The 144,179-nt window shown below is 38.5% G+C and overlaps 3 protein-coding genes across 3 annotated transcripts; all 3 read left to right on the forward strand.

The window, feature by feature from the left end:
* The first annotated feature begins 527 nt into the window (after positions 1 to 527).
* On the forward strand, positions 528 to 24,841 carry IQUB (IQ motif and ubiquitin domain containing). Its single transcript, XM_010581325.1, has 11 exons — positions 528 to 984; positions 2,228 to 2,389; positions 2,495 to 2,670; positions 2,922 to 3,077; positions 5,258 to 5,468; positions 9,484 to 9,659; positions 14,622 to 14,792; positions 16,231 to 16,407; positions 18,021 to 18,269; positions 22,130 to 22,315; positions 24,553 to 24,841. Exons 1-11 carry the CDS (start codon positions 528 to 530, stop codon positions 24,718 to 24,720), a joined length of 2,289 nt encoding a protein of 762 aa, XP_010579627.1. The 3' UTR covers positions 24,721 to 24,841.
* A 4,457-nt stretch (positions 24,842 to 29,298) lies between these two features.
* On the forward strand, positions 29,299 to 82,846 carry ATP6AP1 (ATPase, H+ transporting, lysosomal accessory protein 1). Its single transcript, XM_010581302.1, has 10 exons — positions 29,299 to 29,411; positions 36,583 to 36,709; positions 36,805 to 36,873; positions 43,495 to 43,688; positions 44,744 to 44,787; positions 49,970 to 50,055; positions 70,061 to 70,302; positions 70,910 to 70,963; positions 77,475 to 77,712; positions 82,285 to 82,846. The coding sequence occupies exons 1-10, from the start codon at positions 29,299 to 29,301 to the stop codon at positions 82,492 to 82,494; spliced, it is 1,377 nt and encodes a 458-aa protein (XP_010579604.1). The 3' UTR covers positions 82,495 to 82,846.
* A 31,740-nt stretch (positions 82,847 to 114,586) lies between these two features.
* SLC13A1 (solute carrier family 13 (sodium/sulfate symporter), member 1) lies at positions 114,587 to 138,877 on the forward strand. Its single transcript, XM_010581303.1, has 15 exons — positions 114,587 to 114,691; positions 116,513 to 116,641; positions 117,362 to 117,498; positions 121,490 to 121,677; positions 122,291 to 122,348; positions 122,438 to 122,504; positions 122,999 to 123,159; positions 127,743 to 127,862; positions 129,078 to 129,176; positions 129,266 to 129,367; positions 135,635 to 135,738; positions 136,628 to 136,737; positions 137,407 to 137,568; positions 138,495 to 138,632; positions 138,734 to 138,877. The coding sequence occupies exons 1-15, from the start codon at positions 114,593 to 114,595 to the stop codon at positions 138,875 to 138,877; spliced, it is 1,818 nt and encodes a 605-aa protein (XP_010579605.1). The 5' UTR covers positions 114,587 to 114,592.
* The last annotated feature ends 5,302 nt before the right edge of the window (positions 138,878 to 144,179 follow it).

Raw genomic sequence — 144,179 nt, forward strand, 5'->3', positions numbered from 1 at the left:
GTGGCGGCCCAACGGCCCCGGCCTGGCGGCGGCCGCCCGGAGGGGCGCTGGGGAGGGAACGGGCGGTTCGCCTGGCTCCTGCCGGCAGCTTCTTCCTCTTTGTCTGGGGCTTTGGGTTTTTTTCGTGAATATGGGATTCGGCCTCTTCCGGCCCACGTCATTTCAGCGGCAGCGCGGAAAACCTTAAAGGTGTGCTGTCTCTGGGTAACACTGCTCCGCAAAGTCTTCTTACAGCCCTACACAGGTGTATGTAAAGAAAAAATTATGCTGAGCACCTGCTGGCAGTGCTGTGGAGTATTGTGTTTGTTAAACACCCGTGAGAAAATGTTAAGTCGTTTGCGTTGGGTGGAAGCAAAGACCTCATGCTACTCTAAATAGGCTCTTCGGGAATAGATACAGAAAAAGCTTTTCAGGATATTAAGTCACCCATATGTTTGGTAGTAGAAATGCGCTAGTGTGCCATTTTAAATAGATACTGTGATTATTCTTGCAGAAAGGTTAAAAACGTGCAACCCATACTTTAGAAAATGGAAGATACATCGGACAGTTGCTTTGGAGTTGTTACAGAGGAAGGGTCAGGTGCAGAGCAGCCATCTGCATCCTCAGAAAGAGCAGTCGGAGAGGCCAAGAACGTGGACCCAGCAGAGAAGCCTCTGCTTTCAGAAGCTACAGGCACTGCACAGTCAGAGGAGGGCTGCGAGCAGCAGTCTTCTCTGGAGCAGTCAGCTGTGAAGGAACAGGAGCAGTCAAGTTTAGCACAGTGGCAATTACCCAGCGAAGGAGTAGGCAATGAAGAAGTGATTGGAAATAATGAGCAAGATGTATTTGAGCCAGATGCCCCATTCAGTGCATCACCTGAGAGCACATCTCCTGTTACCAATGAGAATTATTCTACCTCACTTGAATTCAGAAATTCAGAAAGGGAAGAACAAACATGTCAAAACTCAGTACTGTCAGAGAATATGGCAAGTGGGACAGTAACAGGTAAAGAAGTTACTAAAATGTTGTACATTAAGGCTTTAAAGAGGTTTTTTCTTCAACTTGATTATGGCTTCTTGCACCCCCCACACCCTCATTCTGTTCATGTTTGCTGGTTTTTGGTCTTGGAGTGGCTTTTTAAATTCTCATATAAAACATGCTTGAAAAGCTGAGGAATGTATTCTTTATCTCAAGTTGTAGTAGCAATTTACAGACTAACATGGCATTTTATAGTGATCTTCATTTCCACAAACGTGCGTGAGTATGTACATGTGCTTTGTACATGCATTTGAAAAACAGCAGTGCATAATTCACATGAGTACATGGGCTACTACCCGTTAGACTAGAACATAGCAATCTCCTTACTACTTCATGTCTCTTAGATTCCCCTGTAACTTACCTGCCACCCTTCCGTTATGCATGCCTTTCTCCTGCAGTCCCCGAAACACTCCATTTCCTGCACTTGATCCTCTCCATTCTGGGTGTCCTGTGTTACTTCCTCTTCCCAGCTCAGTGCCCCATTTTCTTAGGTCTTCAGAGCAGAAGGTAGCACATCCCATTCAGCAGGTGAGCATGGTAAGGGACCCTTTGGAGCATGGATCTGCGGACGGCTTTCCTCTTGGCTGACTGCATTCAGGTGCTCTCATTCTGAGTAGCTGGCGATCGCTTCCTAGGAAGGGCACTGTACTAAAGCCAGACAGACTCTTATCTCTAAATCAAAAGGAACTAATTTCTGGAGGTTCAAGTTAAGTAGATCTGGTTCAGAATATAGTCTTTGAATAAACCCCGCGTCACGTATTATGTGAAAAACAAGAGTGATTCAGCTGTTATATGCTTAGATCAGGTCTAAATTGGAGCAGGTTTAGGTAATATTTTTCAATAAATGTTCACTGTATAAATGGGTAACTTTGATGTAAAATTATGCATTTGCAAATAAAACGTTTACTTTTACTGTAACTTTTTAAAAATTGTAGTGTGAATGACATGGTGACAATATTACATTGGATATCTCTTTAAAAAGTGTATGATAATACCGTTTTAGCTTTCAAGTAGACTGTCTTTAGAGCTCAAAAATCTATGATTATTCTGTGTTGCAGTGTTTCAATAAAATTATCTCAGGGTAAACTTGAGTTATTTTATTTATTTGTTTTGAGAATCATAGAATTATAGGATGGTTTAGGTTGGAAGGGACCTTAAAGTTCATCTAGTTCCAAGATGAATCAGGAATTAATTTTGGTTTTATTTTTAGGAAGCATGATTGAGGATGATGAAGCTCTTAGGAGGACTAGGGCTAACTTTGATGAAACTATCCAGTCTGAGAAGTTATGTCTCGATCAGGAACATTTTCCTGGGAAAGCAGTTCAACAGGATTACCACATGCCTGATGTCATAACTGTCAGAGTACAAACAGGTAAATGCTGTTTTAAAATGTGTATCAATATATATAATTGTGCTCTAATCTCAATCTGTTACTAAAAGAAACAATACTTCTGTCTTGGAACTTCCATTTTAACAGATTCTGATTCATTCCAAGATGTAGTTGTAAAAATTGAAAGACCTACCTATCATAAACCATTTCTGGGTGGATTTAAGAACAGGATAACAGGAGTGGAATTTCATAACGCAGGATCACAAACCATACCCAAAAAACGACCTGACAAAGGAATTCAGTTATTTTGTAGGGGAACACAGGTAATGACTTTGTAGTGTCTTTTTAGAATGTTGTTTTTGCCAAACGGAATAGAATGTTGATACGATTATTTCCAATAGGAAATAGGAGGAGGTAGATGAGAACTAAGTGTGCAATTGGAAGTGCTTAGTGGGTGAATATCGTTAGTCTTTTGATTTTTTTGTTATAAATAGCTAATTTTGCCACTTACTGTAATGAGGAAAAAAATCTCTGTATGTTTTGTTATAATCTGACATGCATTTTTTTTCCCCAGACGGTTTTTGAAAAAAATAAGCTACAACAAACAAAAAATACAACATCGACACAGATGACTAAAATTGGCCTGTATGTGTCAAACATGACTGACAAACTAATAAGTCCTGGGAAGTATCTTACAGCGGAAGAATACCATAAACGTAGACTTGAAGCAGTAAGTCTTCATCCGTTTGAAACTGTATCTGTAAAGCAAGGTATTATGAAGGTTTTCGGAATATTTAATGAGTGTTCAGGGTGTTCAAAGAGTGACTTTAACAGTCAACTGCAAAATGTCTGCTTAATCTTCACATTTTGTAATCTTTCAGATATGGGGGAAGTGTGTGTCTGCTCATTTATGATATTGGTGTTTTTAATCACATTGGAGACCTTGTGGTTTCTTAAGAATTGTGATTTTATTGGTTTCTGTTTTACAGTGACATCTAAGTTTCCATATAGAGCCTTAAGGATTAAAATAGGCTTGTCCACATGTCATTCTTATGATCTCTCTAGAAGGACAAAGCTATGGACTAGATATAAGGAAGAAATTTTTTATGCTGAGGGTAGTAGAACACTGGCACGGGTTGCCCAGAGAGGTGGTAGGTGCCCCATCCCTGGAAACATTCAAGGTCAGGTTGGAGAGGGCTCTGAGCAACGTGATCTAGTGAAAGATGTCCCTGCACACTTCAGGGGGCTTGGACTAGGTGACCCTTAAAGGTCCTTTCCACCCAAACTATTCTATGATTCTATGATTTTGTGATTCTACATGCTTAATGTATGGTCTCCAATGGATAGAGTATTGGGTTAGGATTTAAGAGACCTGCATTCAGCTTATGGTTTTTGTGGTTTTCGCGTTTGTTTATTTGTTTTAACAGACCTGACAGGTTACCTTTGGCATACTGTTCTGTTTTGGATTGTGTTCAAGTTCCTGCTTTGACATCAAGGTAGATCCTGGCTGTTCAAACACATGCAATGGGCCCGTGGAGTTTTTTGGTGCGCTGAGTCGCCTCATGCAGGCATTTCTGATGACAGATTCTGTTTAGTCATCGTGCAGAGGATGCCATTTAGGCATTCCAAATTGCTTTTTGAAAACCACGTATTCAGTGACTGCATGCCTAACTTAAGTATACCCAACATCATGTTAGGCGGGGCACTGCTTTGTAAATGGTGGAGTTATTAATTTGATTGCTTAAAATAGACAGTCTGAATCTAACTAAATTGAGAAACAGTTGTCCAAGTAGGATAATTGTATTGACATGGTTGGCAAGATGCTTTGAAATCTTCTGGGTAGAAGTTTTCTGTAAGAACTTCTTATTTGGATAGTATCAGCTGACAGCAATAAGCATATTGTAGAAGTGGAACCCAAACAGGTAGCCGTTTCCTCAAGACTGCCAGTATATTTTATTCTGACCATTACTGCCACTTACTGAAATCTGTAGTGTATCTGTAGGTAATCTATAATGCACAGTAGAGAAACGTAAGTTTGGTGTTAGTTCAAGCTGATGGATTCACACGGTGCACTGTAGTTCCATACTGCAATACTAACTGAAGAAATATTCAAGAGAAATGTTAGGTTAAGATATATCTAGAGACAGTATAACTGTATTATTGTGGTTTTGTGCTTGATAGCCTTCAACGCTGAACAATGCTAATTAGCTCATGGTATTGACCTGGCTAAACTGCTTGTGGTGCAAGTGCTAACTCAGCTGGCAGAAGCTCAGGCTTGTGCGTTGTGCTCCCTTAGCTTATATGGACATTTCCCTGGTCTTTAATGGCCTCAGCTTTGGAAGGTGGATTTTTAATTTTTTTTTTTTTTTTTAAGTTCTGTTATAACAGCATTGGTAATTTCACTTTCATTATTTGCTTACCGATAAAGTGCAGTTGATTCTGTGTGTATGTGTGTTGATTTTTTTACTTAGTAATTTAAAAGAAACTTTGAAAATATAGTGTCTAGATTGGGAATTTAGACAAACGTAAATGGATAGTAAAATGAGGACTTTTGCCCACAAAGCTGAAGAGAAAGGAATAAAAAACCTCAATACATGGCAAAAGGCATTTTCTTAAGGCGGGATTTGAAAAATAGATTTTGTAATTGCAGTTTATACTTCAACTTGATTATTTGAACCTAGTTTCTCTACTGTACTCATTGATTAAACTCCTGCAGTTACCTAAATAATTAAGCATACTATTGTTTAGACTAATAGTACATGACTGTTTTTGTAACATTTAAATTAGTTTGCGTACAAGACAGATCTTATAAAATGTAGTTAAGTAGCTAGAAAAAAATAACAGTTAAGAAAAAAATATTATGCTGTATTGTTTTAAATTTATGATTCTTTGGTATTGTGTCACATATAGGTAATAGTATTACAGACATATTTCCGTCGTTGGCATGCTATAAATGTAGTACAGAATCTGAGGGAAGGAAAGAAGTTAAGGCTAGCATGGGAGGCACAAGAAGAGTTACGGAGAAAAAAAGAGAAAGAAGAAAAACTGAGAAAGGAGCACGAACGAAGACTGAACCCTAAAACAAAAGATGACTTTGAGCTGCTGTACCATGCTTTAGAATGTAAGTTTTTTCTTAAAGGGATACTCTTAAATCAGCAAAAGAGTACATACAGTTTGTTTAAAACAAACTCTTCTGGTTTTGACGTATTTCTATAGAGACTTCCTTGATTTTTTTGACTTACAGTGGAGTTTCTTTCATTTTGAAATAATTATTTGACTTTCATATATTTCTAGAAGCAGAAAAGGCCTTGACACTGTGTAAGCACTGTTTAGCAGTAACTAAAACATACCTATGTTATCAACACTGTTTCCAGCACCAATCCAAAACATAGCCCCATACTGGCTGCTATGAAGAAAATTAACTCTATCCCAGCCAAAACCAGCACACCTTTTTAGGAAATATTCAGCTTGTAGAGTAACGCTGTTTGGCAGTTTTGTTTGTTTGGTTGGTTTGTTTTTTTTTTTTCATTAATCTCTGAAGTTAAGGTCAGCTAGAGGAATGGGAACTGTTGTTTTTGGATCAGAGTTACTTTAATCTTTTTACTTTACATTTAGGATGCTGAAAATATTACCGTGAAGAAATTACTATTAAGATCCATCATTCATCGTTTAATATAGACATTTTTTATAATGGATTAAAATTTTACCCAGAATTTTACAATATATGACTGAAGTTATTCCTTTTGTCCTAGTCTTCTTCTCCTTGTGCTTTTTCTCCTTTCTAATTTATTCTATGTTTCACAAAACTGTGTGGTCAAAATGTTAAAACTCTGTTAGGAGTCCTACAGGGCATCCTGAAAGACTTTTTTTTTCCTGTTGGAATGGATGGTGTCTAATATGGGCAAGCACCTCTAAACTTTCCTGGAAAAATAAGGTGAATACTGCAGGTAATTGACATAACTTACAGGAGAATAATGTTGCAAATGTAACAAAAAACCTAGCTTATGTCCTTTTGGAAAATAAAAAAAAAATAGAAAGCAGTGGACTTCTACCAGCATATAATGAAACTGCAAGAGTTCTTTTTAAAATGTCTCCTTTTAAGCAAGATGCTTGCATTGTGACTTGTAGCAACTCACATGTTATCTAAGGCTACAGTGTTTGCTTATGGTGTAAGTCTTCAGCACTTAGGACATTACCGTCCCTATAGCAGAACTGGCCTAGTGGATTACCTGCTTTGTTACAAAGCCATCTGACCTACCTTAAGCCATCCTAGCTATTTCTTCCATGGTAAACTGAGCGTAAATTTGGTGGCTTGTGTTATTCATAGAGCTTAGGGTCATAATTCAAGAATTCCCAGGTTATACACTAATCTTTTAATACTTTTTGTGACATTGAACAAATCGCTTTGAGTGTATAAATGACTTACAAGTATTATTGTTTGTGACAAATATAAAAATTATTACTGTTCTTAAACTTCAGAATTTTGGGAATGGTGTCTTCATGAGATTTGTGATTTGTTAGGGGTAGTTTCTCCTGCTGCCCTTTTTCTTCATAGTTAGCTTTTCACTTCATAAGAATCAAACCCTTTTAAAGGTAATTAAAAGCCAAGGTACTTAAATAATAATTTTTTTTCCTCTCCACTTATGGCAAGTGCTACTATTTGGCATCTGATTTCCTCCAATATTTTCTTTAAAAAACTGCTTCCTAGCTAATGTGCTATCAAATGTATGATCCGCCTTTTTTTTTTTTTAAAGTGTGATGAGTCTTATTTGCAACAGAAACAACAAAGCTGAGTTAAAGTTGTGAATGAGTGTTGATACTCCCAGTATTTTTAGATTTAAAATTTATGGTTATATAAGTGTCTCTTTTGCTTAATTTAGTGTCATTTGACTTATAAATAATAAACCTTTCAGCTTTGCATGTTGAGGAATTTAATATCTAGGCAACCTGAAAAAATATGTGCCACTTCAAAACTGGAACGGAACAAACTCCAGTATTTGAAATGTCTTTTTAACATTTTGCTAAAAATAGTGGTCTGGCATCAATCTTTTTGGTTTGTTTTTGTTTACCCATGTTGACTAGTTGCTTCTCTACATGGAGACTTGCGGTCATGCTCTTTATTTTAATAGAGCTTAGTGGTTCTAGGAAGTTTTTTTTTTCTACCTGCATCTGAAACTACTTTTACATTCTTATAGTGTCAACAGTCTACACAAGCTAAATCATTGTGACAGTAATAGAATGAGACTATTGTCCTCTAGAGATCTGTGAAGGTTACTGCTGCTGATCACGACAGGGGGATACTGTTGCAGGGTCAGCCAGTACAAGCAATTCCTGTTGGTACAAAAACTTGCCTGTTGACTGTATGGTGCAAATGAGATGTATCTATATATGCAGTGTGTCTGCATATAGAGACATTGATTATTTATTTAAAAAGCATGAGCTACATTTCATTTTATAAAAACTGGAATCAAAATTATAGTGAATAAAATCTCTTTAGAACAGATAATCTAAGAGGAATGTTTTTAACTTGATTGAATGTATATAGTGAATCAGGAGGTGAGTATTGATGATAACTGAGATCTTCTTCATTTTATGTAAGTATGAAGTTACTTACTGTATTTATTAGCTCTACCTGTGAAGTTGCTGCCCCCTTCAGGCATATAAAGCTTCATGTAAATTAATTCTATACAGTGCTTTTGATTGCTGAAATGGCTTTATTTAAAAATATATCTTTGGATACTCAGAACTTGTCAGACAGCTGTCATATTAATATGAAAGCTTGGAGAGCCTTAAGAAAATGAATTGAAATATTTTAAAATGGAAAACATAAGGTATTGTAAATAAGCAAGTCACAGGCAGAAAATAAACCTTCCTTCTTTCCCTCCTCCTGCCTCTAATCTTACCTGATATGTGATGTTATAGGTTTTTTCAGTAAGTGTGCATCACTTATTGGATTGTTTTCTTTATGTTGGGTTTTGCTTTTGCATAACTGTTCTGGAACAATAACAACACTTAGAGATACTATTCAGGAATGTTGAAGTGTTGGATCATATAACATTCCCTACAAAGCTCCAGATGTATTTGAAATGGAACAGACTCTTGAGAAAAGCCAATTGTTACAATGTATGCAAAGGAAAACGCTATTCAGTAAACACAGTTTGATTTTACTAACAGATTTCTGTAAGGGCATATGGTCTGTGTATCAGCACTTATAGTAAAAAAATGAGTACTACTAAGTAAACCATGAGAGAGACATATGTGTATACATCTGCACATTTCTGTCGTTAAATAGTCTAACTTAAAAGTGCAGCAGATACCTGTGGTTTGGTGATTTGTCTCTAAAGAGTCAGAAGGCCAGATTCTTATACAGCGTGTACTGGTTCACGTGCTGCTGTCATTATTATCTTGTGGTTTGCATACCACTTCCACTGTTCTGATGTAGAAGAGGAAAAGGAGAGTAAAGCAATGACCGTCTAATTATTAATGTGCATCCACCTGCCTTAGATGGCAAAAGATGATACCACTCAAATATCCAGTGTAAGACCCGGAGTGCTAAATGTGACTGTCAGTCAAGTTTTAGCTCAGTTTTGGAGGACTTCAAGCTTCTTTAGGTTTTACTCATTTACGCAGGGAGAAGCAGTAATGTTCTCAGCACTGAGTACTAGTGGTACCACAGTAAGATGCTGTCCTTAATCTGTTGGGAAGATCTCCGTGGTTTCTTTTCTTGTGACTTTGATGAGCAATTGTTTAAAAATTTCCTATTGCTCATACCTTTTGGAGCTGTTTGAGCCTCAAACAGTTATTTTAGATGCAAAATTGTGAAGAAATGATTTTATCACATGTTTCCACAGGAGCTAAATTCTTTTTCTCACAGAGCTCCATTTTATCCTAACCCATCTTTGAGTTTGGCAGTTTGGAATTGATGTACGCACACTTACTCTCGCAGAACATCTGTATAATTTACATTCCTGGGCCATTTTGCATGTATTGAAAATATGCATAACAATCAGTTCCTTAACATAGAAACTGGCTTTTAATGAATATTGAAAATTAATTATGTTATTTCTTAAATATGAAAGTAGAAGTTTCACTGGAAAACATCTTGTAAAAAATACACAAAATATTTGTATCTGTAGTATGGAGGCAGGAGGAGACCGAACGGATTAACAGAACTCTTACTGGAGCTGAAAGAAAGGCAGCATTTTGTGGTCTTCTGGAACAAGAGGCACAGCTGATTGCTTCCATTGGGAGACACAAACTAAGTGCAGATGAGGAGAATCAACAAAAAGCAATACTGCACTTTCTGCATAAGGTCAGTGATGTAATTTTAGGCTGAACATAAAGAATACCGAAGTACGGGAACAGAAAAGGCATCTGCAAACTACCTGCCAAAAGTAACTTTTATAGCTTTAACAGTTAATCATGTGAATGCTAATGTTATAAATGTCCAAATTATCTAGTTTGTGTCAATACAACTCAGTAAATTTCTTTTTCCAAGCTGAGAATTTCCTAGCTCTGTCACCAATTGAAGGACTAACAGTGCATCATTAAGACTGTTAACTACCTGTGTCTATGGTAAATCTCAGGTGTGTATATATAATATAAAAAAATAGCACTGAGTGGATTAATTTTGTATTATGTAACTATTCTGCATAAAGAACATGATTCTGATGGCGCTGTTAACAGCATTAAAGGCTCAAATTCTAACAATTCAGAATGGTTAATTTGAGGTTATAAAGCATCAGGATATTGCATATCATTCTACATTTTGTATGGTGCATTACAGTGATGTAGGAATTCATGCATGAAACTATGCTCTTTCCTAATCTGTTTTTGAAACTTTAAAAATCTACCTATTAGCTTCTTTTTCAAAAATACTCAGTTTCACTAATCAACACTAATGACTAAGTGATTTTCCCTCTGATATATTCTGTTCATTGTTCTCTAGTGAAAAGTTTGCTGTTGCATTTAAACTTAAATGTAAACATTTAAGCAAGTATTTGCAAAATTAAATTTTAAGCCTGCAGAATAGATTGATTTTTTTTTTTTTTTCCCTTCTCTCAGAAACATTCCTTCAGGAACCAGATTTATCATTTTTTTTCCCCATTGAGCACAGGCCTCTGGTTGTCATATGTCTGTCTTTAAAGAAAGCATTTATTCTGTTTTCATGTTCAGGATAGAAACACAGAAGAGCTTTGAATCTTATATTGAACTCGGTTATTAATTCCTAGTTTCAGTTGTGTTAGAACTTTAACTTGAGATTTTATTCTTGTATAATCTTGGGGATGGAATTTTACACAATATACTTCAGGCTTTCATCTATAAAACAAAGATGAGAATTCATTCATACACAAAGATGATTTAGAATGGCATTAGATTCAATGGCACCTTAATGTAAAATACAAAAAAAGTGCCCTTTTTAGGTAGATGTCCCAGCAATCCAACCCCTCAGAAAAAAACATATTTTATTTTCTTGCTGTTTTCATAGTATGTGACATAATTATGAAAAGAAATACTGCAATGGAAATAGGGGGGGTACTATCTTTTTTTTTGACTTTTAGTGCTCAAAAGTAAAAACGGCAGTTTTGTCCAAAAGAGACTTTTTTTTCATTCTTTTTATTACTTACTGATAAAATCTATTACCTTTATTCATTATGAACAAATCACTCATCTGAAAAGTTGGTGGAACTGTTACCAAGTTTATTGCTGTGATGTGATTGTGTTCTCTGTTACTGCTTTCAAGAGTGCAAAAACCCAGAAAACTAAATATTTAGGAATGATATCAAAACCTTGAATCATTTTTATGTTAAATGTTTGCTTCTACTATTTACAATCTATTCTGTTATCTTCTCAGAAAAAGAACCCTTGAACAGTTGAAGCAAATCTATTTCTCTCTTAAGTGAGTCTCTATTTTTCCTTTAAAGATTGCTTTCCAATGTCCTACCGTAGATAGATTACTTCCAGTATATATTCTCACAAGTTGTACAGTTTTCTTACATCTAGGAATCAGAAGCAAAATGTTCTTCAGTACCAGAATTCTTAGTGACAATTGATGTTTGGAGATTTAGGAGACACATGAGAGACAAGAGATGCTCTCTCTTTCCAAACAGTGGACATGTTTCTGAAGCACTTACTACTAATTTATTTATTCATTTTAAAAATGTATAAATTATGTTTTTCATTGAAGAGCCTGGTTTCTTTTTAATTTGAAAATCTAGTGAGCTTCTGAACTACTGCAACTTTTTCTTTTCATGTTCTTTTATCATGTCAGCTGTAGTGTTTTTCTAAACTGTTGACAAGGATAGCAGCCTAACTCAGAGGTAAAGAAAGTAACAATTTCTGCATTTCTTAAAAAATAAAATAATTTTGGAAATCTCAAAATTAAATGGATGGTTTGTTATGACTGTAACAGTGCAATTTAAACACTTTAAACAGTAGTATGAAATTTATTGTTGGAGTGCTAGCTTATAGATTACTCAGTTATTTGTTGAACTTTGAGCTGATAATGTTAATCTGGACACTTGCCAGTTAAAGTTGAAATAACACCTTTCACATCTGAAGACTGCAGGCATTTCACTTTGCTGCAGTAGCCAATGTGATATGAAACTTGCTTCTCCATGGAAACCTTCGTTCCCTTTGCTACTTTAAGCATGTACCTCCTCATGCATGTGTGCTTTTACAGGGGTTGCTGCTGGTTATGTATGCACTACATTCTAGGGCATTCTTTTTTACACTGAGCTCATTCTTCTTCAGCATGTGTATTTTGAAGAGGAAGTACTTGATTAAGCTTTTATAGAGCAATCATATTTTCTTAAAAGGAATTTGTGTAAATATGAACTATCAGTTCATATCTTTCATGCTTTGTTCTATTTCTGCACCCATCCTATGGATTTTTTTAATTTATTTTTTTTATTTTACTTTTCTTACCTTTTTCTCTCTGTGTCTGTGGTGGTGTGTTTCTCTCCTCAGGTGCTTTTTTTCTGCTTTCATGCATTGGCAGCAGAGTGCAGTTATAGTAGTCTTGCTCTCTGAAGTAATACAGATAACAGGATTATTGTAAATTCTGCAGCACTGCCAGCAGACTAAAAGGCAAGAAAAAGCTGGCAAAAAAAAGTTTTAGTTTTCTCGCATACATCTTGAATACATGAAAACAGTCTTGAAATCCGAGAGCTTGTGATTCTTTCTGAAATGCTGGAAATCTTCATATTGATGAGACCTCTCGGTTTTGGTTGGTTTTTTGGTTTTTTTGTTTGGTTTTTTTTTTATTTTTGTGGGTTTTTTGGGGGTGGGGTGTTTGGTTTTTTTTTTAGTAAAAAGCTGCATAATTTCTTTCTTTTTAAATTACTTTATTTTATATAATACTCAGTTATGATGAGGTAGTAAGAAAAACTGCAGAAGTTACAGATATGATGCCTTGCTTTGAATAATTTAGATGTTTCCATAATATAGTTGGTCTGTGTTAAGGGTCATTTGCAGAGTGGCATACCAAGACTGCTAATTCATACATGGGTTGCTGCAAATTTATCAGAAGAACCTATTTTTTATAACCATTTCCTAGGGTAAACTCTGCCCATTGACTCTCCCTAGCATAAGCAAATGACCTTTCTGTCTTAGTGATTTCATTGAAGAGAATCAAATGTAGGTACTGAATTAACTATTCTGTGGAAACCAGTGATTTTTGCCAGCCTACTATACAAAGGAGTTACAGCATGATGTAGCTTCTAAGTTGGTGGGGGTTTTTTTGTTGTTTGCTCAGTTTGGGGTTTTGTTGTTTGTTTGTTTTTGTTTTGTTTTTTTTTTTTTTAGAATTTCTAATGCTGTACTAAGATGGTGAAACAAAGTGATGACATTACAGTAGAATGCTCCCTTTTTATGACAGAGAAAATCGCCTCTTTCTAGTTTTGCAGAAGTTCAGAGATTTCACTAAGGAATTAAGAGTTGTATTTTTTTACTAATGTCTGGTTTTGCTATTGCATTTCTTAATCAGGTTTGTCTCTGAATTGTGACCTCTGATTAACAATACCTACTTTAATTAGAGTTCCACCCCCACTGATATTGTAATTAAATGTCAGTTATTCAGTGTTAAATCCTTTTTTCAATTATTTTCTTTCTTTTTCTTACCTAACCTTATAATTTTTTTATTTAAAAGCGAGGAAAGCTGTATTTTGGTTGTGGTGGACTAATCATATCTGTTCTAACTGTCTAATATTCATGGTATTTTTATGACTTATCACCATAGCAAGACTGTGTATTTGGTCAAAATAATGATTATGTCAATGCTGGGGTCATATCCAGAAAACTACTAGGCTTGTGAATGTTGCATGGAGTGTTGCTGTACTTAACTTGCACTGAGACTGCAAAGTGAAGTTCACAAGTGTTTGTGAATGCTCAAGTTCCAAATACAGTGAAAGAGAATAATTAATACATAGAATGAGGTTCCAAATAGCTGTCCCAATTAAGGAAAGGGAGTGGAGTTAGGTAATGATGGGGAGAGGGGTTTGAATACTATCTTCCTATTGGATTTAAATACCTACCTCCCTATGTAACAGCGTGGTCTGCAGCCAAAACCAGTGCTCTTGGAAGAGGAGAATGGTTGGACTTTTCAAATTGAGTGGGACAGCTGACACCATGTAACTTCTCTCTGTCTACAGAAGTTAAAGATATGCAAAGAGACAACTGAAGTAGTAGGCGTATGGTATGTGGTTGTTAGCAAACAAGAAGCTAGGTCAAGTATCCGATAAGCTGTAGACTCGTACTTTGCCTTAGTCAGCTTTAACAAAGTCTATGCCTTCTATCCATCTGTATAGCTGGCATAAATAGAACAGTTCCCTGGAGATGTTTTGTACTGCAGTAGTCTCTGAGACCTTAAATTTGCAATCTATGCACAGTCAACAGTCCCATTGATTTTAACTGATAGTTTAGAGGGATTTATGACTGCGAGACGAGATACAGAGCAAATGAATTCTAACAGCACTGTCAGTAAATTTGCTTTAAAGAAGTAGAGCATATCCCTGTAGGAGAATATTATTTACTTTTAATATACTGTAAGTCAAAATTTTTATGACCTGCAACTTTAAACAAAGTGTGTAATTGAATACTTGCTCTGGTGGAAAAGGTACTGTATAAATATCGACAATAGAATTAGCCTTTCGTATTAGTCAAGCATTAATGTTAAGTCCGTATTTACTCTGGTGAAACTTGATGTAACATAATGCACTTGTTCAGCTGATGATCAGATTATAATAGCTCAGAGTTATACAAATTGTTTCTGAAGTGTGCACAACCTAAGAGATGGAAAGCGTATGATGGAAGAGTCACTGAAATGGATACACAGTACACGCTCCGTGCCAGAGAACTATTTGAAATCTACCGCAGCATTAGCATAAATGACATCCCAAAAGATGAGAGAATAGATGTGCTCTTAACACTTAGACGTACAGTGAAGGTATGTTTTATTTTTCTATTTATGTTTAGCTTGAAGCTGTACTTCCCAACGATACAGTCACTTAATTATGTTGACACATAAGCAATGCTGCTTCTGGCAGACAGGTGCCAGGATGATCAGCTGGCAGCAAGAGAAAGCTTAGTGTGCCACCTGGCATGAGAGTGTAATTTACATTCTAGATAGACTCTAAATTCATATTTCACTTTGTGATGTGCACATTTTTCTTCAAGTTTTGTTAGAATTCCAGCCCCATGGTTTTAGACTTTTTTTGTACATTAATAGATAATACAATTTTAGTACAAAGTTTAGCTTAATATTTATAACAACGTGATGAAAACCATGGCAGAGATGTAAGTGGCTACTACCATATTGTTTTCCTCAGTTCTTTGGAACATCTGTTTAGAACCTTACCTCTCTGTTGGTTTGGATTACCAGTTTTGTGGGTGGCAAATACTGATTTATTTTATTTTTTTTCTTTTTCCTTTGCCCCTCACTCCCCACCCCCACTGCTGCTGTCAGTGTTCCCAGTGAATTAGAAGCTGGTTGCATTTCTTTTAGTCTTTAATGTTTGTTTTATTTATTTCTTTATTCATGTACAAAAAGACTAATACAAGTTTCAAGGTACTTTCAGAATGATGCTGTTGGCATCAAACTAGAATAGAATGCTGCTTCCTGTTTGCTGTTTGCTTTGGTAGTACCAGAATTTGATCTAAAGCCAGTATAGCATTGGGAGCATTGCTGGCTTATGAACTCCTGCCCATCTTAATGCAAGTCAATATTGCTATAGTGAACAAATTCTAGAATTTCTGTAAATTAACACTCTATTTTAGGTGAGAAAACTTTGATCTCATTCACCTCTTATCTCTCTCTGGAGAATCTCCTGCTTAGCATTTGAAATATTGAAATGACTAATTTACAAGCATACTCATTAAGTCCTCCATGCCTTTTATGTAGTGGGTTTTTTGTTTGGTTTTTTTTTTGTTTTGTTTTGTTTTTGTTTTTTTTAACTATCTACTGTGTATATACATTACACCTCCTATCATATAGCCAAAGGAAGCTTCTTAGGGAGGTTATTTCTTGGGGCTTTTGGAGACTGAAAATCTTGCATGTGTTATGTGTCTCTGTGTAGCATTTTTTTTTAATGCCTCCAGGTTTACAGTTCCTCACAGCTCTGGTATATATACAGGCCCCTTAAAGCAGAATCTGTAAGCATTCTGAGTTTTATAGTTCTTTACATTAGTTTTCTTGGAGGTTGTTTTCCTAAGACACTAAGGGGTTCTTCTATGAACATGTTCTTAGGTGAACATACAGAGAGGTACGAATGATGATTGGCATAGAATTCATAGTTTGCTTTCATATCTGCGTTAGAATTATCTTGTTTGTTTGCTTTCTTATTGTTGTGGAGATTGTTTTCCTTTTTCTTTATGTTTTCTTTCAGGAACATGAATGTAAATTGACACAGGAAATACTGGAATTAATTGACAGGGAAGTTGATCTTATGTCGAGAGAGGTGAAAGAATGCAACTTAGAAGGACTGAGGAAAAGAATTTGTACATTATTTCTTCAGTATATTAAAACTCCAAAGTTTAACCCTGAAGTTGCTAGGATACTTAAGGTATTATTCCTATTTTGCAGTCTGACATAGTGGCCATCGAAATAAGGATGGTGGAGAAGGGGAATGGAAAACAATGAAAGCTTTTTTATTTTACATTTTGCTGTAGAATTGCTGGAGGAGTTCCTCAAGAAGTAAAATGTAGCAAGTACACAGGCTTCACACAAATAAGCTTATATATTCATATAGGAAGCATGGGGCATAGACATGGATCTAAGAACCTGACAAGTGGCTGGTAGCACCAGAGTGCCCAGGAACTCTATGTATGAAATAAAAAATCTGAGAATTATGAATAGTAGATCTTATGGGATAGTAACAGTAAAATGTAATAGCAAACGGGGAACCAATAGGAAGAGCAATTATCTTTTTTCCACTGGACAAGGGGCAGCATCCCATGCGTCCAGAAAGGAAAAACATTGCTATGTGATGTCTAAGGAGCTTGCACCTAAGCAAGAGCTGCTATGAGCTTCTGTTGTACAACCAGTTGCTACTTCACGAGAAGAAGATACATCTAGGAAGTGGAAAAAGTGGTAGACAGCTCTCAAGTTGTGTGATTGTTTTTCTTTTCTGACCACAGATTACAGTTAAAAATATGATTCACTGTCATATGTTGGTCCTTTAGGCAGCAACATGTATATTCTGCATCTGTCAGAACAGGATTTCTATTACAGTGGTTGATGGTATCTCAGGAGTAGAGAATCTGTCAGTAAATGTTGGTCAGATTTAGAACCAGCTAACAATTATTTTACACTAGGTTAATGAACAGGGTTACCTAGATGTGTCATAGCAGAGACTGGAGGTGGGAGATCTTTGTCTTCTGTAGCTTTTGGTTAACTGTACCTCGAGTTGAAGGATGAATTGCACCTATGTTTGTATTTGAATCTTGTAACCTTCTGTAGACCATAAAAAAGATGGCAGTTCATCAACAGACAAAGTGACCAAATCCTCAGGGTACTTTCAAAAAAGGCAGGTGACTGCAGTAAGTAGCTGGATTAGCAGACTGCTCAAACCACCCAATTACAGACTTGGGCCTTCTGCACAGAGTACATTATATTCTTTCCAGAACCCATGAAGCAGTATGAGGATGAGGAGGTCATTAGCAAGTTTAGTTTATGATCTTCCCCTATATTGTTTTTTGGACATGTGGCTCTGATGATTTTATATTCTTATGCCAAAATATTAATATGCCCATAATCTCAGGGTTTTATCTTTGACATAAAGGGTAGATTCTATATGGAAAATTAAATGCAGAAGAATTAGTTTGTTTTCTCTGTGTTTGTCATCTTTCCAGAATGGCTGACCAACTGCATACATAGAAGTGCCAGTAAGAGCACTGGAGCATAATGTCTAGTATCTTCATATAGCTTAAGAATGAATTGACTGATTTATATAACTGATTTTAACACGTACAGTAAGAAAGTACAATGGCTTTTGGTCTTCTATTTAAAAAAAACCAAAACCCCTATTACATATATTAAAATAAAAATTACTAGCTTTTACATATTAGAATACTTGCATGAATGTACATAAAATGTATTCCGACAGTTAGGGTGACACACAAGTAATACAAAGATATTTTGTGGTAAATTAACTTCTTTTTTTTTTAAATCTTTTAGGTTCCACCAGATCCCTTAAAGCTTTATAAAAATGTTAACTTCTGTCATAGTTGCGGAAATCACTTACCATCTACTGAGTTTCCTGTTCCTGCTAATTCCCGCACCATTGGCAGGTGTCGCTTGTGTTGCAAGCTTGATAATGAGGCTCGGCAACGAGAAGGATTCTTGAAATACAAACTCATACTAGAAAATCTCAGAAAGTCTGAAACTGATTATCAGGATGATGCTAAAATTGTTTTCTTAGTTCAGGTACTGTCTGAAAGAGCATTGCTAACAATGGAAACCAGTGGCTTTGGGTATAATTTTTCTTTTATTACGTGTATTTCATTGACAGGTTGAGCAATAAATAGGCTAAAAGCTACAAAAACTTCTTCCTGTGGTACAGGATGTTCCATACTGTAATGAAGAAGCACTTAAGCTCTTGATATAAAGCTGTACTTTCAAAAGTGGTTACAAGCTATACGTTAAAAGAAGGCAGATGTCTAGCTGACAGGTCAAAGAATCAGATGATCCAGATTCTTCTTCTGGTTCTGCTACGGCCGTCCTGTTGCTTAAAGATACTAGCATCATCTGTAAAGTAACAATAATGTTTTTGTGACTATAATATTGTTCAAAACATAATGCTAGTAAAACATTTTAAGCCCCATTATTTGGACTGTTTTAGTAATACAACTAAATTGTTTTGTATTCTCAGAAGGAAAAAAATGAAGGAGCTAAGGTTTTGACATTTCTGTTCTATGTCAGTAGAATATCTGTATAGTTGGAAATTTTAGTGTTTTGCATTTATTAGAAGAGAGATTCACTAAATATTTTAATTTGCTAAATTTTTTACCATCATCTGTAATCTTCTGCAATATTACTAAGTAGTTAATGTTTCTTAATAATCATTACTAGAACAACTCAGTTCAAAGAACTTCTTCCCTCTGTCTTCAGCAAATTCTCTCTTTTAGTTGTTATTACTTATTTTGTCAACAAAAGAATTTGACATCAAATATTCACTGGGAAAGTTTTAAATCTGAGGTGACTGCAAAGTGTTATCTATTGAAAATATTGAACAGCTGAGATTTATTTAAACTTTCTGAGATTTAGTAATAAAAATCTCTACAGTATCAACATTAATAGAATAGGTTTTGAACTGTATTTTCAGTATGTCTGAAACAACAGCCAAGCAAACAAAAGCCAGTCATCAGTATCCCACTGCTACCAAAACAAGCCATGCTGTGGTTTAGCACTTTGCCAATAGCTGCTGCCAAAAGGAATACTGGGATTCTTTAATTATCATAGCTGTGTTAAGAAATATTATTGAAGAGCTTGGATTTTGCAGATGTTGTTCATCCACATTGGTTTTCACTTAAGCTGAAAAGTTTTTTGTTTGTGTCTAACTTAGTTTATCTTAATACGTAAACATCCTCCAAAATCTTTTGGACCTCTCTCTCATCACATCACTTGTGGTGGCTGGTGGCCATTGATGCACTGAAACACGACTGCTTCTTAACTGCTAACACCAAAAGCCCTCATTTGCCATTCTGTTTGTAGTTGTACCACTGCAACATCTCTAGATATTGTGTCATTTTCATCCAAATTAACTTCTTTTCTTTGGAGTTGTAAATATCTGAACAAAAGAGGTTTGTATATTAAATCACTAATTACCTTGGGTTTTTTTCCTAACGTTTCCTTAAATTATTAATTTTTTTCTGAGCTATTTGCTTTTATTCCCTTCCCCCCCCAACAACCGCCTGTCCCCTTCTGCACTTAAATCTAGAAAACAGCTCTAAGGCATCTAGAAATGACTTGGGCGCAACCAAAAGTCTTTTGCAGCAGCTATGACAGCTTCATTCATTGCCCAGTGCAGTACTGTTACTGGCTCTGATTATATTGTCTGTGGACAGATGCAAGACCTTTGTGATAAGATAAAAGATTTTTCTTCAGATCTCTTGCATACTGATTCTGTGTTTGGATTGATCACCTATATGAATGCTGCTAAGGTTTAAAAGGCAAAAAGCAGTGGGTGACAGTTATGGTAGCTCCAGTAAGTTCTGCTTACTGCAGCTGAAGACCTTTTTCATATCAAAATGAACTAGTTCAGCAAATATGTCAAGTCCTGAGGCTGCCTTTTATTCTTTCAGAGGGTTTAACTATGCCATGCTCCTTAGAATCAATGGTACATACAATGGCTTTTATTTTCCTTGATAAGCAACATCCCAATGGCAATGTTGTATTCATTTGAAGTTACAAATACACTCAACTTCTTTATCATTTTGCTGCCTACCCATGTTTTCCAATCTTACCTGCTGAGCATTCAGTGATACTTGCTCCCAAATTGTCAGATGACAGTACTTGAAGGCCATTTTTGTTTCTTTTCAGCACAGAACAAATGGGGGGAGGGGAGCATAATTTGAAATTAATTAACTGTAAAATTTCACAGCAATATGCATGCCTACCTTTAGAAAGTGCAGAAGAAGTCTCCTAAATCAAACTCTTCCCCATAACCTGAGAAGTTTTAACATAGAACAAGATTTTGCCTATTTTTCAGGCAGGAAAAAAATTGTAATCCAGGAAAAAGGAAGAGTCAAATTATGGATCTGTTTTACATGGATCCTTATATGCCTCAGTATAGGTTTTTGCAAGTTCTGGTAACTTTTGAGATGTGTGGCTTAGCACAAAAATAGTAGTACTTGCTAGTATGTCTGCCTGGAAACTTCAGGCTTCTAAGGAAGATACAGAAGTTATTTGAAATTTTGTGAAAAGGAGGAAATACTGAAAACAGAAGCTAATTAGTGAAACCTAATAAAGGAGGTCCTGTAGGACCAGATTTAAGATGAGATGTAGGACCAGTTCTGTGTTCTTGGAATCAGTTGGCACAGTTTTTTTACCAGTGGAGGTTCTAAGCCCAGCTTTTATCTAACATTTTCCCTGGCAAGAATTTACATCGGCTTCTGGATTTTGGAAACAAGATAAATGAGAATACATGAGGCTACACTTCACTAAAGCACTGTGTTGGTATAGTTTCATTCATCCTTTGTCAGGAATTTAATAAGTAACATGTAAACACCGTTATTTAATTAATTAAGCCAAGATTTCTTTTTAGGGGATGAGTCTTCTTCAAATGGCTAGCTTGGAGGAAAACCTATTTAAAAGTCTGTTGTTTACAGACTCATGTAGATAAAAATCTTCTAATCATTTTCCATGAATAATACAGAGAAGAATTAATGGAGAGTGACAGAAAAACTTGCCAAAGTCCAGTGGTAACTGCTGTCCCAATTATTTTTTTTCTTTCATTCAAGGGCTGTGTTTATCAAGATTTAGTAGTGATTTCAGATGGCTAGTAATAAATTAAACAAATTAAGATTGACATAAATTAACCTTAGATATATGTTAAAAGTACATTTAAAGGCCTTTCTGTACTAGAGAACCTTTACAAACAGAACTTCAGCATAGCTACCTGATTTTATAATCTCATTTGGTACAATAAGCAACTCTATCATGAGCACAATAAACTCTCCATTTGTCAACAGCAGAGTGAGGGGAAGAAAGCAAAGCAGGCAGTGATTTGGGGTCTGTCACAGGTGGGAGTTTTTCTTGTCCTAATTTCCCAAATTTTCCAGGCCAGATTATTCTGATTATATCTAAACTTTAAGTAATTAGTAGTGTAATAACTCATTTATTGAATAACATTAATTCTGAATCCAAGAATGAAATGGGGAAGTCATCTCAGTAATGACAGAGGTAGATTATTGTTATTAACCAAAAAGGTCTGAACAGGCTTAAGCATTCTATATGAGAAAAGACATGAGATTTAAGGCGCTTTAGAAGAGCAGTTAAGCAATAACTTAGGATGTCAACAGAAGATATGAATTGCCATTGGCAGAGACAATCAAAGTAAGAATATAATATTTTAGAGATGATACAAGAAAAATGCAGTTAATGATTGCCACACCATGCTAAAGGAAGACATGTATGTCTAGATGTTTTTTTAACAAAGTGATTATATGACGTACGCACAGAAAAATTTTTTACTCAAAGCTTTGTTTGGATTCTTGTACGGTTACAATGTTTTTGTTGTAAAATGAAACATGCTTCTTCCTGCTTAACTCTGTTTTCTGTTTCAGCATCAAGATCTGCAGTATATGATAGAGAACATATGGGGCTGTCAGTCAGCTCTCAGTGCCTGCAGTGACCTCTATGATTTGGTTATGGTCAGATGGGATAAGCAGCATGAGTGGTCTCCATGGAACACTATTCTCCTCACTAAAGACGAGGCAGTTGCACATCTTAAGCTGTGTAACCTTCAGAAGGTAAAACTTGATGGGCTTAATTTTTTGCAATATTTATGTTCTGTTTTAATAGAATCCTGTGGCTACTGATGTTTGGCCAAATTTAGTCCGTACGCTCATCCATGTTTAAATTGGCCCGTTGTGACTATTTAAATGATTGCATCTGTACTATTAAATAAAACAGGCATTACTCCAGAGGGCAGCTGGCATGTACAACTCACATCCATGCACCTGAACTCTGTCTTGCCCTGATTCTCCCTCCCAAAATGCAAGAAGCTAAGTGGCCTCATCCATGCTGCCACCTGACACCAGTGCCATGCCTATGCTCTTCCCTCAGCTGAGATCAGACAAGAGCTGGCCTGGATGAAAAACATACTAAAGACTAACCATAAATACTATGACAATTTTGTGCCTGTGCTCTTGTACGTGCTTTGGCCTCATTAGTTTCTGGCCTTATAATTTTCTCATCAAATAACAGAATGGCTTTTTGCCTAGAACTTAACCATTTGTCATAATAAAATTTATCTCAATTTACTTTCTTACATAGATGTCATTTAAGTACCACTGACAATGTAATCTTATAGTTTGCAATTAAGCAATAAAAACATAATTGCTGTTCTGAGTTAAAAAAACTTAAGAATTTGTTAAAGAAGTCATTGAAACTATTTTTACACCACTCCCCCCAAATTCTATATCTAAACATGGTAGTCTGGTAAATATCTCACTCCACTGGACATCATATGGTAGAATATTTAGTTTTCTAAGGCACAGGAGAGTCCTGTGAACTGCGTTTGTCCTGCAATTAGTAATGGTTTATTAAGCCTTTCACCTCTAGGTTATTGATTTATGTAAGTAGTGATCTGAGGTCATTGTTGTGTAGTGTTCTTTTGTTCAGGGTGGTCTTAATTCAATTTCTAACACAGTATGTGTGCATCACAAATGCAAATTCAGCTGTTATGCATTGCCCTTCTTTTTGGAAGTCTTAAGAGTATGTGATAACTAAACTGACAGAGCAAATGAATTGCTCTCTTAATGAATTATTTGCTTTGGGGACGAAATATATCATTCAGGGAATTCTAAAGGTAAAGGAAATTCTGCCATCTATGCTATTTTTTGTGTGTGTGCCAAACTTGTGTCTTCAAGCAGACACATGTTTATGTGAGCATTAGCTTTAAAGGTAAAATCAATTTCAAGCTGAAAATCCCTTTACGGACTTCTCTGTCTCACTTTGAGTCAACAAGGCTGTTCAGGCAGTCGTGAATCTAGTAATGCTTCTCTGCATCCATAAATTTCTGTTACTAGCATTATGGCAGGCAAAGATTCTGATTATGCACTTATCTGATTTAACTTCTGGATGTCACAGCCAAAGAGATGCCATTAACTTGATTAGGTCCAGAGCTTCAGTGGAGGTGGGTGTTAGGCTAGAAGAGCAACAGGTAAGGTATGCAAGCCTACATAAAAATCATAAGGTGTTTTCACTTAGCTCTTGCTACAAAAATAGATGTGGACCAGCTATAGTAAGGCATCACCTTTCTCCACTGGTAATGGCCAAAGCTGTTTCAAAAAAAAAAAAGAAGTGTTTGAAATAAGGAAAATAAGGCAAAACTAGAATGTTGTAAGTTGAATCATTGTTTCTGATTCACTGAAACAAAAAAAGGCCTCTCAAGCACTTTCTTTAATAGCAATTATTCGTAATGATAACTATAGTGATAGCAAAGGGTTTTTTAAACTAAATATTCTGGTTATTTATTGCATCATCTGAACTACTACTAATCACTAGAAGTTTAGGAAAATGTCACCGCTGAATGCAAAAGCTGATTAACATGCTGCAAAATGCTTGCTTCCATGATTATTGGTAAATAATCACTCTGATTCATATTGAGGAAATTTCTTATAGTCATCACCTTGCAAATGTTGATATTTAAGCATTGCCTTTTTTAATTTTCAAAGATGAGTACAAATGTTCTTACCTGAAAAGAAATAAGTTTTATCTTGAATGGATAAAAAAATGCTCAAAGTTTTTCTGTTTTTAAAAGGTGACTAATATTTCACAAGGACTGGTTAGTAATTTTCACTATTGGGCCATAAGGTAGCAGTATAGAACTACAAAATATTTCATTATGTGTCATATACAAATAAATTGTCTGTCTTAGTTTATTGAAGGGTCACTATTTATACTGCCTAAAATATGAAGCAACATGTAGATTGCTAGAAATTTTAATTGTATTTAATGGTATTTGGATTTTTTTTCCTTTCAGGCTTATGAAGCGGCATTTATTCACAGAATAAAACATAAGCATATCCGGGCAAAAAACTACTTTGCTCAGATTCCAGCGATGACATCATTTTTGCATAGGAGTGACAATCAGGCTAGTGCAAATGAATTTTTAATAGCTACACCTATTCCTACTGGTACAAAAACATAACTCTTAGGCAAAGTTAACTGAAGTTAACTGAATTATTGATTAATACAATTTCCTTGCTTTTAAAGAAATGTTACCTTTTCATCAATACCTTAATTGTATTACACGGATCAAAATAAACTTCTGAGGATAAAATAATTTGATCTTGACTAGTCAATATAACTGCATTTCATGTTTTGTAACCTCATTATTTAAAAAGTAAAATGTTGATGAGCTTTGTAAATTCTAAATTTATAGAGCAATGACTGTCTTTCTGTGTCTGCCTGTGTTGCTTGGAACATTCTGTCTGTAGTGTAATATTCTTGTTGGGGGAATTTAGCTAATTCTTTGTCACCTCTTAATTAGAAAAATAATACTATAAACACAGTATTAAATTTATTTCTCTCTTCTTAAGCATATAAGGCAGAAAACCTCTCAAACCCTAAATTCCTACAGAACAACAGAATTGATATGCCCTTCCAAATATAGCTGCTTTGCCTTGCAAACATTTGTGCAAAAGAATAACCTTACTTTTTATAGCTCATCTTGATGGTCATAGTGGAACTGCCAGCATGTAATCATTGTATCCAAGATCTTGAAAGTATTGTATATCAGACTTATAATTTGAAATACACAATGCAGACTGTTTGGAACATTTTTATTTTTTGAGGAGCTTGTGATATTTAAAGTAGAAGTCAATTCTCTCCGTAAACTTAATTAGTTATGTTTATGTTTGATTATAATTACAGAGAAAAATATGATATGGTGTACATTCACTGAAGTCCTACAGAAAGTTGCAAAGTTCTGCTTGAAACCTCTATTCTAGATGTGTTTTTGACTCAGGACAAAGCCTTTTGCTCTGACAAATACAAGGATCAAATTTGCATGCAAAATGGATGGCACTTATTTTTGTCACCTATCTGTAGATAGTTCTTCTGGTTTATCTTGCACTGTACATTGTCCTTGTTACAACAGTCATCCATTTTAGCCTGACTTACAGTCCTAAATGTACCTTCATCACACACAAATCTGGGATTCACGCTTCTTTTTATTCAAAGTATTTTACGTCAGGAATGTAGAATTCTGAGGTTGAGAGGATTTTTTTCTTTTTTCTTTTTAAGAAAAGGATTCATAATCAAAAGAAATTAAGCCTCCACCATCATGGTCTTTTCTCTCCAATTATTTTTCATAAGTCCTATGTTTCAGCTTTGACAGGATAAGAAATACATAGGATATGTGATAGGCATACAATTGTGAAAGAAATCATGTATAAATCCAGAGAAATGGGTAGGAGTAGAATGTAAATACATGGTATATCAATATTATAGCTTTTCTTAATAAAATTATTTTAGATAAGTGGAGATACATGGTAATGGATGTATTTTTTTCTTCATTGCAGTTTCATAATGATTTCACAGTAATCTGAATTTCAGTGTTTTGAATTTGTGTTGGATTTAAAAAAATCCTCATGTGCAAGCAGTTCTAAACCTGGACTCAAGATCACTTATGGGTTTTCAAGGAAAAAGCCCTATGGAAAATGCAACAGTAAACTGCATGTGCTTTTGTGTATACCAACAGACATAAGTCAAAAGTGGTTTTAGGTTCCTGCTCACAGATAAAAGAAACACTGTGATTTCTTCTCATTTTAATTAAATGAAAGAAAAGAATCTTTCTGAAAAATCTCTTTGCAAAAGGAATATTTTTTTCTTATCGTTCAGAAAAAAAATCTTTATTTTTAGGAGTGAAGAAAAAAAAAGAAAAAGGAGAAAATATATGCAGATGCATTTGCGAGCCAAATTTACTGAGGGAGGCGAATTAAAATCCCACTCAATAAATTCTTCTCATTCCTTTTTTTCAAAGCTTTCTTCACTTCAGTTGTTCCCAAACTGTCATTTTTTGAGAAATATTAAAAAGGAAAATTCAGTTTGTTTTCAATTAAAAGTTTGTTCCTAAGTAATATGGTAATCTGAGACAAAACAATCTGGGTTTGTTTCAAAAAGTTTTAAGACTGTTTCTATAAGGAGGAGTACGGAGAGTATACCCACCAACTGTGCTCCATCTCACTTGTGTGTGATTTGGTTAGCATGTGCAAATACCTTCTGAAAGATCCAGCTCAAACCAAGGGATAATCTAGTTTTTGAGGTATTAGCAGCTGGAAAGAGACAGGGACAATATACCTTTCTTTCATAATCCTCTCCCTTGTATTAGCTTCTCTTTTGTTTTCATTAACCTACTTTAAGTTAGCCATTTCGGCTGCAAGAAGCCAGGAATCTCTTACATGACTTAGGCTTTTCATCCAGGATGTCAGCATTTGAGTATGAACTGGTAAAAGAAGTTGGACATGCCAGCAGTGGAATTTCTGAACCGGTGTAAATGCTTTAGCCCTATGAAAATGCTCTGTAATAATAGAGTTGAGCACTAGTTATCCATTTAAAAAGTACAGAATTGTCAAATATTTAGTAATGAATCATTTACTCTTGTGGTGAGCTTTCTGTCAGGTTACAAAACGTATTTGTACAACACTATATATTTGTTGGTCTTGATTTCCATACAGTCAGATCAGATTGTTGGGGATTTATTCTGATGTGGAAGTCCTGGCAGTGTTGGTTACATTGATCAACTGTATTAGTAATGGAGGAAACCCACTAGAACCTACTTTTCATTGGTTCATGTTAGAAGCATAGTAAAATATGCTGCTTTCTTGCTGTGTTTCACAAAGCAAGGATCTCTGCAGTGTGCAAGCTAAAGAATGAAAGGAATCACAATCTGAGAAGGCATGGGCTTAGTGGAATAAAAGTGTTGTAGTAATGCAGTATTTCTCTAGACTGCTAGCTGCAATGCAAATCTAGCAGGTTCTGCAAAATTGAAAGTTTTGCTGGAAATTTTGTGATTCCTTTAGTATTCTGTGGGCACACACATTGTGCACTCTTGATTTATATAATGCTGACCTTCAATTCATCTTCATTTCTTACATGAAGGTTAATTGTAAGAAGCAGACAGGAAGACTTACAGTCGATTGGCTTTGTGGGCTGGAGATGCTCACAAAAACTGGCAAGACTATTCTGGACAGTTATGTGAGAAACCAGATCTCTTGCGTTCTGGAAGATACTAAGGAAGAGTCACCACTCTGAGGATTACAAAACATTTTGCTTGTGTTGACCGAGCTATTCCAATTCATACTAAATTGTCCCTAGGGCGTTCCAGTTCTACCCCTGTCTTTGTGCTCTGGATTGCTGTCTTACCTGTACGCACCCTTAAACAGATGAACAAACACCAGCTTGTGAAAGGGAGATGAAGGATTTCTAATATATCTCTGAGGAGAAGACAAAAAAGTGCAATTAAAGAGTTAAATTCAGTGTTATGTAAAGGTAACATGGCGAAGAAAAGGAATATGTAGATGATGATTGGCTTTATTGCTTCCCTCAAAATTATTTTTGTCTCAGAAATCTGATTTCAGATTGAAGTGATGAACAAATTGCCTTATATTAGACAACAGCACTGTAACAGTATGCTGTGAGTTAAGGCAAATGGATTTAATTAATCAAGCTCCGTGTGCTCAGATTCAGAAGCGCATGTCTTCTCACATCTGTTTATATCTTCTCTTACAATTTTCATTTTGCTTCCTTATTTTTCCCTTATCACAACTTGTTTTAATATAGCTAACAATTTCTTTTGTCTATTATTCCTTACATCTTGCTCTGATTGTGAAGAAGCATCGGTGCACTGTGCTGAACATGTGCCGAGTGACTGCTGCTGCCTAATGTAGTCACAAGGCGTAGAAACAGCTCGGTGCTTGGCAGGAGCAAAAAAGTATGCTGGAGGAATTTGCTTCCCAGCATGAAGAAATTCTCTATGACTGTTTTGATCTTGCTTGAGACTTGTGAAATACTGAAGTCATGTCAGGTTCTGAAGTGATTATAATTTGCTCCTGAGTTTTGAAATTCTTGATTTTTGGGACAGCATAGCTCCATGCAAAAGCTAGCTGAACAATTCCATGTTTTAGTGGATACACTCCAAGCGTACCATTTTCTCACTCTCTTCCTTCTTGCTGGAATCTGCAATGGATTGATTTACTGCAGATTTCAAACCTGTCAACACCCAAATGTGTGACACCAGCTCTCAATACATGTGAAAGAGCTAAGCTGAGGGACATGATAATATGTAGCAGGGGAAGAAGAGAGAAGTTCTGCAGAATACATTTTGTGCAGTACAGAAAACTTTTCTGTAAACTCCATTTTGAAGTTGAGCAACTCTGGTATCAGCCTGCAGTTATCAGGGAGTTAGAAAACAGTAGGACAGGAGTTTGGACTTCATGACTCTCCCTTGTACTAGAATGTTAGAGGAATCTACCTGTGCTTATACTGCAGAGAGTTTTATGAGCTGCTTAAATCACAAACCTGAAAGTTATTAAAAACATGTATAACTCCCAACTTCAAGCTAAGGAAGTCGATGTTTTGAAAATTCCCCTTGTGGTCAGAGAGCAGCCTCACCCAGCAGCCTGGCCGAATCCGGATAGCTGCAGCTGGACCGGGAAGTGCAGCTGTGCATGAGCTCGGACTTCCCTGTGCAGCTGGCCAGTGATGTCCGCACTTGCCTGGAGTCATGACGCAGCTCTGCTCCGCTGCTGCAGCCCCGCTAGTGTGCACCCTTGCCGTGCTGTTCAAAGTGTCGCTGTCAGTGGACCATGTACCGATGCTGCTCTGGTCAACTCGGAGGTAAGAAATCTCATAAAAGAGCATCTCTATTTAGGCTATTGCTCTGTGTGTGTGCGTGCAGAATATATTGTATATCGTCAGTTGTGGTAAATAACCTCTGGGCAATAAAATTACGCAATAAATAAATTTGCCTTTCGGCAATCAAACAACCTAACAGATGAATTTACCATTTTTTATTTATAATTTTAGGGTTCTAAGCTGCACAGTAAGAAGTAAAATCCATATTCTTCAAATCTGAAAGAGATATGCTTTATTCATCCTAAGGGAACCTTGAACTCCACTGTTAGAGGTGTCGTGACTTAAAGGCACAACAGAAGGCAGTCTCACAAAAAGGAGCTGACCAAAAACTGTGTAAAGATCCTTAATCCTTACATTTCCTAATTCCTGAATCCTGATTTTTCACCTTCATGTTCTTTTTAATGCAGTTTTTTTTGTAAAATACACTGCTGTATGTATAGACATCAGTCGTTAGAAACAACTGCAGAGTCTTGACACGTCCAAAGAGACACGTGAAATTCAGGGGTTTGCATATACTTATGAAATAAGACTGTGCATCTGCCTTGAAAGAGCCAGATATAGACCTCTTTTTTCCAACCAGGAATTTTATTCATGCAGACTTTAAGGATTTTATATAATTACTTGGGATTTCCAGAAATACGGTAGCTTGGGCAATGAAGTGGCTTCAGGTGGGGTACTGGAGATGTAAAGTTGTCAGAGGACTATGCACCACTTATTCACAAGGCTGTCTCTGCAGGGCATACACCTTGGTTTTGTCTAGGAAGTAGTGTCCCAAAACCTAGTAAGATGATGTCAGAAATTTGTAAGAAAAGGCTCCTGAGGGGCTTATGGGATCACAGGACTGACTGGAAGTGCTAAAGGCAAAGTCCTGTTCTGGGTGGGAAGGCAACAAGAGATCTGCTGTACTCTAGGTTTCCCTAAGGTGTGCTTTGGGCTGAGTAAATCACTTGAATCTCTCCTCCTAATTCCTAAAACCTCCACACTCTTAACATGGTTTACCTAAATTGTAAACCGTCTCGTGGAGAGTTCATCTCATACCCTCTGCAAGCACATATGTATTATATACCTAGTTCAACAGGCCTGATCTCAGCTAGGTATTTATTCATTTCACTAATGCAAGTAATCCATAACACGTTGGAATTTGTCAGTCCAGCTGGGTGGCTTCATAAGCATAAAATGCTTTCCTGTGTCACAAAGAGCCTTGGTGTGCAGGTTAAGCCTCACTTTTGCTGTAGGGATGAACAGAAGGAGCTGCAGTGACGGGGATTCCTGTTGGGTCCCTTTGCTGGCATGACCAAGCTATGTGTGCCTGGGCAGAGGGAGTTCTGCTTCTGAACTCCTTTGGTCATCAACTCTTGCCAGGTCTAAATTCATGGGATTTGATTCTTTTGCATCCTTATTGCTTTGTTAATTCCCAGATTGTTACTTGTGATTTACTCTTCTGGAAACTGAGAAAGGAACCAAACCAATGGTTTCTTGGGAGGTAGTTATCCTTTCAGCTAGTTGCGCTGAATTTACTCTACCTTTCATGAGGCTTTGAGCCATTCTTCAACACATTTGAGACTCTGTGAATTATCTAGATGTCACTAGGAAGAGAATTAGACTAAATTCTGCTCTCATTTATCCCACTGTAAATCTTTTGTCTTCAGGCAAGATTATTAAGATTTAAATCTGAGAGCTAAATCTTGTTAATCTTTTTTTTTTTTCTTTTTTTCTGTTGCATCTTAATGTGGTAGTTTTAAGACAGCAATAGGAGGATTCAGAAATTTTATGAACATCATGAGTTAGATTAAGTTCTTCAGGAGGTCATTCTCCATGTATAGTGCCATATAGACAAGCATGCTACTTTTCTGTTGTTTTGTATGTTATGCTGTAATGTTGAGGGCCATGGAAAACAGCTGTGCAGGAGGTGTTGATTGTGTCTCTTTCATACGTATCCTGGACATTGTATTCTTTTCCCAGCAGTAATTAATACCAGCTTTGACATATGTCTACCCATCTCTTAAGCATTTCCAGAAACTGAACCTCTGGTCCTTGGGGAGCTACAGCATATAGAAATCTGAAAATTTTGATAAAGTTTGATTTGATAACTTTGACTTTTTTTTTCCCCTGAAAGAAATAAATGGATGTTTCAACATCAAGACTTTTTGTATATTCAAAATACTTAGTTGATTCATCTCTATATAAGACAGGCATATGTATGAGTAGTAAACCTCTGCATTTAAAAGCAAAGTAAATGTTGGAAAGAGTTGTTCTTAGGATAAAAGTGATCCTAAAAGTCTAAGAAAAGATCACTGCTTCCTTTGTCCTACTTCCTAGTTTATATAAACAACAAACCTGTTGTCAATATAAGCAAAATCTTATCAGTTAATCCTGAGTGTCATAAAAGCAAACTTTCCACCAAGATGCAATTAGCAACTTGCTCTACTGCAGATCGTTCAGGTTTATACAAATCTAGTGCAAGAAAATCAGGATAGTGGACTGATTAAACCAGTTTTATGTTTCCACGAACAGAACATTTTCTGGAAGAAGTGTCCTTCTACCATGACCTTTGCATTTTTGAAAGGTGAAGTTCTTGTGGGGCAGAAATTAGTTCTCATGAAAGTCAATGAAGCAACTGGAACAAAGATTTATGTTATCTTATAAATAAAGAAACAGTAACAGCAACTTTTGGTTGCTAACCCTTAACTCTGTGCTTTACATCTTGGTACTTTGCAGTGATACAAGGTTTGCAGTGTGTGATCTACAGGCCTATGAAATCTGGAAACTACTATTAAGAGTTTTAGGAAGGGTAATTGAAGAAGCGCAGCAATTATCAACGGATTTCTATTCACTTTGTGGAAACATGTCCCACCAGTTTAAAAGTTCAGTGATTCATTAATGAACAGAAGCTGAGATTTACCAATCTATTCTATCACCCTCTCCCAGGTTATCTGTTAGGATATGATATCGGATAGTTGAAGGATAATACATTTTGCTCTTCTTTAAAACTAACAAGTGTTTGAAAAGCCATGTCTCAGAACAGCTATATTAGAAGAATGTAACACTTTAAAGTTTCTCTTTTATGCATTATTATTATACTGTGATCATGCTATTAAATATAAGGTTAGATGTCAGATGAAACCTGCAACTGACAAATACATGCAGTGTGCAAAGCATAAGGGAAGTATGATATAAATCCTTACAGGGTCATTAGTAAATCAAATACTTCTTTCCTCTAGAAAGAAAAATGCAGATCTCTACTTGGAGAAAAATAAGTGTTTTCTACCAAACAACAACCTTTCTCCATTGAACTCAGGAGAAGGATGAAGTGGGAATAACTCAGTAGGTCACAGTGTCCTGCTTTTCAAAAAGGAATACTAATATATCAGTGGATATTCTCCAAATAACTTTGGCCTGGAAAAGTTGACCTTTATCTTAAATTAGCCTTTAAACTAATATGCCCTGCTTGCTTTTCGAAGTGGAAGAGATGGAGAGGTTGCTCTTGCATACAATACACAGTCAAAAATTGATTTGGCCATTTTGAACCAATATTGAAAAGAATTTATTTCCCTCCACAGATTAGAGAGGGAGCTTGAGGAAATAAATTCATTAAAATTAGCTTTTGCAATTGCCCCCTCATGTGTTTGTTTTAGGAATGATTCTTGCCTACAGTCATTGAAAATATATTGCTACCTTCATTTATGCTATGCTAATATTGGGAAATTAATCCTTTTCTGAAAATCCAGATTATAAGTGACTTGGGGAAGGTGTTAATGTCAAATAGTACATTTGCAGTGTTTCCTAAAACTGCAAGGAATTTACTGAAAAATCTCCTGGAAGAAGGTGGAACGTAAAAAGTATACAGTGGAACAGAAAACTGTTTTAGCTGTAACTTTATTGGGCTTCTGTGGAGATACTGTGTGCCAGCATGCATGCCAGTTTACTTCTGCTGTGCAGGAGAAAATATTATTTCTTATATGGTAATCACAAGGTGATGGAAAGAGAGAACTGACAAGAATAATATGTAGGAAGGAGTTCAGAAGCCAGCTACAAAGCAAAAATGTAAGCTCACAAGTTAGAGTGATAGAAGTCCTGTTATCTTACCATCTGCCCTTCTGGTGGATCCAGGTACAAGAAATCTTGAAATCGCTGCTTTCATCAAAATTAAGTGCTCAAACCCCAGTTCTACCTAGAAAGAGCACTGGTTAGAGAAGAATCTGTATGCTTAAACTTGTTGTCATGCCAGAGCAGTTAGGGACAAGAAAGAAGCAAAATACCAAGCTAAGTTTTCTTTGCTCTCTTTCTTTAGTGCATTGTCTGGCTATTGGAGGAAAGAGAGAGCAGCTGAGTTTTAAGTTTCCTCCTTTTAGCCAGCAGGAAAGCACATACCTTAGTAGAGATGCTGGTTGTTTTGAGCCCCCACACCTGAGGACCCCAGGATGGTTCTACGGTGGGGAGGTTAAAAGTCTGATGTGCTTGGCATGCAGATGACTGCACAAGCTGTGCATCTTTGGACATTAAATTTTGTGTGAGCAATCAATAGTAGGAATCCATATGTGTGTTAGCCTACTGCCTCTTTCATCCTACACCATTCCTTACTGATCTCTTGCTGACCTCTTGGGGTGAAGAGTTCAAAGGGATGGTCCGGTTCATCGCCTTCAGTAAGGCACACCATCAGCGTATCCACGATGCACTGTCTGTGGCAGTCACGTATCTCAGTCTCCGGTTCACAGTAAACCAGCACGTAAAACACACAGACGTTTCCTGTCCGAACCACGGTGACAATACTGTTGCACCCTGCTGACAGTAGCAGCCCATGCAGTGAGGGGTGTAGCCTTGCCTACTGCCATGCACAGTGCTCAGCAAACTATTCAAAAGCAGAAAAATAAATGTATGTGTAATATGGTGAATATAAGTATTAGGCAAATGCTGCATTATGATAGAATTATTAACTAACTGATGTAGATTTATTTTTCTAATGACGATGCTGGAGTTACTGAAGTTGACTGCTTGGAAGATAAAAGGTCTCACAAAAGGCACTTTTCAAGGTTAGCTAGCTAGCAAGAGCTGCTTCAAGGAACAGGGAATATCTTAGAAGCAAGTAGGCTTTAAAACAGAATCATTAAATTTCTGCGGTTTTGAGTTCACAACAAAAGCCTTTGCCATTGTGCTGCTGCTTTTGTTTCATGTGCTTTCTGTTACCTTTTATTCTTAATTGCAAGTCCCAAAAGCTCTCAAAATCTTCATTTTTTTCTAATATTAGGCATGAAATAGATTTATTTAGTTAGTTTTTAAAATAAATATACCAGGATATTCACCATCTTTTCCTTCACACAAGCCATTTTTTAACATCTCGTATAGAATCACAGAATCATAGAATGGTTTGGGTTGGAAGGGACCTCAAAGCTCTAGTTCCAACCCCACTGCCTTTAATATCATTAGTATTTTGGTGTGGCCATGCAATGCATAAAGTCAGTATGAAAGCCAGTTCCTGAATATTCAGTCAGAATCCTTGGGAGTTTTTGTATTTTCAAATACCTTATTTTTAAAGATTATAATTAAATATTTGAGATCATAAGGTTTGACTTTTCTGCAAAGTTGAAGCATGTCTGTTACAATTCCTAAGTTGTTTGGCTTCATAAATATAAGTTAATGTGGATTTCCAAGCACAAATTAACAAAGAAATGAAGATGCTGAGTAAAACTAAGAAAATATCAAATGATAATTTCAACCAAATAGAAAAAAATTTCCTTCCTACACAGCAAGGTTTACTTCTAAACTTGAAAAGTGACAGTCAGAAGATATACTAGAACGTAATTTTAACATTCACAGCACGTTGTCCTGAAAGAGTCTTCCACATGTACGGTTTGCTCTAACACTCTCCCAAACGCCAAAATCTGAAGTGAGCTAGGTATCTAGTACTGCAGGACTGCACTGTTTTTATCTCCATCGTGGGTGCAATTAGAGGCTTTCAACTCACTCTCGGCAGTCTTGATGGGAATTACTGGGAAGTCTTGAAGTGAAATACAGATTTTCTTTATCCAAGAAACAACACTGAAACTACCCTCTGTGTTCATTACCCGTGTTCTGCCTCCATCTTAAGAGGCTGCAAAGATTGTTCTCCTTCATAAAAGCTTGCTGTGCAAGGGTCATTTCTGAATTGCTTTTGGGTTAGAAAATTTAATCAGCATCTCAACTTCACCAGATTGCAATCATATAATAGCTGATGCTACAGCACATAGCAATTCTCTATATTCTATTCTCTGTAATTAGAACCAATTAGGGGGTCTGGAATATCTGATTTCTCAGGCTTTAGCAACTGATGTGTATTTGGGGAAGATGGGAGATGACATTTCAAGCTCTGGGTTTTCTACAGAATGACAATTTTACCTTAGTCAAAACACTAGGACCAAAATTTTCATAATAAATTTCATCCCTATAGACCCATGTTGCATACTGTTAAAATCCCAATCAGGTGTTGAAAGAATAATGCCACCTCTTGTTTTGTCCATAACTGGTTTTTTGTAGCAGCAAAACTAAATAGATGAATTATTTCTCTGTCCAGTCCTCATAATGACAGGTTGGCAAAAGAATCATAAGCTTTTCTTGGTGTCTTGAGCCATTCTGTTCCGAAGAACAACTTCTTCTGGAAAGGTGGCTTTTCTGAGCTGCTTCTGCAGAATGGTTCCTTCATCGTGAAAACCTTAGGAGAGAACATATTGTTTACAATAACACCAAAAAGCCGCTTTCACTTAACAGAAGAGGGTTCTACTCCTCTCTGGCCACCAAGATGTCTGACGGCACTGGATAGTGTTTGGGGAGTTGGGATTCCCTCTGGGAATTGTCTCTGAAGGTTTTCAATGTATTCTTCATTCCACTTAGTAGCTAATTTTTTTGAAAGATGCAACTGTGCTGTCGTACACAAATAAGAAAGTAGAGAGAGACAGTTATCTTGATTGGACAAATTTCATCCCTGCTGTAACAGAGTTAATGTGATATGGGCATAAATGGGCAAGTTCTTTTCCTCTTGAGTAGAGTGAAAGTAAACTGAACTGTAAACCTGATTTTAATCCAAAGATGATGATATCATTACCTGCTGCTGCATATTTAAAGAAAGAAGAGGTGTCATCATTGGCAGCAAATTTTACAGGAAAAAAATTTTTCTTTGCAGATCACAGTGGAATCCAGACACTGCTTTGCATGAAGGACACGTTGTCTCAGCACAGGAGCTGACCGTACTCTTGCAACCTGTTTTTACCCAGAATTCCAGAAACCTTATCTTGTTCCTGCATGATACAGTATGTAACATTAATTCTTTTTCTCTCGCCAATGCCAAGTACCTAAATGAGATGCCATGGCTCCTTCTTACCAATGTACTCTCTTTGTTTTTCAGCTTAGCATAGGTGATTTCACATACCTCAGTGAATTCTACGGTAACAAGAATCCATTTCAAAATGTGCAGGCAAGTATTTCTCTCTTTTACTTCTTTATATGCAGTATTTAAAATTAAAAAGAGATGTAAGAAAGATGCAAACAGACAATAATTGGAAAAATTAAACTGAATTATAGCAGTTTTCCTATTTAAGTTATTTATTGAGATTATTCCAGTTTAAGCAGATGAGTTAAAGGCAATCAACTAAGTTTGCAGAAGTGTGTTTTGTAGCTATTTTATTTCTGAAGATCAAGTTTTCAGAATTCATCGTAACTGACAAAATTGTTCCTAAACATGCTGCAATTTTGTATTTGAAAAAAACAATATCAACTTCAAGACTGACACCCCCAAATTTTGGTTTGAAGACATAGGAAGAAAAGAAATTATAGGAATCAATTATTTATTCCTGATTTTCAGAATTGAACATCCATTTTATTTTCATAGAAATTGAAGCTCATGCAGGGAGTTAACTGTTTCATATTTGAATGTTGTTAATATATGACTAGATACTGGATTGCTTTAATCTTCATGAAAAAAAGTCATGCTACTTGAGTAATTTGAAATAAACTCTGGGCACAGCATCTAACACAGAGTCCTGAGCCGGTCAGCAGCTTCTTCTGTCCTCACTGAGGCGGTTTATGGATTTTGTGCACAGCATCTATGGTTGTACTTACATGACAGTTTATTGAAATGTAATTAGGCAAAGGAAGTGTTCACACATGGAAGTCATAAAGGCATTCCTGCAGGCAGTGCAGTATGAACAGAGCTATTAGTAATGTAACTGGTATCAGAGCACATGAGGAACTGCAAATTCCCAAGCACCACACAGCAAGCTGTATGTGTAATTAAATACATAAATATTCACATATTACCTGTCTCTGCATCTATACTGTCTAAGAACCTCACGTCTTCCTTGTATCACTGATACTGGAGATCTTCATCTCTTTGCCGTATAATGGCATTGTAACGCTGGTGCTGGCACAAAAACAACTATTCAGAGGATGTACATGGGTTTTCTGATGAATGAATGGCAGTAATATTCATTTGTAGTGTAAGGATCAGCGGTCGTGTCCACAGGCAGATCTACTGGTACTTCTCTGGTATGCCTTATTTTCTCCAGGTTTAAAATCTATGCAAGGCTGTGTCTGGAGCAAATTTTGTTGCTGCCTGAGTGCAAAACTGGTTTGATTTTGGAAGCTGTGTGAAATGTACACATGGCATTGCAAGCTCCTAATGATGTGGTGATTTTATTTAAGTAGGCCCTGGATGTTTAAGAGGAGGGAAATTAAAGTATTTAAAACCTTATTCTTTTGACTTGTAATAAGGACTCCATCAGCACTGTAGATACAGCTTATAGATGAGTCCAGAGACTGATGGATTCAGAAATTGGGTGGTACACTGAGTGGATTGGGGACCTACTGAGGGCTAGTGAGGAGGTCCTCAGCTAAAGGATGGTGTTCAAGTAAATCTTTGGTCTGTATCTGGCAGAGCAAAGATTTAAACCCAGGTTTTCAACAAGCTGAATAAATGTCAAGTAACAGTTTGTTTGCTTTCTGACCTTGCCCCTGTTCCCTTTCTGTCTTGGAGCTGAGAAACTTTTTCTCATTACAGCTTCTTTAAAACTGGAAAGTTTCTTTGACAAATTGCTTTCCTTAACTCCAGCACTTCCTAGTTTTTTTTCGGTTGGACTTGGCAATCTTAATACTTTTCTAGCATAGTTTTGTGGGGGTGAGGTGCTGTAAGTTGAGTGAAAGAAAACGAGATGTATAAATTAAATATTTCTTTTTCACCTAGGTGCTCATATGGAGAATTTTGTCAATATCTATTGCATAGAATTCTAGCTTTTAGGGCCAGAAAGGATCTATATAATCATTCAGTTCCATCTTGGATGTAACAGAGGCTGCAAAAATTTGTTCAGTTGCACTCCGCTTGAGCTACTTTGGGAAAGAAATCCTTTCTTAATCATGCTATGAAAGACTCTATCGTAATATTCACAGAACACAGGACAAAGTGAAGGTCAGGTCTGAATTTTCTCACTGGGGAAATTAGAATTTTTGATGTTGCATAATCACAAATTTTTATACCTTCACACTCTTTATTATACAAGTGATTCATTAAGCTATAATAGACGTTCCGTGTCACTTGAGTATGCTCCTTTTGAACTTCAGAAATGCAAATTTATTCACAAACCTAAACTGGAGATGTCATTTAGAAGGTATATGTGCATGTAGCAGCATGTGTACTACAATAAGGAAGTGTTATTTGTAAAAGAGTTATAGGCTTGTAAACCACAGAGACATTTGCAGATATTAGATTTGTTCAGCTACATTAGCAGCTGTTCTGAGCTTTTGGGATCAATGGGTTTGTATGCAATAAAAGAGTTCTATTTCCAGTTAATACAAAAGGAATCTTGCAGGTAGATCATTTATCTTAAACATTCAAAGAACTTTTTAATTAAATAATAAAATACAAAGATTAGCACTTGGGGAACATTTTGTCAAGCAGTCACCTACCCTACAAACTATTTTTCTTTAATATTAGCTTTGGCTTTCCCCAAACAACGCTCAGCTCCTTAGAACTGCACTGTATGGTAACACACTCCAATTAGTGGCCAGCTGTGCAGCTGCATAATTATTATTGTAAGTCATTGCCATTCGTGGTTCTATATCTCCATCGTATCCTCACTCAGTGGTCATAGACTGAGGAGTACTATTTAGCCATGTGTGATACAGAGATCCTACTATAGTTTTGATTGTCTTTGTTTCCTTTCTCTTTACCTCTTTTAGTTTTATTATATTATTTTTTGACAAGGGGGCATGCAGAACTGCATAATAATCAAGATGTAAGTTCATTGTAGATTTATTCAGTGACATGATAGTGCTTTGTTCTCTAGCCTTTTCCAAAAAACTACTAATATTTGATTTTTCAATTCTGATCACTATCAGCCACTGAATTGCCATTTTCAAAGAGCTGTTCTGCCTCTTAAGGTTTCGTTACTGAAGGGTAACACTCAGTTCTGAGTCTATTATCTCTTATTGTGCACATAAATTTAGTGGTGTTTTTTTTCTCACCCTGTGCTCTGTTGAAATCAATTTACATTGAATCTCATCAGTTACTTTGTTGCCCAAGAGGTTGTACCAGAAGTTGCTTCTGCAATTCGTCAGCCCTTGCCTTTAGTATCTTGAATAATTCAGTGTAATCAGCAGATTTCGTTAACTCATTTATGCCTTTTTACCAGATAATTTATGAACATATGGAACAGAACAGACCCTAGTGCAGTAACAGGTACTTTTTTCTACCCCTTGCTTGTGATCTCTTTACCTACTCTTTACCTATCCTTTACCTACTTCCATGTGAAGACTGCCTCTCTCAAGCTAAAGCAGCTTAATTTCTTTAGGAGTCTTCGCTTCAAGACTCTGCTGAGTGCCTTTTGTGGATCCAAGTACAATCTATCAGCTAGAACTCCCTGGTGTACATGCCTATTGACTCCTTCAGAGATTTTCAGCAGAACTGTGAGGCACAACTTCTTTTTGCAAAAGCCATTTCAGTTTTTTCCCAGTGTAATCTTTCCTTGTTGTTATAGTCTGTATGTTATTCTTTGGAATAGTTCTTCCCGTTCTTGCACTTCGGGTTTGCCTCTCTATAGTTCCTCAGATCTGTCTGTAACCCTTGAAAAAAAATCTGGTGTCATGTTTCCCACCATACAGTACGGTGGTATGGAGGTTTGTTCAACAATACTTTTTGTAGCTGCAACATATTTTAGCAGTTAAAGCGCATCAGATCAATTTTCATTAAAATCATAATATATAGCTTTATGCATACATTTGGAGAACACAGGTACAGTGTAAAAGTCTATAAGATTAACAGTAATCAGAAAGTTAAAATGCAACAATGATAATTTTGTTTGCAGTTAGCACTGTGTGTAGAAACAGGTGTGCTTCCAAATCTATTTGAATAGATTTTTCTCTTTTATGATAACCTATCGACCAATGCTGTAGAAAATAAATACAATAATTTTAAATATATTAAATGACATAGTCACAGGTAAAAGATGAAGATTTAAAAGATCTCTTTCACATGGAAAAGCCTGCCTACTTTGGGTGTAGGTTCCCATATATTTCCAGAGCCGACACAGGAGCCTTTTTCCCAACTAATATTTTTATTATAGGGCTGTCTATCACCTCTGATGCCAAACATAAACTAGTTCAGAACAACAAGTCCGCCTACATGATCTTTTATGGATGGATGCATGAGTCTTTAACAAAGATTTTAACAATAGTTTTTTAATGATAGACCTGATGTACTCCATTCCAGCTTCAAACTGCTTAGGTGTAATATCAATCCAGTTAATGTAACACTGAGACCAGAGCTGGGCAAGTAAGTCCAAGTACAGCTTTATCATAGTGCAGCTACTTAGCTTCAGGATGGCTAGAAATGTGGACAGAGTCATCCCACACCTACCTTGAAAAAAAACGGAACAGCGATATATGTAATCAAAGAGTGAAGCTTCTTGTAATACTTCACTCAGGAGAGGTGCTTCAGGGGACACTAAAGAAGGTAAATGTACTCATAATCAGAGTAAGCTGCCCATAGACAGGTTAAAGATTCTGTCATTTAATTCAGGAAGTTCTGCTATCTGTCCAACAGCACAATAGGAGGTTTTCTTCCTTTTCCTTTTCCCTTACCCTTTCCCTTTCCCGCTCCCCTCTCCCTCTCCCTTTCCCTTTCCTAGCTACCCTGTGATTGTACCTCTTTGTCTAGTCCTTTAGCAGAAAGCAGAATAAGGTGTTTGTCAGTAGTCCTCTTCATTCTCCACCCTTTTTTTGGAGATCTCATGTTTCGAACATGCATGGCAGTTGAAATCCTAAAATACGTAAAGCAACATATGGGTATTGTAAAGACAAGTGTGCAGTGGCCAAATGTCAAGGAGGACAAGCAAGAGGCATGGGATCAGAATGGCTAGCTGAGGCTAATGAGTAGATATCCAGCTGTGTCTGCCCTTCAGGTGGAAAACAGTTGAATACCAGCAGCTGGAAGCTGAGACAGATGGCAGTGCAGGATTGGTTAGGAGCAGAGGCACAATTCAGATATTAGTCAGTAATGATGCATTTTATATCTTATTCTACAATAAATGAGTAATCTGCTTAATATATATCCTTGGAAGAAGTGGCTGCTGCCATTCTGGCTGCTGCTAGGGGGCAAGGGATTAAAATACTGAAAATAAAAAAATTGAATACCGCTCAGAATTTTAGCTCTAAATTCATATATGCAGACAAACCAAAATGAAATGTATCATCCTTTCCTTCCAGGCGGTGCTAAAAATGCTACTCAAAGACCTGCAGACCAGATCTGTTCTTTCTGCTCTATTTTAATTTCTGCAGTGATTTTTCTATCAGTCTGGCAAATCAGACAATACTGCATACTCCTCCCTTATGAGCATCTATAGAAACGTGAAAATAACTAGCCTTTGCCTACGAAGGAAAACATGTGAGCAATTAGAAAGAACCAGAGCAGGTCAGAAAAGTGGTAGGCAGCCAGAGAACAGACAAAAAGGAAAAAGAGTAGGAGGAAAAAAGTGTTAGCAGCACTACAACACTTGCATCAGTTAGAGGGGGAGAGTCTATAACAACCTGAATATCTGAATACTGGATCAAGTGACAGACTCAATCTAGACTTAAATGTGGAAAAGGGGAAAGCAAAGTTAACAAGTTGTAAACTAGGACTCAATGAAAAAATTCTAATTTTCACATTAAATTTCAGGTACATTAATTTTGATCATTCTCAAGGCTCCATCTTGCATTTTCTTTCCCTGAATATTTCAAGTTAATTTTATTATCAAGAAAAATCTTTGGAAGGATGTTTTCTGACTACACAGGTTTCAGATTTATAGAATGAGAATGTTTTTTTAATTAATTTCACTCAAGTATTTTCATCAGAAACTCAGCTATGAGAATTATAAATAAAGTGATAGATACCCTGATGCTTGATTATTTGAACCAGTTCAGCCTGAGCTTTATAATTTGTATTTTGAGTAGAAAGACAGAAAATACATGACATGAAGTTTGTTTGTCTGTGTCTGGAGGTTCTGTAGATCCTGAAACATGTAGCTTGCTTTAATTAATAGTTACAAATTAGACACTTGGCTGTACTGTGTGCTGTACCACCAGGATGTACACAAAGGAAGGGTTTTTATTATGCAAAGTATGACTCTGCACTGAACAGAGCTGCTGGAACTTGAGGTGTCTGACATCGGTCCTTCGCACCTCTGAGGGCATTTAGTTAGCTCATCATCTGGTGAGCTTGGCTTCTGGCAGCGTTCATAACCTGTCTCTCCAATACATTCTTAGCTTGAGAACTTCTACGTATCTGTCTCTCCTCTTCCACCACATGTGTGGAAAGGACAGTAAGAATTTGGTGTCACTGAGTGCCTTAAGCTTGCCCCAAGAAGGTGCAGGAATAAGAGGAACCCAATTGTCCCTTCACTGCCCCTTTCCAGGAGCAGCCTGCAGCCAGCATCAGGCTAGTGAGAACTCAGGTAGTGTTTACCATGGTGGTTCCTCACCTTGAATATTAGATTAAGGATACATTAAAAAAAAAAGTTTGTGTTTAATTATTAAGCAAGTAAACAAACTGTTCATAAATTTATTACAGGAAATTCTTCAGTCTTCTCCTTCATCTTTAGTTTTGCCAGCTGTTGACTGCAAGGCTACCAAGTATCTTCTGAGCTTTCTTCTGGAGTCAGGATATTGGAAGTTAACAAACGTAACTAATCTTGATGTCTCTCAGCTGGAAGTGAATACATCTGAACCACACTTATTGGTGGTTCAGCTACAACCACTTGTCAGGTAGGAGCTTGTCACAAAACTGACCCACATGTGTGCTTGATTTTTAAAGCTTTTGAAAATGTCACGTGTATTCAGGAAACATAAAAACCAAAGTGGAAGCTTACAGGGTTAGCAAAGTTGTGTTTCTTGCAAGGGTGAATTGGGTGTTTTTTAAAGTCCCCTGATGAGCTAACCAGGTGTAATAGATGAATTATGTTGAGAAAGTCAGTCAGGCATTGCTATTTTGTCTGCCTCATTATATGAGAACAAAAGGACAACTAATAAAACTAAATGGCAACACACTTCTAGTAGAAAGGCTGAATTATTTTACGCAACACATGATTAACCTGCAGAATTAATTGCTAGGAGCCGTTCCAGGGGTCAAGAAACCTAGCAGGATAAATAAGCAAGCAAATAAACATACAGACAAACCTGAAGTTAATATGAATAAAGAGACTGGTTTCCATCACTCTAGAAGGAAGAGGAGGGCTATAATTCTTCATGTTTCTAGACCTATGACAACTGTGATCTAACAGAGGTAGAGAGAGACTGTTCCTTCAGGTGAATGTATATTTAGAAAATATAAAGCATGGGTGTATCGAGTCCCTCTGCTCAGCTTCTCCTGCTCTTTCTTCTTCCCAGCCTGTTACTTGGGCATTTGTACATGTCAGTATACGGTGCATGTATCAATGGGTCCTAAGGAAGTGCAATTATAGCTATCATGTCACTACACAAAAAAAGAGGTGGTATCCATTTTAAGGAGGTCACATACAAGTGTTACACAAGGGGCCAACACCATATGAAAAGAAAGCTGCACAGAGATTGGTCAAAATAACATCACTGGCTTCTCTGCAGCTAAGGAAGTTTGAGTGGTTTGAGGAATCAGCTGAAGATGTGGTCCTTGCACTATTAATGGCTTTGCAGAAGAAAAATGTCATAAGGAGGAGATGGGAGAATGATGGGGGCACTGATGCTGACAGTAATCCTTTTACCAGTCAGTATCTTTGTACATTTCCAGTTCACACTGTTCTTGCCTAGAAAGATTTTTAATTCTTTTTCTCCCACTCTTTTTGTAGTGGTTTAAATGAGATTTCCACCCTGGAAGCAGTTGCTGAAAATGGTAAGCAATATGACCAAGATATAACTAGCATTTCATCATTTAAGCCCATGTTTTCACTTGAGCAGATTGTATTCTCTAGTTCCTGGGGTTTGCTTTAATATTACCATTTAAAAGTTTTCTTTCCCCCCCATCCATAGTACTTTCAAGCAGTCAATTATCATAGTGTTGAAGTACTGAGTGTCTGATTCAAAATCCACTGAAATGGACACAGCTCTGTGACCTGAAATGTAATGGTAATTCACCTCTGCTTCAGGCATGGGCCTTTGCTCATGCTCTGAGATCCCCCAGTTCAGAGTATGAACCCTGCATCTCCGTGCAGCTTGGACTGCCTCCTTGCATCTTACCTCACACACCAGGAGCTGGAGGTGTCAGGTTCATCCAGCACTTTGAAGGTCTTGGTCTCAACAGAGGGTGTCTGAATGAATACGAAATGTTCTAGTCTTTGTAAAACAATACTGATATCCTTCACAGCCTTTAATTTTAGAGTCTTTTATTGGTTTTCTTGCCTAGCATCTGGCTGAAAAAGAGATGCCGTACACTGAAGAGGCCCCGAGAGGCATCTGGGTTTTTGCAGGGCTTTTACTTACTACTCTAAATTCGAGATCGAGTTATAAAGTCTGCAAATCACCGTAGTGGTAGTTTCAGGGACACACAGTGCAGTGTAGCGCAGTGTAGTAGGCTGACAATTAAACAGTGTCCTTAGTGCCTATGATTGTTTCTGCCCAGAGCTGGGGCTGTAAAATCAGAAACAGATTTGAAAATCAGGGGAAAGTACCTTAGTACTGAAATCAGTGGTGTGTCTTTTTCTCTTTGTTTTTGCACTACTCCAAAATGAGTGTGTTTTTTATACTCAAATAAGCAGCTGGATTTCCATCTCTGAATTGCAGAGGAGTTGTTTAGTTCTCTTTTCTTGTCCCCAGAGCATCTTAAATAGGAAAAGCCTTGACTTAATGCTGGCCTTGGCTAAACATTAGCTTTTTCTTTATAGACACTTCTTCCATCAGCTGGACAAACTCAAGAATAAGCTTCCCAAACTTCATCTCAGGCCACTTTGTTTTGGAACAGCAAAGTTAATGCTGGATCTGTGGGATGATGGAGGAACAGGCTATACCAGCTTTCCAATTAGTGTCAACTAGCTGTTATCAGAAAAAAGGTGTGTGGATCAGGGAAGATGTTCCACTTTGTATGGCCAAGTGCAAAATCTGCACTTAGTATTCTGCGTGTCAGCTGTACTCTAGAAAAGTGGGAGTGTGGGCTGAATCCTCACCTTCTGATTTATTTGCCAAAGCAGCCACTCAATTCATTGCTGAATAAAAACTGGAAATAACATCAGCAGGAAGTTTTAATTCAAATGAAAGTTAGTGAGCCACAGTTCCTTAAACTTATCCCCCTGAAGGTCTGTGCAGGAGATGGGAGAGCGTCGGAAGAGAGGCATTGCAGAAGTAGTAAAGTGTCCCAAACACAGCCTTCCAAGTCATGCAATCTTGGGTCCAGCAGGTCTAGATGTCTAGGTACTGTTTGCGGCACAACCACAGTCATTTGCCAAATATTACTGTCAAGACACCCTTCAAGGTCAGAACTGCTTGCGAGGTCATGAGTTATTGGTGTTTGTTATGGAGGGACTGCTGCTAGATCCTACCTAGGTAAGCAATGTAAAATACTATTTGTCACATACTTGCTATGTGACAAGAGGATTGTTAACCCATAAACATTGCTTGTAATTTTTTTTTGTGGTACCAGCAGTAAACCTATAGAAAAACAATGCAGACCTGTAGTAGGATGCCTAGAAGTTCACAAAGCCTCTTATGTTTGTCACAGCAACTTCTTTCCTTTCTGCTGTAAAGGGTTTTAAAATCCGATGTAATAAAATGTCAGAGAAATCTCTCCTGCTGTTTTACTCACTGCAGACAGGAAGCTCTGTAAGACAGAACAAATGGTCTCAGATACTGCCCAAGAGAAATGTGCTGTTCTGAAATATCTAGAAGCTGGAGTAAGCTGAGGTTTTTAGCACGTTATTAAAATGACGCTCATTACAAAATCCAAACTGGAATTCAGAATCCAAATCTGCTCAAGTTTCAAGGGATTCAGACTTACTGCTTTCTTTATGCTTCTTTTTAGTATTTCTTTTTTCTTTCTTTTGCATGCAGTAGAGTTTGACATTATTACTCATTTTTTTGCCTGTTTTCCTAAACGTTTCTCTGCTCAGGAGGAGGTTGCATTCTGTCATGTCAGTCTTACCTGCTGGATCCAGCATACCTCAAAATCAATGGCAAAGCTTCCTGTGACTTCATCGGCATAAGATGAGGCTCTTTAATTGCTATTGCATGTACTCCTTTTTCCACTCTGATTCTCAGTGCATTCCTCTTTCTGCTCTTTCTCTTCTTTTCCATTTCCCCCCCTCTCATCTTGCTCTTTTCTATTCTTTCACTCTTGTTCATAGCTCGTACTCTTCCTTTCTTTTCACTTTTCTCCTTCCAGAACATTTCTTCTCATTTAGTTTCTTCCATCCTTTCCATCCACGTGTAAAATCACACAAAGAAATTAAGGTGGATTAGAAATTAATAATAGCACTAATCCTGCACTCCCTGGTGAAATTCAAGGGATATGTCTTCAGTGAGTTGGAAAAAGGTTTAATCCTTCCACCAAGGCAGAGATGCAGGCAGTTATGCTAATTGAAGGTGTTACCCTAGTGTCGTGGTTTAACCCCAGGCAGCAGCTAAGCACCACGTAGCTGCTCACTCACTCCGCCCCCACCCAGTGGGATGGGGGAGAGACTCAGAAGGAAAAAGGTAAAACTCATGGGCTGAGATAAGAACAGTTTAACAGAACAGAAAGGAAGAAACTAATAATGGTAATAATACCAATAATAAAACAACAATACTAATAAAAGGATTGGAATATGCAAAACAAGTGATGCACAATGCAATTGCTCACCACTCACAGACTGATGCCCAGTTAGTTCCTGAGCAACAATCCGCCACCCAGCCAAGTCCCCCCAGTTTATACACTGGGCATGACATCACATGGCATGGAATACCCCTTTGGCCAGTTTGGGTCAGGTGCCCTGGCTGTGTCCCCTCCCAACTTCTTGCGCCCCTCCAGCTTTCTTGCTGGCTGGGCATGAGAAGCTGAAAAATCCTTGACTTACTTAGTATAAATACTGCTTAGCAACAACTGAAAACATTAGTGTGTTATCAACAGTACTCCCATATTAAATCCAAAACATAACTCTATACCAGCTACTAGAAACAAAATTAACTCTATCCCAGCTGAAACCAGGACACCTAGACCAACTATATTACATTCATAATGTTTCCTTGATCCATGCTATCTAAAATAATTAAAAAAAACCCCCTTCAATAGAGCCACTCTAAAATCACTCTAACATCAATATCACCATCTGGAGATGCCTCTTGTTCCATTAAAGAAAGAGCCTGAGATGACTAATGTTCCCATGTAGGCATGTAATTTAGGTGCTTTAAAATACTGTGGACAATCTGGACCCTTTTCCTTGAAGAATTTGCAAATACTTCATAAGCAAGGTAGAGTTTTGATCACAGGCAAACAAAGATCTATATCAACTCTGCTGTCATAAGGGTGTTCACAGCAGCTTCTCTGAATGAAGGAATTGCCTCTAGAATCTTCCTAAAGGCAAGAGTTATAGATGTTACTGGTAACTATAGTTACACGGAGCTCCTTACTGAAGTGAAATGCAAATAACGTGTTATTTCAGAAAGCAATTGGTTCCTTTAATGAAAGAAAAAACAAAGACAATCTATGCGTTTTTCTATGTATTATTTTTTCTTCCACAAATTTTAGCTGAGGCTGCTGAGAATTTCCAGTGAGTTGCACTCTGTGCATATAGAATACAAAATCTACATTATGTAATGCCTTGGACCTCCACACCCAATATAATTGCGGTAGTAGTACATAAACAGTTGTTTTTCTGAGTAAGTCCGTTTCTTATAGTAGATCCTTTTAGCAATAATTTTTTAGAAGGAAAATTTACATAGCTATAATTCTTGACTGATATGATGAAATAAATTTGGTTAAAACCCTGCAGAAAAAACAAGGCTTGCATTTTTACAAAAGCTAAGCATTTTACTCAGCCAGGAGACCATAATTACTGTAAATAGAAGAGGTTAAAAAGGATAATAATATAAGGTCGACTTCCAGTACCTGAAAATGAAATACAATTTCTGTAATGTATAACCTTGAAATCTGAGAAGGCTGTATGTCCAGGCTATAAAATATCCATTCACCAGACTGGTACATGGATGAGAAGTGGGAAGGCACTGAAACAGTAAATGTGGGTCAGCTTGCTTATTTCTCTATCAGTCCTGATAATAACACTAATCATGGTTCTTGATTCACAACTGTTATGTTCCTTACCATAAGCAGATGTTAAAATTTCTGCATACAGCTTGAAAACGTTTATCAGTTGTAAGTATTTGTCACAACTGCCGGTGGTTTCAGAACTAAAAGTGGATCTTCTGTAGAGGTGCTTTTGGACCTCTTTGAAAGGTCCTCCCTTACTTGACTTCCTTCCTTTTTCAGAAATATTCCACCATATTTCTCCTTTGGCCTCCACTGTAGTCAACAGCAAAATTTTCCATATGCTGTTGAGGGTGCAGAGTCAGGCTTTAAATCCATTGAAGAAAAAAGGAATATTGCTGCCAATATTATGCATATCACGCCCCAAACTAAGCACTATGTTTTGAGTATTGCTTCACAGTGATCGGTTCTGTGTACTTCGTAATTCCCAGAATACTGCTTAAGCTTTATTATTTATTTATTAACTGGTCACTTGACTAACAGTATATGCATCCTGCTGTCATCTCTTAAGTGATTTCTTCTGCTTTTGCTTTTAATTGCCCAATGTTCAACCTTTCAGGTATTTTTTCTCTGGTATTTACTTTTCAGCTTCAAAATCAGTCCTTTTTCTGAACTGTTGTAATGTATTTGTTTTGTATTTTCTCACTGAAATTTTGCATTTTTCAAGACACTGAACATGTCTTATCCCATTTGTACCTATTGGCATATAAATGGTACGAGCACCTAAATTGCTTAAATAAACTAAATAAGCTTAAACATCTAGCTCATTACCTCTCTCCAACTACTGTGGGATTTTAGCTTTCTCAGCTTACAGAGTTTGTTAAATTATACATGTTTCTATTTGTAGAAAAAATAATTGGAAGACTGACCATGGATCTGCAGGAACGAGAGATTCATTTTTCAGTAATTTATACTGCAGTGAGACCTTCAAGGGTGAGTAATCTTCGGTGCCTAGAACTGCCAGATTTTTGGCATCTAACAACTTTATGTTTACAGAGGAATGCTGTAGATGATTTTCAAGATTACACAAGCAAGCAGTCTGTATTAGATGAGGTTTTGACCAGAAATGATTGTATGATTTTTCATGTACAATAGCTACACCACATAACTATTGAAGTTTTACTGTTCTCGGAGACCATAAATCTGCCACTGTCTTCAGAACTTATTATTGTTTTTAAGGACTGTAATTTTAGATTTTTTTTTTCCATTTAACTCTAATGGTTTTATAGTAAGGTCTACGTGGAACCTTATTGAGCTTCTTAGTGTGCCTGGTCAGTAAAGAGGGAGTGTTGTTAATTAATTGAAGGCTACTAATGTATCCTTTTTTAAATTAACAAGTTTCATTCCTTTTAGTCAATGCTTGGTATTTACAACTGGAAGGTAAAGTTTTCGCCCTTGCTGATAGTCAGAACATCACTTATAGATCACATCACATTATGTTAGCAGTAAGTAGCAACACAGGATAGTTATTCATGCAGTTATCTGTTTTGTATGGCATACAGGTTGTAATCAAGAAATATTCAAATTTTAATTTTAAGGCAATTAAATGGAAGACAGTCATGCCTTGAGGATAACGGAATACAGTTTCCTCTAAGAAGAGAGGCATATGAGGGATGGGCTGTGTCTTAAAAATCAACAACTGTTTGAAAGCAAGCTATGTGTTCCAGTGGTAACACATCTGAGCTTCTAATATGAAGCTTAATTTAATCTGAATTTTAATTAAAACTCAAGATAATGTCAGTTAAGAATACAGAAGGTATAATTTCCTTGGTTTAGGCAACAGGAAAGCCATTAGTGGGATTGTCTAGATCTGGTGTGAGCACTGCAGACAGGATCTTGAGAAGATGGAGGGTTTTTAGGAGGGAACACTAAGAAAAATTCACAACTGTTCTTAACACAAGACCAAAACCTAGAAAACCTGTTTTAAATGAGTATGGAGTGAAGTCCTTTTAGCTTTTCCAAAAGAAGAGTAAGATGCAACTTGATAGCACTTCATAAATGTTCTTTAAGCCAAAAGGGGATGAACCCCCCAAAGGTCTTCTATGTTCGATCAGAAATAATCTGGGTTTTTGCAGGGAGGTAGGATCTTGAACCTCTGGCTATCCAACAAGATGATTAGAATAGTCCCTTCAGACTCTGGGAAAAGAGCTAGTTCTACTGAAGAAAAACAAGAACTTTCTTCAATAATCCACCCTGTGAAATTTCCAGAGACTGGGTTTTGAAGACCAGACTTAGAATACAAAGACAGAGCAGCATGAGGAAGCAAGCTCACCTTGATATCCTGTGCTTTATGTTTTTGTGGTAAAGGAGAGGACATGAGTCCAGGATTTTTGATCTGCCTTTTTTGTAAAATTTTTTTAACAAAGATCCAAAATAAAAATAAAAATTACTTCATTATTGTGGCTCTTTACTTTTCTTTGTTTGAAATCAAAGGGACGTGGGCATTCTTAGCTGAAAATTGCATTTAGAACAATTGGAATGAAAAATATTTTTAATTAATGAAAGAATTGGTGTCAAGAGAAAGAATTTTTTGAGCAATTTTAAAAGTTTGTTGAATTTTAAATCTATGCATACTTCAACAGGCTTTCTAAATGAAAGTGACTTAGTTTGAGCAACTGGAGCACTTTTAAATAATTAAAGCAATGCATTTTAAGATGTTCTGCATTTTAAAAAAATTAAGCAATTTAAACTTTTCTTAATTCTGTAAATTCAATGCCATATAAAACCATTTGAAACATATTTTTTCCCCTCACAATAACTTTAAGTCGTTTCAGTGCATTCAAGGTTATCAGCTTCTGTACAGTGAAAAGGCAAAATGGAAAGTACCTTTGAGGGTTCATTGGTCTGTACATTTGCATGTAACTTCTTAGTATGTATTGCATATCTTTGGCTGTGCTTGAACTGCAGGAGGTGTGAACTGTTTCACAACCCTAAGCTAAAGGACTAACTACCTTTGCTTAAGCTATAAAGACTATATTCCATGATCTAGAAGTTACAGGGTCACTCCCCAGTGATAACTGAGATCACTATATATGAGAAGTAAAAGGCTTTGATCGTATGGGAAAAGAGTTTACATTACTTAGTACATTTGAGAATCAATAGCAATCATTAAGTATGAAAGATTTGCATTTACTAAGTTGGCTTTTTCTCATTGATGAAGGAAATGAGCTTTAAGCATGACACATTAAAAAAAAAAAAGGTAGCTCCTTCTGATCAGGTAAATTAATTTTATGCAGTGAAGCTCCCAAACACTGGGGCTATGAGATACTTCTCGCCTGATAGCTCTACCTCCTTGCTATTGGGCAGTTAATGGCTTCATAGCATCATCTTATTACATTCACTCATTCTTCCGTTGCCTCAAGCAGAGAAAAATAAATGTGAGAAATGCATATATTGGAAAAGATTCCAGACTGGTATTGGCTTTGCAGAAAGTGAATTAATGAGACAGGAAGCAAAACTCCCCTATGATTGAGTCTCTTTTCTGATTTGATGAGAAAGAGCTGTTTAGTTTAGTCAGTGCAGCCACAGATCCCTTTGGGCTATCATAGATATCAGTTAATTACCCCAATGCACGATGGAGATTTATTCAGGCTGGTTCTTGCTCTGTTCCACTTTCAGCATTTGAAGCTGGAAGACAGAATTAAGACCCTGAAACAGAGGCTGTTTGGTGACCTACATGAAATGGTTTCACTAAGCAGTTGATCATTCCTCTGGATATCCCATCATGTCATAAAGGAGCTGCCTTCCTCCAACAAGGCTACTGCCATGTCTTGCAACTCTTGTTCTAAAAGGCTTTGCTGAGGTCTGGCTGAGTTGGGCTGACATTGGGAGTGATTTGTATCACATAATTCTGGGCAAGTGAAGTGTAACTGCCTACATCTGAAGTCATCAACCAGGGTTCTCCTTATAATCAAAGACTTTTTAGGGTATGATCCTTCTGACCTATTTTGTAGGGGACTGCTGCAGGATGAGATGAAACTCACCCTTCATAATCTCCTTTGTCTCTGACAACCATAAAGGCAGTCCTCATGCTTAGGTCAGATCTCGACATATACATTTAGTCAGACAACTCGCACTCAACGTTTCTCATCTTTTCCATTAAAAAACCAGAAACTTATCCCAAGAATTGAGGAGTCTCCTGCCAAGACCTTTCTTCCCTTTGAAACTCATTCGATAGCTTGTTTTTCTTCAGGAGAATCAAACCCCTCTGCAGTCCCTTGTTCCACTCTGGCATCAGGAGATCTTATGAATATATGAATTTTTGTGTTCTTGGGGACTATGATCAAAGTCACCCCTCTACTTGTGCTTGCTGCTAGTTAGTTTTTTGGCTTCTGGTTGTAATGCATAATTTTACCTGTGCTGTTGTAATTGAAGAGGTTAAAAAGTCTGCAGTGATTGAAAGACAGATATGCTTCAAATCATAAACCTCATCACATTTCCCATCCTTCAGATCCTCGTGATGTCCATGTCATATTTTTACAAGTTTCCTTCTGAAACTTCTGCAAGACAGTTTCATAGTTGTTTCTTCCCAGTTAGATTGAATGCTGAGGAACCACATGTTGTCAAAAGGAGATTTATGGCTACTTCCCAGCTGATATTTATTTTGCTGACTCCACTTTTTACAGATGCATTGTGAAGTGCTGTTTAAACTTTCTCTATTGCCTCCACATTTTCAGAGAGTTTCAGCTACCGTGGGCTTTTGACTGCTTCATTCTACAAGCTGTCTCCTCTAGTTGGCATTTAAGCATGTTGAGTCTTTGATCCCACTCAGAGCCAAGCAACATGAGTTACAGGAATTTTATTCAGCCTTAAGTAACATGGGCATCTGCAGCGCAAGTGGTTGCATTTGACTCTTGAAAAGTGTCTCTTGAAGGTATCCTCAGGTGCTATTGATGTGCACTCCAGCTGAAAAGAGTATGAAAGAGTTTTATCTTCTTTGACAAGTGCTTGTGGTTGCATTTTCTTTGTTTCTGCCTTCTACCTAATGCATTTTTTAAAATGCATTACATTTTGCAGCGCTGTGTCTTCCACTTACATCCAGCTCCTCTCTTTTTTGTTGACTGTTCAGTTCATCACTCTGAAGAAACTAAACTCTGCAACAGCCACCCCACTGACTTCACAGCTTCTGATTAATGAAATGCTTTTAACCATTTAATATACTCAAACATTATATAATGGGATCTTTCCCATGAACCCAATGTCATAAAAATGCTTATAATGCCATTTGCTAGAGTTGGAGTTGCAGGGTGGATGTTGTCATGCATCCTTGACCATGGGAATTGCCTTATTCATTTACTCTTGTATTTTTTACATTTGAAGGAGCAATTATAGTTTGACATAGTATAATAAAGCATCAGTGCTTCCAACCTAAAAGAAGAAACCACAAGAATTCCTTATCCTTTAGTTGTCTCCTCTCCCCACTTAAAGAATTCCATTATAATAAAAAATAAACTTTAACTTGTAGATGAAGAATATGCACTTAATTATTTCCTAGCTAACTCAGCTTTTTTCCTACTTAATAGAGGTAGAGTCTTTTTAAATAATTACAGAAGAACTGCTTAAGACTGGTTGAAGCCAGTTAGGTGTCACTCTAGAGTGAAAAAAATGAACAAACATTTAGCCAAATTAGCTTGGAAATTGGACGCAAGGATGAGAGAAATGCTTGCTAGCAATTCTATATGATTCATTCCATGTGTTAGTGGGGAATTCAGGGAAATAACTGAAAACTAGTGTTTTACCTTTAACCCTAGACTTTGCCCTAGGGCATTAAGATTCACTCACTTTAAACATTTTTGCAACTTTAGCTTTCATTTTATATTTACGTTTTTATATATGTATTCTTATTGACTTAACTGGGAAACGAAGAACAGCATAGAACTAAACTATTATTCTTATCTGATCAGAGCAATCTTTTTTATTTTCAGTTGCTAACTAACTTTTTAAGGCATAGATGAAGCCTATACAGGTGTTCTGTACACACCAAATTAAAAAGTGGTGAGGGCATTTAAAGCCAAGGACCAGGAAAATTTGAGTGGGGGAGGGATGATAAAGAAGGGTACAGGGGAGGGTGAATTCTGTCTTAGGAAAAAAACAGAAATTGGTAAAATGCAGGTATAAAAATAGCAAAGAATATTCTTAAAAATATACAGGCAGAGGTCATAAACATAATAATTTAGATCAAAATAAAGGTTTAAGGCTAAAATAGGGTAGAATAAATAGAATGTGTAACTGTAAACAAGCATATTGATATGGCATGTTGGTAGGCATGTTATATTCTAGGAATATAGAATCCTACTCTAGGAATAGAGTCTTTGAAGACTGAGACGAAACACAGCATCCAAGTGACATGATTTAACCTAAAGATTTAATCCTAAACCTGAAATGATCCATATATCTGTGATTTGGTGAATTGCCTGGTAAGGTCCTGTAATTATGTTGACTGACTCTGTCTATAGATAGTATTCAAACTGTTTAAATGCAATGTATTAAAAGCTCAAACTATACATCAAAAAGCATTTTTGAAACACAAAGAAGAACTCAGAAAAATGAGTGACAACACAAAGCCAAATGAGCCTGTTAGTTGATAATCTCTGTGGTGGAACACAAAGAACTTCTCACTTCAAAGACTTTTTTCCAGTAATCATCAACACTCAAAAACTTTTGCTGTTACTGATGTGGTAGTAGAAGAGATTTCAGAATAAATCGATAAAATTAGTAGTATCGTATTACCAGGGTCAGATAATTTTCACCTAAGTTTTAAATACAATTAAAATAGAATCTACAAGACTATAAATTGCCAAGATTTCTAATGTATAATTTATAAATTATAATTTATATAATATATGTATACATAAAAATTATAAATTAGTTTGGTCTTTATCCCAGAGGAGCGGGAAGTGGCAAGTGTGACATGGGGTTTAAAAAGAGGCTTCATATCTCTGAACAAGTACAGCCAGGAAACATATGTTCTGTACTGACAAAATTGGTTGAAACTAAAGTAATAAATATGTGCATATATGAAGAAAATACAGTATGGATTTGGTGTTCTTTGAGAGGCATAAAATACATAAGTAAAAGTGATCCAGTTGCTACAGTAAGAAAGGTAAAAAAGTGAAATTATTTTGGGACAGAAATAAAAAAAATAAGGGTAGAAAAAAAGGATAAAACCAAAGGATCAGCATTTACAGTGGAGAGTAATTACCAGTGATACCTGTGCTGTTCAACAGAGTCAGCGTTAGTATGGAAAGGGGGCTGAAATCCAAAGGTGCCAGAGTTTGCTGATACACTGACAAGTTGGAGAAACCACTCACAGCACTGCGTTACTGGGTGATAAAATGACAGATGAAATCCAGTATGAAGGAAAGTAACACACATAAGGAGAACCTTAAATAGACATATTACACTGTGGTGAGTGGATGCTATTTCTCAGAAGAGAGATTATGGTGCAAATGTGGGTAGATCTCTTGGAACATCCCAGCAGTCAGCGGTGGGATGGATAGTGAACAGTGTTACCAGTCATTTGGAAAGGAGGAGGGCAAAGTAGCAAGCGTCAATTAGTTCAGTAAGTCCTTGGTGGGTGCAAGTCAGCCAGTGGAATAGTGTGTGTGATTCTGGCCACCCCATCTCCAAAGGCATACAGCAGAACTACAAGATGAAAATATTTTAGCTAGGAAAATTGGCAATTCAAGAGGTAAATAATAAATAAAAACACCAATAACATGAACAGGCTAAACAGGAAACAATTATTCACTGTCTCTGGCCAGTATTCATGATTATCACCGCTCACAGGCCATAATGTAGGAATTCAGGAGCACTAAATTCCTTTAAAGAAACAAAATTAACGATTTTTGGGTGGCAAAAGTGCATGGACTTCAGTGATTTGGTGAACCGATTAAAGAAAGACAGGAAGAAAGGATGGAAGGTAGATCCTATTACATGTGTTCATCTGAATGCAACCTTCAGCTCTGAAGGTTTCTAACCCAAAGATTACAGAAATCGAGGAGGGTGTCCTGGGACAAGTATTGTTTGTATTTACCCTTTTCTTATTTTTAGCTGCCAGTTACTATCAGTAGTACTGGCAGTGAGCTAGGTGGACCTTTGGTCTCACACAGTTCAGCTGGTCTTGTGTCTTGGCAGTGGAAGGTTGGGATATTGGCATAGCATTTCTCTGGGACAGGAATGTGAAAGGTAATATGTAACTTATTTAACTAAAGGCCATGAGCCAGAAGAGGCAGCCAACAGGCTAAACAAAGCTCCACTAAAGGAAACTCCCAGACTTTCCTCCTCATGCTCACCTATCAGGTTGCTGTAGAATTGCCGCTTTTGAAAATGAAAATAATTACCACAAAAAACATGATCGCTGCACATAAATCATTGTTCTACTGGCAACCAGGAAATCCATAACAAAAAGTGATTGAGTCAGCTGGAAATCTGGTAGGTAGCACCCCAACTTGGTGCAGTTTTCCCTACTTTCAGTTAGTGAAACGGGATTCTCAAGATCCCTGTGATTAAGGACCTGCATGTTGCCTCCGGGGAATTTGAATCCTTTCTCCATTCATTGCTGCCACTGAGCACAGAGACTTGTATCTTCAGCACCTTCTCCAGGTACCAAAGCCCATAGGCATGATCTTTTCCAGAGGCAGACATGCATTCCCAGTTTGGGGAAGCAAAGGGTTAGAAATGGGAAATGATCCCATCCACTCAGAGGATCACAGCGTATGTCTCTCCTCCCAACATGCTCCTAGGGTTGAAGAACCAGGAGCTTGGTGCTGTGTGGCTACATAGCCCCCGCATGTGGTCAGAGCAGCCTTGACCTAAACATCTACCTGCAGTATTTTTTGTCTTCCTTCCCATTGTAGGGAATTAAATGAATAAAGCTGGTAAAAGAACCAGCTGGTGCAACCACAGGGATGCCGCATGCACTGGCAAAAGCATTTACAGCCCGCACCATTTGATTTCTACTGCAGCCTCAGTTGTCTGGGCTAAAGGAATAGACATTAGAGAAACAAACACGCACTTTACCAACACATGACATAAAAATTTGCCCGTAATTGGTAACATGCAGATTCCTGATCCTTGGAAGTGTGTGAGATCTGATGGGAGAATAACAAACCCCCAAGTTTTAGTGCATCCAATCTGTAACACAGTTAAGATTAGTTAGAAGAAACCCAGATTATTTCATTTTAGTTTCAATTGGCATATCATATGCTATCTTTCTTTTCATTTTAGAAAACAATTCATTGACTTATGTAGTGCCACAGAATGTTTCGATTTTAGAAATTCAGTGTTTTGTGGTAGGAAGACATTTTGTTGCACAGTTCTAGACCTGCTATGTTTATGCATCTAGTGGTTGTGTTTTTCTCTACTTTCTAACTCTTACCCTGCCTGCGATCCCCTGAAGTATTAGACTGTTTAAAGCCATCAGCTAATGATTTTCTGCCATTTGAAACAGAAAAGAGGGGCCATCATTATTCATACACAGCCATTGTGCATATGCACCCATTAAACTCATAAGTACAGCATACATGACTCTAAAATTAGGATAGAGGATAATTATTTTTGTGTAATTTTCAAGCATATTTATGACTTAACAGAGAAATATATCCTTGCTTTAGTGATGGATAGTTCTATTGAAATGTTCTCTCTAAAAGTTACTTTTATTAAATCCTATAGGCTTTTCCATAAAAATTTGTGAACGTGGAATTGCATGCAAGCCTCTATTCACAAAGTTTGCACATTAGAGCTTTAGCAGACAAAGCTATGAACCAGGCCAGGGTGTTAATAAAATGTTGACAGAGTGTTACAGCAGCGTTTGTGTATTGAAATACAGGTCTTTTTTTCTTTCTGAGGACCGTATTACCCCATTCCTTGTAGCTGACAACTTTGAATTGGATTTCAGTCACCTAATATATGGTATCTTTCTTTTTAGAAAGTTGCCTAATTAGAAAATTGACTGATTATAAAAATTTGTGGTGCTAATGTCTTTTGAGAAAATAGCCGCGTACAGTCAGACCCCTGTGCAGTCACCTGGGTTAGCCCCAGTCAAACTACAGGAGACCCAAGGCAATGGTGGGAGGGCTCTGGGACTCACCAGTTGACCCCTGGACTGTTTGCTGGGGATGCTGTAAGAGAGGAGGCAAATTTGCCCAGCATGAGTTGACAAGTCTTTGTTTCTTCCTGGGATCCAACTTAGTATCACAGTGCTGTACTGTTCCACGTAGGCTTACCAGCTCACTTCAACCTCACACGGGAATCTCTGTTACTCGGTTGTTGTATGACATATGTCCTTAGTGTCACTGGTAGAGAAAAAAAAGGCAAGAAACTCATCCTTTTCCTGCCAAAATGCCACAGGCCTCTTATTTAATTTGTTAATGGAAGTACTGCTGTAAAAGCCATAGATAAAGTGGTGCCTGACATCAAATTTCATATTACAGGGTATACTTTGTTCTTGTTCTGTCCTTTTCATTTTACTAAAACGGCAATGTTTACAATTTTATTGAATCATTGCAGCTGCTGTTCTGTGACGGGATTTCTGGTTTAGCCCAAATGATCGAGCGACTTCACAGATAGATATTTAATGAATCATAAAAAGTACCATCTACATTTTAGTGCACTACGGTATGAAAGTTAAACCCCAAGTATTCTAACAGCTAGATGTCTCTGCCTCTGGGGCTTTCAGCCAAATCACTTGCAAAATCCAGGAACAGAATAACAGGATTTCTTGCCTTACCTTAAGCAGAACTATTGCAAGGTGAATGTTGGATCCCATTTTGCCTCCTCACTGTTGAAAACTCCTTCCTCCTCCCCAACACATGATTTCCTTATGACCCTAACGATATTCCTTGCTACTGCTCCACAGGTTTTCTCAGGATCTGAACTGCCAGCAGGAGCAACTGATGGTGGTTGAACCAAATCCCCACCCAGGCTGCCCATTACCTGGCATTGAAGCTTGGCTATGGTGTAGGCACAGCAATAAGCATCAGGCTGCTAAAGCAGTCCCACAGGAGTGCCAGAAGGAAGTTGGTCTTTGTTTTCTAATACCCCTCACCTTCTAAAGTTCAGTTCTCCAAAGTCTGATATCAAAGCATCATGACAAGGGTCAGTAACTTCCAGCCACAGAGGTAGCAGTTACACCTAACTGCTGGCAAAGGTTGTATGCTTTGCTCTCATTTTGTTTTAGTTGATGGGCTAGAGACTGGTAGGGGATGAAGGAAATTATGAAATTGAGATTGATGACATTGGCAGAGATTTATTAACTGAAAGTGTTAACTAGGCTTTGGTGGAAAAGTTTGTGTGGAGACAAACTTGGAAGAGGAAAAAGGGTTTATCAAGAGAAAAGAAAGTGTGATAATCTCCTTCAAAAAAGCATGGATGTTATTTCTATGATTAGCTTTGCCTAGACTTTCTGATGTGGGTTTCTTTATATATGTAGCTTCTAGCTTACATACATTACTGTCAGAAAAATTAAGTGGATACTGAGTGCAAGAAAGCAGAGCAGAAGGTAAGCACCTTTTCATTGATTTTCTGTGAAAAAAATTGCTTGTTTAACTTCCCTGTCAAAGAGATCCAGTTTGCTAGAATCATTGGTCTTTGCCTTTTGATTCAGCAAAACTGGGAAGACAGAGCCAGACTCCCCTTACAAGTTCCTGCAGTGCAAGTTCTGGCTTTCTCTGTTTTCTCCAGAAGAGTCGTCACACACAGATGGAGATGCCAAAAGCAAAGAACAACATTGTCACATTGAACACAGTATTTTTACAGGGAGAATCTGACCATCTGAAAAACATACTGGTATTTAAACTGTAATTTATTACAGACAGACCCGAGGAATTGTAAAAATGATGTGTAACTTTTTGAAGTTAAAAATTAATTTCCTCGAAGTATCAATAAAAATTTGAAGTGTAACATGTAATACTATCATCCTGTCCACACCTCTTTCTTCAGGTTAGAAAAAAAAAGGGAGACAAGCTCCCCAGTTTTGCAGATGAGTCCTCCAAAGTGCTGCAGCATCAAAATATTAAGTGGAGGGAGGGAGACTTTTATGGATCTTCAGATTTTTAATTTCCCTGTGACCAGCCTACATCTAGGACAAACAGTGCTGGCAACTCTCCCAGCACCATGAGTAACATATTTTGGCCCCTATCTGCATTTTTCAATTAGGTAACCCACCAGACCCTAACCTCAGTCCAACCCTCCCTACATATATCTGTTTCCTCTTATTGCAGCAAAGGCTCTTCATCCTTTTCCACATCTCCCATGGCAACTTGGATTCCACATATGGACATAAGAAAGTGGGGAAAAAACCCAGTTGGAGTGGGTATTTCCCTTAGCAGTGTAAAAATTATGTAAAATCTGTAGCTTCTTTTATCTTTATGGCAGAATTGCCTGAAACAGGGCACAAAATGTAACGTTAAAGCTGGGGAGACTGGCATAAGCAAATACTCCCTGAATGATATATCTGGTAGATGCCTTTCAGGATTAATTCTGTTTTACAAAGCAAGCTCTTAATACAATTTTTTTCTTCTCTTTTGTATATTAGATTGAAAAATCTGATTAGCTAAAAGGATGTAAATTAGTTTTAACACTCTGGCAGATGACCAAGACATTGTTTTCATTGGGATAATTGTATTGGGGTTATTTGTCTTAAGTGAAATTTAAAGTGGAGAATTAAGTGTAGCAGCTCCTTCCACTGCTACTCCAGCTTATACATATTCTGTTTTACTTTCTAAAATCAAGATCTTTTTATAGGCCAATTCCTGCTCTTCCTTAAGGTAGCTGAAAAAGTTTGGTACAAAAACCTGGTAAAAGTTGGAGCGGGAAAATAACCAGAAATATCATCATTTTCTTCAGAAAATTGGGACTACTGTGGCATTTATGGTTGTGCTTGTATGTCCCATACATGCAAAAATCCCTTGCCTCATTTTAAGGTCTTTCAAGCAGAATGATAATCATAAGTGCTGCCTCACAGCACCTTCCTCTGCTCTGGGTTCTGTCACGTGCATGGTCCCTGCTAACTCACTCATCTCTGCACCATATTCCGTTGCACAGAGTAGTCACATTCTCTGTAAATGACAATCAAAAGATCTCTTATACACTTCAGTGCTGCAAAAGGACAGGCCTATGAAGAAACACAACTAGCCATAAACATAGGAGCTAACACTGCAGATTGTGTTTACGCAGGCCACTGAACTGAGCAGTATAATAAATATTTTAGTTTTATTGTCCCTTCTAACAGAAGATCTCCAAGTGCTTGGTCATGACTTGGATACTCTCCACAACCCATAACAGTACTATCAGTTATAAAAGAGAACATTATCTTTTACAGTGAGATCATTATCTCTTACAGTGAGACTTATATTTTGACTTTGGCATTCGTGTCCCAGCCTTGCTTTTGTGAAAAACCCTGGGAGATGCACAAGACTGGGTAGGAGCCAAGTGTCACGGTCCCTGAGCCATTTGGCTTGCTGGTAGAAGTATGCATGGTTGGACAGGAGAGCCATCAGATAGTAATGTGAGCCAGTAAGCTTGGTCACATATCCTGCAGGGCACTAAAATGATAGAAATCATTATTAATAAATGATGGCAATTGATATAATGTACCTCATTTCTGTGCATTCTTTTCCCCCTGCTTTATCAGAATATTAATAAGGGAAAAACAGGTGAAGGATTCCTCTGGGCAAAATGTCATGCTATTGACATTTTATTCTGATGTCTTGGTTAAGCTTACTGTTGCTTTACAAACGTGAAATAGCATAGAATTCACTTCAGTATGATAACAAGCAGTGGCCTAATGATTCCCTACCAGCTGCTGAAGTGGAAGTGAGAAGGACAAAGTATAGTGTTAAGGAGGAGACTGTTTTCTGGAAGTTTAATTTCCATTTTTTTGAGGGGTCCATTTCAGTTTCAGCAATGCAAACTTAACCCTGCATTGAAAACATTTTTCTTTGTGTGTGCTTTTAAGTATGACCACTTTAAACTTCTTCTCTCAGTCTTCTTGTAAATGCCCTCAGTTCTGCATTCTCCATCTGGATCTACCTGTAGATCCATGCAGTCAGCAGGGAAAAGAATGAGATTTCTGAGAAATTCTCCACTTCTGAGTATATTTCCACTCTACTCTTTCTATATATGTGTATGTGTGAATGCACATATGTATGTAAGCAATGCAGGTATCCAAGTCCATACTTATGCCAAGTATTGTCATAGTTCAATTATACATGGATTTTGAATTAGATTATCTTTATTTTAAAGCATGTTTCTCTCTTTGCTTATAACTTAGAACAAATTTTCTATTTTGTCTTTCACTGAAGAGAAGCACATTACATACATGCTTGCTTTTTCTACATAAACTGGTGATTCTGCTCAGTTTAAAGTTTCTACTTGGGAAAAAATTCATTAATGTTGACAGGAAATATGTCTGAGTAAAAAATGTAAGGGCTTGGCTCTCACAATCCAGTCAGCTTACTGCAGCTTATACATACATACAAAAATTGATTTTTCTAAATGAGGTTTCTAAATTTTCCTGAATCTATTCAATGCACATTTTTACCTGCTTTGTTTCTCTTGAAATCTATATTGTAGCTTTACCTCATGCTGTTTGCATTGAAGAGCATTAATGTGGAAGGAAAGAACAATTTCAGAAATTGAATTCTGGTTCTGATAACAGCAATTACTTGGGATTTGTGCAATCTTTAGATACATAAGTTTTACTGTATTATATGCAAGTTATAAAATTCAGGTGATTTAGTATAAGCAGAAATTTCAAATTTGAAAAACTGCCTTAAGTTGTGATAACCTACCACCTTGAACAAGATAGGTAAATGAGCAAGAAAGGTGTATTGTAATGAGCTTCTGATAATTCCTGATGAGCTAAGCATCTCCACTGGAAATGTTTGGGGGATTTTGAGTATAACTAGGTCACCTTACAAACATTCCTGATGGAAAATACAGTTTAAACATCCTCTGGGTTCAGTTGCAGCAGAGTATAAATTTTGTCTCTGTCAGTTTTAGAAGAATGCAAGTCAAAATTTGTTGCAGGTGGGTAAGATCCTTTGCAAGAGAGCACAAAAGACTGTAGTTGCTGCATCAAAGCTTGCATCTGAATTTAAACTTACTCGAAATTTTGTGCTGCTCTGAACCAGTGGGTTTTTTCAGCACTATGCCTAATTTCATAGCTTTGTAGGTTATGGACAGACAGTATCTCATGGTTCACATTTTGTACTCATAAATTAATTCAAACAATAGGACTTGGAAAAAATAGTAGGTAAAATATGTGTAGTTCACTTAGTAGGCAGGAAAATACATCCTAACAAGATTGAGCTTCTGTATCTTTTGAAAACTAGGAATCGAGACCTTGACCATTGTGATGAAGCAGGGTTCCTCATCCTGTGTGCTACTCAGGTCATGCTGAGGTCTAGAAGTGTAGATGATGTAGGACAGAATCACACAGAATCACAGAATAATTGAGATTAGAAGTGACCTCTGGAGGTCATCTAGTCTAACCCCCCTGTGCAAGCAGAGCCACTTAGAGCCAGTTGCCCAGTACCATGTCCAGTTGGATTTTGAACACCTCTCAGAATGGAGACTCCACAACTTCTTTGGGGAACCTGTGCTCAGTCACCTTTACACAGAAAAAGTGTTTCCTGATGTTCAGATGGAATCTACTGTGTTTCAGTTTGTGCCCATGGCCTCTGGTCCTGTCACTGGGCACCACTGAAAAGAGCCTGGCTCCATCTTCTTTACAATCTCCCTTCTGGTAATTATATGCATTCATGAGATCCCTCTCTTAAGCCTTCTCTTCTCCAGGCTAAACAGTCCCAGCTCTCGCAGCCTTTCCACACAGGAGAGATGCCCTAGACCCTTCCTCATCCTTGTGGCCCTTTGTTGGAGTGTCTCTGGTATGTCCACATCTGTCTCGTACTGAGGGACCCAGCACTCTGGGTGCAGCCTCACCAGGGCTGAGTAGAGGGGAAGGATCACCCACCTTCGACCTGCTGGCAATACTTTGTCTAACACAACCCAGGATACCATTAGCTTCCTTTGCCACGTTGCTGGCTCATGTTCAATTTAGTGTCCACCAAGATCCCCAGGTCCTTTTCTGCAAAGCTGCTCTCCAGCCAGTTGGCCCCCAGCATGTACTGGTGCCTGAGGTTGTTCCTCCCCAAGGGCAGGACTTTGGACTTCCCCTTGTTGAACTTCATGAGGTCCTGCCAGCCCATTTCTTCAGCTTGTCGTGGTCCCTCTGGATGGCAGCACAACCCTCTGGTGTGTCAGACGATGAAGCAAGGACAAACCCTGTCTCCTCAAAACAGAGGGAGACTGCCTGAGGTTTATACAGAATGCAAGATTCACCACATCTAGGGCCAAAATTGAAATTATATTTTAAGATAGCCTAAAGGGGAATTAAAAAACAAAACCCACAAAACATTGGAAATCATAAAAATGTAAACAGTTCAAACTCTCAAAAATAGAGATAATTAGTAACTCTTTTCTTAATGTTCTGGATTTTGACAGCTCAAAGTACTGTTATGTTACAGTCTTGCACTGACAGATGAATGAAATAAGTGTAATCAAATACATTCTTTCTGCTTGCTGTACATGTGATTCTATAAATTTGACACTGCAAAGAACATCTTTGTGGCTATGCCAAATTCTAATGTTTGCCTTTCAAATTTTTGACCTTTAGCAGTGAGATACAAGCAGCCGTTGCCTGCATCACAGATTTGTGGTACAGTATCTTTCAGAAAAACTGAGGTATTAGCAGGGGTGGTGGTGATGCTGTCCGTAGTGAGGCCATGATACTACGTCAGTTAGAAAACATGGAGGAAAACTGACCTGTTTGCGTGGGAAGGAAACTGAAATGATAATTTTGGAAAAAGGATTTGAAATACACTGATACTTGGCTGGGATGTGAATGCTGAGTGGCTTCTGATGTGCCACAGTCAAACCCCAGCAAGCAGCATGATCTGCCATTCTGCGGGGAGCAGCACCCCTGCACTCAGCACACGGCAGCCTCCTAGCATTGTTTTTTAAATGATATCTTGCAAAAAAAAAATTGTAAAAAACCCTGTTAAAGCAAATTGAGAAAATGCAAGCATACAGTCAACCTGGTATCCTGTGAAAAGAATTACTGATGGTACATTATGGGTAGATGAAGTTCAAACTACCAAAACCAAAATCTAGTTCAGATAGCAGGTATTTGTCTTATGGTAGCAGTTGGGGTGCCTGCCCTCCCCTCCTCGGACGTTACACCTCATGATTCAGACCATCAAAAGTGACCCAAAAGGATTCTTTGACCTCCCCTTTCACAATGTATTTTGAGCTTTTGTCTATGCCTGCATGCCCTAAATATTTTCAAGCTCTTTTCTGCGTTTGTGAAGTTTAATACTATTAAGCAGTATCTGGTTTGTATACTGCACTTTTTTTTTAAATAGAAGCTAAGATTTTTATGTAGTTTTCTGATTCCAACACCTGGTTTAATCGTGTTATGACTAAATTTGGAAAAATTACCATTTGTCATCTAAGTAGGGTATATCCAGAGAACGCACTGTATCGCACAGCGCAGTTTGGGGGCAGGAACTAGGCTAAGATACAACCTAAACAAAGAAAGGGAGTGGACCCTTCTTCCTCCTCGCCTCCCTCCTTGAAAGTGCAGAAAGACCTTCCCCTTCCTCTGGCTGTTACAGTAAGAGCAACAACTCCACAGAGAAGATGTGGTCATAGACCCATACTGTTAGAAATGAAAAGGAGCAACAAGCACCACCAGGACAGTTTTCTTGTTCTTGATGTGCACACCTAAACATAGCAATAAAAAAGTCAAGAAGTACAAGACTGGAAAAGAAAGCATAACCATCTGTTGAACTGATAACCCACAAATCCCACGTTGAAACTAGTGTGAAAAGTAGCCTGCTTCTATGATTCATTACCATTCATCATTTCAGCCAGTGAAAATTTTATTTTCCTAGTATTTTGTATTTTTCTCATATGTGTTTGCAACCATTCAGTTTACATTTGTTTGCAATTTCAAATGTATAGAATGGCCCCAATTCTTTTTTCTTGTCTCTAGCTATTCTATTTTGGAACAGCCAACAAAACCCCAGCAACAACAACAAAACAAATGAATAATTTTGGATGTGAGGTCTGTTTGCTTTGAAAAACATCAGTATGTTGGTGCATCAAAATGTTGCCAAATTAACTGTCTTTCTCCTTTCCAAGAGAGATGATTCTGAATTAGGAGGCTTGCAAAATAGATCAAAGGGAAGAATTTTGTCCAGGCTACTTCTATTGCAGGTTCAGTTGGTAATTACAGTGCTCAATTCTGGTCTAGGACAATGTAAATGGCAGCCTTTATTTTCTGTATCTTATTTAGTCAGGTCTTGTGATTGTTCACTGCATATCTGAGATCAAATATGTCATTGATAAATTCAGAGGAGCCCTGAGGAACAAGACAGTGACTCACGCATCCCATGGTTCAGATTAGGTAAAGGCAAAGGGGGCACTAAACAACAGAATAAAATATGGTTTGATGACTGACAACACTGCCACTATGGATTGCTCCTAAATAATCTAATTTGATTTACAAGAATTCCATGTAAATATAATCCATTTCTCAAGGAAGTGTCTTGTCATTTATAGTTTAGCATGAAATATATGGCACGGGGAGAATGATTTCAATTCAGTAAGCTCGTGTTTGTGCAGCAACAAAAGAATGAGAAGGTGTGCCTGCAACAGAGAGGCAGGGTGTACCGGGGCAGCTCTCACTCCCACTGCAGGTCAGCTGGAAGGAGCGACTGCCGCCTTCAGGTCTCCAGTGGGTCCCACATTGGGGTGTTTCAGAGATCCTCCTTCCAGCCTCAAGACTAAATTTTCTTGAATCTCTGTGAGGTAATGTGTTCTGATTGCAAATGTGCTAAATTACCTCACCCACAAGAAACTTAGAGAAATGCATCTCCAGGTGGAAGGGATGAAAATACAGGCTGGTAAGTGTTTGGGGGGACAGTTCTGCAGGGAGCTGATACTTTCAGGTTCCCATTTAGTGTAGTCATTCTGCCTGCCTATAGCTGTGCAGGTAATGAGTCTCTGGGCTGCACAATCCATGACCACTTGTATTTTCAGCCGCAAATGTGACCAAAACAAAGCCCGCTTTTAGAAATGTTTCTGGCAAGCTGTGTTGCCTCCTTTCTCCAGCATGGGTAAATTTGTTAAAACAGGTTTAATCATGGGAAACTAGTGGATTTCTTAGTCCCTGACGCCCCTTCTTCACAGGCAAGTACTCTTTCGTTTTATATGCTTTTTCAGAGACGAAAGGGAATCTTTATGTGAGAGCTTCATGACAAAGTACTGGCAGCAGAGCAACAGAAATAACGCTGTAGTCTCATGATTATATTCTAATAGCTTGCTTTTTATTTTAAGATACTCAAACCTAATCCCCCAGGTTAGCCCAATCACAGTCTCCAATGTAGCATTGTGTTCAGCTATTAGCAGGTGGTTTTTAAAGCCCTCTTTAGATGATACACGGGGCCCACATAGTGAAGTCAATTGTTAGACAGGATATAATTTAGACTTCAGCTCTTCCTCTCAGTTTGAAATAAAATGATTACATTTCAGGAGAGCCTAAGGGAAGATTAAAAGTTTTATATCAAAAGTTGAATATTTTCTTTTGTTGTACACTCTTCTTTTAAAGAAAATGGTATTCATTTAAAATAATGCATGTTCTGATGAATTTGAAAAGGCACTACTCTGAATTAAAAAGAAGTTCATAAAGTATGCATGTATGGGAGAGGAAGATTGCAATCTTCATTTGAGTGTTTAGTCAAAGGTTTTTAACGCAGCCCATTCTGCTTTGTTCATAGAATGAGGTATCCGCAAAGATGCGTTGTAAATAACAGATGGCCCATAGCGTTTAGAGAGCAGCGGTTAAGGTGACAAAATCTTCTGGGGCTCCTCTCCACAGGCAGGTTATAAAGCAATATTATAGCCTCTGTTCCAGACTGGAAAATGGTCCTTGCCTGTCTTTAAACCCATTAAAAGTGGTTCCAGGCAATAGCTCCACATAATTATAGTTCTGGTAACCCCTGTGATGCCTCTCATTTCTCGTATCCCAAAGTTATCCAAGGGCAGAGGCCACTTGTAGAATACAAAGTTGTAAAGCTGACATGGGTCTTAAAAATAGATGGACTAGCCCAGATATGAACAGAGTAAGAAGTGAAGAGTAAGATATGAACAACAGGATTAAGTTACCATCTGATAAGGTCGGCTAGCTTTTACCATTGATATCAGAGGGGCTGTTTTACCAAGGATGCCCTGGGCACATTTGTAAAAAAGCATTACCTATTAAAGGGAATTCCTGGAAACTTCCTAAAAGCCAATGTGTACATGCAGTGAAGTCTCTTGTAGGAGTTCACCACATCAGCCAAATGAGCATAGATCTTCTTCTTCCAGAAGCCATCAGAAGAGTCTAAATATAACACTGCTGTAGTTAAGTAGCTTGCTTTCACACCTGTTAAAATGAAGAGTGCAAAACCTGTTATTGTTACTAATGGGGGTGGTCATTGAACTGGCAAGTTGAAGTTTTCTTGTGATTTTATTGCAGAAAAAAAAGTTAATTTCTTTCAGTATATTCTTCTGTAAAAAAGAAATCAATTCTTTTACCTGTTAGCACTAATGCATACTACTATTTTAAGGCAGCATTAACAACATGGGTTTATGTTCATTTGCCTAATATCAGTGGTGCTTGTTTTCACATGTGGATACCTGACCATGGGAACCTAGGTTAACGCTACCACATTAGCCTCCATACTGCCAATTAAACAGACAATAATAACTATTGAGGTTGACTGAGGATTTAAGAAGGATGGGTGCTCATGGTACAGAATGGTGAAGGTCTGTGTTCAGTTGATATTATCTCTTGCAAAGGATATGAATTGTTAATGTGCTGTTATTCCAGATTTCTAGAAGAACTGATGTGGTGGGGGAATTAAGACGACAATTAATGGCCACTGAGGAAGACGACAGTTTATCATATCCTCCTCTGAATGTGACCACTGGAAATGATACATGCATCCTTTTTTATGCTAGTAATTTCAGCCTCAAAGCCAACAGTTCCGTTCTTATAGATCTGACAAATGCAACATTTGTAATGCAAAATGTGGATATTTCTTCCTCTGAGTGCTCAGACATCAACACAACGTGAGTAGCACAAGAAATTTTATATCATAATACATGTGATTCTGAAAACTAATCAGAAATGGTGCAATGTCAAGTTAATACTAATTTAATTCTCTTCTTCTAAAGCATCCAAAATAAAAACTACTAAATTGGATATTCCTAGAAGAAAAAGAACTAGTCAAGACCACAAAAAATTGTTCAGATGCAAGCTCTTATTTTCACAATTTTTTTTCCTCTTACGTTCCTTACTTCCTTGTTTGTTTATATTTGGTCCAAACAGGTTTCTGTGTGCCCAATCTCGTAATCACAGAAGTCTCCACTGGCATTAATGAGATCATCATTTCATTGTAAAACTCCCTTGAAGGGGAGTATTGCCAGTTCCTAGGTAGTAATTCAGCTGGAAGTATATTAATGAAACATGATCTCTGTTTTCCTTTACTTTGAAGCACCTGCTCTTGGGTAAAAAAAACTCTAGAAATATTTTGTCATATTATTCTGTGTACTGAACCTTTGCTATATGACTTTTGTAATTGCCTATTGATTTAGAATATTCCCTCCGATTGAAATGTCACAATGATCTAATTAAAGCTGACTACTCTAACATTAAAAATCTGTTTCTTATTCTTAGACTGTCATTAAAATACACAAAGCCAGTGAATGGAATCAGCAGCCTAGAGATAAGGTAACTTACGATTTATTCTTAAATAGATCCTTCTGATGTACAAAGCCTATTTGTAAATTAGGAGCAAAAAAAAAGAGGAGGAGTTAAGTAAAAATGTTTTTGAAATTATGATTTGCTTTCTATTCTGAGGAGTTACTATGCAGGAGAGCAATAGTAGAGTCTTTATATAGAGAATATATTAATATGCTCAGGTAAAGTTTTGAAAAAGTGGTGTAGGCAAATAACCATACTGCAAGGTACTGGTATATGCAATATCCTGTTTTGCTAATAGGATCAGACCATGATCCTGTCTCAGGGAAATCTGACTGTGATTTGTAAACAATTCTAGGGGCTCAAGTCTACTTGCATAGCCAGGGTTGTATTTAGTCCTCATGTGATTACCAGTGTACCCTGTCAGAGCTAGCTTGTGGCTAATGACGGGTACAAAAACTCGTAATTTCTCTGCTCCATGGATGGTGACAAGACCACATTTCTCCTACCATGAGAAAAGAGAAGAAAAGTTAGGGACTGGGAAGGCTTGGGATGAAAAGTCAAAGGGAGAACTTGCAGTGGTTGCTCTCACTAGTGGATTCTAGAGAAGGGGAAAGCATCTGCTACTGTTTGAGGACTGCCATACAGCTGCTGGTCCACAAACCTCCATTCTTTCCTCAGCAGCAGGAACAGCAGTTGAAATTATTTTCTTGAGCTCTGACAATGATGATGTGGCCTGCTCTTTTCATTTAGGTACCTCAGTTAATTGCATAAATTTCTTTGGGAAGGACTTGGGCCAGGGAACTTGCACCAAATTAAATTTGCATATATCAGAGGATGAACTGGATGTGTGCTTGGGCAGCAGGAGGACAAATTACCTTTGCCATCTAAAACGCTTTTGACATCTTGAATAAGGGAAATTGAAATCCAGGGAAACCAAAGAGAGAAAGTTTAAATGTAGGAGACAATCAGAGCTTGAGCAACATTTTGATGGGAGAGTAAAAGAGGCACGTGGCACCAAGATGATAAGCACAAATGAATAAATACTATTATTTACACTGAGATAGAAGGACATTCTACATTTAGGTTAAAGGACCCCCAGAAGAACTTGTGCTGAAGTGAGTCAGTGATGTGTTTGCAGTTGTATTTGGCGTGCCTAGAGACACTTGCAGTCATCGTCAGAGACCATGATAGGTGGCAAAAAACCATACATGCTTTGTTATTTAATATCTACCCTCCCCAGCAAGCATCCAGAGCTTTGTGAAAAAAACATAATGTACAAATAAGGTTGCTGTTAGTATAGTATTTTTACTTTTTTGACTATTGTAGTTAGTTCCGTATAGGATCCTTGAGACTCGTCCTTGGTGGTGGACTCAAGCATTTCTTGGTTTCAGTACTGTAAATTATCAAAGGGACATGCATTTCCCTGAAAACCATGGGGAATTAAGGAAACATTTTCCTTGGATCCCATTCCAAAAATACTGTTGTCAAACCAAGACTCTGCCCAAGCTGTGTCTTTACTTTGACTCCAAGTCACAAGATATCACTTTCTCTGGTGCTGCCCCGGCGCTTCTCTGTCTACTCTCTGCTGCTCCTGTCTCACTCTTCTACAGACAGACCCACCAAACCAGTGTCCTGGATTCTTATTCTGCACTTTTGCTCATACTAGTGCAGGTCTTAGCTGCTCTCCTGTAATCTCTTTCTGTATGAATGAATCTGGTTGCTTCCTACATTTGTCCTCAGTGTGACCATCCTCAGCATAATACCATGCTTTCTAGTAAATTTACAGTTCCAAGGAAATAATATGAATCATAAAGCACTTGAAAATCCTATGGAGCATGACGCTGTGCTGCAAAACTAGCTACCAAGTTAATTGATAGATCTTAGAGAGGTTGTTTTCTTTAAAGCAGTCAACAGGTTTTGCTCAACTATACACCAGTAAATGGTAAACCTTAGGATGCCACTATAGAAAAAAAATACTTTGGCAGTTGAAACATTTATCTTAGATTTTGATTGCTGCAGCAGGCATAAGAAGATCAAATGTGATGTTAGTGCACGCATATGGACTTAATGAGGATTATTCAGGTTTATGTTTAGTCATCTGTTTGTTAAAATCTTATAATTTTAATTAATTATTGGAAGAAAACTTTAATGTGGTCATGAATCTGAGGTGCATCTGAAGAGGAGAAATTTGAAGCAAGTCTGCAGACAGTCTGCCTGTAAATTAAAGGAGAACATCAGTACAAAAGGTGAATGGTTCATGTTTTCTCTCTTATTCTGGAATATTTTTTTACATCCTTTGAGCCTGTTGTAGTAAAGGCAGAAATACTCACAAAGTTTCTCTTGACCTGTGCTTCTACTTGAATACGTTATAACTAAACACCAAAATGCATAAACAGCCCTTGAAGCTGGGATAAGAAACTCAGGCTCCACAATAGGTGAGGACTTGAAAAGAGAGTAGGTGAAGTCCTGACCACTGTCATGCCCAGCAAGTAATTAAAGTAGCATAGGCTGGCTGTGTTTTGCAGGAGAATTTGATTTATTCCATTGGGCTAGGTGTGATCCAGGTTTTTAATAGGCCCTCAGGGTATTTAGACACAAAATGCCTAAACTGATTAATTTTTGTGTGTGACGCAGGTGCCTAGCAATAAAAAATGGAATAGAGGAAGAAGGTGGGGGGTGGCTTCCAGGGTAGTCATTGCCTGGGCATTCACTGTGCATTGGCCTGCTTGTGGGAGGTAGAGAGTGATTGCTTCTGTATCGCTTTTTTTTCCTCTTTCCTTCACTTGTTAAGCTGTCTTTGTCTTGACTCAAAAGTTTCCGCATTTTTGCTCCTTCTATTCTCCCCCCCTGTCCTGTTGGGGACAGGGAGTGAGCAAGCAGCTACATGGGTGCTTGGCTGCTGGCTGGCATCAGCCCACACCACCTCAGAAGCCTTTATAAAGAAAACTTCCTGCTAAAGACACACCTCATTATTTGTGCTGTTTTCTGTTGGATTATCTCTTGATTTAAGAGACAATTGTGTCATTTAGGCCTCTATTAGCTACCATAATACAATACTGCATGGCATATAACGCAAATAATAAGATATACTCAACAGAACCAGAACAATCCTTTGATCTTTTCGTGATTCAGGAACACTTTATTCACCTTGTTTATCCCAGCACGTCTATTGTCAAGAGCTTCTAAAACTCACAGAGATACATTACAACCTCCGTTTTCCCCTTCTGGTTTACTTTGATTACATTTCTTGTTCAAGATGACTCCTTGGTAAGGTTACAGTCTGCCTCAATAAACAGGACACAAGCAGGGCAAAGAGGTGGGAAGGAACAGAGGTTAGAGCCGTGACTGCATTTTTTCCCTCTGTAAAGGCCATTTACTTAGTTGTAGGAGAACATCTCTTGAAGACAGAAAGTGACACCAGAGAGGACCACATTCAAATAGCTCAATTTCTTCGTCAATAAAAGAGGCTTTAATTTCAGCAGCATGAGCTGGATCCAGAGCCTGCCCTTACCACCGCGAGTCTACCACCTCGTGCTGAGCAGGTAGTCATACCCCACCTCCTCCCAGCAGCTGCAATAGCTGCTTCATCCTATGCAAGCAGCTGCCATCTCCCTCTCCCTCTCTCTAGCAAGAGCAGCAGTCCCATCCATCCTCCTGCGCTCGCCGCTGGGACGTGAGCTGTTACGGGGTGGCTGTAGAGTGTTTCTGGTTGTGCTAGTTTTAGAAAAGTGAACTACTGCTGCAGCAGGGGTAGGAGCAGTGGGCAGTAGTTTTTGCTGGAAGAAGCATCGTCTCAGCTCTCTCAGCAGCTGATGACATCCAGCTGTTGAAGCACCTTCTCTGGGAAAAGATGTCGAAGTGGATGCAAGTGCAGAGCATTAGTATTTTCCCCACTTAAATTGATAAGTACTTGACTGTTACTGTTGCTTATAGCATGTACAGAATAGAATTGACCCCAAAACAACGTTTTAAAGTCTTTTACCTAACAGTTGTGTTTCTCGTTGAATCTTTGAAACAGTAGTAATTCCAGCTAGCTTCCTTTTCAGAAATGAGATGGAGATCGGTAACAGGTGGTAGCATTTAGAGTTCATATGGTTATCTGGCTCAAAGGGAATCTGGCCTATGACCAGGAATTGTTTGTGCCACAATACATAAAGTACATACTGTCTGTGTGAAAGTTTGCTTCCTGTATTGGCTCTAATGTTTAATACAAACACAGTGTTTCCTATAGAAGCCAAGGTACTTTCAGTTCTACAGATAAAATCTTTCTTATATGCCCTCCTTTTGTCATTCATTTGCCATATTGTGCTCATTCTATTTGCTATCTACTCATCTGAGAAAATAGTAAACTAAATGAAGTAATTGTATTGATTTTTGTTGTTTGAATGTCTTTTTTGTAATTTGATGAATTATAGTTGTATCAGTTCCCAGTTAAGCGCATGCCTGTTGGAGGCTATTCACTATCAGTTGTTTGGAAAAATGCTAAAGATAAAAGCCTGTATTAAGTTAACCATGCTCAACTAGTTCACTAATTAGAATCTTAATTCTCAGAAATCTGCAAGTAACATAAAATCTTAGTCTTTGGTGTAATGTGAAGAGACAGCATTCCCTTGGTGGCCAATTTAGACTGCACTCACATACATAGCCTTATAAAACTTGTTTGTTCATATGGTAAGTCTCCAAAGAATTTCCTTGTTTACCACTTTTCTTATCTTCTCAGCAAAAGGACAAAGCACACCCAGCATCTGTGGTTGGCACAAACATTTAAGTAAACTTCTCTGTGCTTATAACTGGCCTTCAGCTAGTGCCTCTAGCATTGCTACTGAGACATCATGGAAATAGTGTTCAGGTTGTGCTGTATACCAGGAAAAGATTCCTTTCTTTTAGCAATTATTATCTAGGCTAATACTTGTATTAATTTTGTAACTTTATCACTATAACAATAGAACATTTCCATAAATATTTGTGAATGTGTACTAGGTGAAATTCAAATGTTTTTTTTCTTTTTTCACTGATGCTTGCAGCTGGATGTTCTATGGAAAGAACTGTTTAGGCTCAAAACGTAAGGAATGCCATGAGACAAAACAGCCTTTTCTCACCTGAATGACACTTTTAGTTCTAAGATTCCATCTGATCATTTTGAAAGTCTTGAGCATTATGAAGTTATATGAGTCAAAAGCCACAGAGTATTAAGAAAAAAAAAGGCTCAATTACTGTAGTAATCTAACCTGTCAAATTTTGTGTGTTATTCCTAAGGAGCATTGTTTGTGTTGAGTTTAGACTCTATGTTTTGTGGATGACAAGCTACTGAAAGCAACTGATTTGAACAAACAAGCAATATTCTACAACAGAGTATACTTTCTCTCTATACATATGTATACCTCATAGAACATAAAATATTCTATGTTGTGCCATATTTATAGATGACTGCTTATTTTTCAAACCTGTTATTATTGCATTTAAGTATTACCCCAAATTTTAAAATCCACATACATTGTTACCCATTGTGGATAGACATATTAGAATATTTTCTTTTGTAGCAAGTCTCACTTATTGCTAAAAAGATTCCTCCTCTGAATTCTTTGTGGTTATCAATAAGCAAAAAAATCTTCAGTAAACTACATAGAACAATACATGCATAGACCAAGTAGGGTTAAAGTAATAAGCAACAAAGGATAAGGAGAAAAGTTTATCATTTTCTTCTGAGATAACGTGAATACCTGAAAGTAACTGGGTAAAAAGTGGTAAAGACTAGGACTTAGTCCTGATCTGTAAAGGATGAGGATGTACTTCTGGATGTTCTCAATTATTTCTGTTTCAGAACATCTGGGAGGTGTTCAGGCTGCAGTGGTAGTAACATACATGTAAAACCCATCATTATAAACTACTGGAAACTGCTGCAATACTGCACATGCACAAACCTTCTCAAAATGAGAAAATATTTATTTGTGCCTAACCCACTACAAATTGGGAAACTAGGGCTGACAACCCCTCCCCACCCTCTAGTGAGAGAAAACTGTCTTCTACTGCAAATTCAGACATTTGCAAAGGAAATTGCCATTTAGGCCTCTGAGCCAAGGAAGAATTGCAATGATAAATCAGAAGGGTTATCATGCCTGTACCTATCATAAAAGCAATTTTCAAAGAATCCCGTAAAATGTTTATTGAGAGCCACTGCAGGCCTACTGACAGGCTCTCAGGTTCTGCTCCACTGATTATAAGCTGTTGGTAACTGATGAAATACTGCACTAGCAGAGGTCCTTGAAGAATGAAATTGCATTTGCTTCTTGCCTGCCACAGCTATGGAAGGAAAGCTGTGCTTGTGAGATCAAACTCTGAGAAGTTGTAAAAACATATTCACATAGTCTCTTCACTTATGAACAATCCTAATGACATGGGACGCCAAGTTAAGATACCAACTGTGATGTTTGCAGCTAGCAATGGTGAACATTTATCTACCACCACTAATTTATTAAATTAATATTAACTTTTTCTTTCCATCATTTTGACTTTTTTTTCCCCTCTGTTGTCTTTCTAGGTTTTTAATGACCAACAAGTTCTATGGAGGCTCAGCTAGAAATTGGTCCACTTTAGATTCAGTTGAGATTGTACAAGATGAAGAAAAGTTTGCTAAATTTAATGTTTCTGTCATCTCTGCTCCTGCAGAGTATTCATTTCATTGTCAGCTGGTGGGAACAAGCAATCTCTATCCTGCAAGGCTGATTCCATCCAACAATGAGGCAAGAAACTGGGATGTTTTCATTTCCAAGTTGCAAGTGAGTACACATTTCCATTTCAGAGATAATTCCAAGAACTATTACTTGCTATTGTAGGTGCTGAAAGACACACATTCATAATGCCCTTACTTTCATTTCAGCCTGAGGGAAAATGTAAAAGAAAAGCTGTTCCCCCTAGGTGAGCTATTCAATAAAGGGGTAAAAAAGATGGCAGTTGCTGAACAATAAGAACATGAAAGCACAGCTTTGAAAAAAACCCCCAGACTATGAAGTTGTCCACAGAAAAGAAAAACCAATAAACCAAATGCCCTTAATCAGGCAAAGAATGACTAAGTCCCCATGCCTGTTTGATGAATTGGTCCGCTATTGGAAACGTGGGCCTCTTAGGTGGGTGGCTTTATGCTGCTTACTTTGCACTTTGTTTACCTAGGAAAGTAGAGCTTAGTGTGGGTACTGTTTTCAGTGACATAGACTGACTGTACTCCTACAGATAGAAACAAAGCCCAGTGCAATTAGATTTAATGGAAGGTTTGCCATGGACTTCAATCAGGAGCAACAGTAGGTCCCGCACAGCCCAGAAGGAGAGCAGGCGGCTTTTTTTTTTTTTTAATGAGGCATAGATTTTCTCTGTATTTAGTGCAGTAGTACAGAGTCCGTATGTGAGGTGTCGATGATTGCATCTTTATTATTTTGAGCATTGATCTTGACCTAGGAGAAGCACATCAACATTTATATCTTAAAACAATATTGCACTAAGCAATCTCTTTGATTAAAGAGATCATAGAAATGGCAGGAATCATTCCAAACTGGACTCTATTTGTCAAAGATGAGCTAACCCCATGATAACTGGATACAAATGCTGATATAAATATATTTATGATTTTGATAACAAACCAGATCTCAATAATCTGACTCCAGATTTGACACTTCTGCTTAAACAATGGAAATCTCAGCATTGGTGCTGAGGTTTATTTTCCACAAATTCCAGGATCAAGTCCCACAGTTTTTTGAGAAGCAATGTAGCAATACACACCAATGTTGTGAAGGTTCATCCTGATGGTATTTTTTATGGAAAGGCCTGAAAATACCTAAGTCCACGTAACTGTACTTTGCCTAGTCAAGTCTCTGAAGTTAGACTTTGGCATCGCTAGGCTATGAAAGTACATGGGTGTCCTGGTTTCAGCTGGGATAGAGTTAACTGTCTTCCTAGTAGCTGGTACAGTGCTGTGTTTTGAGTTCAGTATGTGAAGAATGTTGATAACACTGATGTTTTCAGTTGTTGCTCAGTAGTGTTTAGACTAGAGTCAAGGATTTTTCAGCTTCTCATGCCCAGCCAGGGCACCTGACCCAAACTGGCCAACAGTGTATTCCATACCATGTGACGTCCCATCTAGTTTAGGAACTGGGAAGTGGGGAGCAGGGATTTGCCGCTCGGGGACTGGGTGTCGGTCGGCGGGTGGTGAGCAATTGCCCTGCGCATCATTTGTACATTTCAATCCTTTTATTACTACTGTTGTCATTTTATTAGTGTTATCATTATCATTATTAGTTTCTTCTTTTCTGTTCTATTAAACCATTCTTATCTCAACGCAGGAGTTTTACTTCTTTTCCTGATTTTCTCCCCCATCCCACTGGATGGGGGGGGAGTGAGTGAGTGGCTGCGTGGTGCTTAGTTGCTGGCTGGGGTTAAACCACGACAATGGGGTATGAAGATACAAAGCATCCACTTACAATGTATCTTTTCCTTGAATTTCTATATACATTAATACTGCTGCCTTCTCAAAGCTTACCGAGGGGCCTTGCTCCATTCTTAGTAGGCATCCTTTCATTGGGGTCTTGATCAAGAGTAGTAGTAATAGGTTTCCCACCTTCCTTATTGATTTGGAGCAGCAGCTGCTTCCACTGTTAAGACAACTGAATTTCCAGTTCCTCTTAGGAAAGGCCTTTTTTCTCTGGTCAAGTCCTAAGCATGGAACACAACCTGAAGAGTCCTGTTCTGATCTTTTCTGTTGTGTGAGAAAACAGAAGGTCACCATTCTGGGTTCATTTCTAAGTTCTATCTGAACTAGATCATACCTTTCCAGGTATCTTTTACTGATACGTAGTGAAATCTGATTGATCTCAATATCAGCCTTTGCTCTAGAATGAGATTTAGAAACACCCACACTCTGTTGCATGGTGAAGAAAGCACACGGGATGTTCTCAGTGGTTGCAGCCAGCACAAAATCTTGTTGCTGAAACTGAGGAACATGATTTTCATGTCAATGTTATGCCATGAATTAGAAACCAGGATCCAATGCCAATCTAGCTGGTACAATTACACTTTGCAATGTTGGGTCCTGAAAATAGTATCACTGTATTAGAGGGACACACCACCTGCACAGTGAAGCCTTGTTGTTGTTGTTACAGGAATAGTTGTTCTACCACGATATCTTTTATGCTTTTGAGGATCTCAGAACTGTCCATGAAGTTGAAGAGGAGGCTGCCACCAAAAGCACTGCTTTTCTTTCGTATGTGTCATAGAGTTTAGAAGCCCCTTTGTTCCTAAGAAAAACTGCCAAAAACTTTAAAATCAAGAATATTAGGATTCTTTGTGGCTAAAATATTTCTAAGTTCAAAAATAGATGTTCAGTGAATGCTTACAAGCAATGAAAACAACAGGTTTTATCTGAAGGCTATGGCAAAGGTCAAATGATGAGAAAACTCCATGAAAAAAAATATTTTAAAAATTAACAGTAAATGCAAACTAGTATAATGAAGACAAATTACACTGGTCCAGATACTAAAATTAAAACTTCCACAGTACAGAGGCCTGTATCCAAAAGGCTTTTACATTCATAAAAATTAGAGAACCACATGTAAGTATTTTTAACTTTTCTATAGGTAGAAATGCTGCTAGGAGTCACATTTTTATCTCCCACCTGGGATCTAACACCCCCACAGAAATGATAAAGCTTCAGAAAAACAATAAAAGAACGCTGCATATACTTCATCTCCCGCCTAAAAGTAGACATAACATTTTAAGAATGTACAATTAAAGCTTTCACCTCGAAGGTTCAGTAATCATAATCCTGCTTCAAAAAAACCCACAATAGGATTGACATAATAAAATTCAGTACTTCTGGCTCTAGATCAGAAGCAGTAAAGCCTTTCTAAACCTAATATACCTGTTAAGTGCTTCAGAGAGTTCTTGTAAATGTGGTAACAAGTGTGTATTGTTTTCCAGAATTTCAATCCATTTTTGAACATAAATGACATAAATCATCAGCTGCTTTCTGTTTTTATTGCAAATAAGTCTTTGAGACTACATTTCATCACTCCTATTCGCATTCTCATCTGTTGTCAAAGCAGTGCCTTAACAAGTGAAGGCTTTGGTAATCACCTGTATTCTCTAAAACTGTGCAAACAGTTATCCAACCCAAAAGCTTATTTTCACTAATCCTGCTTTAATTGGAAGTCTGACTGCCTATAGTGAAAGCAGGCAGTCTTTGCAAGTCAGCTACCATGATCTGACTTGGAAAGATTCATCTAAGAGGCCCAGAAAAGCTTAAATTGCTAAAATTGTCTTTACCTCCACAGTACGTAAATAGCCCTTAGTTCTGCATATAATAATAGTTTTATTAAACAGCATTCTGGAAGGTATAGACATTGGTCTTAACACACATACTATGTACACATTTACTTTAGGTGCCTGAGCCATGAATGAACTCAAACCCAGAGTGCTCTCTGGTGTAGCATGGTATGCAAGCTACAAACTAAATTCTTCAATGTTGGTACCAACACCTTTCTTTTATTACCACAAAGCTTTCAATTTAGTTTATCGTAAAGTATAAGCTAATCATGGAGTGGGAACATAGAAAAGTAGAAATCCATGATGATCCCCAAATTAGTTGATTTTTATGAGGAAAATAATATGGTAGGAGCTCAGTCAGTGGCAGACCTCGAGAATCCAGTCAAGGAGAGATATTACAGATTTTTCTAACTGCTGGAAAAGCCTATACGGGTTTCATATGTTAATAGACAACACAGATCCCATACCTCAATAAAGCAAGCCCTCTCTCCTGTTTTAAGTCTCTGATGTCTAAGGAGGGTGGAAGAAAGATTTCACAACTGTTTTCTCCTTGAACTTTAACTAAAACTCAGCCAAAAAGGTCATCTTCATTAGATGCATTTTAAAGTAGGTTTCAGGAGTTCCACTTGTCAAGGAGTTATTAGCTAAAAATCTCAGGGTATTTCAACAAATCTCATGATCTTGGAGGGCTTTAACTCTCATGTCTTCGAGTGCTTTGAGTTTCCTACTTCATAAGTGGTCACTGAGCAATACTGATCACACATACCCTTTGGGACTTTACTTCCAAAAGTAACACAAATTTCTGAAGTGGGCAACCTACTTCTTGCCAAACAAATGAATTCTGCATCTTTAATTTCCTGTGTGAAAAGGGGATCTGGAAAATTGTTATGCAGAGGAATTGGTTCTCAGTCTTTTTTAATGGGCAGAGTGTGAATGGTAATTAACAGGTGCGGGTTTTGTAATTACCACATATATCCTGAAAGTAGGGCCTATGCTCCATGCTTAATTGCACTCATCTATCTACCTTTCTTCATTTTCAGATTCAAGGCTTCAACATTGAAAACAACCAGTTTTCTTATGCAAGTGACTGTACAGGTTTCTTCACTCCTGGAATCTGGATGGGCTTGGTGACGTCTATAATTTTACTGTGGATCCTGGCCTATGGTATCCATATGATCATGCAGCTCACAACAAACAGCAGATTTGATGATCCCAAAGGTGCAGCTCTGTCAGTTCCTCAGACAGAATAGCCATGGATTGACTTAATGCTGCTATGGCTTTTCCTGGTCTGATATTTATGATTTTTAGAACCTTTCTACTTCATATGTGTAACCTAAAAAGATATCATAGCAGAAAGGGATAATTAAACTACATATAAAAAGGATCCTCATGCTTGGCAACAATAATAATTCTACTTGTTATTACCCTCATTTGCTAACAGCCATCTGTGTTAAGGGTCTGAGGTGAGGCTGTAGAGGTTATTACTGTATTTGGCTGTTAGAAAGACCATTACAAACTGCCATCAGATCAACTGTTATTGGCAAAGAAGGATATCACAACAGAGATAAATGGGAAGGATAAATAACTTATTTGATAGGAAACTATATATTGAAACCACTGGTCTCCGTAAAGGCTCTTTAGTAAGTATGTCATGTTGATGCTACACCTTAAGAAGGCTGAACTGTGTTTTGCCATTTTTTCTCCTGAGAAAACCATCCAAAAATGTACGGAACTAATAAAGTATAAGTCACTAAATAAATGGTCTTGAAAACTTTTTTCAAAATACATCACTTTGTTCAGATATAGTATCACAAATGAGAATAGGTGAATTAAGGTTTAGCTTCCTTCTAATGTTATCTTATGCCTGTGAGAATGATGTTGAGTAATGCTAACTCGTGTTTGTTTTAGCCATGGACAGCTGATGAAGTTACTAAGCGAGATAGGTCCTTGCCTACACAGATCACAAAATTATATTTGGTGTCATGGCAATGAATGCAACTTTTCAAGCCCATAACCTAGTATGATTCAATGTGCCAGTGCAGACAGCATCTTAACAGAGATAACGTAATTTTCTTAGCATCCTTCCTTTTCTAGGTATCTTTGGAGTAGTTATGAAGTTTGTGCAAAAAAGGAAAAATAAAACATATAAAGTCATTAGAAGCGCTGTGCTAATGTACTGTTTAAGCTTGAGCATGTTTATGGTCATCTCAATGATTCCAGAAGCCTGAAAACATTCAGAGTGTGCTGAATTCTTCTGCAATTAATAGACACTACATCTTCTCATTGTTCTCATTGGGCAATCTGACTATGGAGTGAATTATTAAATGTTATGAAAAACTAGGAAATAGTAAAAAAGCAATGGTAAAATGGTAAAAAATGGTAAGAATAACATTTTCATTCTTCTGTAATGTTTTGACTGTGCATGTTCTATAAGTAGTTAAAGAACAAAAAGATGTCATTTTGACAAAATTACATTTGTCAAATGAGAAAAATTCTAACTTTTCTGATCTTGATCCATGTCATAGGACAATGATACAGAGGAAAGACAGTTAGAATCAACTATTTAACTAGACCAATAATAGTTTCTACCCATCATTCCTGATTGTCACATTTTTATCATGCAGTCAAGGAGGTAAATTAAATGCTGTCTGAAGCTATTCCTCCTGAATCATTCAATCCTGACCTGGAAAACAAAAAGAAAGCTGGCATGTAACTAGCAGAGGTGAGTCCTCCGCTGTAATATTTTTCCCAAATGTTTTTCAAAACCTCAAAGAATGCTGGCATTTGATCTACGCAAAAATGCTGTGTTAGAAAGGCACGTTTTCTTTGCAAAAATTAGTTACTGGACTTGTTTTATTAATTCTCCCTTAAAAGCAAGTTACATGAATGTGACAATTGAAAATTGACATAATAGTCATGTGACTGATAGCTAGAAGAGAGGAAGCCTATTAAAAAGACTTGGTTTGTAGAAGACAGCTTTCTTATGATTTTTATCTAGATTCAACAAAATTTGGAACAGATTTTGTTCAACAGTGGTGATATACAAGAACTGAAGAACAGCTTTACAAGGCCACCCAGCTCAGGAGCCTATCTCAAGCAGTGGTATGAGTATGGTGAGCACATAGCAGTACTTCCTGCAGATTTCTCCCATTCTCCACCATTTAAGCTCAGGGACTTCCTCAGCCAGAGGTCGTGTCTTCGTATTTAATAACTCTGGGTATAGTTATAGTCCATGAATTTGTCCAGCCTCCTCTTCAGCCTGTGGAGTCTGCTAGAGCTCACGGTGTCCTGATTATAGTGTGGCACTGGGGATACCTGTCTCCTCTCTTGCTCACCTGGGCTGGACTCTGGAGAAGAGGAGGAAGCAGAGTCTCATATAGGCCATACCGTGGGCAAGAGATAAGCCTCCTTCAGAAGAGCTCAAATTGGAAGAGATGTGGGAAGAAATGTTTGTTAGATTAGCTTTTCGCTGATTCAGTAAAACTGAAGCCCTCTGAAACGGGCCAGACTGAACTGTCTGCTGTGTTTGATATTACACGTTCCAGGGTGAAGGGGAAGGCGTTTCGGGGGAGAGAAGCTTTTTCCTTCCACCTTCTCTCGTGACAATGATGCCATGAATACTTTGGCAAGTAGGGCCTGTGGGGACATATAGCCTGTTTCTATAGTGAGCTGGGATGTCCCTGGGACGGAAAGCTCAAGCCACGTGCTGTAGCCCTTGATGTGGTAGGATTATCCTTGTGAGGTCTGTGCTGGGAAAGACAGCAGAAAAGGAGAGGAGCTGCCTACAGTCCTAGCTGTCCTGGGGGCCAGGCGGACTGGGCTGTGGGGACAACGGCCGGTCCCTCTCAGAAGAGGATCCGCTGCTCTCTGACCACATGTGGTGGGTTGACCTTGGCTGGCTGGCAGATGTCCACCCAGCCATTCCTGGCCTCTCCCCGCAGAGACCACCCTTGCTGCCAAGACCTGGACACGGACATCCAATACACCCCCTCAGGGGACCGCGTGTCCTGCCGGAGTCCCCGTGCCACCTCGGACCCCTGCAGCTGCACATCACGGTGCCCTGTGGCTGGAGACAGAGACAACTGACCGCTGATTTCAGCAGGGCTCGATTACTTCCTTTTAAATAGGGCTAGGCCTCAAGAACTTCTAGCAGGATTTTGCACCTTCCTGTGTTTGTTTACCTTTCTGAATAAAGTTAGAAACCTGCCAGGAGCCTTCCAGTTCTGTGTACTTCTGATTTCACAATTCATCTTAATCACAGGTGTACTTGTTAAAACACGCCTGCTTTGGGAGCTGTTCCAGCCAGAATATTAGCTCTGTCTGGAAGGTGTGAGCCTTTAGGACCTCCCCCCAGAGGTCACTGAAGTTATCAGAAGTACTGCCTTCCATGAGTGCTAACTCATTTCTCTACAAAGTACAAAAAAATTTAAGAAAGATGGAGGGGATGACTGGAAAGAGCATCAGTTAGAAAAGTAGAAGTGGTTGGTTTTTTTTTTCTTTCAAACATATAAATAAATGGAACTTTTTCAAGGAAAAAATATCAGAAACTATCAAAAAACTATGGTACAACTCAAAGAAATCAATTTAACTGTGAAACAAATCAAGATTAAAACCAGAGAAAACCCAAACACGAAAGTCCTGAAGCCATAAATTAAGGTATTTCTTCACAAAATTCAGTAATAATCATTTGTGGGAGGGGAGAGCTGAGATGGAGCTAGAATCTGAACTTCCTGACCTGATACAGGTTTGCTTTGTGTTCTGGTCTGTTGGTTTCTCTGCTTGTAAAATTACTTTTTTCACAAATCATGTGGAAACCCAGCAATGACTTTTCATGAAACAGAATTATAATAGAAATAGTCCAAGAGTAGTCTTTTTATGTAGGCGATAAAGGAAGATAAGTCATTCCACCTGTCAAGGAAAGACTCAATGAAGTAATTGGCTCCTCCTTTCCTTCTAGGTGACTGATAAATAATTAATTTACAAACGTAAATCAGCTGAATTATTAGGCAGTATCCAGGTGTTAGAGGGCTCTGTAATTATTTCAGCATAAACTGGGGTCAAGCAGGGGAAACCAGAGATGCTGAAAACAAGGAACAACCATGAGAAGCTGACTCCTAAGATAATCAGATATACAAGAAGCCTGAATGTTGGATACTGGTCACTGCTGGCGAAAAAATAGCAGTAGTCTCACCAGGTGGTGATGATTGTGGGGGCAAGCATAGTGATAATCTCATCCTTACATTGAACAAGAGAATGAGACAACCCACACAAAGGGGGCAGGGACTGCTTTTCCTGAGGGCTGTTTTTAATGTTGCATCCTGTGGTCGGTTGACCTTGGCCGGCTGCCAGACACCCACTCAGCTGCTTTCTCACTCCTCCTCCTCAACAGGACAGGGGGAGAAAATAATATGGACAAGCTTGTGGGTCAAGATAAAGGCAGGGGCACCACTTACCAGTTACCATCATGAGCAAAACAGACTTATGGAAGATTAATTTATTGCCAATTAAAATAGGTTGGATAGTGAGAAACAAAAACAAAATTAAAACAACACCTTCAGTCTGCTGAAATGCCAAAAAATCCTGTGGTGTCTAATATCTTCCAGTAAAGGAACCTGTTCTTCAGTTTACTAATAAATGTTCTGCTCTCAGATCAGCCCATTCCCTATTGAAACTTAATGCAAAATCAAGGAGAAAAGAGTAGTTTCTTCAGAAGCCAGATTTCTAAAGGCTTGAAAATTATTGAAGTGCATGGGGGAAAAAAAAAAAAAAAAAGGAAAGAAATTAGGTCTTGCTAAGCAGTGGTTCCCTAAGTAGTCTCTCACTTCCAAAATGTGGGATGGTGTCTTAGTCTTTCTACCTGTGTGGGTGGACAGGAGACTTAGGACAGTGACTGAGACCAAGAGCAAATCATCTGCTATTGACGTCCCACAAATGAAGTGGCTTCCTTGTCTTCACCACAACTTTTTGTATGCCTCCTGTTTGAACACAGGTTCCCTGCTCCAGATTGGCTGGATTTCTGTATAACCCCCGGACCTGGTATGTTCTTGAATTATTATAGTTGAACTTAGTTTTAGACTGGTTTATGTATTGTTCATTATTGACATAATGGAAGATAGTTTACTGAATGATCATATATTTTCTGCTTTGCAAATGGAAGTGTGGTTGTCCAGTGGAAGACTGGGAAACCCATTTTGAGTCTGTCTTAATACTCCTTTAACTAGTTGTGTAGAAGTAACATAAAATGAATGGTGTACAGTCACTGTGACACCATATGCAACTTTCTTTAATGAAAACTGTGCAAAAAATAATGTTTGCAACATAAAAAAACTCCAACAAATGCTTTCATAGAATTACTTTTGGAAGGTGGATAAGTTAAGGACTTTCTGATGTAATGTTTGAATTATAATTTTGTGTATCCTATTTATCCTGGATAAATATGGATATATATGGATAGCAGAGTGATCAATTTAGTTCTGTAACAGATATCTTTCACTGAAGCATACTGGCATGATTTGAGATATTACTGTCCCTATCTACCCTGCCTTTCATTCACATATACCTGTGCCTCAGCTGTTCATTAAGTTCACACCGCTGTGTTCTCTTTTTCCACCAAGGATGTAATATATCAGATTTTGCACTAGAGTAGCTGAGATGCAGATGCTTGTGTGGGTCTGTCATTCCTGCTGCTGAGTAATAAAATCCTGGCAGCGGAGGAAAGCAGATAGCTGCAAACACTGATGTCTTAACACATATTGGGGAAGGATTTTTATTACAGCTGTCAAAAGGGGAAACCAAATCATGCAAGCAGCCATGTGCCTTGTCAGGGTCAAAGACCACATTGCCAGTAGCCTGAGAGGCAGGACCAGCTCCACTTTAGGAAGTACATTTTCTGTCTCTGCATGCCTGAACATAGTTCAGCTAATAACCTATCTTAGGGTAAGCTCAGTAGTGTTCTATTTCACATCCTGCTGCAAAGACCCGTAAAGGCTGTCCACAGCGGAAGATACCTAGAGAGAAAGAAGATCCAGCTGTGGCCACCTTCTCTCACTCTGTATCTTCAGACTGCAATTGAACAGGGATGTCCCAGGCCCCCAAAGGTCTCAGCCCTTCTCTTTAGTGCAAAAGAGGAAAAACAAATGTGGAGGAGGAAGGGCAATATGGACCATCTGCTTTTCCTCAATAGACAGTGAGAGTCCTTGCATTTCTGAGTGTTCACCAGAATCCTTGCCTGGAAAAGCAAGGGTGGCAACAAAAGGTCCTGCCACCACCGGTGAGGGTGTGCACGCCTGTATGATGCTGGGCTGTCTTGGAAGGCCACCCAAGTCTTCAGCTTTCTCTCCCAGAACCACTCTTTGGGGCTGTCTGTGAAATAAGGCAGGAGCTGCCACTTTGGCTGCCCTCCAGAAACTCCAAGGTAGCTGATAAGGAGTGGGAGGAGGGAATCCTACAGCTATACCGCATTTATCTTACCACGTGCACAAAATAACAGAACTGGACCCCAGAGTGTTTGAAACAGGCAGCTGAATTCTGAATGGAAAAATCTGAGGTTTCATCTATCTTTTTATAACTAACTAGTATTACAATTACAAAATAAATGGTCTGCTTTTGCTTGTAGAGCTTTCATGGATGTGTACTTACACAGCAAGAATGGAGTGGTTGCATCAGTTTTCATTGATTTAGATTTTCACAGAAGTTTTTGTGGGTGTACTGGTTGGTGTTGAGGCCAGAATTTAGACCTTAATGGCTTACTGCTACCAATGTGTGTGGTCTAATAGTGATGAGTAGATACCTAAAAGGAGAGAAACTGGGGGGGTGGGGGTGGTGTTTGTTTGTTTGCTTGCCTTAAATAGCAAAAAAATTCTTTATTGGATATATCAGGGAATTTAAAGTGTGCTTATGTTCTGACATAATTTGACCCATTTCTGCTATAATTGCTTTTATAGCACTCTGAAGTTCAAGGGAGCAGAAAGGGTTTAGCGGTCATAGATTGTTGGGCTGAGCACGCTTCTGGCAACAGATAAATGAGCTAAAGATTAATGGTCAGTTTTCTTAATTGTAATATCTGAAACTCTTCCCTGGATAAAATTAGTGTCTAAGAATTAAGAAAGGCATAGGTTTTTGCCTAATGAATTACTATCTTGTTTGTTATGAAACTCTTGGTTAACGTGTGAGCTAGTTACTTTTACCACCTTACCTTATCAGAAAGGTGAAGGACTCCTTCAGTAGGGTCATTATTTTCATCTGGAATAGCCAAAGGTTTCACTTCAAAGATTCAGTAAGTTTGCACATTACTTATTAAGTAAAATCTGCACCTTGTCTAATCAGCAGTGTATGCGTCTGCTGCAAATCCAGGGCTGGATTCAGTGCTGTGCAATGGGACTCTCATTCTAAAAGCTGTTTATGGTGAGGCCATTGTTGTATCTGGAAATTATATAGTGATCAAAATTATAGCTCATGTGTTCCTCTGATATTACAATATATTGGGCCGCCTGTCTCAAAGTTTTAGCGCAGAACTTCAACTGCAATATAATCTGCACTCCAGCCCTGTGCATGCTTTATAGGAAAGGAAGTCTGAAGGGCAATTAAAACAGAGGAGATTATGTCTATTATTAGTGCTCTAAGTGAAACAATTTCATTATTGTCATTACATATTATTGTTTTAGTGTATTTGGAAGGAGGATGATCTTTTCCCTTTAATCACCAAGTCCAATGTTAAACAATTACCTGTTAGATACTTCTGTTAAGGAACATGGTAACCTTGCTCTACTGGTGGTGCTGTGGTGGTAGTTATTTCATACCAGATACTAATACAAGCCTCTGATACAGAAAGGGTCTCCAAATCAAAATGTGTTGATGGAAATTGCTTCATGTGTATGGAAAGACTGCAGCTTTTTGACAGAACATAGCCTCTATTTACTGGTGTGCGACAGCACGGTGTGAAATTGCCTATTAAGTGAAGAACACAGCTTATATCTGAGATGACACTGATTCTATAGGTCATACGGTTTGGCCAAGAGACTAAAATCAGCAGTTTTCCCCCAAAACCTGAAGGGTTAATGCAAAAATTATACAGATTTATGTCTCCCTCCTCTGCAGTGTGGTGCTCCCACCACCTTTCAGAAGCAAGCACTGCTCCAGTGCCACTCACCAGTGCAGCTCCCAGCAACAGCCACCCAGTCTGCTGATCTCACTGAGTGCCCCTGACCCTGCTTAGCTCGTTCAGTCCTAACCAAGGTAGTTAGGATGGGAGATCAGGAGTTACTGCCTAATTTTTCTAAAGTTCAATTTCTGTAAGCTTGCCAAAAGCACAAGCAACCCAGAACTTATATCTACTCAAAAACATTTTAGCCAAAAAGCTGGAAGGATCAACAGTCAAGGACCAAACCTTAAGTTTCCTTCTGATGAAGAGAGATATACTTCCTCACATCTAGATAAATACATATTAGAAATTAGAAAATGGAGGAACGGAAAAAAAAATCCCTTCTTATATACAGCAGCTCTAGAATGAGATTGGAAGACATGCACAGGATACAGGACTTCTGTATAAACCGATGAAATGCTGCAAAATTTTTAATAGGAAACCTGTAAAGAAGAAGGTGAAATTCCTCCCTTCTTCCCAGTTTCCTTCCTGTGGGGAATAATACATAAATAAACAAATGGGAAAACAAAGCAGCTGCTTTAAAATGTCAGGAATGCTTCTGTCACCATAAACTTTGTTCGGTAGGAATGCTTATGTTGTGAAAAACAACATGCAAATGGATTTTTCTCTGAGTTAAGCTTTTATTCCGAGAAAGGATGTGCCTCTACTGAAAAAGTGAGCACCGCTATATTTGTTCTTTGAAAACAAACTCCAAGGGAGACTGCGGTGTCAGACTGCTCCCAGTTCTCCTGTTTGCTTGCTCTGAATGGATCGGGCAGGGAAAACAAACACTGCGCTGTGCTGCTCAGGTCCACCCCCTTGCAGGCTGTGGGCTGGCTTGCCTTATGTCGTCTTGCGTTTTAGGGAGTGGGGAAGCAAGGTGTCCTTCTTGCTCCCTCTCTACCCTTGCAAGCAGCAGGCAAAGCAGCAGTATCTATGTTCTCCCGAACACAAAGAGTGCTTCTGAAAAGCACATCGAGCCATGTTAGCTCTATTCTCCAAAAAACCCAAGGTATCATCCTGCTCCCTAACAGGCAGAAGTGGTCTGGCAGCTGAATATTGAGCCTTCTGTTGTTTCATCCTTTTCATTCTTGGGGCTATGTTGTCCACCTGGATGTCTCCCTTCAAGCTTTGCCTGAGTTGAAGATCACCTCGTTTCCCCATCGTGTTTGCAATGGGCCTGTTTGCTAGTAAACAGCAGAAGAGAGGGGTGACCTGATCTGATTTGGAAATACTGTGAAGTCCGAAACTCCAGAACATCCCCCTTCTGCCCACACACAAGGCAGCACCTTCTAGCTGGTCCTTCCTGTTCGGTGACCCAATTGCTTAGAGCGGAGCTGGGTGCTTAAAAGCATTTGGCAAGTGTAATGCATATCTGAGAGCAGCACAAGTACCGTTTGTGGTCCTTTGCAGAGGGAAAAGCTGCTTATTTGTTTAGGAAATAGAGGCTATAGTGCTTAACTTGTGATATTTCAGTCAATTCCATGGCAACGGGCTCTGAGAGAACAAAGCGGGACTTCACCAGATCACATAACAGCTTGAAAACGGAATAGAGAAAATTTTACATAACGACGCTGTGAAGTTTCCTTTAACTTTTGAATTTTACCTCTGTTAGTTAACTGATGATTTAATCAGTGAAGTAATTGCTGTTCTGCCAAGCAGTTATGAGCAAATTGGCATTGATTTCTTTCAGTTGTCAGGCATCCCTTGTTTCTGTAATGACAGGGGATGTGCCAGCACAGTGTGGTGCCCCTCTCCCCCTCTGCCCAAGGATGATACACACTCTCCAGCAGATGCCCTGCCATGATAACTGTATTAGAAAGTTAGACATGACGGCCTGGTTCAAAGGCACTGGAATTTTTCCATCTTCTTCAGTGGGCTTCAGATTTGGCCTGATCTTGGAAGCGTGGCATAGCCCACTGCACGGTCTACTAAGTAAGAGGTCGCAAAGCACGTGGCTGAGCGATGGGATTGTGAACCTCCTGTTTTTAAAGGCAAACCCCTTATGTTTCCAGTCTGAATTAGATCTGGTCACTGGGATTTTAATCCCCTCACCGCAGGCAGGGAGAGGGAGAGACTACTTTACCCCTCAGGTCCTTGTGTTATGGGCATCCCTTGCGCCATTGCCTCTGGCTGACTCATGCAGGTAGCGCCAGGGAGGGTTACAGTGCCCGTGTGTCAAAGGGTTTACTGTTAGGCTTACACCTACTGCAGGAAATGGGAAGGCTATTAAATGAAGTCCTGATGTAGAAACAAATGCATGCTGTTTCATTAACAAAATCTTCTCTCACACTTCTCTAGTAAACAAATCAGAAATTACTGCTGCAATAGGATGTGGGGGGAAAAAAAAAAGGCACCAAAGGCAACAGGGTTTGTTTTTAACTTCATGCAAATGGCAGCAGATGAGTCAATTATGATGCAAGTAACTGGTTAAGTAGCTCCATAAGTGAAGCTTGAACTTTTAAAACCTTAACTTTAATTAAGTTTATTGCTAGAATTGAAGAGTATTTCTGTCATCTCTGACAGCGTAGCCTTCACTCTGAGCAGAACAAGAAGTAGTCAGTGAGATTTGGTCATTTTTTAGCAAAGTGGGGACTATCAGATCTCAGCGTGACTTTTGATTTCTGAAATTAAAGAAGTGCTTGCCAGCCATGATAGCAAAAATTTTTTTCAGTTTTTCTCTCATTCAGTGACTACAAACCAATTGAGAAGATTGACAGTCAGACATTTCAGCTCTATGACTTATTCATCTGCACTTGCTCCTACTCAGCCCTTGCATAGCCTGGTATTTGCCCCACCAGCCTGCCACAACCCTTTTCTAAGGCAGCTTTAGGAATAAATAAAAGAACTTGCTGCTTCTCCAAAGCTCTCTGTATAAGTATGTCATTTTATACTCTGACTTGAACAGCCTCAGTTTATACAGTAGGAGACATTTGATAAGGATCTGCAATTTCATTCCCGTTGAAGAAATTTGTACTGCCATGTAATGTTTGATCCAGCATGGAGGTAGGTGTCATTGACAGAAGTTCACATGTCAGTGTGGTTTGATGTTCCTTCCTTTGCATTACTATTTCATATTGCTTTTCTAAGTTACTCTGTATGAAGCAGACACTTGAGATAAAATGCTTCATCCTTAGGTTTTTTTAGATCTTAAAATGTTAAGCTCCTAAATGTAATTCTTCAAAGAGGAGGTTTGCGAGTACATCAGGAAGACTTGAAGTGGGGAGGCAAAATTACCTAGAGGTCAGAACTGGGGAAATCCATTTTTTTTCTGGGTGTCATTTAGTCTACTGACAATCTACAATATGTCATTTAGTGGTAAATCATCAGTCTCAAATTTTGGACATGATTTTATGATACTACAGTTGGAATTTAGACAAAGAAGTGAGGTAAAGGCCCTCAAACACCAGGCTGGTTAATAAAAGCAGATATTGTCCAATGCAGCAAACATTATGCCAGTTGAACTTAAACATTCAGAGACTGGAAATCAACTTTGTTGAAAGCTGACCCCCCCTAACATGGAAGCACTCCCAATTATAGGCTGCTTTCAAAAATTCAGGCCTTGCTCTCCATGTGCCTCAATTTCTGCTTCAGAGGTGACTCACTGAGATGTGCCATGAGATGCTCAGGTAAATGATGCTGTGCAACTGCAAAGTGTTTTATGCTTCTTTTGATAGCTGAACATCTACTTTTTCAGGAAGAGGATCTGAGCCGTTATTTGTTTTGTGCCAGTAAAACAGCATTAGTTTAAAGTAAACTGGAAAAGGAGAAGTTTTTATTTTAGATTAAATGGTACTTAGACTCTTGACAGCTGTTCTAATTTTGCCCTCACTTATTGTAGTGGTAAAACAAGATTTGTTTCACTAAAGTAAATGAAAATAATCTTGTAATGTTATTTTGGTTGGTTTATTGCAGGCTTTGATTTTTTTTCTTTCTGTTCAAGATAAAGACAAGTTTTTAAGGTAGAAGGAAACTAGACATTAAACCCTGAGTGCAACGTGTCCAGTTTCAGTTTGAGTCTTGTAGGCTAGAGTGCAATATAAATAAATTAACACACAGATGACATTGATTTAAAAACAAAACAAAACAAAAAAAGGCCCAAAAGAAGATAAACCTTCATTATAATTTATTTAGCTAAGTTGCTGCAATGGATTTAATAACTTATATACTGTTCTGTAGTGGTATCTAAGTTGAACCTTTCTCTGGAGGGAAGAGGCTTTCCGGCTTGTTTTGCTGGTGAAAATTAAGTATCTGGAAAAAAAGGATTCCCAGAATTCAAAGGAATCTGTAGCAAGTTGCATCCTTGTTTGTGTTTCAGTATGAAGCAATATGAAAATACTTGGAAGCGATGAGTCCTGGTTGTTGGGGTTTTTTTGTTGTCCTCTCCCCCAGTTTTTATCCTGGTCTTGAGAAGCAGAGCAAGCCTTGCTAGTTCTTCACAAAATTATAATTCTGTCTGCTTTCGTTTGTGGATGTTTACATCCAGCTGCTCCTAGAAAGCATCTAGGAAGGACAAGTGCCCTGACATTCAAATCATTGGCAAATACTGACATTTTATCCTCTTATCATTTCATCATATTTTGCCTAATGATTGCATCAAGATGATAAAAACCTAAAATAAATTACCAAATTCATATTCTCCTGTTGTCTGTGACTTCAGTTCATGTGGCAGTTTTCTTAATACAGTTAATTTTGAGAACTAAAAAAGGAATGCAATTTTACAACAGAAATCCCACAATACTGTTGTAGTCCTATTAAGGACCCTAGCTCTTTTTAGCCATAAGTTAACTGCATAAAATCATGGAGTTTGGACTTAAAGTATTGTTGAAAACTAGACCCTCAATCAGTATTTGTTCGGTTAAATATGTACGCTACTTTAAAGAAATTTTGGGAACCCAGATGCTGCTATGGAAGCCAATGGCTCAGCAAAGCCCTGCACCTTGCTGTCACATAGAGGGAATTAGAGACAGTGCCTCTGCTTTGCAATTGCTACATCCAGCCGCATACTAAGCCACAGCGAAAGCTCGTTTTGTCACCATCACTTACAAAGAATGTCATCATCATTTAGTCTGTACTCAGGCCTTGTATAACTGTTTTTACTGTTTCTACCTAGCATGCCCATGAACTTTCCTGAATATCTGCTCTACTATCTAATTGGTTTTGGTGTTAGGAACAATTTTTGTAATGTCAAATGTTCAGAACATTTTAATTTCTTCAATTCTCTTGCTGTGGTTTTCCTTGCCAGTTTAACCCTATGTTCAGTAAGTACCTGTAACAGAATCAGATCCTCAGACATCTAACACACATTGGTTCCTTACAATTTGCTGAGAGAAGAGAAACATTCAGACTTCTTAATTGTGCATGAACTGAAAAAAATGAGGAGAAGCTCTGTAAACAGTTCTTTATTCAAAAGATTTCTAGAAGTTCCAGGTGTAAGAAGTGAGACACATTTAATCCCTTACTCTTCCTGCAGGAGAATTCCATCCTTCTCCTTCAGCCACCCTTTGAGCAAGTAATCCTTCAAGGCTGGTAAACATTAGAACCTCAGGAGCATGATACTAATTTGCCTATTCATTATCTGAGGAATGAATGAAAATGAATAGGATGCTTTTATACCTAGAGACAAATGACCTAGATGGTTCGATTTCTTGTGAAGCCTGGTGTCTTTCAACAAGTCGCTGGAGTGCTTTGAAAAGCCAGTTTTGAAAACTTCTCCCTTCCTCCTGAAGTAATACTGTTTGCCTGACTGTGACACAAATCTCACTGTGGTGAAATAAATTGAGCTGGGAGGACTGCATCCTGTTAAGCAGAGAAAGGAACTGTTTTTAATTATGATTTTTCTGCAGGTCAGCCTGCCAGCAAGTCCACTGAGGAGCAGATAGGAAGGAAAGACAGAGCAGAGAGACAGAAATGATAAGATGTACCAAAAGTGAGATGAAAAAAGGAGGGGCAATCAAAGAAAACACTGGAAAATCTCATTCTTCCTCTGAAAAAGCTGCTTCAGATAGTGTGAACAAGGCACTGTTGATAGGAAAGGCTCAGCTCCCCTGGCCAGAGGAAGGAAAGTTGAATATATGTAACTAGAGCTGAATGAATACCATGAATAGTCATTCACCTTCTAAATGGATTTGTTTTGATTGTATTTATGCCATCTTTTCTGTTTTGTTTTGGTGGATATTCTAGTGTGCTTGTTGTAAACAGTGACAACCAGTTGATTAATGTAAACTCCCTGGATATATGCATGAGCTTTAATAATGAAGTACTAATAATTCGGAATCTTTAGCAAAGGAGATATAAACAAATATAAGGTACTTCCTCCCCCCCCCCCCCAAATTCCCTCTTTCTTTCCTTTGGGGTGTGATAAGGCACACAGAAATATGTATTAGTGAAGATTACTCAAAAGTTTTAACAAAGAAAGCTTTCTTGTTATGTACTAATGGTGCACTGTGTAGCCCATAAATAATCTTACCAAACCCTGCCTTAAGTGGTAAATGTTTTATACCTATAAAGGTTTGAAAGTTTACTGCCATTCAAATTCCACTGACCTTTGCAATAGCAGAGCTTATGAAAAAGTCTGAGTATTAAAAATAGTTGTTCATGTTGCTGTGTTGTAACTTTGAATTTACACATGCTTAGCTTAAAAATACAGCATATGCTTTCTATAAAATATGGTTTTACTGCAATGTATTGACAGCCTGTTGATCTGCTGTTTTCTGCAAAAAATGTTTGTCAAATCGTGCTACAGCAAACAATAGAGAACCACTGCAAAGAGCAACTTTGACAAAAAATAACGTAAATGCAAAATTAGTTAAAGTAAAGTGAATTAGCAGGAAATTAGGGAATCCTGTGTACAGATTTTTGAAACTCAGCTAGGAAGAACACGGGGTGTGTATTCAGTTATACTCACCTATAACTCACCACGCTGCCTGAATTTGACATAGCCACTGTTTGCGACACATCGATTACTATCTGTAAACCAAATATGTTCAGCTATAGAGATTAGTCAATGTTACTTTGCATTAGGTAAGGAGGTTAATTACTAATTATTATATTTACAGTTCCATTGCGTGCAGTATCGACAACAGAGGGCATGGACTTAAGAAGAATGTTGTACCGCAGCTTAGCCTATTCTGATTGTGATTTTCGATTTTTTGTTTTATTAAGGGATGGGCCTTGATTGCAATGGTCAGATCCACAGTGCCCCTGACCTCCCCTGCAGGTCTGCAGCTGCCTTTCTCAAAGTCTGGTGACGCAGTTCAAATTCAGGATAAAATATCAGCCCTTTTGCGGTTCGTTCGCAGGGAAGAGGGCTGACGCGTGTGGCCCCTGTGCGTGCAGGAGACGCGTAGGCGCGGGGGGTCCCGCGCTTTCCGCCTGTACCGTCGGGCTCTGCCCGGCCTCGCACGGCTCCGCAGAGCCCCACGTCCCCGGTTCGTGCTGCCGGCCCTTGCTGCGGGCAGCCGTGTGCTTCGGGCTCTGGGGAGCCAGAGCAGGACCTCGGCCGTGGAGGGGGCAGCCAGGCCGCGAAGGTGACCGAAATGTGGCAGTGATGGCACAGCCCCGGGGATGCCGCCTGCTCTCTCTGCGCAAGCATCTTCCGTAGCTGAGCTTGCTGTGTGGCCTCTCAAGAGACAAGACAGGTGAGGAAGATATTAACCGAGTTAATGGCTTTTAACGGGGCTGGTGACAGCACGGTTCCCTTTGCCTCCAAGGCTGAGCGGCAGGGTCTAACTATTCTTATCTTGAGTGCTGGCCACCAAAAAGCCATTTGGTCCACACAGTTGAGAAGTCTTGAGCCAGGCAGATTTGACGCTTGGTTTGTTGGTACGGATGTCTTCATGCTCATCCTTTAAATAGAAACTAGGTGAGCTGCAGCCAACTGGAAAGAAGGCAAGGTGAGCGAAATTGCTCCCGAGCAAGCAAACGTGCTGAGGGACCAGGCAGGTTCAAGAGCCGTCAGAGAGGTAGCGAGGGAGCCAGGCACGGAGCTGGGAACCTGCAGCTCAGAGCTGGGAGCTGCTGCGGAGAGCAGGGAGCAGCCGGCCAGCCCTGGCAGGGCCGGAGGGAAGCCTCTCCAGATCAGGGGAGGCAGTGCAGAATTTGCCATGGTCAGGAAGCCACAAAACTAGCTAAACCAAGCCCAGAATAAAGGACTATGTTGGAGAGGGAGAGCTATATATAAAAAATTATTATTCATATATTTAATTTTATTAGCATCTGAACGAGCTGATTTCTTTCCTATTTAAAATATTAGCTGACTCACTTTAGGTTATAATAAAGCCTGTTTGTTTTGTGGTTTGGGTGGTGGTTTTTTTTCTTTCTAAAGCTTTAAAGCCACTCAGTTGCCTTTGAGGAGCCCTATAAGGAAGTGGTCTAGGGAGGAAACTTCAAAGCTGTGGACATCTTTCAGTCTCATCACCCAGCTGCGGTCAGCTATTCCCCAGCCCCAGCAACACAAACTTGAGCCTGGCTGAAGACCAAATTGTTACAATACAGAGAATTTCTCTCCTTGGTTGCTCTGCAACCAGCAGCAGCATGTTTCCTCTTGTTAGATTACCCTGACACTGCTGCAAAGGAATGTGGAAGCGCTGAACCTTGTGACAGAGGAATTTGCAGACTGCTTGATTAACCAGGAGAGAGTTTCCAGAATCTGACAGAAACTGTCATTAACCCCCCCATTGTTGTTTTTCAGAATACCTGAGGAAAGGGGTGTGTGTCTGCATAAACACACAACATATATAACCTGTAAGGGAGAGCTGTCACGACCACTCTTAAGACACTCGCCTATAGTGGGTTACCAGTGCTCGTTGTCTGTACGTAGCTAGAGCACAAGGACCCTAAATGAAACAGGAGCCCATTTGGTGGATGCTCTTAACACACACAGCAGAAATCTTTGTTGCAAACTGTCTTGGCCTCAGCAGTCAGAAGAGACAGATCTGGTTTTGGAAACCATAGTTCAGGCTACCATCCCTCCTCTGGACCAGGGCTGCTGTCACTGGCAGCTGTGGGCAGGCAGAAGGAATTTGGCTGTTGAGGCAATGACTGCTGTTAACTAGCAGTTGCCCCTTCTCAGGGAAAGCAGCAAGCCCAGTGGAGGTGTCCTGTAGGAAAAGCAGAAGTGCGGGATAAGCCAACATTGAGCTGTGCCAATCTCAATAAAGGAGACAGAAAAGAGGGAGGTTTATTGCCCCTTTCGGAAGGTTGAAGGTAGAGAGCCTGAATAGTTGGTACAGTGTCAGTCTGCTCTTGACTACCAGAGCTGGGAATGTAATTCTTGTTTTCAAGAAGTATTTTATTTGTATTGAACAAGTAGGTGTGTTATAGTGAGATTTTAAACTGTTAAGTCAGGTAGGAAACAACATTTTTCATCACATAAGGGAAGTTGACCAGGGATTGTATGGGTGGTTTTTTCCATGAAAGTTCCTGTGTCACACAACAGGAAAGGAAAGAAAATGTTAATTTCATTGAAATGCTGACAATTTGTTTAAAGTGTATCCAACAGTTGGCCAAGAAGTTAATTTAAGCTACTGCTGTTCAGTTTGCTATTTAAGAATCTAGCCCTTGAGAGCCCTGAGCTGCTGTGTCTTGCTACCCAGCAGCACACATAACCACAATCTTTTTCCCTGAACTACTTGCTTCTGCCTTCTTCATGAGTAAAGTTATAATCACTCAGGATATGTTTTAGAAACAATGACCCAGTTCTGAAAAAGTCAGAACAAAATACTTTTTTTTTTTTAAATTGTTATTCCACTGTGGTTGGATGAATGGGGGTTTTTTGGTTTTGGTTTTGGTTTTTTTTGAGGGGGCAGGGAGGGTGGGAAGAGAACATAATCCAGGATTTACTTTGGAAGAACCAGAAAGACAGGAAGCTTGCAGGGATATCTGGAGCTTATTCCTATAATCTGAATCTGTAAATCTTTTACAGAGCTATATATGTAAATTGGTTGATTGTTAATCTTTGCAAAGATTAAGAGTAAAGGTAGTGACCTGAAAGCGGGTTAGATGGTACAGTGATTAACATCTCTTCATAACTAATTTCAGTAAGGAATTCCAGACTGTCACACTTTACATATTTTTGGAGTTATATATCTCTCCTCCTTCTCCTTCATATTTTCTTGGGAATTGGGAATATGCGGCTAATGAAGCCTTTCATATAAATGTAAGACTTAAAAGGCATTTCTGTTTTCTGACCTGTAAAGAATGTTTTGTGTCACTTTCTTCCTGATTTACACCCACTGGAACTGGTGAATTCACTTCCCTGACCTAAGCAGATCCTTCAGGCAAGCAGCTTGTTGGAGTGGGTCAGTAGAGCTGGCAAAGGCAGGTATGTTTCCAGTTCACAGGAGCTGTTAATGTAAAAACTTACCTTTGTTTTCAATCAGATTGAAACTAGGTTAAAAGCAAAAAAAATCTTGTGGGTTAGGAATTTCAGAGGGGGGGAACACATCTTTCTAAGGCATGAGGTGTTTCCAAAATTAAATTGTCCAGCTGGCATTGGCATTGGCAGCTGCTGCTGGAAATGTAGTCTGGCTACCTGAACAAGTTCCTATGCATCACTGTTACTGATACGGCAAGATCTAGAGCACGCAGTCATTCATTCCTGCTTCATATCCGCCACACAAAGGTAATAGCTGACATATGGTAAATCCACCTCCTTAATTTTGTTGAAATCACTTCTTGGAGAAGCCTTGCCCACCACTGATGTAAACTTGTGCGAGCCCATTGACCCCGGAGGCTCAGCCTCGCGTGACTGAGCTGGCAGGGAGCCGGGGAGCTCCAGGGCTCTCTTGGGGGACCAATTTCTGCAGAATTCTGCTGGAGACTCAGCAGAAATTCATCATCAGGACTGAGAGGCTTCTGAAGAATGTTTCAAGGCATTGGATGGGGGGTGTCCAATAAAACAGCACATTTCAGAAGTCCTAGCCCTGCACCTTTTCTTCCACTTAGCCATTTCTGTGGGGAATCACCATGGCTTCTTCTCTTTCTTCCATCATGGTCAGCTCCTGAGGGAATGTGAATATTCTCCCAGACTGCAGTATAACTGAACAGATGTGTTATTTATTAGGTGCCCACTGTGTACTGAGAACTCCTGTTGGCTTCAAAGGCTAGGCTTTAAATGAGCAATTGCTGAAGACCTGGAATGCACACAAGGAAAAAAAAAATCCTCTTAAAATATCTTAAGATCCTAAGTACAGGCTCAGAATTACTTCCAATAACAAAGTAATAACATCTTTCTGCTGGTTTTATATATCCTCTTAGGTACAATTAAGAAGAATTCTGAATCTTTCCACAAAAATGGCATGGCCCTACAATATTATTTTACAGCTTGCTTTGAAACTGAAATAAGTAATTATTTCAGAATAAGGAAGAAGGGGATGGGTGCTAGCCAAACCTCATGTTTAGTGCTCCCTGATCTTTCAGGCTGTTAGAGTTCAATACTGACTCAAATTCAAATGATGCATATTAGAAGAGCCTTAAAATCTGGTTCAGTGCAACTCTCGACCTGATCTCTGAACTTGGTCTATTTTAAAAGAAAATATTAATGGTTAAGCAATTACTGATTAATATTTTTCTCTTCTGTATTTTTTCTGTATTACTTTAATAAACACATTACAGGATTCAAAGGGAGATTTATAGTGTGATTTTTATGTCTGAATTTTAGTCTTTAATCATTGAAATATGTTTTCGTTGAAATATAAGTTTTCATTGAAATACATGTTTTCCTTCACTGTTGATTAAATAACATTTATACAAATATGGTCTCTTGTTATGAGACTGCAATTGTATCCCACAAGAAACAGTTTTCTTGAAAGAAAAAACCATTTGCAGCATGGCACATGAAGTCTCATGTTACCTATCTATCTCGGACACCTTGAGGGCATTGCTCCCAAACTCAGTGAAACTTCCTGTAGGATAATAAGTTGCGAGTCCTTTGTTTATCTAAGTTAAAGGCAGACACTTGCTAGTTCATGCACCTTAATTCCGTGGATATAAAAGAATTTACGTTTGGTCAGTTTTCATCTCAGAAACATTAACTTTTTCAAAAATAATTTCTGTGGTGATTTTTTTCCTGCCACTTCATTACTCCTTCAGAGAGTCCCTGTGATAACACTGAAAAAATACTCAATGAAACTATATTCTTACCAAGCAGAATTTAGTCTTCTAAGTTGAGCTGCCTTTCTTCAACATGACAGCAGCAGGTCTTGCTGTGGCTGCAAGCCAGAGCACTCTTGACATGGACAGTGTAAACACTAGGACAATGCAGATGTAGGTGCAGACATCCCAGCACTGCATCTGCATTTTGGACTATTCTTAAGACATGTTATTAGCGACATAGCTACCTTAATTTTCGAGTATTAATATCAGTCGGTAGTAAAATAAGTTCAGGGCGTGCAGATGGGAGCAGAGACTGTCTCCACCCACTTCTTCCCCACTCCGGTGGAAGCTGTGTGCCTGCAGCCCCCCCCATCGCTGCAGTTTCAGCCTGAAATTTCAACTTTGTTAACAGGGAAATTCCTCGACCATGCTGAATGGGGCTGGTGACATGACATGTGTGCGAGTACCTCACTCCCTTGTTCAAGCAGCGGCTTGCTCCGTGAGCCTGGCCCGTCTCACTGGGACTGCTTGGCTTGGGGCAGGCTGGGGGTCCACACTGCCTACCAGCAAGGCGCTCAGCCTCCTGGCAGCACCGGAGACACTCCGCCGAGCCACGCTTGTACGGTGTTTCCTAGGTGCTGACAGGTCCCACTGAATGAGTAAAAAGAGGAATATGTTCCGCTGGCTCCAAGACTTCACAGGCCAATTTTATTGCAAATTGAGCTTCTTTGCTGCAGCGTGAGCAGATGGGAGCGTTTTGTTTGTGTGTGGTTTGTTTTGCTGGTAGATGTCATAGAAGTTTTTTCTGAGAGAGCCTAGATTACAAAGAATCCCTGAGTAAATACACCTGTGTGTTTATTATCCAAAATTAGTGAAAGATTAGGAAGTCTTGATTAAGATAAACCTGGTTTTGATCTGGCTATGAAATATTCTCAGGACCTTGTAAACATAAATGGCTGCCACAATTTTATTGTTGATGATAACCTGGTCACTGAAAGAGAGGGAAAGGATGACTGAAAAATTGAAGGAAGGAATAAGAAAAATGGGACTGAGGATTAGCTAAAATATATGCCTATCCATGACAAGACTCTGGATGAGCTCATCTAGCAGTTTGGTAAACTTTATAAAGACAAAAAGTATATAAGAATATTGAGAGAGAAGATATACCTCCATACTCAAAAGTATTATGAAGTCCAACCTTTACACATAACTAACCATTATAAGATGTATTTTTTCATGTGTTTTTACATGTGGACATTTATGAAAAACAGATACCAACTTGGAGAATAAAGTATTAAAGTAAAGTTTTGGGCCAAGGCAGGAGATCTAATAGAGAATTCCAAAAATCTGTACCAATGTCGTGGTTTAACCCCAGCCAGCAACTAAGCACCACGCAGCCGCTCACTCACTCCCCCCCCATCCAGTGGGATGGGGGAGAAAATCAGGAAAAGAAGTAAAACTCCTGCGTTGAGATAAGAACGATTTAATAGAACAGAAAAGAAGAGACTAATAATGATAATGATAACACTAATAAAATGACAACAGTAGTAATAAAAGGATTGAAATGTACAAATGATGATGCACAGGGCAATTGCTCACCACCCGCCAACCGACACCCAGCCAGTCCCCAAGTGGCGAATCCCTGCCCCCCGCCACTTCCCAGTTCCTAAACTAGATGGGACGTCACATGGTATGGAATACACTGTTGGCCAGTTTGGGTCAGGTGCCCTGGCTGGGCATGAGAAGCTGAAAAATCCTTGACTGTAGTCTAAACACTACTGAGCAACAACTGAAAACATCAGTGTTATCAACATTCTTCACATACTGAACTCAAAACAGAGCACTGTACCAGCTACTAGGAAGACAGCTAACTACATCCCAGCTGAAACCAGGACAACCAAGAAGAGAAAATGGAATTATACTCCTATGGCTTGAATGTGGAGAGCATATAGTTAATATAACAGAAACTTGATCCATAAAATGCCACCTCGGGGAGAGGGGGAAAGGCATTTCTTTTCCCACAATGTTTAACATGATGGAGGAATATTAAATAAATGTAAGGCCTTTTAAAGTGTATTAATAAAATGGAAATAAAAATGTCTTTTACTGAAAGGAAGCAAACTGTTGAAGTTATTAGTAACTGTGAAATGAAAAAAATAAGATTAAGTCTAGGAATGATCAGTTTAGAATAATTATGCCACTGAGAAATTTCACACAGTGACATTGATCAGTTATAACTTCCTACATATTTTTGACAAACTATCTTTATTCAATTTTGTGTTTCACCAGAATAAATTTAGTACTTTTCTTTGTAAGGATTTATCCTCTGTGGCTTCCAAGGAAGCCAAAGTTGAACTTTGTTATGAGTATAAATCAAAGACAATAGTTAATGGTTTTGGATGATTAACATCTTTCCTCAACAATAACACAGCTCATCAAACATCTTAGACAAAAGCCAGCATCGCTGATGACATTAGCATGTCATCAACACACAGGCAACATCAATTGCAAAAAGTATAATTATACCACTTCCAATTAGCTGTCATCACCTGAAATAATTAAACAACAAAAAGCTCTTAAGCTAGCAAACAATTGATGAAATGATTTAAATATTTTCCCTTCTCATGTTGCTTCTCAACAGACATCATTATGGTACTATTGACTCAAATTTTAGTTGATAGAAGACCAGGTAAAATAGATTTTGCTGTCATGAAGGAAAGCCCCCTGCAAACAAAGCCAAATTTTATAGTGCCATTCTAGGCAGACTTATTTTTCCTGCTGCTTTTGTGTTCTGTGTGAGACTAAACACAGAATGGTTTGCATTGGAAGGAACATTTAAAGATCATCTAGTCCACCCCCCCTGCTGTGGGCAGGGACACCTTCCACTAGATCAGGTTGCTCAAAGCCCCATCCAACCTGACCTTGAACATGTAGTCCTCCAAAAATGAAAACCCTGATCTGGGAGTCATATCAAGCAATTAATTTTAAAGCAAAATTCCTCCTCCAAAATTATAAAAATCAGGTGGCATCTGCTTTTTTATAGCTCAGATTGTTTGATGAAAATTGTGCACTATTTTCAGAAACATATTTTGAAATTCACTGCCAAGCTTGTGTTTTGTGAATTTGAGGAATATTATTAACACTTCATGAAATGAAGAGGCTTACAAACCTTTGTTTACTGTAGCACAGTCTTTATCACCTTGTTATATGAGGAATGTACACATTCCAGGGGGAATAAGACTGAAAAGTCTATGTTAAAAACTCCAGGAGAGCATTAGACCATGGTGCATGGCAAACAGATCTGCCCATGTAGCCACTCTGGTGTGCACACAGACTTGCCCAGGCTTTGGGAGTATTTTTTCTGGTAAGAAGACTTGTCCATGCAGAGCCACTACAGTTTAAAGGTTTTGGATTCACACAGCACCAACTACACAGCCATCATTCAACAAGAATAAACATGGAGGTCATATTTTAGGGAGGGAAAAAGTTGTTAAATAGTGAATTAGGCCTACAAATGGTTCAAGGCTGGTGTTCTGGTTTTGTGCCAAGAGTCACACGACAGCAGCCCGGAGGACATGTCTCTTAAAGAATGATATTATTGCCTGTTCAGTCAGTGAGCAGGATATGCAGGAAGATGGAAAGTTTTTGAAAGCTTGGGGTTTTTTTGTCACATACTGATAACTGGCAAGGGAAGTTTGCCAGAATTTAGGAGCAGAGGTGTCAGTTGCCCAAAGGCAGAATGACTGTTGTCCTTAAAAGTAGCAGATTGGACATCCATGTACAGGGGGCTGAGGCATTCAGTGAAACCTCTGGAATGAGGGTGGAGCAAAACATTGGACAAAGTGGAAGCATGGCAGTTCCTTCATGAAAAGAACCGTACTGAGTTCAACAGAGAGGTCCTGACCAAGTAAATAACTTATGCTGTGGCAGCTGAGTGGCAGGTTCCCCCAGGCAGGTTTCCAGGACGGGTTCCAGTATGTGGAATTGGACTCACCTGGTTAATGTCATGGTCCATCAAGGTAACACTCTCAGAAGAACTTATTTACTGTAGGCACAATATTGCATTGATGAAGTGAAATTGCTTCCAGTTCTGAAGTTAACTTGCTTACAGCTAGTTCCGAGGTGAAGAGAAGCATTACCAAGGAGTTGTTTGGGAGAAGCAGGCTGATGTAGAGACAGACTTAATATTAATGCATCTCAAGTATCTGAGCCTTTTTAAGCTTTCAGGGTGTGCTTCAGGTATAAGAGACCAGCAACGGGGCTCTTTATTGTTTTAAAACCCCATTATTCATTTGTATTTTACATTTCTACAGGAAGTTTATATGTAGTTTACATCTTGGAAATACTACTTTGTGTCACTGGCCAGTGATTCCAGTGGGAAGACTCACAGGAATAGAGTACCCAGGATGAATAATGAGTATATTGGAGGAGCTCTGTGCTGTCTAGTGTCATTAGAAGAGAGGATTCAGCTGCAGAAAGATGGAAGATTATATAGTAATTGCTGGAGCACTTGAACTTATTCAAAGAAAAATGCTGTAAGTACAAGTCATCTTGAAAAATCGTGGCATTAATGTTCTTCAGGCACAGTGGGTTTCTATTCAAAACTAAAAGGAATGATATAATACGCTTACAACGAATAGTGAACTTCTTAGTCTTTAAAATTTTCAAAGTCAAGCCATTGGGTTTTGTTTCTTTTCAATTTGTTTACTTTTATGCAGTAAGGAATCTGGAAATGTATTCAACATGTCAGGTTCTGTCCATTCAGAAATACAGCCTGAATGTAGGTATGAAATGTGTTTCTTCTCTCATCACATGCTGAAAATAGATTTGATCTGGTTTGTGTAAACTGCCTCTCAAAAAGTTGTCAATAATCTCTTCCAAACGGCACTTTCCCAGCAGTTCTGTTGTTTAGAAACAGAAATGCAAGGAAAACTGGAAAGAAAAAGTGGTTTGGGTTTTTTTAACTACCACTTTTCAGCAAATCAGGCCAAGATCATAGGAATACAACACCCAAATTATTTCAGAATCTTCCATCCTCGGTCTAGAGATAAAGCTCACATGTTGTTCAGAGTCCTGAATGTCATGCTACTAAAATTCCAGAAAGGTACTTTTTTTTCTGATTGCTCTGCATGTCAGTCTACCTCCTTTTCCATACAAATCTCATTGTCCCTGATAGCATTCTGCTAAGCTTAGAAGGGACTGCTCCTTAGGAGACAGTTTAAAAAAAGACAACCAAAGGAAAAATGAAAAAAACACCGTTTAAAATGCATCAAATTGCATTTCCATGAAGATTTACTAACTTAGAGAGTTTTTTAGAGCATTTAGAGTTGTTGGAGCAGTTGTCTGTCATCATGTTGGATACGTACTTACAAATGGGAGCACTTCAGGATGGGATTTCATCCGACTCCCCTTAGTGCTAAATCTTAGATGTGCTATTACATTTTCATAACATCTGTTGCTTTGATTCCCCTGTGGGTTTTAGAGCAGCAAATCTTGATCAAGGCCCAACACTTTCATGTCATCGTTTCTCTTCACCACTGATTTGATGGGAGTCACTCTGTCTCTGGTGGGAGACACCTGCAGCTACACACCCAATTCCACTACTAATCCTTGGTGTAATTCTGACTGCTTTTACTTCCCTGCTTTCATGTCTGTAACAGGGAGAAAGGGAGGGAGAAGGAGAGTTTCATTCTCTTCAAATGTGTTTTCTGGGGATATAAATAGAATATTCAGTCCCAAAAGCTGTTACGCTTTTGAGGAAAAATAATGAGTGGTAACAATGAGAAGCAGCCAGGCAAAATTTCCTGAGCTGGTTAAAAGCCTTGCAGAATATGCAAGATCTTGGGGAATTAGTGCGTGCGATTTAATTTCCATGCATTCCATTTAGTAAACATTTATTCTCAACGGTATATTTCAAAAGGTGGCAATCAATGTTGGGTTCATACTAAAGATATTTAATTTTTCTCTGGTAATAAAGAAACCCCTTGATCCCAGCCACTGGTAAATTAATACACAAATAAAATTAGAGATGTTTTCCACTTTTTGCAATGATGAGCAGGGAGTGAAAGCTAACTATTCAATAATAATAATGAAGTTTATAACTCCCATGCAATCTTGTTTATTGATGGGTATATGCTATATTCTGTTTGCTTAAACTCTAAGGCCCAAAGAAAAAAGAGTTGCTCAGTGCTCCAGGTCTCTTGCAGCCATTCTTGACTTCAAATATCTTATTAAGAATTTTTTCCCAAACAGGCAGAGGATAGAACACATCTGTCCTAGCACAGACATCTAAAAGTTAGACATCTTGCTTCAACCCGTTTGCCTAGGGCTTTTTGTAGTCAGTGAAGAGAAACACTCATCTTCAGAGTGTAATTCAACTCAGCCTCGTATAAACACCTCAGTTAAGCAGGGTGAAAGTAGTTACATCTCTCTGTAGATTGTGAAAGAAGGTTATGATGACCAGTTTAGATATGGGTGTGTAAAATTAGAAGTAAATCCCACCACAGTGCTTATTTGGGCCACTTCTGGAGCTTTCTTCTCAGAAAGAACATGGCAACTTCATAATTCAAGCTCTCAAGTTCTTCTTATATAAAAAACTTTGTTCATAATGCCTCTCAATTTTGTTATCAATAAATATCATCTTGAGAATCATTAATAAAATTTTGAAGAAGTATAAATCCCTCAAATATCTTTGAGAAGCTGCTTTTGTAACATTCCTTTGCCCTGATTGTTCTTCCACTGATGTCTTCCCTTCAGGCGGTACCTTACCCATCTTACAGTTCTTGTAGTGATATATAATCTTTCTGTTACAGTAATTAGTCATATATTGGTATAACATAGCCTTTCTGTTACAGTAATTAGTCACATACTGGTATAACAAATACTTTGCTGGTAGATTACATGTGCTGCTCTGAAGTGTTGCTTATCTCATTCTATAAAGATATCCTGCTAAGCCCATATGATCAACCTTTGACAAGGAAATACTGCTTTATTTATTTTTTTCCCCACTTTTCTAAGGATCCTGCCCTGTTGAACAGTGTACTAAAATTTTGCATGATTTTGAAATTACCAGGAACTACCGATTAACTGAGGTGTTCCTCTTAGCTTTGCACAGTAGTATTGCCATTGTATCTGTGACGGTCAAGAGATAAACGCATGGTGAGGTAGAGGGTGGAAGGCCGTTGACAGGGTGTGGTGGGTTGGCCCAGTTCAGCAGCTAAGCACCACCCAGCTACTCACCTGCCCTGTCCCCAGTGGGGCAGGGGAGAGAAAAGGAAGAGCAAAGTGAGAGCACCTGTGGGTCGAGATAGTTTAAGAAGCAAAGGAAAGTGGAAGAAAATAACCAAAATGAAACAATTGACACAAAGGCAATCACTGACCACCTCCCACAAGTAGACCAATGCCCAGCCAGCCTCCAAGCAATGCCTCCCTTTGCAAAACACCTCTCCCCTCAGTTTTTATTGCTGAGCATGATTTTATACGGCATGAAATATCCCTTTGTTCAGTTTGGGTCAGCTGCCTTTGTTGTGTCCCCTCCCAACTTCTTGCACACCCCTAACGTACTCACTGGGAGGGCAGAGCGGGAATGTCTTGATGCTGTGGAAGGACTGCTCAGCAATAACCAAAACACTGGTGTGTTACCTACACTTCTAGTCACAAATCCAAAACATCACATGATCCAAACCAGCATCATACCGGCTGCTATGAACAAAATCCATCCATACCAGCCAGACCCAGTGCAATCTCCACCACTTATTCCACATCATTTATGTCACACTCAGGTCTTACACTATCCCATACATCCCCATTAAGCACCACCTTCCCTCCTGTCATGTGATATATATATATATATATATACAGATATCATTCCCTTAGTCTATGGGCCACGCCTGTAAAATGTTCATAAAATGTCCATTGAGTTTGTTTAACGCATGACTTGGGCTTCATGTGTTGTGGTGGTTGCTCAGGACAGGAGAGATGGTATATTGTGTTAAATTATTGGCTCAGGTTTGGTCACTGCTGTACTTGCCTGGCTTCTTGTGAGGCTCATACTCCGTTGGTTCAGGTGATTCTTGCTGTAGGACTTCCTATTATATGGAACTCAAATCACAAGTTATTGTCCTGCAAGGTTTAATCTCCTTGGGGTACACACTAGATTTCCCCGTTCTTCCACATTATCCACCAACTGTACCCAGGCCTTTGAGTGAAATGCCCTATACCCCTAGCTCCAAAACCCTAGAGGCTGATCTTGGGTCTCTCCAGGTGCCTTCTGCCAGAGACTCCCTCTGAGGTCATGCTCCCTGGCAGCAGCATAAAGAACATTTCTCACATGTGGTCCTGTCTAGACTGGCCCATGGGCTACTGCCTGAACTATCTGCTGTTTGATCTGTTCAACAGCTTGTTGTTGCTCAGAGCCTCAGTCAAAATAGTTCTTTTGGGTCACTCAACAGAAAGGACACACAAGCTGACTGTAACCTGGAATATGCATTTTCCAGAATCACATAATGCCTAGGAAAGATTGGGTTTCTTTTTTTGATAACTGGTGGGAACATGACTGTTATCTTATTGATCATATCTATGGGATGTGGCAATGCCCATCTTGCCATTTTATTCCCCAGAACTGGATCTCTCACGCAAGTCCTTTGATCTTGCTTTGGTTTATGGCAAAATCAGCTTTTGGAAGAATCTGAATTTTTCTTTCCTCTTTCTCAAACACTTCCTCTGCTGTGTTGCCTCACACAATGATGAGTTTCTGAGCGCATAAGCCCTTCTTCAAATATGAAAGAGCAGTCCTCAGCCAAGTTACAAATACAGCTATCTGGAAAAAGCTTCAGCATAAAAGGATCATCCTCACAGGCCTTCCTGAGGTCTGGAAAGATGAAACACAAAACTCAATCCAGCTACTGAGAAAACACACAGGAGTTGTCCACAGTTAACTCAAGACATAACAAAAATAAATAAAGCATTCCAAGAAGGCTAGGGAGTGAGGGATCAATACTGACCTCGATCAACTAAAAGTGTCTGGTATAATGAGAAATACTCTTTCTCCCTACAAACTTCACCTCTTTTCTATTTTTTCCATTGTTGCAAACACATCCTTATTTTTCAAACTGAATTTTTCAGTTTTTTCCCTAATCATTCAGTAATACCTCAAATCACATTAGAAACTCTTTCCTCTTCACATGCAGAGCTGTATGTTTAAGGTCCTTGTAAGCAGCTCTCCGTACCCTTGCTAGTTCCTGGTTCCTGCCAATAAGAAAAGTTTTGTGCCAAATTCCATGGTCTCTCAGAAAGCCTTCTGCCTTCCTCCACTAAACTTACTCCATTACAAATTTGTTATCTAGCTGAGCATCTATCTGTTGATCCATTCTCAGGTTACCTGTAAAAGCTTGACTGCTCCAGACACATCTCAGTATATGTTTGGAAGGAAACCTCTTCCTTTTAACTCCTAGTATTGCCTTGGCCATCTCTGGTGGCTGACTGCAGGTCTCAGACCAGGGCCCTGCAGACAGGCTTAAGAATTTCAGAGCTAATTCTGCAGGCCAATTTCTACTGCCTCATCAGCAATAATTCCCTTGGATTAGTACTGGAAGTCTCTTTCCCTTTTCTCTTTTGTTCTGAAATGTGTATGCCTATTTCCACATGGCATTTTGCTATAGCCATGATGGTCTGAGAATGCTGAAAAAACAGCCTTTAAGGTCTAGTATCAGCTAGAAGGTATTACCTTTGTCCTGTCCATTGCTAGTTCATGGTTCAAATCACTAATGAAAATATGGGCTAGAAAATTAATCAGAAGAGACTCCTTAAGGACCCCATTTGAAATGTCACCTAAGTACGAATGTGAAACATTTGTAATTGCTCTTCAAGAACTTTTTTCCACCAATTGTGCACCCAGACATAATTTCTCCTAGAGCATTTCTTCTGTGCTTACTTCTGAATTGCTCTTAGTTCATCTAAAAAGTGTATTAAAATCAAATAAAATTAATATATTTTATATCTTCGATCATAAGCTAGTTGTCCCATAAAAGAAGAATATTAGATTGAGTCCACGTGACATATTAGCCATATTTCATTTCCATGTATGCTTGACCAATTTTCTAGGAACTTGTAATCCTCCACAGTTTTTCAAATATATGGCATATCAGAATATATTCAAATATTTTCTAAAATAGTTCTCAGGTTACTGCCTCAATTCTCACAGTTGAATTATTGGTAAATTTTATCTGGTACTGTTGACTTGAATAGATATATTAAATCTAAATATTCAGCACTCCCACCAACACTGTGCCTGTAGTGCATTCCCTTTTCCATGTTAAAATTAATTTCATTAGAGAATTGACTGCCATTTACCTTTGTGAAGACTCAAGCAAAGAAAGTGTTGAATACTCCAGCACTGTCTGCAGTTTGTCTTCCCTTCTGTTTACTAAATCCCTCTATTCTCCTCTGTTTTCTTCTTACTTTGACATTTTAACAGAAATTTTCTTTGACATCTTCAACTGAAATATATTTTGCATCACAATCTTCCTAAATTTATTTGTCTATATTTTTGTTATTCCTTTATAGCAGTCCTTCTGGCACATGCCAATTTTTCGAGATCTCATACAACTCCCTTTACATTTTGGATATTTGAAGCTTTCCTGATGCAGGCACCATAGTGTCTCTTTCTGCTCACTGTCTCTGAACTCTTTAAACCAGGTTTGTCATTATATGTTTAGAATACCCCCTTTCAAAAGCTACCAGTTCACTTGAACTTCCTGATCCGTTACATTATCTTCCTAGGTGATCTCAGTCTCAGCTCCCTAGGTTGTGTCAAAGCTGTTTTCCTATTTTTTTCTGTGCAGTAGCAAAGGCTGTTATTACATTATTACTTTCATCCCCAAATTATTTCCCACCTTTAGGTTTTCAATCAATTCCTTCCTGTCAGTTAGATTTGAAATACTGCTTTCCTAGTAAAACTGAAGTCCTAACTTCCTGAAACCAAAAGTTTGTCCTCAACACTGGCGATCTGATGACTTGGTTTGTCTGTACCCTGACACATGGGATCCTTATAATCAAAAAGTTATATGGACAGTAAAAATCTACATTATTACCTGGCCTTTGGATGGTTCTGATGGTAGCTCAAAGACTCCTTCATCTGTCTCCTCTTCCAATTTTCCTCTTCATGTAACAGTGTGTTCTTTCCCCTTTTGATCTTCACCTACAGGTAGTGTACAAGCCTCCTTCCTACCTTTTCGTCTTCTTTATTTGATGCTATTCTGTTGTATTACAAAGACGGTACCAAGTTTTCTTTTACTGAAAACAGGAAAATTCAGTCAAAAGGATTTATTTATTTTTTACTTTTGTCTCAAACACTCTCCTACTCTTAGCCTTCCTCAAAGCTTTATATGATGTACATGGAACACCTTATCCTGTTTCTACATGAGAAGAGAAAATGAACTATCATACACTCCCTGCCAGGCAAGACAGAAAAACCCTGGCTTTCTCATGGATTTCAAATTCTAGACAGATAGAATCAATAAAAAGACAGGCTGGAAGGGACTTTTGCAGATCATCTAGTCCAACCTTTTGCTCAAAGCAGAGCAAAGTTCAGAGCTAGGTCAGGTTGCTCAGGACCTTGTTTATCAAATTTTGAATACCTCCACAGATGGAGATGAATATGAAGAATTTTTAATTCTGTTCAGTAAAATGATCTTGCATATGTTTTTACATAATGCCATAATTTGTTTTGAACATATATTGTATGTATATTAGATATTTTGTTTTCCTACTGAAGCCAACAGGGACTAGGAGAGCACCTGAAATTTTTGGTTATCTAATTGTCTGAAACCTGCTCTAATTACATAAACTTGTTATGAGGAAGGGCAGGGAGAGAAAGTCATGAGGAGGCTGACATCTAGCCTTGGTTTATGATGAACACTTATCTTATCAACCTACTGTTAATAAACTCACTAAAACAATAAAGAGCAAGATTTAATTTTAACTTGGTTTACTGGCCTGCTTTAGCAATGGCTAAAGGTGATAGCTTGGAAAAATATTAATCAGAGTCAGCTATTTAAAGTCAGAACTATTTTTTGGCAGTTTCTGCAGGGAAGTTCATCTGCCAGCCATCAACCATGAAGATTTTTAGCTACCTCCTGGTTTACCGAAGGTTCCTGCTCATTGTCCTCACCCCACTGCTTTTACTTCCACTTCCACTTATCATCAAAACCAAAGTAAGTGACCTGCTTTGAGAGGTAATTATTTTGCACCTGTATGTCAAGCCTGAGACTCCCAGATCTTTTCAGAATCATAGAATGGCTTGGGTTTGGGTTAGAAGGGACCTTGAATGACTTCAGGATGTTTGCATTGTGGATTTTCTTTTCTTTTTTTTTTTTTTGGTCAACTCAGAGTATTTGCATAGAAATCTAGAGAAGACAACAGCTTTAATGTAAGATTCTGTGCTGGTTGCATGAAGTTCTGAATTATATATTTGTTTTCTTCTTCAGGAAATGTTTTTCTCATTTAACATCATCTAGGCTACTTTGAAAATCCTGTCCTTACTATTACATTTTGACCACTTTTAAACAGCTCTGTATGATTGACAATGGAGATGAATTGTCAGGAAGACAACTGCAATTACCTTTTTATTTGATGATGGATTTTGTTAAGGTCATCATATATTGTGTTGTCTGATAGCAAATGACTGGAATCAATGATCTGAGAAATTCCCTCTGGTTCTTAAATAGAGCAAAGGTTATGGCAGGACAGCTTAGTTTTATTTTACTTGAAATAAATTCTTCTGGCATTCAATAACTCTTGTGACAACTCCAGGCTGATGAAACAGCTATCTAAAAATGTTATTAGTGATTCTGTTTGGGATAGCTCTGATGTCAGCAGAATGAAATGGAATTCTCCTGTGATGTATTGTCACACATGCATTATATGGATCATGCGTAACAATACATGAAATTCCAGTTCAGAAGTCCTTACATCACAGATAGATAGTGTTTACAGGGCAACATACTTCACACTGTCTCACATCACAGTTTCAATATTTCACTTTCCTTTCTGAAGGGAAATTCTTGAGAAATTCTTAATGTGGTAGGACTTAAGTGAGATGAACTTTTTCTAGGTGATAAATGAATTAACACTATCAGATTGTTTCATACATAACACAAGCTTCCCCCCAAAAATAAATGCTAGCCATAGCTGACTGACTTGCATTTAACATTGTTTTCCAGTCAGAGGTTCCAAGAGCCATTTCATTAAGCTATTCCTTTCCCAAAACAAACCATCTCTGCTGCTGTTGAGTAGTTTCATGCCCTAACCAGTGGCATTAAAAGATCTAAACAATTTTCCTCAAGAGCAGAAGTATAAATCAAAACTACACAGAAGAGGTTTCTAGGATTCTAGAAGAAACTAGGCTCACTTCATCTCATTATATTTGGCTGTGGCTGCATTTTACAGGCAGCATTGAAGTAAATTCTCCTGAAAAAAAATCCTGTTTTCCAGGAGTTTAAATAAAAGACACTCACTAAAATCATAAGTCTTAAAAACAACAACTGTGTTTCTTGCACAATGCTTTTTATATTAGGTGATATCCTTGCCTTACTGATGCTGATGACAAACTTCATTGATTACAGGAGAGACAAAATCTGACCTATTATTGACTGAGAGTACTCCTAGAGGTTTAAAGGTTTGCTTGCAGCTGCAGAATGTTTGTTATTTACGTTAATTCATGGTCTAAGAATGCTCCATAATGACCTATATGATTAAATGTGCTTGAAGGAAAAGGCAGCTGACTTTTTTTTCACCTTTCATAAGTGATAGAATTTAAGTAATTTTACTATGTCTTAGAAAATATTCTTTAAAACTGTTTTACAGACTATGTTTCTTACCTTAGCAGGCAATAAGTACCCTAAATTCAGGTCCCTTGACTTATACTTGTTCCAGGTGGGAGGAATCTCTCTACTGCCATAGCTGGACTTTTTGCAATTGTGACTTTTTTCCTGGATGATCCACTTATATTTTTGTTGGTGCCTTTTGTATTCTAGGAAGCAGAATGTGCATACACGTTGTTTGTAGTTGCCATCTTTTGGCTTACAGAAGCTCTGCCACTGGCTGTTTCAGCTTTGCTCCCTGCCTTTATGTTCCCATTGTTTGGTATAATGGAATCCAAGGAGGTAACCCTTTTTTTCCTCTCTATCCTATTATGGATTTCAACTATAAAATCTCCAAAGAATGAACCACATAATGTTGAAACCGGATAGGCTAATCCATGGATTTGCTGAGTGCCAGTCACAGTAGGTCTGCCTCAAGACTTGCTTACATGCTTTGTCCTCAGGATGTGTTGATATTTCTTTAATATTTTTTTCCTAGATTGTGATTCAGTGCTTAGATACCAGTTAATGGGAAAGTGTTAGAGAGATATAAAATATCCTTAATGTTACAGAAGCAAGATGACAAACTAAAGACCCTGTGTGCAAAATGCTGAGTATATATCTTCATGTCAAAAAGAGAACACCACAGATGTTCATACTCTAAGTCTATGTTTAAAGTTGTTCTTTTATCTGTTGGATAGATGACCAGATTAATAAAACCAGCATTTCACTAGTGATTTAGTTTAAAAGATGTGACTGATGATCTTAGGTTGTTCATATTATAAGCCTTATTTTTCATTTTGTTTTAACACTATGCACTTTACTGCAGTTACTCTTGCATCATTTGGTTAAACAAAATTAACAGTGTCAATGAAATTAATAGCCTAAATTTAAGCCGAAAACATTTCTCGATATTTATTTCAATATATAGCCTTACTGATTTTTTTTCATTAAATTGTTAATACCAAATACTAGTAGAAAGTCACCATTTAGTTAACAAAGTATTTTTTGTTGTTATTTCAGGTAGCATCTGCTTATTTTAAAGACTTTCATCTGCTGCTGATTGGAGTAATTTGTTTGGCAACATCAATAGAAAAATGGAATTTCCACAAAAGAGTGGCTTTAAGAATGGTGATGTTGGTGGGTGTCAACCCTGCATGGTATGTGCTAAACAACATCTTGAAGGACAATAATACTTGTGGAAAGCTAAATATTCCAGAAATGATTGCCTACTGCTTTTTCTGTAGTACAAATCCAGCCTTTGTTTTCTACTGAAACAAAGTAGATATTTGAAATGATATGATGGATTTGTAGGTGACACTTTATTATTTTGCTTAAATCCTAACTGAAAGATCCCTGCAGTGATTCTGTTCATAATAAGGATCCTTCTGAACAAAAAATCTGATGAATTTGTGAATAATGTAAGGCTCCTGTTTCTTAATGATGGTTAGTACATTACATACCTAATGCCTACAACTGAAAATCTGTGCTATGCTTATTATTAACTTGTATTTCAATATTGTTTGCAAAATTCTGGACACTTCCAAAAAATACAAGAAGAGTTCAAATACACAGTGAGAAAAAAAGTCATAAAACTAGAGATGTGGTGGGGAAGGAAAAACATATCAAGAACAATGTCTTTATTTATGTTTTTTTCTTTGTCTGTCTATGAAGAAAATATCTAAGGAATAGGAAATTCCCCAGCTGGATGAGGTAGTGAGGGAAATGAAGTCACACACTCTCTACTTAATCACTATCAGCATACATCTTATGAAGTGAAAACTCTTCTTTGCTTGCTTTACAAGCTTGCGGAAAAGCTTTAGGCCACAGATTCATCTGTCAGCACACCAGTAATGCTGCAGATAAGATCTGTAGAGCAAATCTGGCTTCCCAGAATACATGATGCTTATGACTCCCTGTCAGGAAGCAGACAGTGACAGGGAGTAAAAGTCAGAAAAATAGAAACCGCAGGTCTAAAAACCAAGATGCCTCTTAGGTGATCTAACTAATAATACCTCATGGAAATGCTGATTATTTCTATTCCTCAGTGATTTGTCTGTCCTAATTTTAAATAGCACATGTAGTTTGATTTTTCTTGCATCTTTTGATAGCTGGTAGCTTTCTTTTTTGACAAAGTGCTCTTTACATTCTTGTTCAACTGCCTCCCATTATCTTTAGCTACATTCTTGAGCTATGCAGTTTTGGTTATTTGAACTTCTCTTGTTTTGGTCACTCCTAAATCTTCACCCTTTGGCTGAAATCTTGAAAGGGAGAACACAAGTGAATGGCGTGCTGTGCTAAGCTGAACACTGCTGGGGACCTTGCTGTGGGCACAGAAACCCACAGCCAGCTGCTGAGGATACCTAGGGCCACTCCACAGACAGCTTTGTAACCCTGAGGAAGCAGCATCCCTCATAACTATCATCTCAGCTCGATCACATTTCCTGATCATGCCAAAAGGACGATAAGATTTTGATAAGAAGATCTGTGAAGGAGAGGATCTTCCCACCTCCCAGCGCCTGCTGCTCATCAGCTATGCCCACTACAAAGTGATGCATGCTCTTCTCTGTGCATAGGCCTCCGCCTCCGCCGGCAGGAGTCCCCAGCCAGCCTGGGCCCACAGGACCCCCAGCCAGCCCAAGGCAGAGGTATCATTGTAGGAGGTTTCTGCATTAGAGGGCGTGGAGGATGCAGCAGTGGAAGGAGAATAGCAGGAGTCCTCTGCATTCTTCTCGAGAAACTGGCTTGTACCAGCAATAGGGTGGCCAGCAGGACTGGGGAAGTGACTGTCCCCTGTACTCGGCGCTGGTGAGGCCGCACCTCGAGTACTATGTTCAGTTTTGGGCCCCTCACGACAAGACAGACATTGGGGTGCTGGAGCGTGTCCAGAGAAGGGCAACAAAGATGGTGAAGGATCTAGAGCACAAGTCCTGTGAGGAGCGGCTGAGGGAACTGGGGTTGTTCAGTCTGGAGAAAAGGAGGCTGAGGGGACACCTTGTCGCTCTCTACAACTACCTGAAAGGAGGGTGTAGTGAGGTGGGGGTCGGCCTCTTCTCCCAAGTAATGAGTGATAGGACAAGAGGAAAGTTGCCTCAAGTTGCAGCAGGGGAAGTTTAGATTGGATATTAGGAAAAATTTCTTCAAGTGTTGTCTTCAAGGGTTGTCAAGCATTGGAACAGGCTGCCCAGGGAAGTGGTTGAGCCACCATCCCTGGAGGTATTTAAAAGACGTGTAGATGTGGTGCTTATGCACATGGTTTAGTGGTGGATTTGGCAGTGTTAGGTTAACGGTTGGACTCGATGATCTTAAGGGTCTTTTCCAGCCAAAATGATTCCGTTTCTATGAGTCCCCAAAGGACTCCCATCATTTGAGCTATAAGGTCGGGTCTGGTCTGCAGACTAGCAGGGAAAGGTGAATTTGCCTGTACAACCTGCAAGGACTAGATAGAATGAGTAATAAAACATTGATTGTGCATTACATAGCAAAGAGTGACTTTACAGTTGAATGTAAATGAAGTTTTCATCCAAGGTTCCATGCAGAATATTTTTTAACACCACCACAGGGAGAATAATGCAGAAAAACTGGGGCTGAACAGGTTAGGATATATTTTATAATTTTTTAATCTATTTTAGAGTCACTCATTAGAGTACGCTACACTGTACTAAACGGTCACCTGACCATCAGTCCATCAAATGCTGGAAATTTATGATGAGCAGTTTTGAAACACCTTAGTGAATGTCTTAATTTCCTTTGGGCTTAAATCTTCTTGCAAACTGTACTAAAATTATATTTCTCTACAATGTGAACATTCATATTCAGCGTGCTTAGCCTGACCAGTATTTTCTGCATAAAAATTTCTCCTGGAAACACAATTCTTCCCCAACTTCCATCTGAGGACCTAATCAAAAACTGCGTAAAGTTAATGGGTTTTATGCTACTGATGACAATTTCTGTTGAATCAGGTCCACCACTTGCAGGTCTGCAGATCATTTCATCATTATGCAATTAAAAGTGCACAGACAAAAGACAAGGTGCCCCTACTGAGAAAAACATCATGTTTGAAATGTTGTTGGTATTAGCTGAAATGAAAGGCTATGAGAGGTACTTTGAATGGTATTTTATGTCATAAAATACTGCTTACATTATTTTTTTATAAAATCTTGTCTTCATGTGCTGAGTAATCCTTACAGTTTTTGTGAAGATTTTGATCAAGGCTAGGCAAAAAAGAGCTTTACAAATCGCACAAATGATTTCTCAGAAAATGCTGCAACACCGTAGTCCCTCCACTCACAGTGGTTCTCTTGCTGTGGTGATGCATGGCAGGTGTTTAATGACACTGCCAACACCTTGGGCAGGCTGTCAAGAGGACTAGTCTCATTTACAACTCCAAGAGATGCATTAAAAATGGCAATGTGGCCTGTAGTCTATGTTTACTGTCCAACTTCACCAGATATGCCATGAAATATTTGATTGTTTTAGTGTACAACTAGAGTGACTACAGTCACTGATGCGATTCAGTGCATTGCATCAGTGCAATCAGGAATTGCACAGATGCAATTCCTGTTTGTAGTAAACTTAGCCTAAGGTGTGCCAAGACCAAACTAAGACATTGTAATGACCATCACTTTCCCATTTAATATCAAATATGATGTTTATTGAAGAACAAATAATCCCTACACCTGTCATGGAGCTCCAATTAAGAACTGAGTAAAGTACCACTTACTGAATTGTTAATATTTCTTCCTATAATGCCTGAACTGGTATCTAGAGGACTTACTTACAGCCTTAAGTGATAAGTCCAGGGTTTTGACCTAGCTTGTACAATATGGGGTTAATAGCATTAGCAGTATAGCCATTTTAACTTGTGACATGCATGGTGCTCTTTCTTCAAAGGTGATTCAAACACAGTATCATTTTGCTTCTCTTTTGATTTATATATTTGATCCTTTAACTCTAAAATACAATAATTTCAGTGTGTTTGATCAAGATAATTTTAATTCATAAACTTCCTCAGAGGTCAATTACACACTTTAAATTTTCAGTGTTACCTATATTCAAGTTTTCTGTTGAAAAAGCTTTCCATTTATATTAAATAGAGCGGTGATAGGAGGTGTTGCTGTCGCTGCCACAGACACTTCTCTCCTCTTCCAGGCTTATGCTGGGTTTCATGGTTAGCTGTGCTTTCTTGTCAATGTGGCTCAGCAACACCTCTGCTGCTGCCATGGTGATGCCAATTGTAGAGGCTGTAGCTCAGCAGATCATCAGAGCTGAAGCAGAAGCTGATGCGCTGGAGATGTCTTGCTCTAATGGCTCTATCAACCCGGCACTGGAGCTGGACGGTAGGCATGCAGTGCAGTTTCTGTCTTTGCCTCCCCTCACTCTGCAGCAGAGTAAGCACCACATAAAGTGAAGTTGAATGGCTAGGGAAGCACTAGCATCATTACATGATTCATTGTGAGACTTCTCTTGGATTACTGTGTGTGAGGTCTCTCATGTTCACAAAGATTAATTAAAACTGAACAGGTGCAGAATACGGCAGCTATATGAGAGGACAGAAGAAGAGAAGAGAAGAAGAGGCTGGCTTGTTCAGCCTAGTAAAATGTCTGAAAAGAAGTATGACTACAGGCTATAAATACACTGAGGGTTAAATGTTAGCCAGAGAAAAGAGCTCTTTAAGCTCGAGTGTAATGTTGGGAGAACAAATTAATCTAAACTGGTTACGCACACAGTTGGATTGTAAATTAGAAAGATTTCTCCTCATTAGAAGATTCAGAGTCTAGGGAATAGGAGTCATGAAGGAGTAGGGCACAACTCAGCTGTTTTTACGATTGGCATTTGTAAATGTATTGATGGGATGATGTGAAGTGATTGCATGGAATGGGTCATGCTGATGGAGCCTTTCCAGTTTTGCTCCCTTAAACAGTTATCTGTCTTTGCATCAATGTCTTACAGAAAATATAGGAGCATGTGAAAGCAGTGACTGGAAAAAGAAAGAAAAAAAACTTAATGGGTAATAGTTATTCATTTACTAAATGCTGTTCTAAGAATTCACCTGAATAGAATATCTGTTTATTGCAATATGTGCCTTTGTTTTTCCAGATATGACAAGAATGTGGGTAGTACTGTGTGCACAATTGAAAAGGAAAATGAAAAAGAAAAGGAACAGGTACTTAAGGTGTCTTTTTATTATGCAGCTAATGTGTGTAACTTAGTTTTAACCCACATCTCATTCTTATGTGACACTTAACATGGCACAACTAGCAATGAAGCTAGTTTCATGTGAATAAGAGATACACATGTAGATACACATGTGTAGATACAGTTCGGTTATGTAATTATTTCATTAGTGGTTTTGCGCTCCCAGTTTATTTCACACAAGTTAAACCAACCTCACCGAACTCTATATATCAGGTATATATAAAGGAAGTTCTTGTGTAAAGACAAGAACAGCTCAGGAAAAGGACTTCAGGATTTGACTCTCCCTCCTTTTCCTTTCCATGAATAATTGTAGTACCACTGTAATAGCAAACCAAACCACACTGCATACAGCTATATTGCCAGCAAATTATCTGGCTTTTCTGGGATATTCTTGAATCCTATTTTTGTGCTTGATGATGAGCCCTTCTTATATATTAAATGGTGTATATTCTTTCTAAACAGAACCTACCACCTGCTGAAACAGGGGAAAAAAGCAGAAAGGACAAATACAGTGGGATTTTCAAAGTGATGTGCTTATGTGTTGCTTATTCTGCTACCATTGGAGGGCTGACCACAATCACGGGAACATCGACTAATCTGATTTTTGCTGAGCACTTCAATACGTAAGAGACTATATTAAATTACTTGTATTCTTCTTAATCCAGAATTTTAACTGTTTTTTCTTGAGCTCTCACATGGCTCCCCTAAAATGCATTAGAAACCTTAGCATTTGATTTGATATTATTTGATTTTATTACTTTCTTTTTGTTATTTTTTGTTAAAGAGATAAAATGAAATTGCATGGTTGTATTTGCCTTATACTGGGAAAGGCTTTAAGTGATCATGCAATACATGCAACAAGATGACCATTCTTTGGTTAAGTAGCACTTTACTCTTTGAATAGCTGCATGGAAAAACATGGGCTTATCTGAGAAGGATGACATTACTTAGCGTGAATATGACAGACACTATCTGACCTTAAAGGACTGTTATTCATTTCCAAGTACAGTAGGAACTAAGTTTGGGTCTGATTAGCAAAGAGCATCAGGAGACTTTCAGGAGGCTATGCTTAGTGCACTGTTGAAATGAGGAATTTAGGTCCATTAATCAAAGAAAAAGCAAATCATTTCAAACCAGTCTGAAACCTTGCATTCAGTGGAACACTTTGTTTTGAGGTTATTAAAAACATTCTTTAATATTCCTTTTCTTTCCTATGTAGAACTACTTTGAAAAAATTGGCAGATTTCATTCCAAAGCTTTTGAAAAACCAATAGTTCTTGCTGAACTTTTTTTTCTTCTGCAAACTACTAATTGCCAGAAATATTCCTATTCTAATTTCAAAATAGAACAAAATAAAGCACAATCCTTTTATTACCCTCTGCCCACTATTCTGTATTGCACATGGCAAAATGGTGAAAGACCAGTTATTGATGGATTTTCTTCCAACCTGTGTTCCACGAATGGATGAAATTTAGCTTCAGCATGCTGCTAAAGAGAGCTGAAGTGGTACAGTCTGCAAATCAGCCTGTGCAAAGAGAATAGCAACAATGGAAACAGTATGAAAATTATGAGCGCCTGTTATTGAGGCCAAAAAAATACACAGGGCAGACAGTGGCATTATAAGTCCTTCAGACTTAAACTTTTAGACATGTAAGTAATTCGTGTTCAAGCACGCTTCACACTCAAAAGCCTAGAAGAATCCAAGATTGATTACTAGGGGTAAGAACTGTTCTTGTTCATTTCCCTGAAGTTGTAGGAAATGAAAAAAACTGGCTTGCAGCTGGGTTTTCAGTTTGTCTTAGCTGTTAACAATCTATCTCTTCAAGAATGCATAAGCAGATTGTTGTTCTCTCCCTGGGTCTTCACCCTCTGCTAGGACCATGGGCCATACATGGAGCACTGCATGTGTAATCAATCCAGTTTTATGCCCCACCAGGATTTTGTTTAATCTTTACACAACCACTAATCCTTAACTGAAGTTGAATCTACCACCTAACTGTGCAAATATTTTTATCTTTAACTGTCTTGCTCCCCTTCTTCTTAGAGGCCTTGTTTGTATTTATGCCCTGTGTGAAGTGGGAATTGACCTGTTAGCATGACTGGAACACATTTTCAGTCTACCTTCATGTATCATAAGCATCTGAAATAGAATAATTGAGCAAAAGAGCTGTACATACAGCATATTCCTGGGTTTTCCACTTAGTGATAAAACACTTAAAATGGCACTGCAAAATTTCATGTTCCTCATATCTTCCCAATTTCAGTATTAAATAAGTTGGAATTAGCGTTTACTGTTCTCTACTTCCCTCCTTTTCATTTGTCACATGAAGAGGAAACCAGTATATCTGTGTTAAAATTGGAGCCTCTGTGTTGCTGGGAATCCTCAGCCTGCTGTTGATTTAGGACATGCAGTTATGCTGCGTTCCACAGGGCAGAAGCAAACAGTGGAAACGTTGATGCAATGCTAAGCACCCCTGCCAGTGAGATCAACTTCCATAAGGGCTCCTTTTCAAGACAGATTTGTTACTGTTCCTCTCAGGGCCACTCTATTCATTCTTTAATTGTGTGCAAAAAGACACTACAATAGAGCATCTAGAATATATCCAGCTGAAAAAAAGGGGGGGGGGAGAAAAAAAAGAAAAGTATTGGCTAACACACCAAGAAGTTGTGTAACCAGCTAGCAGGCTAAGCATTAGTCTGCTCCCTACTGCCCGTAAGATGCCCAGAAGCCTTTACTGGCTGGGAAGGTTGAGATGGGTTGGTCCTCACTGCTCCCTGGAACAGATCCTCAGTGATGCTGGGTCCCTTTTTTCTGACTCTGTATGTTTTCCCTTTAGTATTTTATACCTTTCTGTATTGGTGGTTTTCGTCTTGAATCCTTCAGACTGCCACAGATCCCCATGTCAGTTATCTCACATCTGCAGTTTTACCTATCTAACCTTGCATAGCTCTGCTGTAGAGACTGTCTCACAGCTCTTTCCCACATGAAACGGTTTCTTCAGCACTGCAAGCCAAGGTCCACAGCTGGGCCGTATCAGAGCAGGGCCATGGATCCTAAGGAGCACAGGCAGCTGCACCCCAGCATGAGGGGAAGGCTGCAGAGAGATTAGAGAGAGAAATGGTTACCAGACAACACTGTGTCAGGGAGAAAACTGAGTTCTCCTACACCCGAGGAAGAGTAAATCGTACGATGCCACATTTGGTTCTCCAGTCTCACTCCAGGCTCACTGACAGGTTACTCAATTTCCTGAATCCTATTCTGGTAACTGACCTTGACCTTCCAACACGAAGAATCCAACTTTGCCGACATTACATTATTTTCAACCTAAGCAATTTTATAGAAGTCGTAAAAGGAATAATCTTATCTGGATTAGTTCTAGGAACCAAATTTGTTAGCATTTGTAGTATTTCCCTGGAAAGAGTTTATTGTTATTGGCACTGAATCATTGTAAAATGAGGATTATTAAAATCAATCACAGTTTTTCATTTTCCAAAGGAAATAGGTCTAGAAAACAAATAGTTCAGTGTGTCCTGTCCATCCTTGCCTCAGGCAAGACCCATAGTAGATAATCCAACAATAGCAGGTAAACCAACCAGCACTATATAACAGACCATTTTTTAAATCATTTAAATTGATCATCCAGTCTACCTGAGGAATATTTGCTCTGGAGATGAAGAATACCTCACTTTAATATTAAGATTACTAGAAATATTTACATATATATTCAGCCCTGCACAAACTTACTGTGAAACCTGACCACAATAACTTAACATTTTATAGTGGAATTGACTCTTTAGTATAAAGTTTTCAAGGGCTTGTTTTGTTGCTCCATAAAGAATTATCACACATAATTCAGGAAAGATCATAAACACTTTAGCAAGTGATGAAATGCTAAGTCATTCCTATGCCGATGTCAGTTTTTTCCTATCTTGGAATTCGTACGTTCCAAAATGGATGTGGCTAATCATGTAATAAAAGCTAAATAACCATGTAATCAATAAATTACATATAATAGCACAATGCCTTTTCTTGTTCCAGTTTCAATGTCTCTTCACTATGTACAGTTGCAATTTAGAGCATCACCTCAAGAAGTAGGTAGGAGTTTTGATTCAGTCCCTGCTGGCACTTTAATTGCAATATATGTAAGCATCATATAAATATAGATCAATCCTAAAATTTGCACAGTACTTGAGAAAGCATTTATAATAAGCGTTTACTGCCTCAAAGACCTATGTGACGATCAGAAATCCTTTTCTTCTAGCAAGGCCTGAAATACAAAAGATTGACTAATAATTGGAAACAGTCATTACAGCCTCTGTCTGGACATTGTGATTTCCCTTCCATCTGACTTTTGCATCAAGGAAGAAGGCTGTTCAAGGAGACTAGAATTTTCTCACTTTTAGCATTACAAGCTCTCTCAGTAGAGCTGGAGGAGCTCAAAGGAAGAATAACTTCTGCTCATAAAGTAAATTGGAAAACAGGATTCATTTACCTGGCCTTTTTACCTATCTGGCATCTATCTAATTCAACAGTAAATTCATTTCTTTCAGAAAACCAAAGCCCATTTCTCCTTTTCCTAAATGCACATGGCAGGGAGAGCTCTGGTTGAATGACCCATGTCTGTAAACAATAGATTAAGACAGCCTCAAAGACACAACGTGACTGGAGAGACAATCCACCTAACAAATAAGCATTCCTGCCTTTCCTGGAAATTAGTAATAATAATTCTGGTTTTAGAAGCCCTTATGGAACCTTAAAGAATATAAGTCTCAGTGTTGTCTCCACTGTTGTCTTCTAAGTTCATTGCAGCTTGTTCATTTGAGTGTATTTTCTTGTGCTGAAGTCTCCTCCTAAAGAACTGCTTTTCTTCAAGTTCTGTTTCTTTGTACTCCTAATGGTCCTTAACACTGTGAATGGCCCTTTCTTGCCTACTGAACTCAGGTTAGATACACCTAGGTTGGTGTCAGATCCCCAGTCCTGTTGCTGATCCAGTGCCCAAAGAACTGGCACGGCTAGCTCCTGCAGTGGTCATAATGGTCAGGAACAGGACAGGAGGGTGAGGGAAGAGGCCACCAGAGGCCACCTCATGCTGAAGTCAGCTGCCAGCCAGAAGCACTCTCCTACAGCAGGACTTTCTGCACTTCGCACAAGTCTCTATTCCTTTGCAAAGCTCAGCTAAAGTTTTTCACTTTTACTTTCATCCAGACGTTACCCAGCTTGCCAGTGCATCAATTTTGGATCCTGGTTTATCCTTTCCATCCCCATAACAGTTATTATTCTGCTGCTCTCCTGGGTCTGGCTCCAGTGGCTTTTCCTTGGGTTTGAGTAAGTAAATGTTGTAATCAATAAAACTAAAAGTTGATGATATAAGATATACTTTGTACTAGGAGTAAATCTTGCATCCAACTTTAACAGGTTCAATAGGAAGATAATGCAGCAACGGTGATTTTGTGTCCTTGGTTAGTATGGCTGAGTCTCTGGATGGGACAAGAATTTTCTAAAACAAGGATCCTTGACTACTCAGGCCAATGTGAAAAGTCCGTATCACAAATGATGATACACATTCCATTAGAATATACACGCATCATCCTTAAACAGTGCATGTGTGCAAGACAGAAGAATACTAAAATTTTATACATTTTGGTCTAAGACTGGAAGATGTATAGTCAGGATGTTGCCCTTCGCTGGAGTCAGGGATTGACTTGAATACTTAATATCTGTGTTATAAACTGGATGACTATATTTGCAAATGTGAAGTAAAAAATTTCCACTTTTCAAAAATTTATATGTGGTGTTATGGTGGGGTTTTTTCCCCTTCAGAGCTTGTGCTTTTCAAATTTCAGAGGAAAATACTTCTTTTGGGCTCATTCTTCAAAGCCTTGTTCTCCATGAATTCTACCATCTCTACTACCATCTGCAGAGATAACAGTAGGGACACCTGTCTTCCACAATTACATGGCTGCTTATGGTGCAAGAGATGAAGACTGAGCCTGTCTACTCTTAAGCAGACTTAGAATCATCCCATGCTTACCACTCTTTATGTGAACATTTATTGTTTCATTTTTCTTGATTGTTTCGACAGTGTTCTTTTTAACGTTGTGTAAGGGTCTTATCCAAGAATGAAAACCTAGCTCATAGCAAATAGTCTGCTGATCAGTATGCAGGCTACCTATGCAATACAAACTTCTTCATTACAAAACAAAGTAAAGCAATGTCATAGATGACTTTCATTATATAGCCAGGTTATGTATTTGATTGTTTCAATTAGTTCCCATGGTTAAAGCTTCATCCTTCCTGGGCAAATGAGCTAGTCGATAACAGGGTACATTCTGTTTCTGCCTCTGTCAGTCTCCCACTGGGCTTTGCCAATTAATTCCAATACGCTCAGTTTGATGCGTGACTATTAAATGGGAGATACTGCATTGTAAAGTGAAAATTTTACTTTTGTAAAGTGCTATTCGTAACTGGAAATGTTGGACTTTTTTTGTTTTCTATATACACTGTTAATTCATCTTTCAATATTGCTGATTTACATTCCAGTTTTAAAAACATGTTCAAGTGTGGCAAGAAGAAAACAGCTAGAGAAGAGGCCTCAGCACAGGTGATTCAGGAGGAATACAAGAAGCTTGGACCAATGAGGTATGTCAAACTCTAAATCTGCAAGCAGGAGTGAGGAAATCGAAGTGTGAATTCAGGAAAACATATAACCCATTCTGTTTCTGCTATAGTTACCCAGAAATTGTTACACTTGTCCTATTCATTCTAATGACCCTACTGTGGTTCACCAGGGATCCTGGCTTCATCCCAGGATGGTCTTCACTTTTCCCAAAGTAAGTAATCTTTTTGATACACCAACAAGAACTATACTGTGCCTTACCTACATACCTTCTTTTCTTTTCAATTTTTTTAAAAAAATAGAATACTTTCAATAATTCAGAAATATTGCAGGCTGAAGTTGTTGAACACCTTTGTAGTGTATACAGAATAGGTAAACTCCAGCAATTTCATAGATCTATGTGTGCAATATCTGAAATATGATAAACCCATTACAGGATAAAATAAAGTACCTCCTCAGAGGGATTATGCCTAGGTTTTAGACTTCATCCAGTGAGGGAGAATGCGTAATGACTAATATTACAGTATCCTACTTCCTCATCAAATCTGCAATTTCAAGAATAAATCTTTGGTTGGAATTTTTTGATCTACTGTCCTTAGTGACAGCCACACTCATATGCATGCAGGTTAACATCCTGTACTTTGACAGTTCTAATTAATGTTATAAATTACTACCTGTTCATACATAACACTCTCATCATCACAGTCCAACTAACCACCAAAGAGGCAAGAACAATTCGGGAACTATTATATTTTTTTGCCTTCTGCTGCAACTTGGTTACACAGTCCCTTCCCCAGGATCACCTAGACTTTTTTCCCTAAGAAATTGGTGACTCTTTCAAGAACTTAGAATACTGTGATATCTCCTGTTCTCTTGCTGTAATTACTGTAATTTCAGTTCTGTTCTTCTGTGATAAATGTCTGAGTTTTGCTCTGAACTACTGGGAAGTAGTTGCAGGATTGGGAGGAGCAGGACTTTGTGCTGTTTAGGTCCTTCTGGATTTAACATTTATAACCGGATGGGTCAGAGGCCAGTGCTGGACTTGGATGGTAGTTTTCCATTTTGTTTTCCTGTGTGTTTGTCATAAATGACATGCGAACATGCATCCATCATGCCTCCTCTTTTTAAACATATGCCCACCATTCATACACTCACAGACACTCCCCCATGCTCTGCCAGAAAGTCAGTAGGGGATGTTACTAGGAATAATTGTAGCCCTTTGAAGACTTAAAGTGCAAAGCAAAATAATTTTGTGCAAAAATAGCATTAAAAAGTGTATTAAAACCTAAGATTGTTTTTAAATTATTTACTTTTAAATTACCCCCAAAATTGCAAAAGAACATTTTTTTCCCTTATAACAACAGCAGATCTGATGATCCTTGTCTCATTTGAAACACTGCATTCTTGAAGGGGTTTTGGAGTGTTGACCTAATCAAGCAATCAGCTAGCTAAGCAATCAGGCTGGCTTTGCTTCTCTTTCTGCTTCATATTAACATTCAGTGCTCATCGAGCACCATTTAACAAGATGCATCTGATACTGAAAAACAGACATTGTAAACAACCTTTCAAATACAGGACTTATGGCTCAAATGAATTATTTCAGTCCAGAGATCTACATTTTCCTATTTGAAGTTGTCTAGTTACCATTGTCTGAGGATTTTGTTCACTGGCAGGGAAAAGCAGAATATTCTCATGATAAGTGTGGTTACAGATTCCGCATGGGGATGTTACTTTTTGGATGCCCTCTAATGTTTTCCTTGGAAGGGAATGCAAGCACATGTCATGTCACATTAGGCTGAATCATGTTATAATTTGGGTGAGGTAACCTGAAGAGAAACAAAGCTTGTGTCACTCCCTAACAAAACCTTTAAGGGGAAAGAAAGCATTTCTTACTATTCAGACTTTGCCTATTTCTAGATAGCTTTCATTTATCAATTAATTGCATTAACAGGCATAAACCCAGGCAATTAGGGTTTTACTTTGAGCAACAAAAACTTCTCAGCCAAGATACATGAGTGGGGCAAGGAGCCAGCGCAGGTACAGCTGGGAGTAGTAGTAAGCCATCTTCTTTGAAGAAAACAAAGAAACAGGAAAAAAAAAAACTTAAAACCCAGGAGCTGTGGTTCCATCCATCAATGGTTACATGCACTCATCACCATGATGCCCAAGAGGGTTCTAGCAGTGCGCGAACTGCGGCTTACATCTCTCACGCACTTGTTCCCTAATGCTTCCATGTACAAAATTGTTTGCTGTTTTGGATTTAAGTATACTGATTGGCATGTGCACAACTTCCTTAAGTTTATGTTACAGGAAACAACTGTATGGAAATATTCTTTGCCCTTAGAAATCTGATTTCTTATCAGAAATCTGACAGTACTTACTTTCCACAGGATCTTATCGCACAGTCTCAAGCCAGCCTCAGGGAAGTTCCGTCACCTGCACAGATGAGCTTTGTCCTTATGAAAAGCCACAATGTCAGAGCTATAAGTAACCTTGAGACCCTCCTGGACCAGTGAGTGGGTCCTGTTAGGTGGGAATGATACCACTCCCAGGGTCTTAAACCAGACAGGACCATCAGTTCATTTATTCTGACATGCTGAAGATAGAAGAGCTACATTGTTGCGTGTTAAGCCCCGTACAGGTTTATTTCATTAGAATGTGAATTCCCAGAAAGCAACCAGGCTTGATTTCAGGGTGGTAAAGCACAGGTTCCTCAGATTTTGGAATTTACTGATTTCCTTGATAGTCTGTCCTGGTGGATAATCATCTCTGCTGCCAAACTAAACAAGACAAAAATTGCACCTTCTTTTCTGCCTGAATACAGCTTCCAGCCATCTGTTTTTGTCTTTCCCTGCTGGAATAAAAACTTTTCCGTGATAGGTGCTTTAAGGATATATGTATCTGGTTTAATTATATCACATTATAAGCTTTGTTTTGACAAAAAATGGAATCCTCAAAGTTTTGCTTCCAGAAACAAATTCCCATTACTCTCACCACCCATGTTCGTTTTCTCAACACCTTGTGTGCATCCTCACAAGTTACTGAATACCCCTTTAAAATACAAACATTTTTGGAAATCCCAGCAGAAATATTGGTATTTAATGATGATACCACCCCACTTTTTAAGGGCTACTTTTTGAAATGTCAGCCAATTTTTAATCCACATATCTACTGTATCACTATTGAGTAGAGTTCGTCTTTAAGCAGCATTATCATATGCCTTTCAAATATACATTACCAGTTAATTTTTCTTAAGAAAATTTTGTAAATCTATTAAAGACTAATCCTTTACTGTCCTGCCCTGAGCCTCTGTTACCTCCCTCTGGAGGCAGACAGCAGGATATTTTAATAAATGTTGTATAACGCTACAGAGAGCAGCACAGCGTAAAAATGCCTGTTTCCTCCCCATCTGTAGACAACACAGGATCACCCATCATTTCTGCTACAGCAGTTTCCTTCCATGTCCTGGCCTGATTCCAGGCTGTAGGGTATTAGCTTCAATTAGAGGAGTTTCAGGTTGGTCTTTGGCCAGGACTTTATGAACCTCACAAGAAACAGAAAGTTCAACACTGGGCTGCAGCTGATTACAGCTGATGCATGCAAGGTGGGCTTCCCTCATGCTTCCTCAGATTATTGGCTGAGTGTACTCTTTCTTTTTTCTGCATAGTTTATTCCTTTCTTTACTTCCAATACAAGGCCACTATGTACTTTTGCCCACAACTCTGTTCTCTACAATGATCTCAGTTGGAGTCATTGTGAGATCTCCTTAATCATCAACAGCTTTTTTGCTTCCTTATAGGACAATCAGATTTGCAGTGTTATAAGCAGGTAGATGTTATATATGGAATTGTATTACAGCTTGGATAAATGGACTTTGAAAAATGTTTATCTCAGCATTTGATAATGATTGAAAAGCCTCTGTTTGGAATGGTGCTATGTGTCTCTTCCTAATAGTATGACTAATGGTAGGATGTTGTGTGTGTCCCAAGCAGGTTTTCTGAGAATGGTGTTTTGCATCAGGAATACTAAGTTTTTGTGAGCAAAAAATTACACCTCCCTAGTTCAACAAGGGGAAATGCAAAGTCCTGTACCTGGGGATGAACAACCCCAGGCACCAGTACTTGCTGTGGGCCACCCAGTTGGAATGCAGATTGGTGGAAAAGGACCCAGTGGTCCTGGTGGACACCAAGTTGAACATGAGCCTGCAAAGAAGGCAAATGGTATCCTGGGCTGTGTTAGAAAGAGTGTTGCCAACAGGTTGAGGGAGGTGATCCTTTCCCTCTGCTCATCACTGGTGAAGCCACACCTGGAGTGCTGTGTCCAGTTCTGGGCTCCCCAGTACAAGACATGGATATACTGGAGAGAGTCCAACAAAGGGCCACAAAGATGATTAAGGGACTGGAGCATCTCTCCTATGAAGAGATGCTGAGAGAGCTGGGACTGTTTAGCCTGGAGAAGGGACTTCTTGTCAGTGTTTAAAAATACCTGGGAGAGTGCACAGAGGATGGAGCCAGGCTCTTCTCAGCAGTGCCCAATGACAACACAAGAAGCGATGGGCACAAACTGAAACATAGGGGTTCCCTCTGAACATCAGAAAATGCTTTCTACCTCTTAGGGTGACCAAGCACTGGCTCAGGTTGTCCAGAGAGGTTGTGGAGTCTCCATTCTTGGAGATAGTCAAAAGCTGTCTGGACACACACAGTCCTGGGTAACTGGCTCTGGGTGACTCTGCTTGAGCAGGGGCGGTTGGACCTGATGACCGCCAGAGTTCCCCTCCAATCTCACCCATTCTGTGAAGAAGCAGCTGCCTAGAAGAAAGTGGCAGCATGACTTGTTTCTGTATCTAAATCTTGCCTTCCTTCAAAACTCCTAGCATGTCTTAAGAGAGTGCAGGATAGGATCCTAGAGGAAGAGATTTTCTGCTGTTTAGAACCAGTGCATCTGGTCCTAGGCTAAAGGTGATACATAGGCAGAACCCTCTGCCTTGAGACACCATAAGAAAATAATAACTTTTTTTTTCCTAAAGTGTTTTCTGTGCTAGCAGACCATAGGAAGCAGGAGACAGAATATATGAGAGAACCACTTCAAGTTCTCTGGCAGCTTCCTTTTGTGACAGTGTTAGCTGAAACTGTGCTGGTTGTGGTGTCTGTGCTATGCATATTAAGGTCTTTTGAATCTCACCTAACACTGTTGTTAAAGCAAAGGGATCTACCAGATTACACATTTGTATATATAACTCGGAGCTGATTTTTCCCTTTCAGTGAAAAGCCCTGGTTTAGTATAAAACTGTAAGCTGCTGGGAAGATCTGCTGGGAAGTTATGTTTGGACCTACTGTAGCTGCATATGCAGAAAAGCATATGGTATGAGGCTGAGGTGACAAATATATTGGTATATTGGTTCAGGAAAATTCACGGAAGAACTTACAGAAAATAGAAAAAAATAATAACAGAGCTTAAGAAAATGTTGGGTTTAACTTTCTTCAGCAAAATTCTTATTCATCTGAATGACCATCTTGACTGAAATAAGACAGACTGGGATATGTCACCACCTAACAGTGTGTAAGAGAATCAGATGGATATGTTAAAATGGTCTTAGAGCTCAGCTTTTCACTTTACTTGATCTTGGGGCTACTCTGTACAAGTTAGAAGGAAATTGGATCAGTTTAAGAAACACAAGTGCAAGCAGTTCTCAGGCACTGGAAATAATGAAAATAAACATGGCCCTTGTGTCTATGACCCTAGTAGTGACAGCCATAGGTGGATGATAATAAAGCTCTGCTGCCTTCTTTTAGCTACAAAAGCATCATCCTCTGTAGGTATGCACAGCGCTCTTAAGGTCTGTTGGACTGAATGTATTACAGAGCATATTAAAGTCATTAAATTTACCATTGAACTGTGAAAATTAGTTGTTTAAGCATCAGCTATTCTGAAACATTCCCCTCCCCCAGCTTATCTCTGCGTGACAAAATAACACATGCTTACTCAAGATGCTTATTTATGAATTTAGACAACTTACACCTAATATTTCTGCAGACGTGATGAATTGACCTCGGCCGGCTGCCAGATGCCCACTCAGCCGCTCTCTCACTCCCCCTCCTCAACAGGACAGGGGAGAAAATAAGATCCAAAAGCTTGTGGGTCGAGATAAAGACATGGAGATCCCTTACCAGTTACCATCACAAGCAAAACAGACTTGGTTTGGGGAAAATTAGTTTAATTGCCAATTAAAAATAGAATTGGATTATGAGAAACACAGACAAAAACCAAAACACCTTTCCCCCACCCCCTTTCTTTTCAGGCTCAACTTCAGTCCTTCATTCCTAACTCTTCTACCTCTTTCCACTGCACCAAGCAGCACAGGGGATGGGGAATAGGGGGTTGCGGTCAGGCTCTCTGCCACTCCATCCTCCTCCTCACTCTTTTCTCCTCCTCCTCCTGACTATATATATATTTATGTGTTTTTTTCTTGTTAACTTCTTAGGTATAAAGGCTATGCTACAGATTCAACAACTGCCTTAGTGATAGGCCTGCTGTTCTTTATTATTCCAGCAAAAACATTGTCTAGGACTTCAAATGGAGAAAACAGTTGAGTATATTTTGATGTGGATTTCACTACAACAAGTTATCTAAGATGCTAGCATAAATGTAACCTACTGCACTTGTTAGAGGAATGTTGTTACATACTAATGTTACAATCTTAATACAGGATAATATCTTACTGGGATATAAAGCATTCCTGGCCTGAAAGGCAGTGCCAACAATTAAGCAATGTGAGCAGCAGGAGCTAGTGCTGTGCAGGAACCTGCTACCTGCAGCCCACCACTGCCAGTGGGAACCACCTTTCTATTGACTGCAGTGGGCTTTGAATAGGACTGTACGGGGCAGGGTTGGGTTTATTTTTTGAAAATGTTGCTGTTTATTTAAGGTACCCTATAAAATTTGACATGTTAAATGAGTCCATTCTCATTTAATTTTTCCCCTTCAAAATGGAATTTACCCTGATTAAAGTATACCTCTGGCTTGTCCTCTTCATGTATTCAATTCTGCTGCTGAAATCCATGCATTCTGAGGGTTCACAGAGAATGCAAGATCAGAACCTCAATGAATCTAAGTGAAACAGCATTTGCTCAGCAATCTGTCTGAATAGCGCAGTTTTATGGAGTAAATTAAACTCATTGATATCCCATAGCTATCTTCCACATAGGGAAGGAGGGAAGAGGGGCCAATGTTCCACTGGTGGAAACCATTATAGCTCTATTGTCTTCAGGCTGTGACAGTTTTCACCAGCTAAGGATCTGTCCCAGGAAGTGCAGGTTGTTCACGTCAAAGACTTTCTTCATGTTATAATGATGAGATTTTGCCTTTGAATATTTCCCAAGTACTTCCTCAGAGATCTTATTTCAAGATGTTTTTCAATATGTTTTTAAATGTTGATGGGGGTTTTAGGTTTGTTGTTTTTTTTTTTTTTCTCTAGCTGCTTTTGGTTACACTCCACTGATTACTTGGAAGGAATTTCAGTCATGCATGCCCTGGGAAATAGCTATTCTTGTTGGTGGTGGGTTTGCACTGGCAGACGGCTGTGAGGTAATGCAATTTATAGAAGATGCTGAACAATTAGCATGACCCACATCAAGAGCAATTCAGACATGCAGTGAATTCATAGTTATTCTCTTGTTTCAGCAAGTTATTCTGTAGCAATATTGAACACGACAAATGTGACCAATATTCAAGACGTTCAGAAAGCAGGTTTACAGAAAAAAGAGTTTGTTTTGTCTTTAAAGACTACGCACAATAGTGACTACTGTTTGCTATTTAATTTAAACCTGATGGTGGTCAGAGTTGTGCAGACACCATTTCCAAAACCTTAGGGTTAGTTTCCCATGTCACTGAGGTACCTCCCACGTGGAGCTCTGCTGGCTACTCCAGTAAATCAAGCAGATTCGGGCCCAAACTCTGGTTATGAAGCCTGATATATGCATATTACAATTTTCTGATTATGACTCCTTTAAACGTCTCAGAGGTGCAAATATAAATAAATGGAATGTAGTTGCATGGGTTCCTATAGGACACCATCGAATTAGAAGAATGTGCTTAAAAATACATGGTAGGAATATGGAAAATATTTCAGATTTTTTCTAAAGACACAAATATTTCACAATTAGCAGATGAGTTAATTCCTGGTTTGTACCATTTATTAAATTTTCTTTTCAGTGGTTTGTAAAACATAATCATGTTGTCATATTCCTTACGCAGGTTTCAAAACTTTCTGAGTGGGTAGCACATAAATTGACCCCTCTAGGATCATTACCCTTGTGGCTGGTTATCCTGATATCATGCCTTATTGTCACTTCAGTCACAGAAGTAGCCAGCAATCCAGCTACGATTACGATATTTTTGCCCATACTGTCTCCTTTGGTGAGTATAACACAGTTTGGTTTTAATCAGAATCTGCTCTATCATCCATGTAATAATATAGCTGCTCAAAGAAGCAGTTTTTAAAAGCCTCCATAAAATACTTCATGCTTTTTTTTTTTTTTTCTGTGCTGTGTTGTGCTTTGGATACTTGCTTGTTTGGGGGCTTTCTTACAAGAGATGCTGAAAATTCAGTAAAATTAGGTAAAAGTTCAACACTTAAAAATCAATGCCATTATTCCTGTTTGTAAATAGTCGAAGCTCTTAAAAAGGACAGCTCTCTTTAGTGTTTCTTCAGGACCACATCTTCAGAGAAAATGGTTAACACTGCAACTTTCATGCTGTCACCGAAGAGAAGAGAGGCTAATGGATGTGCTTTATATGTAGTTCTTAGCTCAATTGTGTCCTTTCTTCTCATCATCTTTACCGAAACACCCAGTTCTTTCTTCTTCAAAACTTACTGATCATCTTCTAGTCTGTAGATTTTCCTCTTGGCCAGCCTAGACACGTACTAATGCACTTTCCCTCTCTTGCAAAGAAACCTTAGCCCTCACTTCATTGAATCTCTCCTATCTATTACATACAAATTCAACTTTATCATCTTTCTTGCAGTGTTTTTGCTTTTAGTGCTTGTGCAGTGTGCACAGTCTTTGCAATAGTCTTATTTTATGGACTCAGCTACAATTAGAAAACATCAGGCATGGATTTAAAGTTCAGTAGCTATTCTGTATTAGAATCACCTTTTCTCCTCTGAAGCATTCCCAGATATAATCTTAAAAATGAGTTATCAGAAAAGGTTATTTCTCACTATTTAAACTGGCATTTCTGTTCACAGTTCACTTGTGTTAATATAAGAAGTTTGTACTTATGTATTTCATTTGGCAAATGTGTCCCTTGACAGCTGTTCTCTCTCTTTTATTTTATGATAGGCTGAAGCCATTCATGTGAATCCACTTTTCATTTTGATACCTGCTACCCTGTGTACTTCCTTTGCATTCCTGCTTCCTGTAGCAAACCCAGCCAATGCCATTGTATTTTCATATGGTCATTTAACTGTTATGGACATGGTGAGTTTTAAGCAAAAGTCCCTAAAGGGGATTTTTAGCATTTTAAAAACTTTCTTCAGTGTCTTGATGTATGTTTCTGCTTTCTTTTCCCACTCCTTTAGGTGAAAGCTGGTTTGGGCATTAACATCATCGGAGTTGCTGTAGTTATGCTTGCAATTATGACATGGATAGTGCCTATATTTGATCTCTATACTTACCCAAGTTGGGCACCAAACATTCCTTCTGCAAATAGCACTGGGCTGTAAAAAAAAAAAAAATCCTGGGGATTGGTTTGGATTGGTTTTGTTTCTTTTCTTTTCCACTGACATGTGGTGAGTCACTTAAAATGCTTTTTGTCACCACAATGATGCGGCTCCACATTACTACAAATGCCGTATTTCAGAGTCCCAGAGACTGATGATCCAGTCTGAGAGTCTAATCAGGAAGAGTGCTAGACTTTCTAAATATCATAAAGTTAGATCAAGTTTCTAATCTAGTTCAGCTAGTCTGAATTTTTATATCTTCCTGTTATGAAGGAAAAAATAAATGTGCATAGCCATTATCACTGGCAGTTTGCCCCCATTCTCAGGGTAGTGGAATAATGAGATTTAGATTTTATTATTTCAAATACTTTTTTCTTACTAATACTTTGGCGATATCTGGGGTTGTCAAAGAACATATCGGTTTTCTGTTTTCTAGATTCAAACACTGTTTGAAATGGTGTTGATCATGAACAAAAGATCAGGCAGGGGATTTTTCTCAAACACATAGTTTACAGACCTGACAAAAATGCACAGAAAATGGAGAAGAGTAGCATGACCACTTTACACAGCACTTTATCTGTTAAGCACCTTGCAATATAGAAGGACAGTACATATTTAAGCATATGTTTAGTCTGCTTCGTTCCAGGACCTCACTGAAACGTGTTGTTGTTGTCATTTAGTATTTTTCTGAATAGACATGTATCGATAGATCTGAGTTGATCTGTATGAATGGAGACTAAATTTTCATCATACCTCTCTGCCAAAAGTAGAGATACATCCCCTTGATGAATGAAAGCACAAGATATAGAGTGCTGAAGATGTGACACTCAATCCATCAATCAAGACTACAGTGCATCTTCACGGGGAGGCTCATGATCTCTACAGGCCAGGTGGCAGTTTAAGGTTACTAGACTGTGTTAATGTTGTGAACACAAAACAGTGCAATGTAGTCAGAATGGAAGTTTGAAGTTCAAAGGTATCTTCAAATAATGGTATTTTATATGGTTGTTACATGTTTTTCACAGTAAGGACTACAGTGGTGTTCTTTTGTTGGGAAGACCCATGACAATTTGTAAAGAGCATTTAGTTAATAGTCTGAATCAAAGCTGCAGGTATTTAGCTTGGATCATCCCTTGGGGCACGTCTATGATGGTTGTAAACCTTAATCTGTCTTTTACAGATAGTGTAAATTATCCATTTTTCCTAACAACAACAAAAGTGCTTTTGTTTTTTGTTTAGATGGTTTATATCTACTTTTGATAGTGCATATTTAGAGATGTCAGTCATGACTTCTATAATGCCAGAATACAGTGTATAGGATTGTTATATATGTAGTTTGCTTCCATTAGCTACTGGTTTGAGATTCAGCTGCAATGAGTTATTAAAGAAGAACTTTTTCTTAGCAATGATGTTTTTGTGTAAGGAATTGCTATCTGTACATGCCACCACACTTTTCAGCCTGACTGAGGCTGCCATCTCTTTAGGATGGCTACCTCCCTTTTCTTTTGCTTTCTTTTTTTTTTTTTTTTTTAATACAGTGCTTAGTAAAACAGGGCTATGTCCATGACTAGGCTAGTCAGGAGCTGCCACTATACAAATAATGGTAACTGATCCCCTGCAGCAATGATTATGATTACAGATATGCAACACCTGGCTAAATGAAGCCTCTAACTCATCAGGTACTAGAGGCAAATGCTTATGCAAGTACCTAATCCAAGATACAGGTCTTGGATTATATCATATGGTGTCTTCCCGGAAGGATGTACAGCACAGAAACAAGGAGCTCATGGTTTGTGTAGGCCTTCGGTCCTGTGGGCATAGAGAAGAGAACCAGCTAAGATAGTGCTCTTACTTTAAGGTTCCCAGGTATCACCTTTCCAGTTCTATCAGTAATTTTCAGGTTATGCAAGGGCAGTGGAAACAGTGAATCATAGACTATTTCAAGTGGAAGGGATCTCAGAAGACCATCACGTCCAACGTCTTGCTCGAAGCAAGATTAGCACTGAATTCAGACCAGGTTGTTCAGGGATTTGCCTAGTCACAAGATTTCACTCTTGAAAATCTTCAAGACATAGACTGCACAACTTCCTTGGGTAATGTTCTCCAGTGCTTTACTGTCCTTGTGGTGAAATGTTTTGTCTTTAAACAAGTGAACAAACATATTATATTCATTTTAGTGGAACAGACTGATTTTTCTTAGTTCTATTTGAGATAGATTTTTTTTCTATGTGTAAAATTTTTTTTTAATTTTTTTTAAATGAAATATGAAAAAGGGAGACAGTCGTCTTTGTGGCCTTACATTCAACGCTCCCAGTGAACGTGATATTTTCAGTCTCCACTGGTCTGCTCTGCAATGAATCACCAGTAAAATAATCATGTGGCTACTGTTGTTCAGCCAGAGGAAATCTGTTAACTGCTTACGAGCTGTCCCGCAGTTTTATTAATGTTCACAATACAGAATTGGCTGTTGTAACTTCAGCCTTGAATATTGACATTGAGGTCTACAGAGGTCCATGAATGCACTGCTCTGTGAAATCATGCTTAGACACCTGTATTCTCTCTTCAAGTTGTATATCTTCATGGAAGAATAATAATAATTTTGCACCATTTCAGAGAACTCTTCAGAAGTTGTCAACTGTAGTAAGTGATACAGTTTTCAGTTTAGGCTGAAGCTCAGTTTGTGCCAGCTGATTTTCAGCTGTTCATTTGCTTTACTTTTTTACTTTTTCACAGGATCATAGATAATGTGATAAGAAAGGCCCATTGTGTCTGAACCCTCACATAATGCAGACCACAGAATTTCCCTAAACTATTTTTTCAGGACCGGCAGCGTGATAAAGTATCTTAGTAAACGAGAAAGAAGATTCAAAATGTTTAATGAAGGATGCACTTTTAAAAACTGTTTTCACTGCAATCTGTGTATGCAGTGAATAATATGCAGAGAGAAGGGAGGGATTTGTAAAGTAAAGAAAGTTAGTAATCTGTTGGGCCATGTGTATTTATAAGCTATCAAAATGAAATGCAGAATTATAAATAAACTGGCTTTCAGTGACCAGCATCCTTACTGTCACAATGTACCAAATTAGCAACAAAAATGGAATGATCAAGCATGAGGTTTTTGAGAGATTGTATCCTGTAAGTAAACCAGTCATGAATAAGTGAATTGGTAGTAGTGGGAATGTAGGTTTTCTTCAGGATTTTTTCTCCTTTGTTTTGCTAAAAGTTTAAGCAACGGGTCAGACAAAATCTTTGAGCTGAGTTATTATTGCTAACTTATTTTTAAAGCTTTTAAGAACCTTTTAAATCAAAATTAACAACTCTGCAGTGCAGAGATTAATATTGCTAGAACTTCTTCACCTGAGAGCATTGCAATGGAGAAAAAAAGAATTTCAAAAAGTGGTTGACTCTCTGGGTACCCAATGGGTGGATTTGGCTCTGACCACAGGCACAGAGCACCATGCTGACTGCCAGCAGAAAAACGTGCTCTTCATATGTCGCTATTATATTCATTGCTTTGTCCAGAGTTTTTGAGTATTGTGACAAATGGTGGAAATGCAGCTATAATTATTTTAAGAGTTGATTAATATATGATGACTACATTAACTATTTGTAAATTGCTTTGTGCATAATTTTCATATAAAATGATGTGGTTTTTTATTTGTCTCAGCTCAGTCTAATTAGTCTACTGTATGAGTACATAAGTAATATTTATGACTTACTATTTATTTGTGGTCCCATTCCTGCTGAATTAAATGGAGCCTGTGCCATGTACTTCATTAGGGGAGATGTGCTGGGTCTCTGTTCTCCTTTTCTATGGCCATGCTACATTTAATATACTTTCACTTTGCATTTGGAAGATGTGCTTTTAGATTACCAGAAACCACAAAACAAGCAAACCCTGGAAAAAGCTTCTTGACCATTCCATTACTATGATCGGATAAATAGAGAGATCATAGTCTTGCAGTGTAATTCCCCTTATGTACTTTTAAAACGAAGTATCTGTGTTTACTGCAAGGCTCCTGTTTGTTTAAAGTCAACCAGCCTATAGCCCGAGGGCTTGCTGAGGAGCAGTGCAGCACAGGAGGTCAGGAAGGGTGCAGGGACAAAATCCATGCCTCATACCCTGGATCTTACCACTTTTTGATTAGGTGTAGATACTAAGCGAGTTCGTGTACTAATTACAACAATCAAAAGGCTGTTGTATGTCATGTGCGGTTGCTGGCAGGACCCGAAGGCTTCTAGTGACCCCTTAGATACACAGCAGTCTAGTCCTGTCCCCTGTCCTGCCCTGCCATCGGCAGCCCGCAGTAGGATGCCACTGCCCTGATGGTGACACCCTGCTGCCCCAGACCTCCTGGAGCTGAGGGTATTCCCCAGTGGTCAGGTCTGCACAGACGTCAGATTGCTTTGCAGCTACTAGTGATAAATGATAACTTCAGTTATCGGCTTAGTTCTTGGTCTCTGCAAAGTTGATTTGATGATTTATGGGTTTTAACAATCACTGAATTCTTTGTCAGTGTTATTCCTTAATACTTTTGCCATTTGGAAGCTGTTGTATGTTACTTTACCTGTCCAATGTTCAATTTCTGTACAACTTTCCTTTACAATACTGATCTACTATTTTTAAAATAACTATTTCCAAAATGCTGTACAGTCCAACATGTATTTAGTGCTAAATTAACAAGAGCTAGAATTGCGGTCTGTGTAGAAAGGTCATCTTTCAATAAAAGTGCTTGCGATTTCTTAAACCTTTTTTATTGTTACAGTATCTCAACACCTGATATACATGGCAGAGAAGAGTACCTGCTGAGAATTTAAACTTACTGGCTATCAGAAAAAGTCCACTTTTAAAATAATTTTAAAAGGAGAAACGTCATTTAGCTTTATAAAGCAGTTATTGTAAAAATTCTGCCCTCTGCTAGGTTCCTCTAAAAACACAGAATAACTATATCACAGTCTCTAACTGTTTGGTGCTTCATTAGAAAATCAGAAAGCAATGCATATACCTATGCAAAATAGTCCCTGAGTGCCTGGCACCTGATTCAGTGCCCCGTGAAGTCAGGAAGACTCATTTTAGGTCAGGGTGCTGGAGCAGACCCACAAGGATGGCTGGAAGAATCTCCTCCAAGCCTTTCATTTGGTTATCCTTCCACGAAGGGCCTTGGGTTCTGCCGTGTTCAGTTGTGCCAAATGTGGAAATTTGGGTGTCAAGCTCCAAGAGTGGGCTTCAGATTGCTGTCCTAAGTTCTCAAAACTCCTGTACAAGATGTGGGGAAAAACTAGGTACTATACGAGGGCTGAAGAA

The sequence above is a fragment of the Haliaeetus leucocephalus genome, unplaced genomic scaffold, assembly GCF_000737465.1.
Source record: "Haliaeetus leucocephalus isolate CR32 unplaced genomic scaffold, Haliaeetus_leucocephalus-4.0 Scaffold763, whole genome shotgun sequence".
Classification (NCBI taxonomy): domain Eukaryota; kingdom Metazoa; phylum Chordata; class Aves; order Accipitriformes; family Accipitridae; genus Haliaeetus; species Haliaeetus leucocephalus.

Excerpts from the sequence above, each read along its gene's own strand:
- IQUB (XM_010581325.1), top strand. The coding sequence starts at position 528 with ATGGAAGATACATCGGACAGTTGCTTTGGAGTTGTTACAGAGGAAGGG. Across the intron at positions 14,793-16,230 it reads CACTTAGACGTACAGTGAAG|GAACATGAATGTAAATTGAC; the intron begins GTATGTTTTATT and ends GTTTTCTTTCAG. Across the intron at positions 22,316-24,552 it reads AGCTGTGTAACCTTCAGAAG|GCTTATGAAGCGGCATTTAT; the intron begins GTAAAACTTGAT and ends TTTTCCTTTCAG.
- ATP6AP1 (XM_010581302.1), top strand. The coding sequence starts at position 29,299 with ATGACGCAGCTCTGCTCCGCTGCTGCAGCCCCGCTAGTGTGCACCCTT. Across the intron at positions 50,056-70,060 it reads CTGCAGTGAGACCTTCAAGG|ATTTCTAGAAGAACTGATGT; the intron begins GTGAGTAATCTT and ends CTGTTATTCCAG. Across the intron at positions 77,713-82,284 it reads TTTTCATTTCCAAGTTGCAA|ATTCAAGGCTTCAACATTGA; the intron begins GTGAGTACACAT and ends CTTCATTTTCAG.
- SLC13A1 (XM_010581303.1), top strand. The coding sequence starts at position 114,593 with ATGAAGATTTTTAGCTACCTCCTGGTTTACCGAAGGTTCCTGCTCATT. Across the intron at positions 117,499-121,489 it reads GTGGGTGTCAACCCTGCATG|GCTTATGCTGGGTTTCATGG; the intron begins GTATGTGCTAAA and ends CTCCTCTTCCAG. Across the intron at positions 138,633-138,733 it reads ATTTAACTGTTATGGACATG|GTGAAAGCTGGTTTGGGCAT; the intron begins GTGAGTTTTAAG and ends CCACTCCTTTAG.